Genomic DNA, 123,584 nt, shown 5'->3' with positions numbered 1-123,584 from the left:
AGCGTTACACTCTGACCACCCTGACATGGTGCAGGAGCTCCCCAAGCACTTCTGCACGAGTGACTTGGTTACACAAGTGGTTCCCAAGCTCTTCTCACTGGTCTGAGCTCCAGGACTACATCATCAGCTCCATTCAGGCTTCTGACTGCTCAGCTTTGATCCAGGGTCAGTCCCTTGACTCATTCTGTGCAGCATTACACATGCACACAAAGCCAGAAGACAGTTCTTTACGTACAGTCTGCAAATCACAGTAATACATATGTTGAGCGTGATCTGAGCGAAGAATGGGTGGGAAGGAGTACGGAAGCAGTAGGAGGAACACAGGGCATGATAAACAGCTTGTGCTGAGGGCAGTGATTTAGCAGGTCCTCAAGATCGCAGCACACCTAGCTGCAGCTTCTCAGGTTGGAAAACAAGGAACATCTTGAAAAGGGACAATCTGCATCAACAAAGACTCAAGCCAGACACTCAAGCCATTAAGAGATGATTTGGGGAAGAACAGAGAACAGGATAGGAGCCTTAAGAGAGAGCCAGATAAAGACACAAAGGCCGGTGAATAAATCCTAAGGACTCAGAGACAGGACTCAGAGCACAGACAAAAAGATCACCACTCTTAGCCTCCAAGGGATGTAAAAAAGCAGACCCAAAGCCAGACCATCCCCCTTGCTGACCCATGGTCACCAAGCTGTCCAGGAGACACCAGAGGTCTGGTATTTGGCATTCCTTGTCTGCTGTGTCACTGCAAGGAATCCTGTCCAGACCAACCGGACACACATGATTTGGTGCCTGAATGCTGGACAACCACTTGGAAATGCCTGTGTTGGTACTCACTGAGCTGGTAGGTACAACTGAATGAGTGAAATTAATTCTGTTTTAAAATAAAGTCGCCTTCTCCCTCCTAAGGGTCTCCCATCATTGATTGCTCGCTTAATTCCCAGCAGTCAGCAGGGAGCTATGAGCTTCCTTCCTCTCAAATGGAAAAGTTCAAGTCTCCCAAGAGGCAGAGCAGCAGTGGGTGGCTTCCACCGGAGGATGCCATCTGCGCAGAGAATGACATCCCTGCCGGATGGGGGAAGATCCCACGCTCCGTGGAGCGTCCCATCCATCACGCTCGTGTGGCTTGCTAGCTTAAAAAAGAAATAGAAAAAGAGCGAGCGAAGAACAGACACGCCCACATGTCTGCATTTATAAGAGGAAAGCAACACTTTCTCCAGGAATTCATTGTAAATTAGTTTATGAGCTGCTCTTGAGATTTTTAGAACACCCCCAGCTCAACTGCTGCTGGTGACAAACCACTCCAGATCACCAAGACCCTGGTCTCTCCAATCCATCTTTTCCATGTAATTCATTCTCCCCTAATGCACCAGAGACAGTTATTTTACTACTCAAAACAGCAAATTAAAACTTGAGGTATCAACACGTGCCTCCGCCGGTTCTTTTTATGGCAGGTTTCATACCAACACATCTCCTCCGCAGGGACCACCAGCATGTCCACGCTCGGCTCGGACCAGTGTGAGTCAAAGCAGGGCTGCAGAGTTTTCTGTCCTACCCATCTGCATTAGGTGCTCTGAAACCCAAACAGAGAACCAACACCTTTTTCCCCTCCCGAAGTTGTTGTTACCAAATATTCATCTGCATATCCCACAGCCACAAGCAGAGCAGGAGAGCAGAGGGAGGCTGTTTGGAAGGAGTCAGAGATTCGTTTTCCTTCCTTTTTGAAACACAGCAGCAGGAAATGGGAAAAAAAAGAGGGCATCCCAGCAGAAAAGCCGCCTCCTTTACGTATCCCCTTGCACCGGCTGGGACACTGGCTAGGTGAGAAAAGCCCATTGCTCACCCCCTCGGATGGCAGCGATGCTTTGAATCCGGGACCACACGCAAAGGTACCCGGACCGGCTGCACGTGAGCGTCGCGTGCTCCGACATTCGCTTCCCCATCAGAATGGAAAAAGTATTTCCTGCGCTGGGACTGCTGGTCCAAAGGAGGAGCAAGGGGCGTATTTCAGCCTCCTGCCAGTTCCCACTGCTGAACGCTGCTCGAGCCAGCAGCTGTTTGCAAGGATTGAGAAGCGAGGAATGTGGGAGAGCTTCAGTAAGCCAAAATTACACGAGTCCCTGAGTTAGGGCAAACGAGAAAGCAAAGGCCTGAAGTTGCAGTTCCTTCCCCCGCTCCGTGAACTCAGCGGCACACAAATATTAAAAGCTGAGAAATCCAATACCAGAGCTGCTCATGGGGTTGTCAGCCTACCCTCCCTGGGCTGCCGTGTGTGTGACACCAAGGCAGAAAGGGTCTGGGGTAGGCAGCTAACAGAGCTGCATGGAGATGGCTGGCTGTGGCCCGGGGCGCGTTACACGTCCCGCTTTAGCAGCGCTGCGTTATGGACGCCAGCAGCAGCAGTTCAGCTGCACCAGCTCCTTCACACTGCCTCTGACCTGGGAAGATTGGCAGCCCAGAAAGAGTGGCTACATGTCTTTGCTAAAATCCCATGGACTGTAACAATTCACCTTGAGCTTTCAAAATGCCTGGAAAAGCTAAAAGTCATACCAACCCCTAAAAGCTATGTTTATTCAGCAAACAATCCTGGCTCCAATTAAAAATCCTACAGGCCACCTTGCCCCAAATGAAAACAAAACCCTGACTACTTGAAGCAGAAACTTAAAATATTCGGGCCAGCTGCCCTGCACTTAGGAGGTAATTTGTAACATGGTCTCAGATCTTGAATTTGGATTTGTTTGGTTGGATCTTTATGCCCCAGCACCACCTCTGAAACGTTTTCCCACATGGCTTTAATCAGGGATTTGGACAGGAAAAGAATTGGGTGCGTTTGGGTTGTGTTGCCCAGAAGATTCACTCCCTGCTCCTCAAGCCCCAGCAAATGGTGGTGAGAAAACTGGGGAGGGGTGGGTGGGAATTAAAGCATTTGAAAGACATGTTTAATTCCCAAACCTGTTCTACTTCCAGAAAGCAGAATTTTGTTTCGCTGTAGATGCAGGATCTTAAAATTCATGGTTCTGAGATGATTTCTAAAAATGCCAAGTCCCTTTTTAAGTTTCTGAACTGAAATTGCCAGCGCTGATAAAAGTTTAAATGATACGCTAGCTTGTACCTGGAAAAGAAAAGGCCTCAGGAGCCCTTGAGCTGGGCTGCATTAAAAAAAATTAAAATAACCAGGCTGGTAAAACAGAGACTTTTCAGCAGGTTGCTCAGAAGAGAGGGTGCCCAGGAGGGATTTGTTAAGTGCCACTACCACCACATGAGAGATGGGACTGGAAGGGCTATAAAGGGGCCATGGGAAAAGAGGACACACGGATCAGGAGAGCACGTAAAGCACAGGGAGGCAGCGGGGCTGTAATAAGCCCGTGACCCCATGCAGGGCGCACGACTGGAGCAGCATTACAGCTGTCCTGTGCCACCCTGACCCCAAACCACCCAGCCAGGGCCCCCCACATCATCCGATCTGCACTTCTAATGGTGAGAGGACCAACGTCTAAGCACGCCTTTCCATACACGAGCACCCAGCACCGACTAGCACGCAGCTAGTAGCGACCAAGGGCAATACTAGAGCAAGGTGGTAGAGGGAAGGTCAAATTAAGAACTCCAGTGGCACAGATCAATCTCCCCTCAACACAGTCCTGCCATCTCCCAGCCTTTGCTGATCCTCATGGCACAAGGTGGCTGGGTTGACAGCCAAAAGAACAGGAGAAATAAAACCCGGCCACTCCAAACCTGGACTCCTTCCATTCAAAACACGCTTCAAGAGAGTTCCCTTCGGAGGGGAAAATAAAGACCGCAACTGAAGCGGAACAAAGCGTTTGCCTACCAGCTAGGCAGAGGGCTTATTTCAGGCATGAAGGAACGGGAAAGCTGGGACAGTGAGAAGACGGCAGGCACACCTGAGCAGAGGATCACACCGAACCCGGCGCCCACCTCACTCGCTCCAGGGTCCTTCTGGGCCCTGGAGCAGGTTATTTATTTGTGGGGAGACTGGTCACTTGAGAGGCTGCCGCCCTGGCAAGGTCTGGGGGGCTCCCTCAGCTTCCCCAAAGCTCCGACTGGCACCAGGAGGTGCTTTTAGCCGGGTGGCACAGCCGGACCGCCGGGAAGGGCGAAGCCGAGCTCTGCCCAGGGGAGCGGGCGAGCCGGGGCCGGGCGAGCCGGGGCCGGTCGGGCCGCCCCGCCGCCGACAGCCGGCCCTGGAAGGTCCCAGCGGCACCGACAGACCCACCGCAGCCAGGCAGCCGCCCCCGGGCCTCAACGCAGCCCCCTGCCTCCAACGGCCGGTCACCCCGGGGTTAGACCCTCTCACGGGCCCACCCTGGGCTCCGCAGGCGCGGCGGGGGACGGTGTCCGGGCGACACCGATCGCCCTCCCGAGAGCGAAGGGGGGACCGAGCCACTGTGCCCCGCGGCCGAGAGGAGAGAACAGGCGTCCCTCGGGCCCGCAGGGGAAGGCCCGGCTCCCGGCCGCCCCGCTCCCCACGCCTGCTCCGCCTCTCCGAGCGGGCCGAAGCGGCCCAGGCAGGGGCAGGCTGGGCCCGGGGCGGCCGCGCGTCCGTACCGGTCGCTGGCGGCCGTGACGGCCCCGGGTGAGGCCCCGCACGGACGGCCCGGGCCCTCCGCGCCAGCGGGAAGGGGCTGCCGGCGCTGCCCGACCCCGCGCTGCCCAGCCCGCCCGGCCCCGCGCCCAGCGGCCCCGCCGCGCCCCTCACCCCGAGTCCCGGCGGCGGTTGCGGAGCTGCCGCTCCCCGGCCCCGGCGGCGGCGGGAGGCACCGCGCATGCGCATGCGCCCGCGCGGCCGCCTGGGGGATGTAGTGCGGGGGGCGGGGCCGGCAGCGTCCGGCGTGGGCGGGGCGGGAGAGGGAGCGCGCGTGGGAGTGGGTGTGGCACCGTGTGCGTGCCGTACTGCGTGTGTGATAGTGTGTGCGCGTGACAGTGTGTGCGCGATACCGCGTGTGCGAGTGTGACACCGGGTCTGTGTGACACCGGGTGTGTGTCGTACCACGTGTGCGAGAGTGTGTGTGTGTGTGTCATACTGCGTGTGTGGTACCACGTGTGCGAGTGCGATAGTGGGTGTGTGTGACACCGGGTGCGTGTCATACCGCGTGTGCGAGTGTGATACTGGGTGTGTGTGATACTGCTGTGTGTGCGAGTGTGATACTGTGTGTGTGTGTGTGTGATACCGGGTGTGTGTGACACCGGGTGTGTGTCATACCGTGTGTGTGATAACTGCGTGTGCGAGTGTGATAGTGGGTGTACATGAGTGTGATGCCGCGTGTGTGATAGTGTGTGTGGCGTGTGTAACACTGAGTGTGTGAGATACTGCATGTGTGTGTGTGTGATACGGGGGGAGTGTGTATTACTGCACGTGCGTGACTGTGATGCTGTGAGAGATACTGTGTGTGAGTGTGCGATACCGTCTGTGTGCACATGTGCGTATCATGCTCCGTGTGTGACTGTGTGCGTGGTGCCGTGTGTGAGCGCGATACCGCGTCAGCGCGACGCCGCGTGTGCAAGCGATGCCGCGCGTGTGGTGTTGCGTGTGTCTCTGGGTGTGCCCGCGGCACCGCGCGCGCGTGGCTGCGTGTTCATGAGCGCGCGCGGCACACCCGGCACTGGGGTCTTCTCCTGCCACCAGCTCCGCAGCATCTTGGGTCCAGGACCAAAGACAATTCCAGACAGAATATGCGTCTTTTAGAGGAACGTTAGGCGTACGCACGCTCCCGGCGTCCTTCCTCTAGCCCCGTGGTTCGGCAGAGCCCGCGGCACCTACGTCTCGTTAGAGGCTGCACCTCTAACGAAGCTTAACGGTTCTGGACGTCGTTTGGGGGAGCTGCTTTCTAGACACCGACTCGTCCCGTCGAAGGCGGCGTGTGAGTCCGGGGGGGCTGTGAGCACCCGGAGCCAGGGACTGCTTCGGGGAGAGCTATTTTCGGTTTCTTTTACGCTCATGTAAATCAGAAACAACCCCCCGGAGGTTACGGCCGCGGTCGTCGCTGGAGCGCGGGATGAGGATCGTTAAAAGAAGATATAGGTGTGCAGCAGGAATCTCCAACAGCAGAGCACGGCTTCCTTCCGGCTGCCCGCTCCGTCTTGACCAGACCCCTTGCAAGACGCGTGTGTTTATTCAGAGATCACATTAATTCTGGAACACCTTGCAGGTGGGCAAATTACTTCTTAATACGGTGTAGGTCAGACCCCGCCTTGGGTTTTTCCCTTGCTCCTTCAGCGGCCCAAGTCAAAACCGCCACCGAGACGTTTCAAAATCAGGAAACATTCACCAGTCCTTATCAAATGACTTTAAACTTCCCCAGACCTTACGCCCAGCAGCGCTGATTGACCCGCGACGTGCCGTGATACACCCGCTCCGGAGGCACTGCAAAAGGCTCGTAAAAATAAAGTACGTTATGCTTGGACTCAATAATTGTAGGAAAAATACGGTAAAGAACCACCTTACACCTTAGGCATGGAGGGATATTATAAAACTCTGCTTCCTGGGTTACATACACGGGACTCATCTTTACAGAGCTTACATAGGGTCGGTTTTCTGCTTACAGGAAATATATAGAGCCAGGCACATAACCATTGCAGCTGCGGTAAAAATCCTCCGGAGCTGTATCTCCCGGCAGTTCAGCCTCTTATGCAAATGCCCGTGGATTTCTCTGTTCCAGGATGGATGGGACTGTCACATACTTGAGTTCAAAATACTCACAAAGTACTAATAATTGCCAAACGTGATTGATAGCCTGCTTGTAACGTGTCTGTTTAAGCAATAAGTTTCACATTTACAACTCAGGTGCTTAGAATTCCTGTCTCCCGCGGCTGCAATAAGGAACCGAAGAGCGATGCGAAGGTTTTTTTCCTTTCTACCTCGATACACACAAGCCTGAAAAATAGATAGATATGCTTTATAAAGCCATGCTGGGGGCAGATTCTGATCCGTGTGGTTGCACAGGTGGGCAGGCATTAAATATCCTCTGATCCTAAATGGGAAAAGTTTTCGGGGACAATTGAGGATGATGAAGAACAGATTATATTGAGCCAGGCAGAGCTACCCGGCATGGCTGGAAGATGAAGAGATGCTGTAAGCGAGGAACAAGGAGTCCTGGCGGATGAGGGAAGCCGGGCGAGGGCGATGGGCGATGCTGCAGGGTGTGAGGGGCGTTACAGGTACGGGTTGCAGGGTGTCCGCAGGGTTGTGGAAGAGCAGAGGTGCACTGGGTGTAGTTACCACGGGAAGGCAAGGGCTGTGCGACGGGGATAAACCAGCCAGGTAGTGGCTGCGCTGTGGGAAGAATCTAGAAGCGCATTGGATTTATTATTGTTATTATTATTATTATTATTAAAATTTATCTATTTATTTATTTATTTTTGAGCAGGGATTAATGAGCTGATCTGGTAGGACACCTTGCGTCAGGCTACACGGAAGGCTCTGCAAGGCACGGTAGACAGCTAAGGTAGCTCAGCTCAGCAATTCGAGCGCTTTGCTGAACCTCAGTGTCCAGCTCTCCTTACGGACCCTGTTTACTCTTTACAGGGGTGCAGACCTCGCAGTCCTCGCTGCCTGCAAAAATATTTGCTATGATTTTTGACACGGTTCTTACTCTAACGATCCACAGAGTTTAACACGGTCCCTTATGCTTTTTTTCAGCTGGATCCCTTATTTTCCACGTGCACACACACGAACAACCTTCTCTGCGTGCTCTCAAATCAGTATGCAAAGCAGCGAGTCCTCCAACATGGGATCATCTGTCTGAGCCGTCCGCACACGAGGGGAACTAGCCAAATATTTGTCTTCTCCCTGTTTCTTTTCTTGCAGTGAGGCTCGAAGGCTGTCAGATTAATTTCTCCGTGACTGCTCCATCTCACATGTTTTTGACTCGAGGTCCGACACCAATACATATAAAAGTTGATGCTTGAGGCTCTGTTAAATTGCCGGGGATAGCCTCGTGCTCTGGGGAATAGCCCGGCCACTTAGAAAACTGTCTGTCCGAGCTACGCTGGGATTGCTGCGACACTCTGAATTCACAGCCCACTTGATTTCAGATTAATTTCCCTGAGCAGACAAACCCAAAGTGACAGGAATTAGGAAGAAGTTTTTCTGCAGGCAGAGGATAATAGATGAAATTTCGTTTCATTTTCCGCTGCTGCCGGTCCCTGCCAGGGACTGATTAGGCGAAGCAGAGATGGCATCTGTTACGGTCATCCCGCTCTTACTGGGTGACCTTGCCCTCCAATGCCCGGGATTTGGCTGCTGAAGGGGACACGTCCCTGGTCCCTGCTGGGTGATGGGAGATGCTCCGAGAGCTCTGCTCACCTCCCCATGCTCCACTGCCTGCCTTCTCCAGGGAAATCGTGGAATCATGAATGGTTTGGGTTGGAAGGGACCTTTGAAGACCATCTAGTCCAATCCCCAGTCATGAGCAGGGACCTCTTCCACCGGGTCAGGTTGCTCCAAGCCCCATCCAACCTGACCTTGAACATTCCAGTGACGGGGCATCCACAGCTTCTCTGGGCAACCTGTTCCTGTGTCGCACCACCCTCATCGTTAAAACATTTCCTCCTTATGTCCAATCTAAATTTTTCCCTCTCTCAGTTTAAAACCGCTGCCCCTTGTCCTGCTACCACAGACCCTGGCCAAAAGTCTCTCTCCATCCCTGCCTTTGCCAAATCCAGCCCAGAAACCGCCGATGCCGCGTCCTCCGGGTCCTGTGCTCGTCTCAGCTCTGGCTGTCCTCACCTCGCCGTTAGTGCTAATTACGGACAGCACCCTCCCTGCTCTGCCTTGTCCCAGCTTCGCCCATCGCTCCGAGCCCCGCGGAGCCGGCAGCTCCCCGGGGTTGGCACCGGAGGAGCTTCGCTCTCTGCCCAAACCCGACCCCTCTCCCGGCTGCCTCAAGCGTTTCCTCCCGAAAACGCGTGCCACCTAGTGCACACACAGCCGCGTGCAGCCGAAAACACGATCCATCCCTCCGGCGGTCCTTCAGGCCCCATCTGGAGCCGGAGGTTTTCTGGATCAGCCTGGAAGAAGCGTCAGGCTTGGACACGGCATCTCCATCCGCCGCAGGTTCCTGCGCCAGCAGGCAGCGACGTCCGCCCCGTCTGCCCCCTCGGTCTGTCTGTCCCCGCGCAGGTCACCGCTTCTCAAGCCCCCGGCACGGGTTGACCTAGCTGGCCTTTATTTAAAGGCATTTAAGCTGGGGCTGTAGCCGTCGGCCCCGCCAGCCGCAATGCTTCAGCAGAAGCGGGCTGCCTGTGCTGCCAGACGCGGGCAGAGAAGCCGCCCAGCGCCAGCCCCAGCGGACACGTCGTATATAAGCGGCTGCGGTCCTATAGGATCCCGCTGCCCAGAACCCAGCGTAGGGTGAGGTTTCACCCCAGCAAGGCAATGTCATGGGAGGGGACGCAGAAGAGGGAGGGAGTTACGGGCGTACCCCGAAGCGAGTGCCTTTGCTGAGACCGACCGAGGGGACCCAGCTCCCTGCTTCCACCCCACGGTCCGTGCCCGCTCCTCTGCAGCTCCGGATGCCGGCTGGCGCCCAGGGCACGGATCGGCTGGCCCTCTGCAGAGCCGCCTGTCAGCACCGTGTCCTTGGGCTGCTCTTTCTCACCTGGCTGGGGTGGTTTCTGCGGCACGTTGGTCAGGAAGCAGATTACCGGGAGGAACAAAGGCGATTTTGTCCGGGGAGGGGATGGGTACCTCTCCCTGACTCCCAGCTCGCTGCAGCCAAGGGCGATGCTGAGCCTCCCTGGGGCTGCAGCTGCCCTCGCCGCAGCCCTGCCCTTCCTTCGGCACCCACCAGCTGCCAGAAAACACATTAAAATTGGCATTTGTGTTACCAAACAGCGCAGAGGTGTGCTAGGACCACAACTCCGGCTGCACCAAGGCAGATCTCAACACCAGGACAGGGGAACCAACACGCTCCCACGCCACGCTTGCAACTCTCCCTTCTCCTAAGGGAAACCCATAAATACTCAGGGATTGAGCTCAGCAATCAGCAGGGGAAACCTGTCCTTCATTAGGAGCCAGCTAATGGCTCACAACAGCAACCCGAGTCCCGAGGAACAGCCCCATCCTTTCCTCCTGCCAGCAAAAAGATGCCTTTTGTTGCAGCTCATGGCTTTTTTATATTGCACCAGGCTCTTCTTCTAAATCACCAACATATTTCCTGGCAATGGGATAGTACGTACAAATGGGTTTATCTCTCCTCTCTGTATTTTCCCAGCTGATTGAAAAAGGGAAGCCTTTTTTTTTTTCTTTCTTTCTTTTTCTGGAGGCTCTGTTTTTTCTGCGGGTTTGCGAGCCTCTATTTTTCCCCAGCTTCCACCCATAACCGAGCTGCTGCCGTAAAATAGAGGTTGGGTGTAGATGCCCCCCACCCCGTGGCGGATGCTGAGTGGACGTGGGCATGGCCCGGCTCAACCCTGACCCCCCCGAAGCTGCTCTCCCCTGAGCATCACTGATGTCCCTGTGTGACTAGGCAGCAGGACCGTCACGAAGGACAAAAAGAGCTTTTTTTTTCCTAGCGAACAAGAGAACAGTCCTGCTGCCCTGTGGAATTTCATAATTAGGCTTTCTTATGTCGTGGCTGCTCCTTGAATAAGGCTGGCTGTGTTTTCTCGTCCTCAGAGCAGCGTCAGCCCGTAGCCTGATACTGCCAAGCCACTCAACGCGTACGCAGTAATGATGTAGACCTGGAAAATGTCTGTGATGCTGCTCAAAAGGCCCAAGAAATCACGGGCAGGGTGAAGAGCATCTTCGTCTTCGAGCTTGCCGACCTCACCCCTGCGCCCTTGCATTTAGGGAGGCTTGCGTTCCTGGCGTTCCGAGTCTGGATGCGGATCAATGCTGGAGTTGACGGTTTCCAGCCCGCGGGCCCTGGCAGCGAGCCAGGACGGCGGAGACTTTGTCAAAGCTCAGGCAAAACAGAGTTAAAAGGCACCTTCGAAACTTGCATTTACGAGCGGGCTAATTATAATTTTGCTTCTGGCGGGAAATAAAAAGTAAATGCCTAATCGCTAATTACTGAGTCCCTGCGAGAAAGTGATGGCAGACGGGTGACCGTGCGGTCAGGGACAGTGGTAGCTGCAGCCTGCTTTGTGGCGAGTTAAAACACGAAGCTCGGGTGTTTCAGGGCATTTAAAGGTCTGGGCTCTGTGCGGGAGCCAATGCGCAATGCGTGAAAGCGAGGGCAGGGATCCTGTTGATCACGGGATGGACTTGTTCAAAGCCAAAAGCACACCAGGCTCCTAAAATTGCTGGGGAACCGTAAGAACTCACAGAACGAGGAAACCCGGGATGTTGGGGGGTCCTTTCGCTTTTGCCTTCAAGGTGCTGAGACCCAAGAGCCTCGCCTTGTCAGGCTTTTACTTGCAGTGATGGTTAAAACGGTTAAAAGGTTATAATGGTTAAAAATGGTTAAACACCCACTTCCTTTTAAAATAAAGAGAGGTGCCCGTCTTGGGAGCTGAAGGAGACAAGACAAATGTGTGGCACACGAGGTGGTGGGGGCGGACGGGAAAGGTTTCCAGCGCCGGGGAACGGGCATCCCCCACCGCGGGCTGGGATTGCAAGGATGCGGCCGGTCTCCCCGACGTCCTCGGCAGAGCTGCCTTGGACGGCCGGGCCGGAAAAATCCTGGGGAAAAAAAGGACCTCTGAAGGCAATCCCTTGCCCAGGAAGAGGCAGGGAGGACCGTGGTTTGCAGGAGGAGCGGGGTCCCTGCCGGCGGTCCCCAAGTCCCCCGGGCAGGGTGGGAGGCTTGGGACCGTCCCCTCCCGCTGCGTCCCGGTGCTGGCTCAGGCGTTGACAGAAACATTTCCAGCCGGATGGTTCTTGCTGGCTTCCTCTCCAGGTGGGCATTTGGAAAGCTGAGGAGGGAGGTGGGAAGGAGCCAAAAAGCCCAAATCCTCTGAAACAGCTTCTCCCTTCCCCTGAGGCGTAGTCCAGGCTCTGCCAGCACCCAATTTCAGGATGTGTCCCTGCCTGCCTTCCTGAAACCCGAGCCATTCCCTCCCCACCATGTCTCCTTAGAGGTCTTCCCTCTCTTCCTCCCTCTCTCCTTCTTCTTCCTCTTCTTCTCCCGTCTCCTCCTCCTCCTCCTCCCTCTCTTTCTCCTTTGCTTTGGGATGATCTGACCCAGGACGGGATGCAGAGCTGCCGCCCTGCGCTAGAGCAGCCACCCCCGGCCCCAAAGGTGCAAAGAGATGATGGGCTGGAGCTGTTCGGTTGATGGATGAGATCCTGTTTCTCTTCCTTCTTTATTTTTTTTTAATTTACTAGACAAAATCTCACCTAAAGAAAAAATCCCTGCCTTATACCCATCACCTCTCTCCTGGGAATATTAATTTCAACAATAATTTTTAGGGTTTTTTTAACTAACTAGCCAGCTTTTTACTTCAAAAGAGAATATTTATTTCTTGGATTCAATATAATACCCATCTTTTTACTGGAAAGAAAATACCAAACAGGTATGTGGATTTATGCTGCTTTTTTTTTTAGGTCAGCGTGGTAATTACAAATAACGATCTGACGGGGCAGTGGCGGCTGAAAGACTGTAATTTCTCATTAAGTTTTCTGAATAATTGAAAAGTGGAAAAAGTGACAGCTTGAGAGCAGGGGGGTCGGTCCAGCCACGGCCAAGGGGGACCAACGAGGACCCAAGGACCCGCAGGCTCTCGCGTCCGGGCGGGAGGAGAGAGTCCTCGCCGAGGGCAAAGAGCTGGCTGGGCGCCGTCTGTCTGCTCGGTGTTATTTGGGGTGAAAGCAGGGACTTTCCGTGCCCCGCGTTACAGCCCCGCTCCTATCCTGGAAGTCGTGCATCGGACGCGGCGGCCGGCGCTCGTGCGGGACGGGCGCCGGTACGGGCTACGCTGCTGCTTCCTTCGGATGCGTGGTTGGGGGTTGTTTCACAAGACACCCAACAGCCTGAAAGACCTTTAGGTTGAAGGCACTTCCAGAGACCCACGCTAAAAGGGATGCGGTGCTTTGCTCCGGTGGTGCCGCGATGGCTTATGATGGCTTAAAAGCAGTTTTTAACCTATAGGCATCCCTAAAGGGTCCCAACACCCGCGGGTGCATGGAAAGGGGGTTCAGTTTGCAGCCGAATGCCGAGCGTCGGGGCGAGGATGGAGAAGCAGGCGGAAAAGCGCAGGCAGAGGAGGGAAGCGGGGTTTTACCTTTTGGGGGACGGCGGTGGCACAGCATTGCAGCGGTTAATGCCCGCTGCCGCCCTGCCAGGGCGCAGGAACGCGCTGGCTCCGGCACAAAAGCGTCCCGCGATGACAATGTCCCCGAGAGCAGGACGGGATGCGGGGGTTTGGCCGGGGCAGGGCGGCCGCGGGGCCGTCTGTCAGCCCTGCCCCGCCGGAGCGCGGGGAGGGCCGGCGGGACAAAAGGCGACATTATTTGGTGCCGCCGGAGGGATGAATGGAGTGTTGAAAGCACCACCTTGGACAGTAGATTGATTTTCATCCGCCATCACTGAGCCGTCTGTCTGCTGGCCGGTCTCCTCCCGAGGCTCGGGAGAGCGGGGAGGCGTAACGGGGCCGTATCCCATCCACGCCGGCTCCGTCCCGCACCTCCAGCGCTGTGCCACGGGCATCTCTCGCTGGTGCAGGCAACAAAGTCAAAGGCTTGGTCTGGAGGCTTGGGAGCCCACCCAACCGATGGTCTTGAGGGACCTTGGCTGGGCGGACACGACACCGGGACACGGTCCCGCCTGGGAGCTCTTCCCACCCCCTGTCTCCGCGTCGGAAAACCAGGAGCAGCGAAAGGCTGGATGAGGGGTTCCCACAGAGTGGGGGTTTGGTCACCGATACGCCGGATTTCAACGCCCTTTCCCAAGTTTCTGCCCATCAGTAGGTGCCTCAAGCGGGAGCAGTCGGCGCCCGTCCCTTCGGGAGATGTTGTGCCTTGTGTAGGCTAATTTTAGGGGACTAATTTTAGAGGGACTAATTTTAGGGCTCTGCTTAGCTGAGACGTACAGCCTGGCTTTAGAGCCAGCGTGTGAAAGCATCCTCACGATGGCACTCCTCCACCAGCGCAGGCTCCCTCCCAGTGCGGCTGTCAGGCTGACTGCTGGGACTGCTGGGACATTGGTCTGGGTGCCCAGAGGTGTAACGGAGAGCAGGATCGGCCCCCATCCCACGCCCCAACCGGGTACAAGTGAAACAGAGCTGGGAACCCACCACATGGGCAGTGATTTCTGAAGGGAGCGGTAAATGAAGGGGAAATGGCATCTTACGATATTTAATGTCTTCCTCGTTTTCTGCCTGGCATTCCCCTGTTTGCTTTCCATCTCGTCCCCGTGGAGTTCGCATCTCCATCCCCCAGGTGGATGAGGTTGTCCTATCAGACCCCAGAAATTCCTGTCTTCCCACAGAAATGCCTTTCCCTGCTTTTTCCCACGGGATAACGAAGAGCGGAGACAACAGGGGCCTCTGGGTAAGGCCGCCCGGAACGTGCCAGCTGAGGCGGGGAGGTCTCATGTTGGGTGGTCACCGTGGAGGCCCTGGGGGACGTGGGTGGCCGAGAGATTAGAGGTGCCCAGGAGAGCTCTTGGGTGCATTAATTCATCACGGGGTGATGAAGAAAGATGGGTGCAAGGCACTGGTCGGGGCGTTTTGGTAGCTCAGGTGCCATATATGACCATGCGCTGGCTGGTGGGATCCCACGGGGACCCCAGCACAGGCTGGGCACAAGGAAGGGCCCCTGGGAGCGGGGAGGCTGTGTCACCCACCAGGCAGATCCCCTCTTCACATCAGGAGGAGGTGGGCATGGTCTCCGGGAGTCCACTGCAGGAGAGCACCGGAGGGAAAGCAGAGGGTTGGCTGCGGCTTTGTCCAAGCTGGGCTTTAGCTGAGTGTTTGCCACCGGCAGAGCTGGAGCAGCCTTGCCGGGGGGGACGTGGGGCGGGCAGCCTGGCTGGGGCAAAGCGAAGCACCATCCCTTTCCAAAGGGGGTTGTGTGACATGACTCGGTGGAGTACTAGGTCTGCTCCATTGTTTAGGAAGTGCCTTTCAGGCTTGGGTGGATGAGGAGCTCCTTCCCAATTCTGCCTGGATTTAATGTGTGACTCAGTTTACCCACCTGTGGTACGGGGCCTATTGTGCTACGGGGTTTGCTTGTAACCTCAAGTAGAAGTAAGAGAAGGACAAGCTCCATGTGGATGCAAGCAGGATGGTTCCCTGAACATCCCGGGGACTGAAGACCCTGGGTGAGAGCTCTGTGGCTCAGCATTCAGGTGTCCTGGTGGGTCTGAGGTCCATCCCTCTGCCCGGACAGCAGCCCAGCCCTGAGGCTCTTGCTGCTTCCAGTTTTGTCTTGCGGGCAGGATGTGGCCCTGCAGCTTCATCTTTCCACTCAACAAAATATCTCCTGTTCTCAATAAGTCCAACCTGAATTATTTTTCATGTGACTCCTGGTGACTACTCCAGCATGTGCCGAGGAGGGACTTGTTGGCAGGTCCTGCATGGCCCTCGGTGGGGCAAAGGCTCTCCTGGCCGTCACCACTAACACTGTTCTCTGTGCGTTTCAGGGACCACCTCCTCGGGACGCTCTGCGGGAGGACCACGGCGCAGCAATGAGACTCGGGGTCCGTCTGGCCAGCCAGCACGGCGCGGGGCGGCCGGACGCCGGGGTGCTGCCTCTTTCCCTGATGCCAACCACGCTTCTCCTTCTCCTCCTCCTCGGCCCCACCGGTGAGCTCCCACATGCTGTGGCAGGAGGAGGTAATTTTAGGCACCCACAATCTCCCTCCTGGCCTCGGGTCTGTGGGCAGGAGATTTTCTTCATGGAGAGCCATGAGCAGGAATATCATGATGTCCTCAGCAGCGCTGAGCACGCACTGGGCTGGAGGGAGCGGGTTCAGCTCTTTTCTCCCGCCATGACCTATGGCGAGTTCAGCATTCGGGGGTGGCAGGCAGCCGGAGCAGGCAGGCAGCCGGAGCAGGCAGCTGCCAGCAATGGGGACGGCGCAGGTCCGAGCCCCAGAGCAGGCAGCATCGCTGGGAGGATGCTGACGGCCAAGGGATGGGCGCTGCGGGACCCATCCTGCCGAGGCCAGGCTGGGGCGAGCACCCTGAGGACACCGGTCCCGAGGCGCTCCCGGCAGGCACGGGCCGGCCGGGCTGGGAAGCATTTAAATCAAACTGGGAAAAGCCATTCCTGCTCTTGAACCGGGGTCCGCGCCAGCGCTGCGGCAGCGTAATTATCCTGGTGCCACTTCATCGGCGTAATTACAGCCAGGGGGGTGGTAACACCTTCCTGCCTCAACAAAGCCCCGCCAAGACAAAGTCAGCCAAGAAAGCAGGCAATTAAGGTGCAGTCAGACGCCATAATTGGATTAAATCGGTTTGCAGAGTTCCCACCCCCTCAGCTGGAGCTTCCCGTCCCCCCCCCGCCGAGCCGCCGGCGGCAGCCGGGGCACGGGGACCCCGGGGGGACCCCGCTGGCTGTGCCGCCGTCCCCTGCGCCGCTGGGCTCTCCCGGTTCTCTTCATTAACGGGCACGGCTAAGTCGCTAACGAAGGGCGATTTGTCCTCCCGTCTGGTGGTTTGATTTAGCGCTCTGCCCGGAAAGGGATGGTGTTGACTTGAGCTAGTTTCCCCTTTTCTTTTGGCTTTGTGAAGCTGGAGCAGAGAAACGTGGAGGGCTCTACCTCTTCTCAGAAAATACTGGTTTCCTCTCGTTCCTCATTAATGTAGACATATCAGGCATTTTTTTTCAGGTCTCTCTTGACTTTGCTGGAGGATGCTCTCAAATGAATATTTCAGAGCTTTGATTTTGACTTAGAGGGAGATGAATATTGAATATTTAACAATGTCCTTTTTTATCCACTGCTTTTACGGCTCTGGAGTGGACTAGGTGTTAAAAATCAATACAAACCAGGATCAAACGCTCTTCCTAAAAAGCCTCGCATCTCTACATATTTGGTGCGGCGGCGATCTGAATTACCTCTCTCCTGTTATCAAGCCCACGGGGCTGCTGCGTCCTTCCTCGTCCTCGCCTTCGGTGAGCCAGCCCCTCTGCTCCCTTGGTCTTGCCTGTTTAGTCCCCAGCTCTCACTGGCGACCGCAGCGTGGCTTTCCAGCCCGCCTGGGTCCCGCTGGGGAGGGCAGCAGCGCCCGACCGCGGCTGGAGCCTCCCCAGCCACTGTTGTTCATCCCCGCGATGGGTGCCGTCTCGCTCCGAGCGCCTGCTCCTGGGTGCTAGGTCCTAGTTACAGCCAGGCAGTTGCCTAATTCTCATTTCTCTTGGGACTTCCAGGTCTTTCTTTGGCAGCCCTGTTTTGTAGCTGCCTTAATGGTCTCCCAGGCCACGACCCAGCAAGGCAAAAGGGAGGTGGGTTCATCTGCTCATCCAACCCCTCCAGGCTTGTGCTGCTTCCCACAGGGTGACATTCTGCCTCCGGAGAGGCAGGAATTGACCTTCAGGTTATTGCTCGTAGGCTGAGCATGAAGCAGGATGGGGATGGTCCGAGCCACGGGGTAGGAAAAGAGGCCACGGAGCCACCACAGGCATCGATCAGCCTTTGGCTGCTGTAATTAGCAGGGAGGGATTTCGTTCGTTCGGAAGGTGTCACCCATGGAGAGGGCTGTGCAGCTGGAGTCTCAAGCCCGAGGCACCGCGGATGCCTGGGCTGACCCGCGTCTGCCGAGGGCTTGCACGGATGTCCGCGCGGTTCGGCCACCATCCCCATCCGCCGTCCCCCAGGGCACCGCGGTCGTCTTGCCGTGACCCCCTGCACAAGCCAGAGACCTCAGTGCCCTGTGCCGGCGGCATCCCAAGGGACACCCCATGTCTCTCCCAACTGGGGCCGAGAGGGGTTTTGTGCCCAAATAACACCCGAAGTGTGGGAGAGGGGCCCAGCCCAGTGCAGGGGAGCAGGTCCCTGGGTGCGGGGCTGCTGTCAGGGCGCTCTCAGAGCCCTTGTTTGAACCCAGCTGACTGGGACGTGGATGCGTCCCGCAAGCGTTCAGCTCCCTCCGGACACTGCTTGACGCTGCCTGGAGAGGGCTGAGAATTAAACGGGAACTAAAGCCCCGCGGCAGCGCCGTTTCTCCGGCGGCTGGGCAGCCGAGCCCCGAGGCAGAAATCACCAGGGGTCCGTCTGCGCATCGCAGAGCCGCTGCTGCCCTTCCTGAGCTGGCTGGGATCGAGAGGCCCCATCCTGACTCCTGACTCCGGCACCCCCGGATTACACCGGCCCTGGCGCTGCAGGGGACCGGCAGCTCTTTCCTGGATTTACCCTCACCGCTACACGAAAGCAGTTTTATTTAATCGAGAAGGCAATGGAGCAGTTCCTCCCCTCACAGCTCTGGCTCCACCAAGCTCCCTCCCGCCTGCGGGAGGACATTCCCGCAGCAAACTCTCGTTAAGCCCTTTTGGCAGCATCTCCCGGGCTCGGCTCCCGGCCGAGGAGCCGTGGCTGCGCTCCATGCTCCCCTCCGCTCCCCTTCCCGCTTTTGAATGCGCCTCTTCTCCTGGGTGGTGCCGCCAGCACCCAAGGGTGGCAGGTGAGGGCGCGGGCACCCACACCTGCGTCCCCCCCCCACGCCAGTCTGGTGCAGCCGGACCCACCGGTGTTTTATGCGCCGCGGCCCCGCGCGTGGGCTGCAGAGCAGGGCTCACCCCGGGCCCCGCGGCAGGCAGGACGCGGCTCTGCCCGCGCCGTGGCACGCGGCGGCGGCTGCCTGCAGTTCTGCAGCGCTGCCTGTTTCCGTCCCGCGAGGCGGCTGCGCCCCGCCGACGGCCGCGGAGGTACGTGCGTGTGAATACGGGGCTTGCAGCCGGGGCTAAGGTGTTTATTTTTTCCCCCGCAAACAGCAGGTCTTTGCAGAAAAAGGAAGGGCCCGGGGGGCTGCCGGGTCCTGCCGGTCCCCGCCATGCCCACCCGCATCCCTGCTGCCGTCATCCTCCGTGCTGCATCCCTCCTCTGCTCGCTGCGGGGATGCTGGGGAGATCTGATCCCTATTCTTCTCCCTTGCAGGTACCACCTCCGAGCCCGCGCTGCTGCCATTCCCAGGTGAGATTCTTCTCTCAAAGTCATTTTTCTCTAGGAGGTTTTGTAGTGGAAAATTGCATTTTTTGGTTAAAAATGGCGTTTGGGGAGTTTCAGAAAGGATGTATATTGGTTTGGAACAAAAAGCGGCAACAAAAAGCTAAACTTCTTTTACAGAAAGGAAATAGAGATTCTTTATTATCCCCATTCTGCTTATTATCCTGAGAGGGGAATTTAGCCGCCTCCTGCTGACTCCCTGTCCCTGTGCCATTCATCACGCCCGAGCAAATAATTCCCTTGACGTGGCAGGCCAGGAGCGCTTACATCGACAGCAGCTTGAGAGATCATCTCCACCCCACCAGCTCCCACGTGGGACCAGCTCTGGACGCATTCATTAAGGCTAATAAGAATTTGCTAATGGCATCTCGTCGCTTGTCACCCAAGTCATATGGCATTACATGAGGCCATGTGTCTGCTTTCCTCTTCTCCCGTTGGGTTATCGCCCAGGCCATTAGTAGGCAAGATGATGGGGTGATGGTGCATCTCATTTATGTATTGAGATGTGTTGAGTCTTCATGGCCGCTGCTTCCAGCAGATGAGGAGAAGTCCATGCCTCACCATCAGATGGGTAGCACCAAGCCAACAGCTGTCTTGTGCTGCAGCAAAGGGTCACCATTTTCTTTAAGGAGCAGAGATTTGGTGCAGAGAGGGCTCCCGTCCTCCCCATGACATCCACCGAGTGCTTGCCACCTCCTGGCCCCGGGGAGGTCTCACTGCTTGCTGAGGGACGTCTCTCTGCCCTTATCTTCCAGAGATACGGCTTGCCAACGGGCCCAGCTGGTGCCAGGGGCGAGTGGAGATCCTCTACAATGGCTCCTGGGGGACGGTCTGCGATGACGACTGGGACATTGTGGATGCCAACGTGGTGTGTCGCCAGCTGGGCTGCGGCCACGCCATCGCCCTCCCGGCTGCCATGACCTTTGGCCAAGGGAGCGGACCCATCTTCCTGGACAACGTGGATTGCAAAGGCTGGGAGGCAGCCTTGAGCGAGTGCTGGAGCCACGGCTGGGGCATCCATAACTGCTACCACTACGAGGACGTGGCTGTCGTATGCAACGGTAATGAGGCTGGGTTCCTCGGGGACAAGGAGAGCGGGCAGGGGCCTGTGGTGCTGCGAGCCCTGGTGTCTGCAGACGCCTTGGGGGATCCCAAGAGTCGTATCTCAGAGCCTGTTGCTCTGAGCCTGGGTCAGCCAAACCTCCTCTGCAGCCTTCCTCCACCCCTCTCTTCAATCCAGGTCATCTCCCAGCTCAGCATGCTGGTGCTCCATAAGGTGACCAGCCGGTTTTGTGTTCCCCGACACTCCCAGCTCAGGGACTTTGCAACCTCTTCAGAACGATCCCTGGGGAAAGAGCACGTGCCCACCCACGCTCCTGCCTCCGAGTCAGCCGCTGCCCAACTGCTCTTTCCCCTTTTGACTTGTCTGTCTTTAAATTGCTGAGCTTTTCAGCAGGAAATGTTCCCGAAGGTGAGAAAAGCAGTGGAAAGCGTTTGAACTTGGCAAGTGAAAGTGGAACGGCTCCGTGCCGAGTCCCACACACCCTACGCGTTCCTCCCGCGTCGCTCCGTGGGCTTTGCTCATCGGCCATGCACTGGTGACCGGTAAACGCGAGGCGGTGCAGAGCCAGAGCTCGGCCACGGCCGCAACTGCTCGGAGAATCCCCGCGTCCTGCCGGAGCGGGGCTTGGCAAGGGAGGGTTGCTGCCTTGGCTGGTGGTTGGACCGGCAGCGACCAGAGAAAGGAGGTTGTGGGTTGAGCGGGAGCCCTGAATCCAGGCGCTGCTGGAGAGGAGAGGTGGAGGAGTGAAGGAGGAGGTGGGGGAGATGGGTCTGAGGGCACAGGAGCGGCTTGAGCCGTCAGGTGTTTGTAGCTTGGTTGGCGAAGGAGCCCAGGAGGTGCTCTGGGCTGGCCCCCAGGAGCTGCAGGAGTTTGACCCAAGCACCAGACCAAGGTGGGAAGATGCTCCCACCTGTGCCGCGCCGGAGCGTCCAAGAGCCAGCTTTCTGTCGGTTGCGGTTATGGCGCAAAGCGCGGAGCCGGCTGCTCTGCGCCGTGGTGGTGGGCTGGGTTTTCCGGGACGCTTCCCGCAGCCCTCGGCCATGTGTGTGGCTGGCTACCGGGCCGCTCGGCTCCGCTCCCCAAATAATTCCACCAGCCCAGCTGAGGAGCTGGAGCAAGGTGAGCAATACGGTAGCTTGAAACAACATTGTTAGCAAAAGAAATTATAGGTAAAACCGGCAGGAAAACCAAACTATTACTTGTTTTTTCTATATTTATGCCATGACTTTGAATCTGAATCCCGTGATAGGTGGGAGCCCGACTCCCGACAGCTCAGCGCAGCCTTAGTCCGGGTGGCCATGCCGTGCCACCGGGCACTCCTTCCCACCGTGCCAGCAGCCGGCTTCCGGACGGATCGCTGCGGGCAGCGACGGATGCCACCTCTCTGCTTCCCGTTTCAGAGCTCTCGCCCACGCAAGCCAGCGAAGGACCGACAAGCAGGACCCTCACAGCCTCGGTACCGGATGGGGAAAGTAAGCCGCTCGGCCGTCGCTCGCAGGGCCCCTCCCGGCTGAGGGCTGGTGGAGGGCAGCGTCCCCCACCCGCTGCCCCTCTGTGAAGCACCCTGAGTCTCCAGCTCTGAGGGGCAGACCCCCGGGGGACCCCATCGTGCCAGCCGTGGCCAAACCCTATCCCAGAGGTTGACCAAGGCTCCCATCAGCCACGCCGCCCTAAAGCGTCGCCCCTTCCCTGCTGTTTCTCGCCTGGTTTCTTTGCCGTCATGGGTGCTGCCGGATCCGGGCTCGGCGGCGTCGCCGTGCCGTGGCGCGTGCGGTGACCTCCTGGGGAAAGCGACGTCCTGCTCACCGCGTGCTGCCGCCTTCCAGGTGACGGCAGCGTCCGTCTGGTGAGCGGGACCGACGCCTGCCGAGGCCGGGTGGAGATCTTCTACCGCGGGAGCTGGGGCACCGTCTGCGACGACGACTGGGGCCTGAGCGACGCCAGCGTGGTGTGCAAGCAGGTGGGCTGCGGCCAAGCCCTGGATTACAAGAGCAACGCCTATTTCGGCTACGGCACGGGGCACATCCTCCTGGACAACGTCAACTGCGACGGCAGCGAGCCCTTCCTCTCCGCCTGCTACAGCCTCGGCTGGGGCGTCCATAACTGCGGCCACCACGAGGATGCCGGGGTCATCTGCGCAGGTACTGGCACAGAGCATCGCCTTCGGGGCTGTCCCCCGGGCGGGGAAAAATCCAGGGACATCCTGTTCCCCAGGGAGAACCAGCCTCCGCGAGACGCTGAGAGGCCCAGGTCAGGCAGGGACCCGGCTGTGCGCTGCGGCAGCGTCCTTCCTCCTTACCTGCCGCCGTCCTGGCGCTCCCGAGCGGGCTGCGACACCGCACCGGCAGCGGGAGAGGCCGGGACACGGCCCGAGCAGCAATTTGCAAGGGAAATGCGTCTGCCCGCCTGCCATTTCCCTGCTCCGCCGGCTGGAAAACAAGCTGCCCGCGTCCGGGAGGAGCGAGCGGCTGCCGGGGGCCGGCAGGATGCCAGGCCCAGCCTCCCCTTCCCCTCCCTCAGGGATGTGTTTCTGCCATTCTCCGCTGATTACCATTTGTAATGTTAATAACCCCCCTGAATTCCCTCATTATCACGGCTAACGACGGGAGCACTAAGCGCCGGCGCTTTCCCCTTCCCGCTATTACCGAACAAAGGGGCTGATGCGGGAGAAAAGGGGCAATTTTCTCCGGCTGGTCCTTCCATCCCTAAACGTGCCCGTCCCCTCTGGCACCTCGCCCGGGCACTGAGCCGACGGCACCACCACGCACGGCCCTTGCTCCGTGGGGCGGGGGAAAAAACGAAGCTTTAGAGCTCACGAACCCTGCCTGATAAACCTGCCGGGTGTGCGGCCAAGCGAGGGACCCCTCGGCGCCGCAGGTGGGACCTCGGCGCTGGGGTTGGGCTGGAGAAGCAGCATCTCCGGCGCGTGGGCAGTGGGGACGCGCGGGTGGACGCGGGCCGTCTCCATCCCCATCGCCCCGGGACGCCCAGACCGCCCCGCGTCTGCCTCCCGCAGTCAGCGCCTTCACGGCTTTCCGGCTTCTCCCTGCGTGTCACCTCTGTCCCTCTGTGTCACCGCAGGGCTGGACACGTCCACCATCACGTCCTTGACCACCTCGGTGGCCCTGGACTACGAAGAGACGCTCACTGCCACGGCCACAGGTAGGAGGTCGGCTCACCCTTGCACCGTAGCCAGGGCTGAGGGCTCACGGGGGGGGTGTGGGTGTGAGTCTTCTGCGTCCTCCCGTGACCCCAGCACGGTCACCCCGGGGTCCCGCCACATGTAGGTGAGGCTCGGGGGCTGACGTCGCCCACGGCAGGAGCTTGCCAGCGGGCCACCGCGGTGCTAGAGGCCCCTGGCACCAGCCAGACTGGGGGCAGCGGGTGCTGGAGCTGGACCCCCCCAATGCCCGTGCATCCCCACGCTTGTCCCAGCAGTGACAGACGGCAGGGACCAGCCCTCCCAGGCCACCGCGGTGGTCACCACCGCCCTCCTCACCATCGAGCAGGAAAGTAAGTGTGCGGCCACTGCTAGTCCTGCAGGGGGTCCGGCACGACCCCCCGGGGTCTGCGTCCCTGGGGGGTTACCCCACATCCCCAGGGCTCACCCCCCAGCCCCGGGAGTTACCCCACGCTTCCACATCCCCTGCATTTACCTCATTCTCCCAGGGCTCACTCCACATTCCCAGGGGATCTCCGGCACCCCACGGGTCACCCCACGCTCCCAGGGCTCATCCCGTGGCCCCAGGATGTCGCCCCATGCCCCTGGGACGTACCCCACCTCCCCAGGGCTCTCCTATGGCCCCAGGAGGACCCCGGAGTGCTTCGTCCCCAGGGCTCACTCCACGTCCTCAGGGGCTCACCCCACATCCCCAGTGCTTACTCCGTGCTCCCAGGGTGTTCACTCCATGCCCCCCAGGGGTTCACCCCACATCTCCAGGGATTACCCCGTGCTCGCAGTGCTCACCCCACACTGCTCAGAAGTCACCCCATGTCTCCAGGGTCACCCCACATTCCCAGGACTCACCCTATGTCCCCAGGGGCTCAGCCCATGCCCCCAGGGTCTCACCCCATGTTCCCAGGGTCTCACCCCACATTCCCGGGGCTCACCCCACATCCCCAGGGCTCAGTCCTTGCCCCCACGGCTCACCCCACATTCCCAGGGCTCACCCCATGTTCCCCGGGGGCTCACCCCGTGCCCCTGGGGGGTCAGCGGGGGACATCGGACCCCCCGCGGAGCCCCAGTCGCCCCGGCGGCGTGCCTGTGCCGGGGCCCCCCACGCAGGTGGCGGCGTGCGGCTGGCGAACGGGAACGGGAGCTGCCGCGGGCGGGTGGAGGTGCGGCACGGTGGCACCTGGGGCACCGTCTGCGACGACGACTGGGACTTCCCCGACGCCCAGGTGGTGTGCCGGCAGCTGGGCTGCGGCACCGCCGTCGCCGCCACCGTCCTCGGCTCCTTCGGCTACGGCAGCGGGCCTGTGCTGCTGGATAACGTGGGCTGCGGCGGCGGCGAGGCTCGCCTGGCCGACTGCTTCCACCTGGGCTGGGGGCAGCACAACTGCGGCCACCACGAGGACGCCGGGGTCATTTGCCGAGGTGAGCGCGGGAGCGAGCCCGGTGGCCACTGGCTCCCACCTGAGGGTCTTCCCTCGACGGCCGGGTGGGAACAGGGGGATGGATGGCGACCAGCCGGGGATTCCCAGGTCTCTGCTGAAGCCCGGTTCAGTGGCACGTAAATCCAACGAGACAGCTGGCGTAAGGAGGATTTCAGCCACGCTCAGGCTGGTTGCGGAAAGTGGGGTCCCCAAAATGGGGTGGCAGGTGACTGTGAGCCCCCAGACCTTGGGTTTCCTCCTGACCACGGCGGTTCAGCAGCGGCCGTCGGGTGCCATCGTGTCTGGGGATCCATGGTACCACCGCTGGTCTCCGCTTGTGCACTTTCCTGGCAGAGCAGTGGCTGCACATCCCATCCCACACATCCCTGTGTCCGTCCCCGGCCCCCTCATGCCACTGCTGGGGGGCTCTGATCCAGCCCTGGGGGGCACAGGCATCCCCTGAGCCGCGTTTCCCGCCCCTTCTCCATTGCACCAGGCACTGACGATGCTGCAGACCATTTCCAAGAAGCCACTGCTACAACCACCACGTCGGCCCCGACCCATCCCAAGGATGGTAGGTAGCGAGGTATCACCTGGGGATGTGGTGCCAGCCGTGGGGACGCTCTGCACCGGCACAAGGTGGAAACGGAGACGGTTTGAGCAGAGGCCAGCGGCTTCGGCAGTGCCTGAAGCACTGGCAGCCCAAGGGAGGGGGAAGAGCTGTGCTGGTGGCACCAGTAAGCCGTGGCCTCTCCCGGTGCTCCTAAGACTGGTCCAGGCAGAGGCGATGGACCGTTAGGTGATGGACCTCGGTGGGGGGAGGAGGGGATGGACCAACGGGGCTAAGCCAGGAATGGAGTTTTCTGCCTCTTCCTTCTACCTGAACATCCACCGCAATGCTGCGAGGGTCAGCCCCAGCCCTGATGCGGGCAAACGGTCGCCTTCTCGTGCTCCTGCCCGCGCGGGGGCAACGGAGGAGCTGTGGGCGCAGCAGGCAGCTGCCCAGCCTCGGAGACCCCGGGGCTCTTCTTGCCCTGGAGCCTTGATGCCCCTTCCCCGCCAGCCCTGGGGACCAGCCCGGGTACCGCTGTCCCAGGGCGGCGCAGGCAAGGAGAGGGGGATGCGCCGCTGGGGGGGGGGCACGGGCAGGGGCTGCCCCCCCCCGGGCTGCCTCACGCCATCCCCTCCTCAGGGTCCCTGCGCCTGGTGAACGGCAGCCACCGGTGCGAGGGGCGCGTGGAGATGTTCTACCTGTCCCAGTGGGGGACGGTGTGCGACGACGCCTGGGACCTGCGGGACGCCAAGGTGGCCTGCAGGCAGCTGGGCTGCGGGCACGCCGTGGCGGCCTGGGGGGAGGCACGCTACGGCCGGGGCACCGGCTACATCTTCCTCGACAACCTCAAGTGCAAGGGCCACGAGCCCTCGCTGCTGCGCTGCTCCCACATCCGCTGGGACGTCCACAACTGCGACCACTCCGAGGATGCTGGCGCTGCCTGTGGCATCCTATGACTGCCCGACCGCCGGGACCCTCACGCAGGTACGGGGACGGTGGAGGGAACGGGTTGCGATGCCCACGGAGAGGGGCTGAGCCCTGGCTGCCAGTCAGGGACACCCTCTCCCTGCCTCAGTTTCCCCACTCGCCCCATAGGGGCACTGGCTGGGTCCCCCGTGGGTGTTTGGGCTCTGAGGATGGGAAGAGCTGGGTGAAGACCAGGCTTTCCTCAGCTCCTAAAATATTGGATGAAGCTTTCCCTCCGAACTGCCCCTTGGAAAAACAAAACCGTTTTTGGTGTGAAATCTGGTTGGTTTCAGCCATTTCTTTAAGAGATGAGGCAAGAAAAATGGATTTTCTGCTGTGAAAATGACATTAGATTATTCTCAGAAAATGTAAAAAGGGGCTGAAATCAAACCAGGATATTCCAGAGGCTCCGCAGTGAGTTGCTGCCATTCTGCAATTTGCTTTGCAAACCCCCCAGCAATCTGAACACCAGGTTCTCCTCCCCATTTTGGCAGAAGAAATACCAAGTCCTCCCCAATTTCCATGCAGCAGGAACGTGGGTGTTGGACCTCACACCACCTGCAACCCCATCCCGCTTCGCGGCTGCCCGGTCTCTCTTCCTCACGCCCATTTCACCTCCTGTTCCTTCTGCAAATGCCACGGGGTTTGTGGGGAGCCCAGCTGAGATTTCCCTTCCCCGGCGGCTTCGGCACAGCCGGTCCCTGCCCAAAACAGCCCTTGGGGAGCGGGGAGGGACTGCGCTCCCCCCAGCCTCCCCATCCTTCTCCATCCCGTGTGGTCCAGACCAGCTCTGGCTGCTCATTCCCGGGAGCTCCGGGATGCTCCGAGGTGTCTGGGGCAGGCAGGGAGCTGGCAGGCAGGGCAGGAACACGTGGAAAACTGTAGGGAAGACCCCAAATCCCTGCCCAGCACAAGGGGAGGGTGTTGGACCTGGGCCCGGGGGTCCGGTCCCTCCCCGGCACTCTGCCTTTGGGGTAAAGGCTGTTCCCTCCCAGCTCAGGTGGAAGGACCCGGCCGGCAGCACCAGGCGCCTTCGCCGCCGCCGTTTCTGATTTCCGACCGGACACCGGCAAAACGACCTTCGTGTTTTCGTGGATGGGGTGCGAGGGCGGGGAAGGGCTCGTGCAGCGGCGCAGAGCGGGTCCCGGCTGCTCCCTCCGCTGCGCTCGCTCTTTGTGCGATTCTTCTGTTAATAATAGCTTGTGCATATTCCTGGGGGGGTTCCCTCATTTTTCTTATACGTGTTTGGGTTTGTTTTGTGAATAAATAAAAGCCCTTTGAAAGCGTGCTGAGACCTGACTGGCTTCCCTGCCCCCCCCAAAGCCGGGCAGCAGCACGGATGGGGAACAGGCGATGCCCCAAGCCCAGAGACACGGGCTCGGCTCTTGCTGCCAAAAATTGGTGCAAATCCCTTGCTGGTCCCCCGAGCAGCCCTCGATTCCCACCCAGCTGGGAGCAGAGCCGGGACCCTTCCCCACTGCAGCTCCAGGGGTACGGACCCGGCCCCTCCCATGATCAGGGGGGTTGGGTCCGGCTCCGAGTTCGTTCCCGGTGGGATTTGGCAGCGCCGCGGGGTCGCTGCTGAAGCGGGCGCGTTGCCGTTGTGCGGCTGCACGGGCTCTGCAGTGCTGACGGCAGGAAATTTGGTGCCGCTCGCTAACGACGGAGGAGCGGGTGGGAAGAGTCCCGGGCGCTGCAGCGGGGCTGGGGGACCGGCAGAGAGAGCTCCCCAGTTCGGCGAGGCTTTCGCCGGTGCCGGCGGCGGCCCCAGCAGCGGCGCGCTGTGAGATGGCACGTCCCAGCCACCGGGCCCGCGGATTGCGGGGACGTGTCCCCGCGCACCTCCCAGGCTGGCGCGCATCCCCCCGCGTGGCCCGGGCCCCGTGCTCCGGCAGCCGGCATCGGGCTGACGTTTGCCACCTCTCCGCCGCTTCCCGTGGGCGAGGCTTTCCCAGCACTTCGCTCCCAGTCCAGGCTTCCACCAGTGGGGAAACTGAGGCACGGAAGCATCTCCCAGGCAGGCCGTGGCGGCGCAGTCGGACGTGGGCTCGCTGCGACCCTGCGAGAGGGCAGGGAGGCGGCGCGTGGAGAAAACCTCTCCCTTTACCGGGTTCCCAGGTCCCGCACCCTCGGCCGCCCACCCGGCCGTCACCGCCGCGTCCTGCCTCCGGGACAGCTGGGCAATGCCCGGGTCCTGCCAGCAGCAGGAGGGGGACAGGGCTGTCCCCCGCAGCCCCCGCCAGCTGGAGATGGGTCAGAGGGTGCTGTGGGCTCTGCCAGCTTTGTCCCCTCCGCCATCCCCATGGCTGCGGGAGGTGGGGAGGGGGCTGGTGGCCGGACGCTGCTCTGGAGGCTGCTGCCTCTTGGGGCGTCCTGGGGGTGATGAGAAAGGCTGGCTGGGTTTTCTCTGGTTTTCTTGGAAACTGTGCCTTGACCTGGCAAAGCCGGGCTGGTTTTTGGTGTTACCCCACACCCTGCTCCTCTTCACTTTGGGCTGGGACGGGCAGGTCCTGCTCTCCCTGGGCTTCTCCCTCCCACGACCTGCAGTCCGGCACGCGAAGGGTTTCCAGCCAGGAGAGACAGCAGCCTCCTCCCTTCTCTTCCAGCCTTTTCTCCAGCAGACAGGGCTTGGGATGCGCTGGGAGCCACAGGGATCCCCCCAGACACCCCATGCCCAAGCTGGGCATCATCTCCATGGGAGCAGGGAGTGACAGGCAGGCTGGGAGCTGGGTACCAGCACGGGGGATGCTCCAGCCCTGCAGCAGGGTACGCGCACGGGGATGCCGTGATCCCGCTGCAGGACCACAGCCAGGCCACGGCGGCTGCATGGCAGCCGGGAGAAGCCGCGGTGCCCACCCGGCTCTTCTCTTCTTGCCGACGTCAGCTGTTTCCCCACACCCGGGGCAGCTGCGGCTCCATACTGGTCGATGCCATCGATTAGTTCCTCTCCCCATCCCTGGAGAGGGTACGGTGCGGGGGGCGGCAGGGGGGGAGAGAATAAATATTTCAGCAGGTCCAGGCAAAAGCTGGGGTTATTTTGGGGCTGGGATTTATGGGCTATTAGGAATAAGGAATGAGTCTGTGCTGGGCAGAGGAGACCCATTAATCCAGGCTGAAGGAGCACAAATGAGCAAGGGGAAATGGAGGAGGCTTTAATTATTTCGCTGTGTTCCAGAATAATAAGCCGGCCCTCCAGCCGAGCGCTGGCGTGGGGCTCAGCAGCTCTGCTCCCCGGGAACTGGGGCGGGCGAAGGGGGGACTCGCAGTTAAATGCCCCCCAGCTGTGCTGGGAGGGACGAGGATCCCATGCTGGGACCAGCATGACACCAGTACAAGCAGTGTGGCTGGCTGGGACGTGGCACGGAGGATGCACTTCTTGTGGGGGGAGGCTGCAGAGTGTGGGGATGGCTGGAGGGGCCCATGGGTCGGCGCCTGGTCCCAGGGGTGCCCCTCCCGGGCCGGGCCAGCCCCGCCACCCGCCGTGCCCCGTTAAGGCAATCCCGTCCGTGCCTGTAACCGGAGGAGCTGGGCACCGGCGCGGGGCTGAGTCGGTGCCGGCGGCAGCCCTGGCCTGGAGAGCACCCCTGGTTCTGCTGCGCCCAGCACCACCGGGGTGACCTGGGGCTGCGCTCCGCTCCCCGGCTCGCCATGCCCCCCTGCTCTCCCTGCTGCGCCTGCATCCTCTCCACGTGCCTCAGTTTCCCCCGGATCACCCCTTGGCACCCTCGGGGAGCTGCAGGGACCCGGCTGCCCCGGCTGGGGGCACCCCTTGCCCCACGGAGGGCACCGAGGGGCAGATTTACCCCCGCCGGGGCAGCCTGCCCCATCCCCTGCGACGAGGAGGTTCCGGCGATGTGGGCACCCACATGGCGGGGACGCAGGGCAGGGACAGCCTTGGATCACCTCCTCCTGCGATGCGGTGGGTGAGGACCAGGTCTCCCCGCAGCATCCCTGCGGCACAGCAAGCCTCGCTCCCTTGGGAGTGTGGCCCAGGGTGCCAAGGTCACCCAGCGGTCCGGTGCTGGGGTGCAGGAGCCGTTCACCGCACCCCACACGTCCTCCTTCCCCGCTCCTGCCAGGCCTGCCGCCGCGGCTCCCGGTGACGTCACCCTGCCGGAGCCAGGAGCTATTTTAGGAACTGCAAAGTCACTGGCGCAATTAGTCCGCTGGCAAAGGGAGCGGGGCGGCGGCGGGGGCCGTGGGGCCGGCTGCTCCCCGCGCCGTGCCCCTGCTGTGCCGGGGGGCTGCGTGGCCATGGCCCACGGGCACCGGCAGATCCGCACCTCTCCTTGTGCCTGCAGGCTCCAGGGCTGCCTCCGCCAGGGTAAACGGCCACGGTTGCAAATCCTCCCATCCATCATCATCTCCTCTCCGCCTTTTTTTTCTTTTTTTTTTAATTTTATTTCATTCCCCTGGCAGGAGCCGCCCCACGTGGGCTGCCGAACGCTGGCAAAAGCCAGCTCGCTGCCGCCTCGCTGCCATCGCTTGCGTTCAGAGACAAGCAGGAGAGCAATTAGCCGGCGGCAATGCCAGCAACCTGCTTCCCATGGTGATGCCGCCGGAGAACCCCACGGGCGAGGGGCTGCCCGGGTGGGAGGTGGGGTCCGGCCGTGCCCGGGCGCTCTGCCTTTGGTTTAACCTGGCATTGCAGCTTTTTGGATGCAGCCATCAGGGTGCAGGATGGGTGCTCCTGGCGGCGCAGCCCCGGCAGTCCGGTCGTTCCCCGTCCCGGGGTTGGGGACGTGCCATGGGCTGCTGTCACGGCGAGGGATGCTCGTCCCCGGGGTCCTGCCCTGCGAGTGGCTTCATGCCTGGGGCGAGGGGGCAGTTAGAGGGGACAGTTAGGGCGCTCAGCCCTCCTCCCCCCGGCGCTGGCTGCTTCCTCCAGCCACCCTCCTCATCTCCCAGTAACCTCCAGGTCGCGGCCAGAGGGTTGTGCACAAAAAAGCTGTGAGAAGCTGCTCCCGGCAGGCTCCAAACCCCCTGAAAGGGGGGCTCAAAACACCCCTTTGGAAATCCTGAGGCTTCCCCGTGTGACCCCGGCACCCCTTCCAGTGCCAGCCCCTGTGAAAAACCCCAAATCCCTTCTCCCAGCGCCTGGCAGAGGCTGGGGAGATGCCATAGTTGGTGCTCAGCTCCCCAAACTCTGAGCCGAGGCTTTGGGCAGGGAGGTCCAGGGGACCGAATCCGACGTGCCGCCCGTCCCCTGCCTGAGGGCACGGCAGAGATGTTTGGGTGCAGGCGGGCTGACACCCACCGTTCCCCATGGCTCGGCGCCCCGGCTCGGCCCTGGAGCGGGGTCCCTGCCTGCACTGGGGCTGGAGGAGCAGCCGGTGGTCCTGGGGTGGGGCTGGACGGGGCTGGGCGGGGACAGGGGTCCGGGGGGTGGCTCTGGGGGTGATGGGGACCATGGGAGGGCAGTGGCAAGGTGGGGAGCGTGTGTCCCCCCCGGGGCTGGGGGAAGGGGCCGCTGCGGTGGGGCTGGGAGCTGGGTGAGGCTGTGCTGAGTCACGCTGCAGAGCCGGCGAGCAGGACTGCAGCAAGCGGCTCGCCCGCAACGGGGACGGCGTGACAGCCCCGGCTCTGCCGCCCGCAGCACGCCCCGGGTCCTCGCCGGCTGCGGGGGGGCCGCGATGCCGATGGGGGGCGTGGGGGGTGATGCCGGGGCTGGGGGCTTCCACTGCGCCCCAGGCCATGGCTGTCCCGGTGCTCCTGGCCCTTCTTGCACCGCCCTGGCCCCCACCCCTTCGATAAAGATGGGGCAGCTCTGGGGTGGGGGTCCTGGGGACCCCGAGCAGGGAGCGGGGAGGGCTGAGCTGTCCTTGGAGGATAAGTGTCCCCGACCCCAGTGCGAGGGGGGTGTCCCCGGGTAGCCGTGACCAGGGGGACAGCGGGGCCGGCGGGCCACTCGCTGCCAGCACAAACACAAAAAGGCACTTGGCATCCACTGGGACATGGGGTGGCTTTCCCCTGGCATGCAGGGGCGGTTGGCAGAGACCCCCCAGCTCCCACCCAGTGCCACCGAGCCAGGGCACAGGGCTGGGCATCCAGCCCTGTGCGCTGGCTCCCTGATATCCCTGCCACCGCACGGGACAGAGGGCCGGGGCAGGTCCCCGCTGCAAAGGGAAACTGAGGCACAAGCGGGTGCCCGGAGGATCGGCCCCAGATGCTGCCACCTCTCACGCTCAGAGCCCGGGGCAGCCCCGTCCCCTCCAGGCGCTGGCGACCACCCTGCCTGGTGCTGCCCACCAGCCCCGCAGAGCTCGGAGCCGCTTCTGGAGGGACCGAGACAGCCAGGGCTTTTTTTAGGTGCTCCATAAGTGCTGTCTGGGCGGTATTTATATCGGCTCCTTAAATAAGAGCTGCCATCTGAGCCCGACACGCCTGCTTAATTATTAACGCCCCGCGGGGAGGCGGTGTGCCTGGCCCTGGCCCACCTTCCCCCTGGGTCTCCGGTGGGGTCCTGCACCCCAGCTCCCCACCCGGGGCAAGGGAGGGCCGACGTCCCGGCCACCCCAGAGCACCTGGGCTTGCCACGGGCACACGTCCTGCGTGGGAGCATCTTCCCTGGGGCCGGGAGCAAGGCTGGGGGGCGGATTTTCCGAGCGGAGGGAGCTGCAGCATGGGCATCGCTGCAGCTCTCCGCGCCGCGGAGCTTGTGCGGGGCGTTGGGGAGAAGGGCAGGGTGGGAGGCACCACGCTCTGCCCTCCTGTCCCTTCTCAGTGGCTCGAGGTGGTCCCAGGGAAAACCACCCCCGGCAGCGCGGCTGCGTACCCCGCGGGGCACCGCGTCGTGGCAGGGCTGGTGCTAAACGGCGCAGGAGGGCAGCTGCGGCAGCAGAATTAATTTGGGCTTGGAAAGTGCTTTGAAAGCCTGAGATGAAAGGCCGGGGCTGAGTACAAAGCGCTGCGGCTCCGCAGACGGGGGGAAGGAGGTTCCCCTTCAAAGCGTCGGTGGCCTGGTGGGCTCGTCGCCGGCCGGCCCATCGGTCACGGCCCCTCCATCACCTCCTGCCCCAGGTGAGGCAGCGACCTGGCTCTGGGGCGTTTTGGGGAGGGCTGGTGCACCCCGAGCTCACTCAGGTGTCGGTTGTGGGGTCCTTCCTCGGGGCTGGCGGGATCCCCCCGGCTTTGGCGCGTGGCAGGGTGGAGGGGTGCTGCCATGGGACCGGGCCGGCACCGTGGCAGGCCGGGGAGCGCTGCTGGTGGGTGCGGGGGGAGAAGGAACGCCCTCGGCCTGCTCCTGGGGTGCTTCCCGTGCCGTGTGGCACAGCCGGGCTTCGGGCAGCTGGGTGGAAAGGGGCCGGGTGCCGGGGTGCCGGGGTGCTGGGTGCTGGGGTGCTGGGTGCCGGGGTGCCGGGGTGCTGGGTGCCGGGGTGCTGGGTGCGGGGGCCAGGCAGTATGGCCCAGGTGGGGGTCAGGACAGGGAGGCCGCTGCTGTCCTGCAGCCTGCGGGGAAGGGCCCCCGAGGCCAGAGGTTTCCTCAGCTTGTTTTTCACCAGCTCCACTGCAAGAGCCAGAAAACGGCTCCCCTGGGCGGGCAGCAGCTTCCTGGGGACAACCCGCGCAGCAGCCGCCCGGGCCGCGGGACGGAGGGTGAGCACCCCGCCAGGCGCGGGACCCACCCCAGCTCCACGCACCGGCCCCGGGGAATGCCGCCCTGCGTCCCCTGCTCCGGCCGGCTTTGCCGCCCGCCGGCTGGACACAAGCGGGACCCCAAGCACCGGTCATGGCTCGCCGTTGACGTTGTTGGCCCTTGCCCTCGGCGTGGGGACAGGCGGGGGCACCTGCACCCCTCGCCATGCATTCCCCTCACTCCGAGCGAGCAAATGCGGAGGGGTGAGGATCTCTGGATCCATTTTTGGAGCAGTCAGCAGCTAACTCAAGCGAACCACCAAGTCAAAGAGGATTTACCGCCTTCCCTTGCGGTGTCACAAGGCATTGACGAGATGTAACAGGGAAGGCAAGGAAATGTGAAGAGAAGGACTCATCTTCCAGGCCACAGGAATTAACAAAGTGGCACACTGGAACGTGCCGGAGTATTTTTAATACTGTAGGCGGAATCAGGGTTATTAGGTTTTTCTGGGACATCTGCAGAACAGACCCACATCCTTTGGGTCTTTGTGATTTCCCAAGCCAGCAGCTGTCTGGGCTCTTGCTGAGGGGTGTGTATGGGTACCGGGCAGAGGTGGGAGAAGGGCATTTAGCGACGGGCCTGGGCTGCCCACCAGAAGCTTCTAACTCCAGCCATTCCCCACCTAACCGTCATCCCACCGCTGCCCAGTCTGTAAAAAAGAAGAATTAAGTGGTGCAAGGGATGCCTATTTATGCATCGGAGCCCAAAAAGGGGGCTGGATACACTGCAGATAAATATCACGGCCGGATCACTATTCTGAAGAATTTACAGCATTATGAATATCGTGTTCTGACCTGTGATGAGCAAGGAAATCATTTGCGTTGTGAAATATATTTATTGCTATCGTGCTTTGACAAGAGTAAATCAGTATTTGTTTGGTCTGGGGCAAATACGCCGTTGCTGTAAATCGGCAGAGCTGCGGTGATTTGGACTAGCTAAGAACCTGCCGTATTTGTGTAAATTACGAGATAAGTGTCATAAGGTTTGTATGGAGAGGCAATATTTTTTATTAGGCCAGTTGACCTATTTGGAGAAACCAGACAAGCTTCCAGGCACATAAGTGCTTCTTCAGGTCCAGGCTTGTGTTCAGTATTGTCCACGAGAATCCAGGAGTTGTACGCAAGGGCTGATATTATTTTTCCCAAGTTAGAAGAACCAGACATCCAACCCACATGTAGGAGCATCGCCCAAAGCATCCAGGATGAGCAGGCAGCTCCGCTCTGGTCCGTACCCAGAGATCTGATAGTCCTGCTTGGCTTGGGTGATGCCCCACGGCAATTCTCCAGACTATTGATAAGAAATGGTAGCAATAGCTGAAAAATCAGTTTGGGCTCCATGACCTACTTTAATATTCTCTTGCATTCTGCACTTTTTTACTCAAATCTTCCCCCCAAATCTGGCGTCATACAGAAAACAACGCAAAACCCCGCTGCTGAGCTCTCCAGAGATGATGGCGAGCCTCCTTGGAAGAATGAATGCGCCATTATCAGAAAAGAGGAATAAACTGCCCTTGTCCACGGGGACTTTCCTTGGGATAGCCGCGGTGTAAACAAAGGCTGGGCACAAAGGCAGTTCTCACATCGGAACCACGTGTGCCACGGGGTGTGAGGCCGGGGATGCGAGGAAGGAGACAGCGTTTTATTTTATAGAGGACATAGAGAAGATCTGGGCGTATTTCTACTTTTATTTATCAGCAGATGTGATTTGTTCTGCTCCTGGAAGCTGTAAACAAAGAAGTAGTTTGTGTAAAACAAACCCATTCAATACAACTCTCTGTTATTTGTAAATCACAAATTTATTTGCTAAAACCACAACGAAGATGGAGATCTCACCCCAAAATGGTGTTGCCAGTCATCATAAAGCACTACTGGCATTTCCAAACCAATTTGTCCCCACCCACTTGGGTGAGACCACAGCCCGCGGGCTTTAACCAGCTGCGGCCACGGTATCGCCCTGCGGGATCCAGCCCGTCCTGGTGCCACCAAGGTTTCCGATGGTGTTTCAGAAGAAAACCACAAGGCACAGGGATCAGCACGCGGGACGGTTGTGTCCTCGGAGATCGTCCTCACACCTCCCAAAGTGCCCGTTCAGGGACAGCGGCACCGGGAAGGGCCGGGGACACGTGGGGTGTGCACTGGGGCACACCCGGCGTGCAAGAGGGACCCACACAGAGCCATGCCTCAGCACTGCCCGGCTCCCTCCAACTGGGATAAAGCGCTTCCGTCGGGATCAGCGTGGCTCCATTCATCAGACCCCTTTCCTTTCTCCCTCCACTGCAGCATCGCTTCATCCACAAGCTTTTGAGGAAAAAGGGATCTCTTACGGCTCCTAATGGAGTTCCTAATGCGCAGCAGAAGCCCTGCTAAGGCCGGAGCGGACGTGCGCTTTTATGTCATGTGTTATTGATGAGCGAGTGCACCACGCTCCCAAGCTGGCCACTCATAAATTATCCAGCGTCGCGCTTCGGTGGGGCTGCTCTCCTCCATGGGTCGGCTGGGAGGGCCCCATCCCGCGGTGGGGGAAAGGGGACGGGGGTAAAATGGGGGCTTAGTTGTTCGCCCCAAGCTGCGTCACTGCAGCCTGGCCCGGCACCATCATAGCGTCACGGCTGGGGACGGTGGGCATTGGGGCTGCAAGTGGGCCTGGGTTGTGAGTGGGTCTGGGCCGTGAGTGAGTCTGCGCCATGAGCGGGTCTGAGCTGTGAGTGGGTCTGGGCTGAGTGGGACGAGGCTGCGAGTGGGCCTGGGTTGTGAGTGGGTCCAGGCCATGAGTGGGTCTGGGCTATGAGTGTGTCTGGGCTGTGAGTGGTCCTGGGTTGTAAGTGGGTCCGGGCCAGGAATGGAGCGAGGCTGTGAGTGGGGCGAGGCTGCGAGTGGGCCTGGGCTGGATGTGGGTCCAGGCTGTGAACAGGCCTGGGCTGCGAGCGGGCCCCAGCTATGAGTGGGCCTGGGCTCTGCATGGGCCCAGGCCATGAGTGGCTCCCGGTGGGTCGAGCAGCGGCCCTGGGTCCCACACGGCCTACGCCGCGCCCCCTCGGGCTCCCCGGGCCCCCCGCTCCGCGGGGGCCGCTCCCGGTGAATCAGCACGCGCAGCCGGCGGGACCACGCGGGCGGGGCGGGGCGGGACCCCGGCGGGGCAGAGCGAGGCCGCGAGCCCGGGGGCGGGGCCGGGAGGGGCGGAGGGGCGCTAACGCGCGGGGCACGACGGGAGATGGAGTCCTCGGAGGGGTGCGGTGGGAACCTCCGCACTCCCCCGAGGACTCCATCTCCCGTCGTGCCCCGCGCGGGGGTGGTGGGCGGTGGGGCGGGGCGGGGCGGGGCGGGCGCAGGGGGGTTGTGGTGCCCCGCGGCGCGCGCACAGCATCGGGTGCAGCCGCCGCCGTCGCCTGAGCAGCGCTAGGAGCCACCGCCCGCTCGCCCTCCTCCCGTCGCCGCCCTTCCTCATCCTTATCCTCCTCCTCCTCTTCCTCCTCCCGGAGCCCGCAGCCTCCTTGCCCTTCCCCCGGCCCCGCGAAGATGGTGGACCGCGAGCAGCTGGTGCAGAAGGCCCGGCTGGCCGAGCAAGCCGAGCGATACGACGACATGGCGGCCGCCATGAAGAACGTGAGTCCCGTCCCGTGTCCGTCGTCCTTCCCTCACCCCGCCCCGCCGGCTGCGGGGGTGCGGGTCCGCGCTCCCCTCGCCCTTTCCCGTGCGGTGCCCCTTGGTGGGGGCTGGGCTGGGGGCATGCGGGCCCTAGCCCCTCGCCCTTAATCGCCCCCTCGCCGCCCCTCCGTGGGGCTCCGGTCCTCGCGCTGCTCCGGCACCCCCCGCCGGTCCGGGTGCCTCTGCCGTTCCCTGCCCAGGGGCGCCCTGCTCTCTCCTGACCCCCATCCCCTGCCCCAGAGCCCCCCACGCATCCTTCTCCTCTGCCCTAGAGCCTCCCACCCTGCCCCACGCATCCTCTCCCCTGCTCTAGAGCACCCACGCATCGCCTCTTCTGCCTAGCTGCCCCCCACACATCCTCTCCCCTGTCCTGTTGCCCCCCGCTCTGCACCACGCACCCTCTCCCCAACCCTAGAGTCCCTACCCTGTCCCACGGATCTCCTCCCTGCCCCATCCCTTCTCTCCCTCCACACCAGGCCCCCCTGCTTGCCCCATGCATCCTCTGCCGTGCCCCCATCCTCAGCGTCACTCCCTGCCCTGCCCCAGTGCAGGGGGGCAGAGGAGCCAGCTCTGGGGTGCGATGCCCCCCTGGGGCGTCAGACCGGCTCGGGGGGGGCTGCCAAGCCCTGTGGGGCGAGGCTGTGGGGAACCCGGGGGGGGGATGTTGCATGCACACCTCTTCCCACTGCTGAAATACCCCCCCCGTCGCTCCCGTGCATCCCTTCCCGCGCGCGGTCGGCGAGGCTGGTGTGTGCTCGTGACCCCAAAGATCGGGAGCCCTTTCGCTGCCAAAGCTCTTATTTTTACTGCACTTGGTTGGAGATTTATGAATTGAGTCATGTTGTATTCATTTCACGCTCTTAAAATAAAGACTCTGCATATAGCAGGCTGATCTGATTTGTGACACTGAACGCTCCCCTTCAATACTGACATTTTTGACAATATAAGAAGGGAAAAAAAACCATATCTCTGATCTGATCTTGCAAACAAAGCAATCGTGGGAGGCAGGATCAAGTCATTCCAGAAGATTCTGCATTTGTCATATTGCAGAGAGGCTAGACTGGGTGGAGGGAGGGAGGGGGTGCTTTAAAGGGGAAAACTGTTCTTTATGTTTGTCGTCTTAGTCAGGTCTGAACCTTTGCGAGGAGCTGGGGTGTGCTCCCTGGCTGATGAAAAGTGAATGCTGATCTAGGAATGTCGCAGTCTGCCGTGGGTGCAGCTCTGTTTGCCCATATTGCACCATTTTGTCAATAACCTTGCATTTATCAAACAGAAAAAACTGTCACAGCCCGAGACCAGGGAGGGAGGAGATGTCTTATCAAGAAATGAAATACGGATAATCGGAACAAGATATTATCATATTAAACCAACTGGGCTATTCCTCTGCTGCACTATGGCTTTTAAACCATTTTCTGATAACGACGTCTATTCATTTTAAAGCAAAGCCTGCTGTGTGAGCAGATCCTCCAGCTCATTTCCTACGGATAATACAGCCGCTATGACAAAGCCGACAGGGATATGCCTGGGACGCACAGCCGTGTTGCAGTATTCCCGCTGGGTGAATTTCCCTAGCCTGCTTACCCAGGGTTGGTGTTTAAACTGAAGGTGGTGTTAGAGATTATGTATGTGTTGTTTTTTTTTTTCCTTCTAGTCCTTACTGGCCCTAGTGAAACAGTAACCTGGGCTAATGCTGCTTATCAGTTGCCATGTAGTTTGGCCATAAGAAAATGATTCACAGCGGGAGTGCTGACGCCTCCCGCCACTGCAAACAAAAGGCAGAGCTTTGTTCTTCATTTCTGCATGATGCTGCCCAAACTCTGGCGCGGTCGGTCCGGCGGTGATGGGCATGTCACACTTGGTTATCCCTGTCACCGTCCTGTGTGCCGCCCATCCCCCAGCTCCGGTTGTGCAGGAGGCTGATGACCTCGCACTCATTTCCGTAGCAACGCCTAGTGATGTCATATGCCATGGTCCAAGCTGCAATGCACCCAGGTGGTAGCAGAGAGCATGCAGGCTGCGTCTAGCTAAGGTGATGCAGAAGCATTCCCGTGGTTGTCGCCGTTTTGTCTCCTACTCTCTAAAACCAGCTGTCCGCTACCTTCCTTAACACCGTGCTGAGAAATGCCAGACGGTTTTTCTTACCACGCCCGGCTGTTAATGATGTGCATAAGAGGTTCGTTTTCCTGCAGCTTGATCTCACCGTTACATTTTAGTGGTCGCCTCGCAGGCGGTGACATGGCTGCTGGGCGCATTGTTCAGCGAGCCTCAGCCCTGCCTGTTCAGGAGCCTGTGCTGAAGGGCTATTTTAATGGTTTAAAATGGAAATGGTGTACTGGGGCTCTTATTGTATGCTGATTCACCCAGTGCTGCTCACCACAGTGATGTACTGGATCGCAATAGCTTCTTCCAAATAATATTACGTATATAGTAAGTTCTAGCTCCTTCCTTGCTGCAAGTGCCAGCCCCCAGTGTCCCTAATTGGTACGTGCAGTCACGTTGCTGCTACAGGAGCAGGACTGCTCCTTTAGCCCATAAATGTGACAGGTTTACTGGGGTGTCTTGGTAAAACACAGCAGACAGACTCTGGTGCCTGCTGGAGGGAGCAGAAGGTGATGCCATGCCTGGGAAGGATGGTGGGACCGGGCCCGTCAGTCTGGGGTGTGGCTGTGTGACCTTGGTCATGTCCCTTGTCACCTCAGCCCTGTCTGGCGGTGCAGGCAGTCCTCTGATGTGTTGGAGAGCAGGAAAGCTGTCCACTGGTCAGTGGGCAGGCGTTCACCTTGGGCTTGCCATCCCAACCGATGCTGTGCCCAAGCAGCATCAGGGGTTTTCTTCCCAGCTTGCTGCCCTCTCTGGGGTTTTGCTGCCTGCAGTGCCCATGGCTGAAGCCAGCTGCCTGTTTGTCTGGTTCAGCTCCGCGAAGAGTTTTCTGTCCAAGGCAGTGCCAGGGCTGTGGATCGATATCCATTAGCTGGGGCACGGTGATGCTGCTGGAGGCTTTTTGGAGGTGGAGCCCTGCCAAGCCCTCGGCGAGTGCTGCCTGGGGAGCAGGGCATGTGCCTCCCTGAAGACCTTTAGGGTGTGGGGGGGTGCTCAGGTGAGCAAGCGAGGTGATTGCAATAACTTTTGCAGGAAATAAGTCTAAAAAGGGTGGGGAGAGGATTATTGCATTGCACCTATGCAAATGGTAGAGTCCTTGAGCTCACCTGAAGGTCCCTGTGAGGGGAACACCTGGCTACTTTGGGGACCCAACCTCTGCAGTGGGGCTGTGGCTCTGCTGCACGTGAGGACCATCCACTTGCGGTGGTGGTGGGTGTGGAGGGGTGAACGTTGGAGATGCTGAAAAGCAGACTGCTGCTGCCCAAGCTTTAGAACACAACTGGCTCTGGGTGCAGCATATGGCCGTTGTGGGTGGAGGAGGAGAGCAAGTGTGGCGAACCACAGACCTTCCCTGGCACAGGATATGTGGGCTTCTGCCACGTTGCTCGCCGGCCTGGCAGGCCGTCATCCCCCAGGCCCGGTGACCGGGTTAGTGCAGATAGCGGGCTCGCCCTTGGAATGGGTGGGAGTAGCACAAATCCCTCCTATCTGGGGAGTCCCAGGGGAGCGGAGCAGGGGTGATTAGCTGCTTTCTGCTTCGCGGTGCAGAGAGACAAAAGGGTGAGGTGGAAAGGCTTGTCTTGGAGGAGTGCTGGGCAGGCCATCTGTGATGGTAGGAAGGGGGCAAGGAGTGTGAGCTGCTCTAGTAGCACTTCCCGGGGTGGCTTGGGGAGGGCTGTGGAGAAACCATTTCCAGTGCCGAGGTGGAGGGGGTATGCATCTAATGACTGCATCGATGCTCTTGCCACCGCCCCTTGTGCTGCAGGTGTCTCGAATGCTGCTCAGCCTCGTGGTGCTTCCTGAACCACTGCTGCATGGGGCTGCATGGCTGTCACTGTGCTTCCCAACCTGCTCTTACACACAGAGGAGTCCTTTAGCAGCGAGGGCTTGCTCAGACCTCAGTGATGGTGGTGGGCATCTGAGATGGCGTGACTCACGAGCTGGGCTTCCTTCCCAGAGGCCCGCAGGGTCAGGGCAGGATGGCTGTTGTCACGAGCTGCTCTCTGGCCATGCTTCTGACCTCGTAACGGTTCACGGCATGGATCACCTCTGCATAAATCAGCCTCAGGACCTTGTAGCGGTAGGCTGAGTCGCACATCTGCACTTAAGCTGTAGACAGGTAGCAACGTGCCTTGTATGCCTGTGCAGTGGGTGCTGCACACAGTAACTGTATTAACTGGTGAGGCTTCAGCAGCTCAAGCTCTTAGAAATTCCCATTTAAGCTCCTGGTAAGTCTTCATCTATGAGCTTTAGGAAAAGCCACTGACTTGTGAGACCATGCTGGCTTTCAGTTGGCCAAGTGTAACAGCCAGGTATGGATTTGATTAGAAATGGCTGGTTTTGAACAAAACAAAAGTGATACTGAGGCTGTGACGGAGAATATAGTTGTTGAATCCTCTGCAGGTGTCTGGGGTACATGGAAACACTAAAGCTCTTGGGCAAGGGCTCTCCAAGAGGCCTTAGCTGTTTTGGGCTTAGCCAGTAGATCTTTTGGATGGTGGCTAGTCCTGAAAGTACAAAAAGGTTGGTGGGAGTTGTCTTGATTTCTCACCCCCCTGCTTCTTTCTTGCACTGCTTCTTGTGGTTAAAGATAGCTGGCTCACAGGAGATTCCTTTTTTTTTTTTTTTTTTTTGGAACACCAAATAAGCTTCGTAATATGTATGGGCAAGCCCTATCTGCCCAAGCTTTGTTCACCAGCTAATTCCAAAGTTGCTGTCTGGAATAGTCTCTTTGGGCACTACTGATGTGAACTTGGGCTTGCTAGAAGCTACAGGAACAGTAATTTAAGGGCAACCACAGCACTTCAGCACCAAATGTGTTCTCTGAATTAAAAACTCCTGCACCTCTGGGGCATTGTTCTTGGCTTGTCTCATCTAAACTGGATGATGTCGTTTGGCATCCTCTTAGCAGCTCTCATGAGTGTGCTGGATGGTGCTTGCAGGAGAAGTGAAGGGCCATCCAGATAATTGTGTTGTATACTTCTGCCTCCTCTGCTTCCTACTGCTGGGTGATGGCTGGTGCTACCCATGGCCGTTCTCTGGGATCTGGATTGTGATCGGGGGAGATGAGGAACGTGTTGTTTCTTTGCCTTCTGTTGCTGGTAGGGGGAAGATTTTCCTTAATTTGAGGATCCCCATCATATTTTTTTTCCTCTCCCCCATCCCTTCTTCACTGTGTATTACTGGACCACTTCATTTTAAGCTGTTTTCATTCTTGCATCTGGGCTAACAGCATTAGAACTGGTCAGGAGCATGGTCAGCTTGGCTTTCTGGCTAGGAATACAAAGTCTCAGCCTCACAGAGCTTAAGATCAGGGAGGTGGAGTAAGAGTGACCTGATGGTCCCTAGTAGCCCACAAGGAGGCCTGGGCTGGACCAGGATTTTGTTCCCAGGCTGGTGGGTGACCCCAAGCATCTTCACAATCATAAATACAAGGATTTTCAGAGCCTGATGGTGTCACGTGCTAGGAGGAAGCACGGTTAGGACTGAGATGGAGAAAGATGTCAGTGTGTACAGGATGGCGCATAGAGGGAGGATTCCAGCCATACCAGCAAGCTGCTCTTACTGCCTCCCGCTGAAACGCTGGGGTGGGATGGTTCATGCCATTCAGGGTGGGCTGAAGCTGTGCTGATGAAAGGACTCTGCAAGGGCAAAATGCAGATGGTGGGAGCTTGGCCAGCTTGTGTGCTCAGGGGCCTCTGGTATTGTTGCACTTAACCCTGGATACAGTCTTCTGTCTTACATCTCTAAAGAATTTGTGCTCCCTTCTCTGGGACAACACGAGTGAGCACGTGCCAGCTGACCTGTCTGGGTGTTGTGGAACCTTCATGCCACGAGGCATCAGAAAAGATGAGATGTGCTTGTCACACCATTTTGATGGATGCATACCTGTAGTTAGGAATTGATCTACTAGCTGTGACTCTTGAGGATACAAGAAGAAACGTGTCTCGGTGCAGCTGATGGAGCAGAGACTGGGAGAGGAGAGCGGTAGCCATAACTTTGTATCTGGAGAAACCTCCATGGATGGTGGTGCATCTTGCAGGGTCTAATGCACGAACTCCACAACTGAACTCTTCAGCTTCTATTTTGAGCAGCTTCATGCCAAATAAACCATGCGCAAACAAATGCATAGGAAGTCGTGTGCAAGGGTACATATTTAAGAAAAATAAACAGTGCAAGCTTTTGTATGTCCAACTACCAACCCTTGAGTAACCAGCTGCTTCTTGGGAGGTAGCTTTGTCTGAGCTCAGGCACGTCCTTGGGTGCTGAGCACGGCTGGCCTCATTGGTGCTGCTTCTCTCCCTTGGCAGAGGTGAGTAGCATGTTGGGAGCTCAATACCAGTCTGGCAGGGAAGAGCAAAAAGGACTGTTGGACTAGTTCAGACAAGAGCTAGCTGCTCGGTGTATCCCAGTCAGACACCAGGCTGTTCAGAGGCAGCTACAGAGGAAGAGAAAGTTGGAAAATGCCCACGGTCTGACCCGAGGGAGCCTTTCCTCAGTAGGGTCAGTGCCTGGGGCATTTAGGACTCTGCAGATCTGAAGCTGCCTTCTGCTTTTCTGCCCCTTCTACCTCCAGACCTGTGACAGTGAGATGTGAATGCCCGCTAGAATAACTGCGGTACAAAGCACAGTGGAACAGGATTTGCCTGGCTTCCCAGGCATTTCTGCATTGACAGTCTTAACAGGATACAGGCATCATCTTCTTCTTCACCATGGCAAAGCTGTAATGCAGGGCTTTGGTTGTCTCTGGGTAGCTGATGCACCCTCGATGCTTCCAGGCACTCTTCTAGGCTTCAGTGCTCTGCAGCTCATGATAGCTTTTTCCAAAGCTAATGCTGGTATGAGTATTTTTGTGCTGACTGGTTTGGAGCCACCTTAGATCTTCTTTCCTTTGCTGTCCAGGCCTTTGTTACTTCTTTCTTGAAGGCTGAAAACCTTAACCAACCTTCTTTACTGGGAAGGTAACTAATCTAACGTCCTTGGCTGAAGTCTCCCTCCCTCCTATTAGATTTACCTGACTGCAGACAAATGGCAACCTGATGTCTGGAAAGCAAAAATTTCATGAAAACAGGAGCAAGTATTTACTTGATTGGGTTCTGCAAGCGATGGTTGCCACTGGAAAGCGATAGCTTGGAAACCCGTTACTGTGCCTGCTAAAATGAAGGGGAAGTAGCTGTGAATTTGTCGCTGTTCTGGTGAAGATACCAGGTTTTGTCTTTGGACCTCTGAAACCTTCAGCTTGACTTCAGTAGGCTGTTCAGATAAATAGCCACGGCCAGTTTCACGCTGGTGGTAGCTAGATAAAATGCTCTGCCATGGCTGCTGGCTGCCAGGCTCTGCCTGTGCTCCTGCTGGTGCAGCTTTTGGTCTTTGCAGATGGGGGAATTCTTACTCCTCTGTGGAGACAAAATGGCTTTGTGAGAACCCAGCCCACGGCTTGCACGGTGCTGTCTGGACGCACTGGACATTTACACATGGGTGGTAGAGGATGCAAGATGAGTGAGGCTGCGAGGGAGCATGGCCGTGCTCTCCCGCGCAGGATACGGGCAGTGCCCCGGCATTGCTGAGCTCCCTCCTGGTCTCTGCTTCTGCCTCCTCCCACCTTCGCCTCGCAAAGCGGGGCTTGCTCTGGGCAGCTGTGGAGGACTTCACGAATCTGCACTTGGTCTGGAGCAAGCAGGAAAGGGGAAGGATAAGGACCAGCGACCAGCTGGACATGGGGTTTGTGTAACGGTGACAAAAGGACTTTCATTCTACTCTTTATATTTTTTGAAGTAGGAAGCCTGACTCTTCTCTCCAGAGACCAGATGTCATGATGTCGGATTCCTACCCGTGGCTCTGGGTGGGGAGCCTGCCTCGGGGAGGAGCTTGGCAGTGGGATGGCTTTGTCCAGCTCCTCCGAGTGCATGATGACGCTGAGCCCGAGCTGCCGCGTCTCTCCAGCCCCTCTGGTGGGCCAGAGTCCCCAGAGCTGCTGGGGCTGGTTGGAGCGCATGTTCACTCCGGACTCCCACGCCGGTTGCAGTGCTGGTTTGCATGGTGGCGTCTGGAAACACTCAGAAATGGTAAATTCTGGAAAATGGAGCTGAAATGATGAGGCAGCAATCCTCAGGCTGCAGGAAACACTGATGAGACTGTCTCAAAAGCAGTGCCTTCCTGTAGCTGGTGAAACAAAAGCCTTTGCCTGCCTATTTAAGTACAAACTTCCCCCAATCTCATTTTCTTCTGTGCTAACCCAGATTTAGTCACATCTCTGGAATGATCCAGCACGTGCTCAATTAGGTATTAAACAAACCTGATTTTTGGCCCAAAACTAGTGATCTGGTGACCAAGGGCAGTGCATTAGTTAACAGCAGTTGGAGAGTAACTAGAGAACATGTCACTGATGATGGCATGAGATTCCCTTAAAGCGATCCCCAGATTAGGGATTAGAGTAGTTAATGTTTTTCTTCTATAAAGGAGATGTTAGAATTGAGTCAGTCTACGGGCGTTTGAGGCAGCTGCACTTGGACGAACGCAAGTCTGCAGGGACTCAAAGTACAAAACATTCCTTAATTGTTTGCAAATTCCCTCTGATCTTACTGGATGGATTGGCTTGCTTGGGATGTATCTTTGCTTACGCACCAGGCAAAGCTACTTGGCATGTCAGAGTGCTTCTGATTCCTCTCTAAGGTGGTTTCAGCAAGGCTCTAGAAAAATACCAGTGAGAAGTCTCAGCTTCAGCGTTAAGGAGGCTGCTGATGGACATGTTGTTTGGACAGTTGTGGTGCTCTGCAGCATGAAGTTTATTAATAGTAGGTGGAGAAGCTGTTGCAGTGCTGTACGCTAACAGATACGATTGAGAACTGCTGTAGGAGATCTGCACTTGTAAAAGACTAATGCTTAGTATTCAGCAGTGAATGGGAACTTGGGGAAGATTAACAGCCTTTGATTTGCACCCAGCTGAGGAAAGCATTGGAGCTTTGCCTGTTTATGCTGTTGGGCTTTGTTAGGTGGGATGAATATTTCATTACCTTGAAGTTGGGAGCTTGGCTTCTTGCATTTGGTGGTTTCAAGACGGTGGTGCCTGCGGGGCTCTGTCACCTGTGATGAACTGAGATCAAATCTGTGGTAGTAGTCACTTGAGCTTCAAAAGAGGGCTGGGAGGAGATAGCTGGAGCCAGGCAAGGGTAGTTAAATCCACAGTCAGATCTAGAATAGTAAAGTGACTCTCCTCATAACTTAAAATTGACTGCAGTGCTCCAGAAAGCTGCCAGAGAAAAAACTTGACTTTCTGTTTTGCAAGTTCATTTAAGAAATTAAATAAAATTGTCTTTGCTAGAGGTGTGTAAGATCAAGCCTGAAATCCCTGAAGCAGTGGGAGGGTCAAGTACATCTGGAGGGATAATCACCTTACTCGCTGATGCAGAAATTAAAACTGTCGTGGTGCTGGCATGCTGGAGTCCACCTGGGTGTTATGGAAAGTCTCTTGCTTAATCTGGTAAAACATGTTTTTAGACACTGCAAGGAATGGCTGGTTCTGCAGACAAAAAGACCTAGAGAAAAAACGTTGTGTGTGTTGGGTGGTTTTTTTTTTTTAATATATTCCCAGAACCTTGCCTTGATGTGCGACAAGCAGACTTTCCCAAAGTATTTGAGGTAATGACATGAAGCGGTTAAAAACTTAATGCGCTAGCTGCAGGGAGTTGTTTGCATGGTTGCAGCTTCTCCCATTTCATCGTGCTGGAGCAGCAGCTTGCCAGCTGCCGTGGCAGCAATGGCTGTGCCATGCAGGAGGAAGCCATGCAAGCAGCCAAGAATTGCCCGGTTCATCCTGCTCTGGCAGCCAGCACTTGCTCTCAACCTTTCCCGGGGTGTCCTGCCCATGGCGCATCGTCTCTCCTCTCTCTACTTGGTTCATCTGAATAGAGGTCACGGGCACAGCATAACGCTGTCATTTTTTTGAGCCCCTGATTAAGGACAAGCGTGTTGGCCTGGCACTTGAAGCTCCGGGGAGGATTTGATGATCTGGTGGCAGGGTACTTACTGCCTGGCAGTGGGGCTGGAGGTGAGCAGGAAAGCACTAATATCTGAGCCCAGATTAGTGCTCTTAGAAGCTGTGAGGTAAGTCTTTAAGCAGCTAATGCACCCAGCAGCACTAAACACCCTCCCATCATGAAACTTGATTCATCTATCTAGTATGTCCCTGCTTATGTGCTGGAGTCCTTGAAGTCTGTCTAGCTTGGTTTTGTTTTGACATAAATTGGACGGGGCGGGGGGGGGGGGTGGAGAAGTCAGTCTTCCCCTATGTTGACCAAGTCTTAAGACTCTAGAAATGGCCAGTGGTCATCCCATGGATGGCTGCTTCAGCTAAAAGGCCTGTGAGTGAATGGACTTCTCTGAAGAAGAATAATGCTTGAATGGAAAAAAAAATCAAGTCTTTAAACTTGTACAGAAACGCTGTTGAGGAAAGAGCTGCAGTTACTCTTCAAGAGCTTTTCAACTCTCACCTGGAGAAGTTTAATGCAGCCCAGAAGAGCCTATAGAAATCACTGAATTGTTATTCTCCTTTCAAAAAGGATCTACTCTGAGCTCCTACTGACATGCTCTTGGGAGCACATCTGAACTCCCATGGCAGTGGCATGCTGTGGCACTGGTCTTCCACATGCTTTGCAGAAAGCTTGGAGGAAAGGCATATTGTCAGGGAACAGACTGGATAGTCTGAAGCAGGAGGGGTCCCCAGGCTGTTGGGTGATGGAGCAGGGTGGTGATCTTGGGCTGCTGCTAAGGTGCTTGCAGAAATGCAAAAGTGGGCAGATGATGTTTGCCAGCCTGCCATATCTTGGGGAAGGAATAGCTTGGCTTCCCTTCTGTTGCTTTGTAGTTAGCAGGCAAAGGTGCTGGTATCCCATCTGCCGGAGATGATGTGATGAGCCCTGAGTGACAGTCCTCTTAAATGCTGGGACTGATGTGGTTTGACTTGCTGCTTTCTCCATCTGGTGGCAGGAAGGCACTAGACCAACAGAGATTGGTTATTTTTCCCACGAGTTTTTAATACGTACGAGGCAGCTAGTTGCAGCCAAACAGTGAAACAAGTTGTCCTACGACCGATTTTCATCTTGTTTGATAGCCTGTCTTTTGGTAAGGCTAACAAGAATCAGGGTGTAGATGCAGACATAATTCCTTAATGGCTCAAAAAGCAAGTACTAGCTATAGGAGCAGCTCCCTGCTGCAAGACTGCAGTGCTAATTGAGGAATGGTTTGTAGCTCTACACCGATGCACTTGAAGAGCGTACATGATGCCCATGCTGGGAAGCTGGGATTGTTCCTTCCAGCTAGTTATTTGATGTGTCTGGGTTGCCCTCTGTCAACTCAATAGCCATGGCAGATTGCAAGGTCTAATAGCGTGCCTGGAAGCCACGTACGGAAGGCAGGCAGAGGTTCTCTTGTGCTTGCCTTATCTCAAAAGCTGCAGAAGCAGCTGGTGAGGCAAATCGATGGCGCCTGGGTGTTGTGCAGTGGGAAAAACTTCAGCCGTTAGACCAAACGCTGGGACTGCAGCACTGCAGATAAGGGGTGGTACATGAAATGCTGCTACCAAATGCAGAATAGGAACAGCTCAGAACTCTACTGTTGTCACTGGCTTTCTCACCATGACCTTTTACATTCAGGAACCACCCAAGTAGTTGAAACTTGCTTTTTCTGTGGCTGAAATCCATCAGAGCCAGACTGAAACTGGAGTAGATATGCAGGCTCCAGGGACTGATCAAACCTGTGTGTAGCGTGTTGAAATTCACTTTGGCTTAAGTAGTTGTTAAGCTGCAGAGGCCAGTGAAATAAATGAGCTCTTGGTTTTCGTGTCTTCCTTCCAATTTGAAGACTTTTTCTCGAGTGGTTCAAAGTTGCCTTAAATAATAAAGGCTGCAGCGTGGGATGAAAGCCGCTGTTAACTGTAGGAGCATGCAGAAATCCTAAGCAGTGTCTAGGGTGCCTAAGTAGCCTCTGAGATACAGTTATCCTACAAGCAACAAACAGTCTTACTTTGCAGGCACTGGTCGCCTGGGGCCATTTGAAATGTAATGGCAGAATGTGCCATTATTCCCACCTGCCTTCAGCCGTTGTCCTGCGATGAGAGCCAGCCCTGCCCGCTTAAAAAACAGGAACTAGCATATGGGTATTCATACTGAAACAGTCAAAGGAAAGGAGACAGCAGTGGGGAACTAACTTCTGCCCGCAGCCTGATTGTGCTTCTCAGGTCTTGTCTGAGATGAGAGGAAGGGCTCGACCTGCAGCCGAAAATCCCCCATCCACGCTGAGATAAAACGTGAGCAGAGAGGACAGCGGAGGGGGTCAGCAAGGAGAGAAGTATAAGTATGACATGGGGGAGAAGGCTAGACTACGAGGCGGGGGGGGGAAGACCCAAACCGGTGAAATCTGGTAAGATTTTAGATTTAGGTCTAGTTTTTAACACACGCCTACTTTGTGTCAAAGTAGGACAGTGCTTAAGGAAAGCATCCTTCTGACTGCTGCGATGGTGTCATAGGACAGCTCGCTCTGGAGCGCACAAGGAGAAGCTGTTCTTGACTAGGTTGTGTGATATTTAGTAATCGAGCTACCAGCTAATGGTGACAATTTAATGTGCTTGACAGCAGCCATTTTTTCAGAAACTAGATGTAGAGTGAGATGGGGACAGAAAAACCAGGCGATCTCTCTGGCATGTCACTTCCAAAATGACAGCACTCGGGCTGCTGAAGGTGGTCTGGTGCTTGCAAAGGGGTGATGGGGTCCCACCATGAGACAGTGGCTAGAGATGGGGAAGGTGGCATGACTGCAGGTAGTCCTGAGTGTTTATCAGCTGCCTGAGCCCGAAGTAGTTGCATGCTGGTTGCTCCACATGCTGGTGGCTTCAGACCAAGTATGAATTTCAGTGGTGGGTCTTGTGTCCAGAACATTGTTTCAAAAGCACATTTGCCTTTAGGAAAAAAAGAAACAAACAGAAAAGGGGACCTTCAGGCCAGACCTCGGTGTGACTGGCGAGCTGCATGTGAAGGAAAACAAGGCAATTGCTAGGGTTTCTGTTGAGAGATAACATGCTTAATTACATGGTGCAGAAGCCGTAGATAGAGCAGAGGAGGCACAAGTGCTGAGGAGGAGATGGCTGTTGTGTATCCTGGTGCAAGAGGAGCTCTGGTGGTGGTGTTCAAAAGCTGTTCTCAGTGGGCAGTTTGAGGTACTTCTGGTTGTCTCTCTCCAGGAAAGCTTGGCTCCTTTGTAGTTGTCTAATGTCTTCAGGGATTTGGGATCTCTTCTAGGCAATCAGAAAAGCAAAAGGTGTTGAGGCTTATAACATGGATTAAACTGTCAAATGTTGATGGTATTCCTCAGGGAAGAATCTCTAGGGTCCGCTCAGCTTGCTCTGCTGTATGCTTTAAGATAAGACATCAAAGCTAGGTAGCAGCCATAAATGGGTGGGTAGTTAGTTATAAAACTAACTAAATAAGTGAAAATCCATGTGTATAAGGATAAACAGGTGAAACTAAATCCTGTGATGGATCTCCAGTGCAGCTACTGAAGGGTCCTCAAAAATTATTATTTCATCATGTACTTGGAAATGATTACTTCAGACCTACTGATGCAAGGTGAGAAGTGGAGGATAAGGGGGTTGTGGCGAGGTGGGTGTTTGTCTCTTCTCCCACGTAACTAGTGATAGGATGAGAGGAAATGGCCTCAAGTTGTGCCAGGGGAGGTTTACACTAGCTATTAGGAAAAATTTCTTCACAGAGAGAGTGGTCAAGCATTGGAACAGGCTGCCCAGGGAGGTGGTGGAGTCACCATCGCTGGAAGTGTTCAAAAAAACACATAGACGTGGCACTTCAGGCTATGGTTCAGTGGGCATGGTGGTGTTGGGTTGATGGTTGGACCTGATGATCTTAAAGGACTTTTCCAACCTTAATGATTCTGTGATAAAAGTCCTGGAATAAGCCCTGTAAGCAAACTAACCTGCTGCTGGCTGGGAGCAAAATTCCCTTGTAGGTCTCAAAAACCCCTGCTAATTAGGATACTTCTGGTGCAGTAGGACCAACCCTTGGCTTTTTGGAGAGCATGGACCTTGACATTAGGGGTAGGTAAAGTTATCCATGCGCCCTGGCTTCTTCACATGAGACTGAACCTTCCCCTGCCTGCAATGTGATACTTGGACATGCCGGGAGCCTGCCAGGTTTTGGACAGAGAGCTGAGTCAGAGCTTGCAGCTGTAGTAAAGAAATCAGGAGAACCTTCCTGAAGATCATGCTGCCTCTGAAGAGCTTTGTTGCAAATCAGAGGGCTTTGATTTTGTACAAACCTCTGGACTCTCAAGCAACAGAAACCCTGAACTTCCAGTAGTTTTCGTCCAACGGGAACTGTTGGACTATCCCTATGCCTTTAGGGCACTTGTGTCTTGGTGGTGCAGACACTGCACCCTCAAAGGCTGCGGGAACCGGTGAGGCTGGAACTTGGCAGTGTCCTCAAGCTTGGTGATGGAGCGTGCCTCCAAGCCAAAGCCCATCAGCATAGACTGCTCCGTGCCAAGCCCGGTGCAGACCTCACTCACTGGCTAGGTGTCTTCTCCTCTGCTTCTGCCCTTAGGCAGGGCTTCTGCCCAGCACACGGCTGCCTGCAGTGTGCCAAGGGTCTGGCTCCTGGCATGTGTATCACGTGCTGGGACAGGGCATGGGGGAAGCTCTTGCAAGTAAGACTGTTGCCTGCAGTCTGGCAGGGAAATGAGAGGTGCCACAGCTGAGGTCTGCGGCTGCTCTGCATCAGTAAAGAGCCGGTCTTGTGGCTGGGCTTGCAGGCTGGGCTTGTTTGGGGGGAAGAAGCGGAAAGGAAGGTGAAAAAGGTCTCTTTTTATTTCCAGAGCAGCTAAAAGACTTGCATCTATCAAGTTTTCAGCTGTGTGAGCATGTGGACTAGCTCTTTGCGCTTGGCTGTTTGTGCCACATGCGAGGCTTGTCTCCGTTTCAGCCCCATGCATCTCCTGCCCTGATCTACAGGGGCACAAGGGTGAAACGAGGCCTGACAGTTACTGAGATTTGTGGTGCAACTTCTGCTTTTCTCTGCTGTCAACCAGGGAAGTAAATCTCCAAAATGACTGAGCTTCTCAGAGAGCAAATACTTCCAGCCAGAGGCTGATGGCTTTTGTGTTCTTGCCAAGCCTCTTAATGCCAAATTGAGATTTTTTCTTTGGATATTTGAAGTCTCTAACCCCATATAGCAGTGCTGGAAATGGCTTCAGAGGACCTAATGCTCCTAGGGTTGGTCTGTATGTGAAGGTGTTGCCCTTCTTAAGGGAGGTGAGTCCCCTCCAGGGTCTGAGTTAATAAGGGGGAGAGTGCTGGTAATGTTAATCTGGATGGTGGAAACAAAGATTAGCAAAAATTCTCTGAAAGGGCTTGTAACGTGACCAGTGCAATCTAATCCAGGCCGGATGCAGGATATTGCCTTATTGATGTTACATCAGAGCCGTTGAATGCCATGCTATAAATTAAGTATATTGGAGCTTGCTTGGTATCCTGCAGTGTAAGGAAAAAAATCAGCATTTGGTTGGCCGGCACAGGCTTACAGTGAAGGCACAGACCCACATCCACTTGCCAAGTTGCTGCAGCAGTTTCTGGACTGATTTATGCCAGAGATGTTCACCCGTACGGCGCTGTTGGCGAAAGATATTGACTGTGCAGTCCCATGCTGGAGTGCCACATGTATCGTGGCAGATCATGCAAAGGCACCAGCCTGGCCTTTGGTGGTCTTCAGCTGTAGTGCTGAGACGTGGCAGGCAGGCTCTGGGCAGACCAAGAGGCAGGGATGGTGGTGGTTCTCAGAGGCAGCTTAACCTGGGTTATGTCTTTTCCACCTTCCAGTGACAAGGCAGCTAAGTGTATCCTTGCTGTCCGATATCTGGTGTCCTGGGCATCTTGCATTTTCTTCCTGCTGGGAATGCAAGTGCCAGATGGTTTTCCTTTCTTCCTCTCTCAGCTCAGTTGCAAACTGAAATACGTGCAGGACTGCAGCCTCTTCCCTCCCCGCTCCTAGTGCTGAGGGATGCAGTTCCTGTCTCCGGCCGTGTTACACCTTTGCATTTTTCTGCAGTGCCTGGGTACTGCTAGAAACCAGTTACACAGTTAACGAGGCTCCCCTTCTGCTTTGATAAGCTCCCTGGAGGAATCTGCTTTCTCCACAGGTGTACCTTCCGTCTGTCAGCGAGTTTGTTGAAAGGATTTTGACAGGCAACTTTCTTCTGTAATCCTTAATAGCTTCGAATTTAAAATGTTTTATGGCAAAGATAATCCTATGAAACTCCCTGTAGTTTTAATAAATCTGTCCTCCAGCAAGGCTATTCTGGTGAGAGGAGGTAAATCTACTTCTTTCTGCGGTGATAAATATCTGCAGACTTGGCTGCAGGGCAGATTTAAAGTCACCTGCTTGGTCCATGCTTAAAACTGGTATCTCTGCTCAGAGAGCATCTCGCTAAAAGCAAGACCTGGTATGGTTAGCAACCTTCATAACCAGTGTCCGGACAGAAAACTGTTGGAGTCGACATTTACAGCTGGAAGGTAAGAGAATAAGTCGGGCTGGGATTTCTGGCTGTTTCTGGTCCCAGTTCCCTTACTCAAAACAAGGCAACTTAGATGGGACAAGACCCTGAGTAACCTGATCAAGCTTTGCATATCTCCAAGGATAGACAACCCATAAGCTCTAGGGCAAGGGGACACCTTCATTGTGCTCCAGTATCCTTCAAAGACGGCTTTAACCTCACAGTATCTTTAATTTGTGTTTGTGCAGGTATCACTCAAAGGGGAGAATGAATGGAATCATCGTGACATTAAGTCCTATAAAAACACAGACAACTAGAGACAACTTAGAGCGCAAGGCAGCCTGGAAGTGTCGTATAAACTACTTGCCACGGGTATTTTAGCACGTTGCAGCCAGGCTGTGTGCAGGGCTGAGCCTCTGCCCTGGCCCCTCTGCGGGGAGCAGCGTATCACACAAAACCCAGGGCTGTGTGGTGAAGCAGCCGCCGTTAGCCTGGCTGGGAGAGGTGGGATGTGGGTTAGTCTGCTGGCACTGGGAGCTGCCGGATGGCCCGGGCGTCGTGCACCCTGCTTACCTTGGTGCATGAAAGCTGGGAGCTACCTCGGCATGCTGCTCCCTGCACCTTGTCCTGTATTGGCGGCAGCTACATACAGATACAGGAGACTCTGCCCTCTTTAACGTGCCACCCATTTCCCTGGTCCGTCAGCCATCTTCTACCCTTGATGCAGAAGGCAGCTGTGCCTGGCTTGCACAGTAAGACCCTCTTCTCTATGGAGATGGGCTGTTTGCTGGTTCCCCTGCCAGGCTGTAGAGCATCTCGTGGAGCAGCACTGGTCCGCAGAATAGCGTGAGGTGGGAGTGGAGGCTCCTCTTGCTGCCTCTGCCCCGAGGAAGGGAGTAGAGGGGTCTGGATCAGAGACCACAGTACTCTGCTTGCTGTGTGGGAAACTATGGCTTAGCTGTAGCGTGGTTTTGGAGGAGACGTTAGCCAGGCCCTGGCTGAACAGCGGCAAGGAGAGCTGCGGGCAGGAGCGCATGTTGCTGGAGTGAGCAGGTCAATGTGGTGTAAGCAAGTGTGAGTCATTCCAGGACACTCATTTGAGGTCCCGGGCTGGACCGTCCCAGCTTCCGGCGTGAGCCCTTGGCCTCCTGATCACCATCATAAATGTGGCTATCTAGGCCCAGAACAAACCTTGTCCTTACAAATGCTTGTGAAAATGATTCCGTATTTGCAGAAGCCTTTCGCATCCAAACCATTACCTAATCCTTGTGAGAAGTGACCGCCGAGAGGAGACTTACAGGTTCCTGCTCCGCTGGCCCGCTTCCCGCGCGGCCATACCCAGGGTGTGTATGTGGCGGGGCGGCGTGCCCCCGGGGAAAGGGGCCCGCAGCGATACCCAGGCTCAAAGTGCCATTTGGCAGCTGTAAGTACCCCAGCTGAGCGTGGAGCGGCCTGGCTGCCGCAGCCTGCTGTGCTGCTGCGCCCGCTCCGAGGACGCAGAGACCCACGAATGGGGCACGGCGTGGAGTCGGGGGGACGCGAGCCCTTCCCGAGCTGCCTGCTGCCCGTGAGGCCGGGCAGCTGGGGCAGCAGTTGGCCGGCTGCCGCGCTGCTGCCGGAGGCGCTGCCCGGGTGGCTTCAGCTGGCGGTGGGATTGCGGGAGCTGGAATGAGATTATCGCAATATTAAGCGTGATGCTTCCCAGTAACTGCGCTGGCCGAGGTGACGTTTGGCAGCCTGCTTGTGAGATGGCTCTGTGCTCCGTCGTTTCCTTAGTGCCTCTGTTGCCGTGAGGCAGGTAGAAGCGATGCTGTGCATTAGCACTATTATCCTCAATGAAGAAAATCCTGCGTGGGAAGAACGTACTCTTTTACTATGTGAGCTTTTAAGTCCTTATCTGTGCAGATGCCTTAGGCAGCTGTAATTTTAACATTGAACGTATCCTTTAGGCATCTCAGAAGCATGCCCTGTGCTTATAGGAAACGGAAAAGATGAACACCCGTAGCACTGGTGGTGGTAATCCATGCGGCTAGCTCATAACCCTAGACCATCTCCACCCTCTTGCTTTGGCTGTCCCTCTCGGCTGCATCACAAAGCCCGACTCTTATCCTGCAGGTGAAAGGTGTCTCTTTTGTAGAAGATTTTTCTCATTCCGGAAAAGGCTGATCTTTTTAAGAGATGGAGAATACTTCAAATAAAACCCAACCTGCCCCTTTTGCTGGTGGACTGGACTGCGGCGTGATTTCCCAGCTGGCTCCTTCTGGGATGGGAGCTGATGCTGGATGGCAGAGCAGGACTTTGCGTGCCAGCTGCCTTCTGCCTCTCGCTAGAGGTGCATGGGAACACCCGAACGTGTGATGGGAACATCAAGTGACTGGGGCTTAACCCAGGTGTCTCTCTTCTCTCTCCCTCTCTTGATGCAGGTGACGGAGCTGAACGAGCCTCTGTCCAACGAAGAGAGGAACCTGTTGTCCGTCGCCTACAAAAACGTGGTGGGGGCACGGCGCTCCTCTTGGCGAGTAATTAGCAGCATCGAGCAGAAGACCTCTGCCGATGGAAACGAGAAGAAGATAGAAATGGTCCGGGCCTACCGTGAGAAGATCGAGAAGGAGTTGGAAGCGGTGTGCCAGGATGTGCTGAGCCTGCTGGACAACTACCTGATCAAGAACTGCAGCGAGACGCAGTATGAGAGCAAAGTCTTCTACCTGAAGATGAAAGGGGACTATTACCGCTACCTGGCCGAAGTGGCCACTGGCGAGAAGAGGGCAACCGTGGTGGAGTCTTCGGAGAAAGCCTATAGCGAAGCCCATGAGATCAGCAAGGAGCACATGCAGCCAACCCATCCCATCCGGCTCGGTCTGGCGCTTAACTACTCGGTTTTCTACTACGAGATCCAGAACGCGCCGGAGCAGGCTTGCCACCTGGCCAAGACGGCCTTCGACGACGCCATTGCCGAGCTGGACACCCTCAACGAGGACTCCTACAAGGACTCAACGCTCATCATGCAGCTCCTCCGCGACAACCTAACGCTCTGGACGAGCGATCAGCAAGACGACGACGGTGGAGAAGGCAACAACTAGACCCCCCACGATGGACTGGCAGCCGCACGCTGATGCTAACTACTGCAGTCTTTATTTTTTTCCCACGAGTGGGGGGGGGTCAGGGGTGGGGGAGGGAAAGGGAAGGGACACCTTCCCAGGGAGACCCCCCCACAACCTGTCTTTGATTGCCTCGTTGACATTTTTGCCAAAACACCACTAGTGGAAGTCAGGCTGGCTGTGCTGGTATGGAATAGCAGCCTCACTGGCATATGGACTGTTCTGTAGATTATTAATACAAGTGGAGCTGTCTTTAATTTAACTTTATCGCTAGAAATAAAAGGGTTTTAAGACGAATTTGCGTGGATGGAATGGCCCTCGTTTTTAAGGAAAGCAACGCAAAAAAAAAAAAAAGGGAGTTCTGTGGTTCCAGTAAGGCTTCGTGCGTTTGTTTCTTCAGTCCAAGTGCCGTGTGTCCGTACTGCGTCGCGGGGCGTCTCTCTGCAGCGCTCTGCCCGGCAGGGCATAGCTTAAAATCCCCAAATTGAGAAGGAATTTAAAAAAAAAAAAAAATCTAACTAAAGAATTGGGGGCTTGCAAAGCCCTGGGATTTAGGCCATCCAATCTTTTTTTTTTTTGTTAAGATATTTATTAGGGTAGCTTACAGTATTAACACTAAATTGCAGTTTACAGTATTTCTACATTACAGCCATATGACATCAAGCCTTTGATTGTCTGTTTTTTTCTTTTGCTAGTTCTTTTGGCTTGCCTTCCTGATCAGTCCTCGCCTGTGGACTGGCTTTAGCTATTCTGTGTCGCCCAAGGCAAGAAGACCGCCCGCCCGAGGAACATCAAAGCTGCTCTAGTTTTTTGGTCAACAGCTTAACAGGTGCTTGGCTAGCGGCTGTTTCAACTATTTTAAGTCCACAGCAAAAGGTTTAAGAACTTAATTAGACAAGGGGGAAGTGTTTAAACTTAAAATGCCACTTAAATAAAAAATGAATAAAAAAATAAAAATAAAAAAAAAAAGAGCATTCAGGTCTGTATGTCATGTACTGTGTTTGGTATTTCAAAAGACCATCCTGATTTAAGGTGCCACAGCTGCTTCCTCAGGGATTGCACTGCCATTTCACTCTGCCTGACTTTCTCCCACTGTACCATGAGGTTTGTCAGCAGATCTCCGGCACCCAGGCTCCCTTGTTTGTCACCAGGGAAGCCGGGTGCGTTTTCCTTTCTCCTGGGGAAGCTTGTGGTGTAATGAGTGAACTTCAGGAGCTTAGAAACTAATTTGGTAGAGAAATCCTCAAGGGAAGAGCTACAATCATAGCCATTTCTATCAACCATCGGGAACCCAGGAACTTAGTTCTCTTCTTAGCAAAATCTTTTCCGAGTCTGTCTGAGCCGGCTGGGGTGGGAGACGGGGCATCTGAGTTGCTTAGCAGGTAATACTTAACCCCATTTTGAGTAAATTCAGTTTTAATTTTGATTTTCACATTGTTGTTGGAAGTTCACTGCTGTTCTCTTGCTCACGGAGTGCTGTGCCACGTAGCTTTTCACCTAAAGCTGCGCAGTAAGGAAAAATCGCACTCGTGCATGATTTTCCTTTATTATTATTATTTTGGAACAGGCTTTCATCATCCCTTTCGAGAGTCAGTCCGCAACCAGCGGGTCGTGGTGTTGCACACACGGTACAGCCGCTGCTGCTGGCGGGTTGCACGGGGAGATGTCGCTCCAGCTCCCTCCTCGCAGTCAAACGAAGCCGCTACCCCGACTCCTCGGGGAGCGAGCGGAGCCGAGGCCGGAGCTTGGCCTCCAGATGCTGCCCTGGCGATGCTGGTAAAGCTTTTTTTTCTTTTTTTTTTTTTTTTGACCGGGATGCCTTCGCACGCAGAGTCTTGGCCGGCCACGCTCGTGGCGAGCGAGCAAGCGCATCCGCCGGGTGTACGGTGTGCAGCATCCCGCGGCGAGATGCTCGCCGTGCCGGTACGTGCCGTGGACTGGAAGATCGCTTTAGGCTTCTTACCTTCCTTTGATTGACCCTCGTGTCCCGTGAGCAGTGTTGTCCCAGCTGTATAATTTGGAAGTGATTTACTGGAATTACAAAACCTCTTTTTTTTGTTTTGTTTTGTTTTTCTTTCCAACTTTGGCTGCTTTAGGAAACGTATGCAGGAGAGATGGCACAAGAGGGCTAAAAACGGAGTGGGGGTCAGGGACTTGATTTTTAAGCAGCTTGAATGGTTTCTTTTGTTTTTTAAGAGATGCACTTGCCTATGATACTGTCTCTCCAGTGAAATGATTACTGCTCCATTACTCTATTGATACAATATTGTGCATGCTAGTGTCGTATTTCTATACAGTAGCTTGAAATTTATTAACTTATACTGTAGATGTTATGTATTCCTATGACAAAATAGTCTTCAAAAATTTTTTAAAGTTTTTTAATTTATTTTTTTTTTCTTTCGGGGGTAAAGTTTGCTCTACCAAATAGTGATCGTAACAAACTGATCTGTTATGGATGTTGCTATAGTGACATGCAATTATATATGATTTTGTTTTTAAAAAGGAAAAAAAAGCAAAAGAAAACACCAGTGTTAGCTTAATCTTAATGTCTGGTGTTCGTCATGGTGAAATTATAACTATTACAGTGTAGGAGAACAATGACTGTGTTCTTTGAATGAGCCTTTGTTTGTGCTTTTTGTCATGTTATGCAGTGAACTATTTTTAAGGTCTAATCAGTGATTATTTTTCCAACTCCGTGTTTCTGTAAGGAATTATTTCACACACGGACCATTCTTAGCAGTTTTTCCTCAGTGATGGAATATCATGAATGTGAGTCATTATGTAGCCGTCGTACATTGAGCAAATAAACTTACAGATCTGACATCAGCGCTGCTTAATTCTTATCGCCTGTGCCGAGTTGGGGGGGGGATCCGTGGGGTGGGGGGCTCCCCCTCACCGTCGGGGTTTGGGGGCCGGCGCAGGCAGCGCTGGGGGGCATCTCTGGGGGAGATGGGGGCCGTGCTCCCGGTGCCGGCGGGTTAAGGGTTCACCAGGCTCCCAGCCTCCCCGGGGCAGAGGCGAATGCCCTCGGGGCTGGGGGAGCCAAGGGGCTGGGCCCTGGGTGCCCCGGCGGGTGGGGGGTGCCTCCCCGCCCGCCTCCCTCCCTCCCCGATGGCTTTTCCACTCGACGCCGCGCGCGGTGACTCACGCCGTAAAAATACTCCCCTCCCTTGGAAAGCATAAACCGAAAACGCGCCTTGACTCGCGCGCCCCGCGAGAGACCCCGGGGGGGTGCAGGACGGACACCCCCGGCGCAGGGGCTGGCAAAGAGGGGCTGGGGGCTCGCCGAGCACCCACCCCCCAGGCAGCTCCCCATCCCAGCACGCTGCCAGCCTCCCTCTTGCTAAGGCTGGGGTGGCTTTTTGGGAGGTGCGAACCATGTGGCACCCATGGCCCCCCACCCCGGGCCACACAGGAGGGCAGGGGGCTGGGGAAGCCCCTCGGGGGGGGCTTCTTCCCTTGGGGCTACCGAACCTGGCCGACTGCGCTGCCCGGGGGTCTTGTGGAAGCAGGACCCGATCCTGCCCAGCTGAGCCTGGCCCAGCGCCCTCCCCAGCCCGGATTAGCCCCACATCTTCCCCCATCCTGACCCACTCCTCCCCTCGCTGGTGGGGCCTCAGTTTCCCCACTGGAGGGAGAAATGGACCCCCCAGGCTGGAGCAGCGCCCGGCGCTGAGCGTTGGCAGTGCCCGTGTGCGTGGGTGTGCGTGGGTGTGCGTGCGCCCCAGAGACGCACCCGAGGGGCAGAGGGAGAAGGAAAGAGCGCGGGCGGGCGGGCAGGGCTGTCCTCACCGCTCGCCAGGCAGGATTTAGCCCTAAAATGTGGTGTTACACGTGCCCGGGGCAGCGCAGGGACACACAAAGGGGCTGTGGGGGACAGGACACAGCCCCCGCCGGCACCCCCGGCCCATCTCCCTCCCCTGCAGGTGGGGGGCCTGCAGAGACCTCCCACTCGCCCCATCCCCGATGCGGGACCCTGATGGATGGATGCCCCCAGGAGACGCGAGACCTGCCAAACTCATTGCACCGAGTCCCGCTCCAGGTGCTGCAGGGCTGGGTGGGGGAGTTGGTGTTTGTATCAGCGCCTGCTGCTCGCTATGGCAACCATCTCCACCACTCTGGTTGCCGTGGCCACCCATCCCCAAAATGACGCACACATGGGGGTGGCCCCAAGGCTCACGCATGACCCCCAGCTGCAGGAGCCAACCCTGGCTCCATCCTAGGCATTGTTCCTGAGACCTGCCAAACTCATCGCACCTGAGACTGCCGGGGCAGAGGGGTCGGTGCTCAGGGAGAGGGGGTTGGGGGGCACCCAGAGCCCCCCGGGCTCCGAGAGGGGCCTCGCAGCTGCAGAATTCCTCCCAGGTCACCGTCGGCCTCCAGGATGACTCAGGGGGGATTAGTGGGATTTGTCGGAGCGGGAACATCGCAGCCGCGGGCCCGGCCTCGGCCATGTAGGGCCAGTCCTGCCCCGAGGCACGGGGCCGCGGGGGGCACGGGGCCAGCTGGGGCCGAAAGGCGCCGGGACCACGACCCTCCCCCCGTCTCCAGCCCCTCAGTGTGGCTGCCCGGCCCACGGCAATGGGGTGACAGGAAGGGGGCATGGGGGGGGGCAGGGCTGGGGCTGGCGGGGGGCACGCGGCGGGGACGGGGGTGCTTCTCGGCCAGAGCCCCTCTTCATCCTCGGGCTCCCCTGCGACCTTGGCAGGGGGTGCTTGTTTTTCAGGGAAGGAGAGACCCGGGGTGGTGACACCGGGGTGTTGAGACCCCAAACGTTCCGATCCAGGATGGAGAGACCCAGGGTGCTGAGACCCAGGATGTTGGAGACCCAGGATTTTGGAGACCGGGCGTGTCAGAGAGCCCGGATGTCAGACACACGGGAGATTGGAGACCCGTCATTTTGGAGACCTGGGATGTCAGGGAGCTGGGATGTGGAAAACCGGGATGTTGAGCCTGGGACGGTGGAGACCTGTGGTACGGACACCAGGCACATGGAGACCAGAGCTTTTGGAGACCTGGGATGTCAAGAGGTGGGATGCTGGAGGCCGGGATGTGGGATATCCAGGACAGGGAGACTCGGGATGTGAAGACCCAGGATGCTGCCCCCAGGATGCTGCCCCCAGGCCGCTGAGCAGGGCTCGGTGGCCGTCCCGCTGGCCACGCCAGCCCCAGGCAGCCCCATCCCGCTGCTCTGGTCCAGCCCTGCCGGAGCAGGGAGCTGGTGCCTGGAGGGTCCCGAGGGGCAGACACAGGGCACGGGGACAGGTTTCTTTCAGCGCTTTTTATTCCGGCTGATTCCATCGGTTCCTTCACATTTATTCAAGGCACTCGGTGTCCGGGCGAGTACAAAATAGACAATAAAAAGGGGGCTGTGAGCGGGGGCGGGTGTGAGGATGCACCTCGCGCGGGGGGACGGTGCGGCTTCTCCTCCTCCTCCTCTTCCTCACTGGCCCCTACTTCTTGGCCGGTTCCTTGGCTTGGCTCTCGACGGTAACGGGGATGGTGATTTCGGCAGACTGGATGGCCGGCTTGGGCAGGGGGGCCTCCACCGTGAGCATGCCGTCGGGGGACAGCGAGGACCGCACGGCCGTGGCTTCGACGCCGGGGGGGAGGCTGAGGGGGGAAGAGGGGAGGGTGTGTGTGTGAGGGTTGCGGCACCCACCGCCCCACCCTGCACCCCAGTGGGTGCGATGCTGTGACCCGTGACAGATGCTCAGGCCCAAATTGCTGCCTCCCCCCACTCCCAGTTTGGGCGAGTGGCATCCCCAGTTTGGCCAGTGGGCACTGGAGGGGATGGGTGGGTGGGCAGAGGTCCCCAAACACATCAAAGGGGCTGCCAGGAGCCCATCTCCCCTCTTCCCTTGGTACTTACGTGTATTTTCGGGTGAAGCACCTGGAGATGAAGCCGTGTTCATCCTGCTTCTCCTCGTGTTTGCCTGGAGGGAACAAAACCAAACCCCGGGCTGGCTGGAGGGGCCGGCTGGGCAGGTGGGGGGCTGGGGAGGTCTCTGTGCCCTGGCCCAGCAGACCCCGGCATCATCCCACGCCGAGGAGGGGCTGATCCTGCCTCTCCTGGTTTTCTTTGCCTTAATATTGGCCTGGAGGGCCTGGGGGGGGGGGGGGGGGGGGCCGGGGGCAGCGGGACCCCTCCGGGAGCATCCCCCAAGTTCAAGGGGAGCAAAGTGCGGTGCCAGAAGCTGGCGGTGGCCAAGGGGACCCAACCGCGGCCGTCTGGCCCCACAGCCCTAATATCTTGGCTCCCCAGCCCGGCGGGGCTGGAGGCTGAGCCCCCGCCTCCCCCTGGGGCGGCACCCCCGAATGCTGCCGGCTGGGGAATCGCCCCCACCCGCTGCGGACCCCCCTCGCCGGGCACGCAGCACGCTGCTGGCCTCGTGCCACGGCGTCCGGGCTGGGCTGCGCAGGGTCTGCGGGGCGGCACGGGGGGCCGCGGGGGCTCGTGACACCCCGCTCTCACCCCCCCCCGGGCCCCCTCCGTGCCTCACAGCCGGGGGGTGCCCCCCCACCGAGGGGTCAAGACATGGGGGCTGCGGGGTCCCTGCACGCTGTGCAATGCCGGCAGCGTGAGCGCGCGCCAAGACGGGGCTTGTAGCGCCGGGCCTTCCTCTTTGCCCTGATTTTCCCCTTCCCTTTTTCCGCTCCCCTCCCCTCTCCTCCCCTCCCGTCCCCTCCATCTCCTCCTTTTGCTTTTCCCTCCCGTCGCTCGCTCCGCTCTGCTTTGCCTTTCCGCCCCCAGCCCAGCCCCCGGGGCGGGGGGGAGGCTACGACCCCCCAGACCCCCATCCCCAGCACCCACCGGTGATCTCCACGATATTATCCTTGGTCTTGACCACCAGTTCCTCGGGCGCGAAGTGGTTGACGTCCAAGGTGACCTTCCAGCTGTCGGCGGTCTGGCGGATCTCGGAGATGCCGCTGCTGAGCTGGCGGCTCAGCGCCGGCCCGTAGGGCGAGCCGGGCGCCGGCACCAGCGCGCTCTCCCGGGGCAGCAGACGGAAATACCCCGGCCAGGCGCTGCCGCTCGGCCACTTGTACCAGTCCTCGGGGATGTGGGGCATCCCGAAGGACTGGTCGAAGAGGCGGCTGCCGTGGTACCAGTCGCGGAAGGGCTCCCAGCTGGGGCTGCGCAGGAAGGTGAAGGGGACGCGGCGCTCGGCCATGGTGCGGGGGCTGCCGGGGGGGGCGGCCGGCAGCGACTTATGAAGAGGGCCGGTGGTTATTTTTAGCCGGGCGGCTCAGCTGGCTATTAATGGAAATTGCGGCAGGGCCCGGGGAAGGGACGAGAAACTTTCCCGGGGCCGGGGCGGCCGCACGCAGCCGCAGTGGGTGGACGGCGCGGGGAGGGGGCTGGCAGCCCGCCGGGTCCCCCCACGCCAGGGAAATGTCCATCTGCCGCCCGCCGCGGGAGCTTCGGCTGGTTGGGAGTGATGGATGGCCCTTGGAGCTGCGCCCGGCCTCGCCCCCGCCCGCCCGCGCTCCTTGCCCGTAAAGCGGCCCCACGGCGGCGTGGGGAGGGGGCTGGGGCTGGGCCAGCGCCTGGGGGGATGAGTCAGTGGAGGAGCCCGCGCGCGGCCCCGCGCCACTGCGTCACCCGCCAGCCAGAAGCTTCTGGAGCCCCCCGGCACCCCCCGGCACCCCCGCGGCCCCGGGGCTCGTCCTCACCGTGGGGAACCCCCAGCACCAAGTTGGGGTGAGGCTGCTCCAGCCCCTGGGGGTCCACGGGGCCGGTGGGGCTCACGGGGGGCAATGAGGCCAGTAGGGGCCAATGGGTCTTACTGGGGGCCAGTGGGACCAGTAGGGGCCGGGAGGCTTACAGGTGCTGATGGGGGCCAGTGGCGCTGGTGGAGCTGATGGGCCGGGGGGCTGGAGGGGGCAGCACCCCGTGGGGCAGGGGGGCAGCTGCTGCCCTTGGTCCTTCACCCACACGTCCAAACACGTCCCTCCAGCGACGCCCGCCCGGCGCCCGGGACGCTGGGGCCGGACGCCAGGGCCCGTCCCGGGGCAGTTTCCCCAGCCCAGCGGGCCCGGCAGCCCGGGGGACACGGGCACCTCTGCCCGCCCCCCCGCCTCCCAGCCCTGTGCGGTGGGACCGCCGGCCCGGGGGGGCCAGAGGCGCTGCGGTGGGACGTGCCTCCCGGGGCTGAGCTCCGGCTGCTTTGCTCTGAAGGAGCGTGTGGCCAGCACCAGGGGATGGGTGGTAGCTGAGACCTGACACACTCAGGGCAGGGATGTGCGGCCCCGGGGAGCCCTCCCCATAGGGCACAGGGCGCCTATAGGGACACAGTAAGGGTGCTGCAGCAGGGGACTCGGGCGTCTCCCCCGACCCGTGGCTGCAGTGGGTGCCAGAAGCCCCCAGCCCCTGCCAAACCCCTTTGTCTGGGGCAGAGCCCAACGCTGCCTGTGGAATGGCGTGGGGGAAAGGGCCGAAGGCAGCTGGGCCCTGTGGGGCTGGAGGTGGGGGGCCGATCCCGCGGGGCTGATGCAGGCTGGAGGGGAGCCTGGGGGAGGAGAGGGGTCTGGGGCGCTGCAGGGACTGCAGAGGAGAGGGGGTGGGAGGGCTGCAGGGAAATGGGAGGGATGGGAAGGATGCAGGGATGGGAGGGATGCTGGCAGGGATGCTGGCAGGGATGCAGGGAGGGCTGCAGGGAAATGGGAGGGATGCAGGGAGGGATGGGAGGGATGCAGGGAGGGATGGGAGGGATACAGGGAGGGATGCAGGGAGGGGTGGGAGGGATGCAGGGATGGAGGGAGGGATGCAGGGAGGGATGGGAGGGATGCAGGGATGGAGGGAGGGATGCAGGGAGGGATGGAAGGGATGCAGGGAGGGATGCAGGGCAATAGGAGGGATGCAGGGAGGGGTGGGAGGGATGCAGGGATGGAGGGAGGGATGCAGGGAGGGATGGAAGGGATGCAGGGAGGGATGCAGGGCAATGGGAGGGATGCAGGGAGGGGTGGGAGGGGATGCAGGGATGGAGGGAGGGATGCAGGGAGGGATGGGAGAGATGCAGGCGAGCGGGAGGAATGTGGGGAGGGCTGCAGGGAGATGGGAAGGGTGCGAGGAGAGGAACCTCTGCCCCAGCAGCGGGCCCCCCCCAGAGCCCCCCCCGCCCACAGCAGGGTCTCTGGGGGCTCAGACAGAACTGGCACCCAGTGCTGCTCCGCGCGGGCTGGAGGCCTATGCAGGGGGAAGAGCGAGCCATGGGGGGCTGGAGACGGCGGCAGGAGGAGACCAGGCTGGGTCCGGGGGGTGTGGACGAGAGGTTAACCCCCCCGTGCTGCCCCCCGTGAAGAAACCGCTCCGTGCCCGGCAGAGTCATTTACAATATATACTGTATATTTTATTATAATTGAACCAGCTCACTGAATCTACAGCTGTACTCACAACCAGAAAAAAGAGAGAGCGCACGCGCGAGAGGAAAATACTGAAGTATTTCTACAGAGTATTTGTTCCAGTTAGCTCCCTCCGCGGCAGGAGACAGAGACTGTAAAAGAGGAAGACTGGACATTTTCCCTGATGTGCTGGCTTGTCTGCGCCGGCGCTGCAGTCGAGTCTCGGGCTTTCGGGAGCCGCGGCCCCGGGGGTTGCAGGGCTGGGGCTGTGGCCACTGGCAAAATAACCCCTCGCCGGTGGCTTGAATTCAGATGTTTTCAGGGACAGCCCCCCCTCTCCCAGCAGGGTTTGGGGCTCCTGCGGCCAGTCTGAGCTTCCCCGTGGGGCAATGTGGGGGGGCAGGGGCTGCGGGTTTTCGGAGCGCGTGGCTCAGGGGTTCGTAGGGATGCTGGGGGCACTCATGCCCTTCATCTCCCCAGGCCTGGTGGGGAGCAGGACCCTTCGTCTGCTCCTCCTGCCACGGACACATCCGGAGCTGCCGCCCTGCCCGGGGCCGGCACGTGGAGACAAGCTGAGCCGTGGAGAGCCATGACCGTGTCCCCTCCTTACCTGTCCACCCCACGTCTAACCGCGCCGCTCGTCTGGGCACCGCAGCGGGCGACCGGCAGCTTCGCCAGCGGAGCAGGGGCTGGGTGGGACACCCAGGGGCTGGCACCCGGCCCGGCTCCTGGAGAAGGTTCTCCAAGGGCGGATGAATCCTCAGCTTGTGGCTGAGCCTGGTTCCTCGACATGCCAGCTTTGGGAGACGACCCTGGCGTGCCCCTCCACTCGCTTCTCTGCCCTCCCGGGACCTCCGGTTCATCAGGCTGCTGGCTAATGAGGCTGACGCACTGCTGGCCGAGCCGGAGTCCCAGGGGACCCCCCCCCAGTCCTGGCTGGCTGGAAACCAGTGTCAAGCGGGACTGCCAAAGCCCGGCTTTTCACCCGGGGGCAGTGGGTTAATCCGGGCAGCTGCTCTCCCACCCAGGGAGGCTCATCCCCATCATCCTGCTCCAGCCGGCCGGAAAACGTGGGGTCCGCACGGATTAAACACCAACAGCCCCGGGGGGCCGGGACTGTCCTCGGTGCCCGGGGGGGCTTTTTTTTTTGGAAAATCAGCAAAGTCCTGCGAAAGCGAGGCTGCTGGCAAAGCCCGGGACCCTCCTGCCTCTCTCTTTCTGTCATTAAGTTTAAAAGCCGCTGCTTGGCCCCAGAGCAGGTGGCCAGGGGCTGCGAGCCCAAAGGAGGGGGATGACACACCGAAGCCGGAGGATGGCTGGATGCGGCCCCGGGGTGCAGTGGGACCCACCAGCCCCGCGACTCCCTCCTCCTGGGGGTGACGGCTCAGTCTCCCCCAAAACTGGGTGAGATGGATGGGTGCCAGGGCCGGGATGAGCAGTGTTAACCCACAGGGGTGGCCCCCCCGGCCATCCCCCCTCAGGAGGAGACTTGTGGGGTGCTGTTGGATGCCGGGTTTTGTTCATCCGTGGCTCAGCGTGTGCTTGGAGCTGGGGGGACCCCAAAATGGTTTGCGGTGGCTCCTGTGCCCTGTGACACCATGGGGACACAGTGACTCCTCTGCCGGAGGAAAGCCCAGGGCTCGCCTCTGGCTGGCATCGCGCCCTCCAGCCGAGCCTGGGCTGGAGAAGCCCCCTCCTGCCGTCCCCCCGCCAAGGATATGCTTGTGCTAGAAAAGTCAAACCAACCCAAAGAAGCCTGGGGGACTTCCGGGGGGTGCCCAGCCACCACCCCGCCCCGCTCACCCCAAGGTCTCTGCTGAGCAATTTGTTCCCTCGCTCTGTGCTCGCCCACCCCGTCCCACCCCACCCCGGCGCTTTGCAGAAATAAAAAGATATCCCCCCCACCCCATCCCGACCCCCAAAACACCCCGGGGGGGGGCATCACCCCCTCCCAGGGCAACGCACGGACCCATTTGAATTTCAGCCCCCACTCGCCATCCTCAGCAACCCCCGGCTCTTTTCCACCTCCCCGGTGGTCCCTATCCCCCCGCGGGTGCAGATGGCATTGGGGAGCGGGGGCACGGCCGGGATGGTGGGGGGCTGCGGCCGGGTGCCGGGGGGCTCAGAAGCCGGCACTCTCCGAGCTGCTGCGGCTGTTGTAGCTGGGGCTGCGGCTGGGGCTGCGGGAGCGGCTGGGGGGGCTGCGAGTCCGGCTGCGGCTGCGGCTGGTGCTGTAGCTGTCGTAGCTGCGGCTGCGGCTGCGGCTGTAGGAGTAGGTGCTCAGCGAGCTGGAGGACGAGGGGCTGGGGCGGTAGTAGGGGATGGGACGCTTGCGAGCGCTGCGAACGGAAAAGGGAAACTGAGTCAGGTCCCTGGCGGCAGCTCGGGGAGGGGGTCCGGCACCGGCTCCCCGGCACGGCCGAGCATCCCCACAGGGCGGCCGGGCTCAGACCGGCCATAGGGTGTCAGGATGCGCGCCCGGCATCACCCCGCCCCCCCCCCCCCCCCCCCCCCGCCCCGTCCATCCCCTTCCTCCTCCCCAGCCCCCCCGGGGTGTTAGTCCTGGATTAGGCAGCGGCGAGGGCAGAAAGTGAGCAGGTTAATGTGGCTTTTGTGTTTCCCAGACACCAAAGATTGAAAGCTGCTGAAAAAGAGACGTTTGGGATTAGAGGGAGGCGAGCTGCAGCCCGCCGGCGCCTGAGGATGAGGAGGGATGTGGGGAGCACGGGGCAGAGGGGACGGGGACACGGGGGGCAGCGACGTCTGGAGCCGGCGCAGGAGCTGGCACCTCGCCCCTTCTCTCGGCCCCGTGTTAGCGGGACCGAAGAGAGACACGGCCCAGGGCAGCTGGGTGCCGAGGGCATCCTCGGGCGTGGGGAGACACAGCGGGGTCCAGGAGGAAGAGGAGGAGGAAGAGGAGGAGGAGGAAGGGGGGAGGTTACCCTGGGAGCCAGGCTGGCGGCGATGCTCTCCGAGAGGGACCTTGGGATGAAATGGAAAAGGAGAAGTTGGCATCACTGAGGCAGGACCACACGGTGATGGACCCCGGGGCGGTGGGGGGCGACGGGGGCCGGGGACAGGGCAGGAGGGCAAGGAAAGGCGTTGGGGCTTCTGGCTGGGCTACGGGGCTTGCCTGGGGCAGGCGAGGGGGGCCTGGACGTGTTTCCCCAGCTGCCCCCTCCCCGCAGCGTCCAGCGAGCCTCAAACCTTGCAGAAACGGCTCTGCTCCCCCTGACCCTCTGGCAGAGCTGGGTCTGCCATCCCCACCCACCCCAGGGCTGGGTGACAGCCACGGGGGGACGGTCCCCGCAGGGACCGCAGGCTGCATCCTCCAGCCGTGCCGTGCCATGCCATGCCACCTTCCTGGCAAAACCCAGCTCAGGGACGTGCCCGGGCTGGAAAACATCCTGGCAAAACCCAGCTCAGGGACGTGCCCGGGCTGGAAAACCTTCCTCTGGGCTGGGAGCAGCTTTCCAAGCCCGTGTTCTCTGGGGGGGGTCCGTCGGGGAGGGCTGCAGGGAGCTCTAACCCCCCGTGTGAGCAGTATCTCTCCTGTCCTTCCTCCTTACAACTTCAGTCCAGCTGGCTTGAAATAAAGACCCTCCCGCAGCGAGCCGGGGCTGATTTCTGGAAGTCCAGGGCCCCCTCTCCCAGCTGATAGCGGGGAGACAAACAGGTCAGGAACGAGGTAACCTCGGCTCGCCAGCGGTACCGCCGGCAGCGCCGCAGGCTCACGCGGTGCTGTATATGCACAGTGTTTCGTCTGGCACTGAATATTGCCTGTCTTACAGCCCCCGATCCTGCGTCGATAGAAGCTCAAGGAGGAGAAACCGGCTTTTGGAGGGCAGGGCAGAGACGCGCTCGCGGCCACGCGTCTCGCTGGAATATGCACGCAGGGGTTAAAAGGAATTCCTATTTTCATGCCTCGAAACGGGAAGAGATGAGAAGGCTGTGATGTTGGAAGCAGTCTGGTCGTCTGTCTGTCTGGGCCAGCTGATTTGTCCTCGGGGTTATCTACCCATCCGCAGAGCCGCTCGTCCGTTTGTCCGTGCACCCCCCCGCCCACCCGTGCATCCTTCGGGGCTGCCTGACCGCAGAGCTCGGCCCTGGGCCGTGCCAGCGTCCGCAGCGGAGGCTCCTCCGCGCGCCGGCACCCACCTCGTGATCCTCCTGGGCTCCATGAAGCTGGGGGAGTCGCGTCTCCTCTTCCTGATGGGGGAGTAGCTCCTGGAGCGGCGCCGGGCGCGGGCGGGATCGGGGTCACCGTGGCGTGTTCGGGGCTCGTTGTCCTTCTCTCTACACCACGAGGAAGAGGGGGAGCATCAGGGGTGCGTGCTGGGGTCCCGGGTGGGATGCAGGGACAGCCCGCGCACAGCAGCTCCCCACGGGGGTGACACCCCCACCCACGGCCGGCGCTTCCAGTGCCACCAGGGACAGCGGCGACCTGTAACCCCCTCCCCGAGCCCCGGGGGAGCCGGGACCACCCCGAGCGGGCGGATGGCTTCTGAGGCCGTTGCCGGTGCCTGCACGCCCCGCGACGAAGCCCCCCGGGAGCTGACCTGCTGGCGGGTTTTTTCAGCGAAGGCGAGCGGGAGCGGCTGCGACCCGCTCTCTTCTCCCGGGAACGGGAGCGGGACTTGGAGAGGGAACCGCTGGAGCTCCAGGAGCTGCTGCGCTGGCCGGGGCTGGGCGACGGGCTCTTCCTCCGCTCCGAGGTGTGCCGGGAGTGCTTGGCCGGCGACTCCGAGCTGCTGTTGGGCCGGCCCCGGTGGTGCCTCTCCTTCACCCTGCGAAGGCAGAGCCCAGAACCTCCTCGCATCCCGCCTGCCGCAGCTGGTGGGGTGTCACCGCGGGAGCCGGGGACCCCGGGTTCCCGTGGGGGAGCAGCTGCTGCACCTACATGGCCCCGATTTTCAGCTGGGCTGCATCCCTGATTACAAAGCACGGGGTGCTTGCCCGCTCAGGACCCTGCTCTTTGCGGGGTGCCGTAATTCCACGCAGCCATCCAGGCACTGCCCTTCATGCCGGGATAACCCCTCGTGGGGATCACCCTATCACCGGCCCGCCTTGGCTCTTCCCCATCCCATCACATCTCCATACCCATCCCCACCTACATCCCATCCCATCCCCATCTCCACCTACATCCCATCCCAGCCCACCCCATCCCATCCCATCCCCATCCCCATCCCAGCCCACCCCATCCCATCCCATCCCATCCCCATCCCCATCCCCATCCCATCCCATCCCATCCCATCCCATCCCATCCCATCCCATCCCCATCCCCACCTACATCCCGTTCCCATTCCCGTCCCCCTCCCTCGAGCATCCCAGCCCCACCCTGGTCCGCAGCTGGGTCCCTGGAGTGTTGCCTGGATGGACCCAGGGTACCCACGTGGGGCTGCACCCCAAATATCAGAGGCCGGACTTGGCCATCTCCCACGTCCCGGTGGGGACAGCATGACCCCACCCCGGGGACCCCCTTACTTCTTGGCGTGGGCGCCGTGGTTCCTGTCGGGGCCGAGCGGTGGGTGGTGGGAGCCCACCGAGCCCTCCGAGTCGCTGCTGTAGCCGGCGGGGCTGAGCGGCGGCGGCGGGGGCTCCCGGGGGGCCGGGGGCCGCCCCTTGCTCTGGCCGCGGTGGCGGGGCGGCGGCGAGGCGCTGCGGGAGCGGTGCCGGTGGCCGTGCTTGGCCCGCTCCGGCGTGGGCGACCGGGGGCTGCGGGCACCGTGTCGGCCCCCCCGGACGCGGGGGGACGGAGGCTCCGTCCTGCCATGAGCCCGTGGAGAGGGGGACGCCGAGGCCGGCCTCTGGCAAGGGGGGAGAGAGAGAGAGAGAAGGGGGAAAGGCGGAGGGGTTGGGAAGAAGAGAAGAAAGAAGGAGAAAGGGGATTTTAACGGGGGGCACCGGGCCGGGGGCGCGGTTCACAACGTCAACGCACATCGCATAAGGCAGGCTACACAGACGCTACCCTGCACCTTCCTCTCGCCCTCAACAACGTGGGTCATGCAAACCTCCGCATGCAAAACGCCAAAAAAAATAATTAAAATAAAATAAAATAAATAATAAAAAAAAAAAAACCAAACAAAGGAAGGCGTGGGGAATGGGAGAAAAAAAAAAAATCCAAGAACCCCCCAAGTCATCGGGGAGGGGGAGCTCGAAGGGAAAGAAACACCCCCCCCCCGAAAACACCTGGAGCGGGGATAGAGCAAACCCCGGCGCCCGCCCGCCCCGACCAAGAAAGGGGATGGGAAAAGGGGGTAAAACCCAAAAGAAGGGAGAAAAACGGGGGGAAAAAGAAAAGTGAGAGAAGGGGAGGTGGGGAGACGGGGGAGAGTAAATCAGATTGAGCCGAGGGGAAGGGGTCGAACCAAAGAGGGCTGGAGGTGACGGGGGGTCCGCTCACACAGAGGCATGCACGTATAGAGAGAGATGTGGAGGTGTGTGTCGGGTTTATAGATAATATAGCTTTCGGCTTAAAACAAATCAAGGAACGAGGAGGACGGCACAGAGCGACAACGGAGGGCAAGGCAGGGAGGCGGGGGGCCAGGGGCGAGAAGGCAAAAAGAAACCAAAAAAGAAAGAAGGAAAAAACCATCCAAAAAAAAAAAAAAAAAAAAAAACAACAAAACAAACAAAACAAACAACAAAACAAAACCAAAACAAAGCAAAACTTCACAAATGTCCTCGTTACTGAGATAAACGAATGTCTCTGAGCTCTTCCTGGGACACGCATTGAGCTCTTAGCTGTGACTCTGCAGGGAACTGCTAAGTCCTCATCAGCACTCAACACAGACTTTGCTTTCTGCTTCCTTTTTTTTTTTCCATTATATGCTTTTTTTTTTTTTTTTTTTTAAGTCCCTCTTGGTTAACATCCACTTACCAAAAAAGTGGCATTTCCTCCTTTAGTAGGTAAGGTATGAAGAGAAGGGAAAAGCGGGGCAATATAAGTGCATCATTAGATTCACAAAAATGCAAGAGAAAGAAAGAGCGAGAGGAGGAGAGACAGAGACAGAGCCAGAGAGAGGAGAAATAAAACAAACCAACTCGCTTCTGCCATGGCGGGGGGAACCCTGAGCCACCGCCGCGGCCGAGACCCCGTGCCGGGCTCTCACCGAGAGCTGGGGGGGGGTTTGCCCGGCCCCCGGGGTCCGGCGCGCAGCGGCTCCCAAATATCTGAGCTCCTCCGAGCCGCAGCTGCTGCCTGGGGGGTTTTCCCCATCTCTGCAAACACCACTGGACCAAAAAGACGGGTGGAAACGGCTCCTGCACCGCTGGCCACGACCGAGCCGGCAAACCCGGGCTCGGGGGGCTCGGGGGGTCTCCCAGCCCAGGCTGCAGCCCGGTGTCGGGTCCCTGAGCATCCCTGGAGGGGTAAATCCTGCGCGGGGCGGCGCTGAGCCCGGCTGAGGGGATCTAACAGGGTTCGGGGGGATTGGGGTGGTGCTGGGGCTGGTGTCACTGCGCCCGGGGGTAAGCTGGGGGCCGGTGACCCCAATTCTCCACCAGCCCCTCGCCCCAAACGCGCCCAGTCAGTTAATCCCCGAGGACGAGGTTGTCTCCGCCTGCCCCGGCACCTCCTAAAAGCCGCTTTTCTCCCCCAAAAGAGAGGCGGGCGAGGCGCTGGATGGGAGCCTGGGGACCACCACCGCGTCCCCGAGCATCCCGCGGCGGGGGGGTCACACCAGCCGCTCCGCACCCCACCGGTGCCCCCTTCACCTCCTGCTCCCCACGGAGAAGCCAGCCCCTCCAGCCGCACACCAACCTGCTGGAGCCAAAATGGGGGGGCTCGGGGGGGCTTTTTTTTAACGCTTTGCTGCTGTTGCAGTTGCTCCAGCGAGGGGCGAGCCCGGCAGCGATGGCACAAGCTTGGGGGGACACGGGCCCCTCCGAGGGGATGCAGTGGCCCTGGAAGCGGGGGTTCAGCTGAGCCCATGCCCAGCCCCGCAGCCAGGGAGGGAAAAATAAAAGCAGAGATGAAGAAGAAGAAGAAGAGGAAGAAGAAGAGAGGAAGAGGGGGGTTCCCTCTTTCCCAGGGCGGTGTTTCGGCGCCGGCTGGCCACGCCGGGGGCTCGGGCTGCGGGCTTCCCACCCAAACCCTGGGGAGGGGGCGGAGGGGTCTCCTGCCCGGGCGTACAGGAAGGAAACGAAGGTAAAAGCATCCCAAATAAATCCAAATCGGCAAAGACCCCGGCCCAAAAGGGAAAAAACCACTCTGGGGGCTTGTGGGGATGGGACGGGGGGGTGGGACGCCGTCCCTGCCCCCCGGGGACCGTGGTGCCCCGGACCTGCCTCTCCCCATGGAGGAAGATTTCAACCTTTCCCCGTTGCAGCCCCCCAATATTTTCCCTGGATCGTTGGGGGTTTTTTTTCTGTCATGGCCCGAGGAGCGGCTAAACCCACACATCTCCCCAAATTTCTCATTTCTCGCCCCATCCATCCGCCCCGAAACCCCCTGTGCCCAGGATCTGCTGCCGCTCCCCCCCGCGGGCTCCGGCCGCTGCCCCTGGTTCTTGCTAATTACGTTCGGCTTCGTTACCCGGCCGCTAAGGGGGGACTCAAGCGGAGCAGCCGTGCTCGGCCCCTGGATGGAAACGAACACAAAGTCGGAGGGCTGAAAGACACAGAAATGCATTCTACCGACGGCACGAGGAGACGGGGAAGAGAAAAGAGGGGAAGAAAGAAAAAAATATTACGTGGACAGGGCAAAAAATATAAATAAAGAACGTAAGAGAAGAGCATGGCTTTGCAGCTAACTGGGGAAAACCATACAAATAAAAAAAAATTATATATAGCCACCAAAAAGAGACAAAATGAAAGAGAGACAGAGAAGGAGAGCGAGAAAGAAAGAGAAAGAAAGTCAGAAAGAAAGAGAAAATAACATTAAATCAAGCTACGGTGCTTTTCAACAGGCTCATCTGCAGAAGTGAACGTGCAGAGGTGGACGAAATACCTACCTTCGCAATTGGCAGTGACAGGAATGCGATAATAAAAAAAGAAAACAATAATCTCCACATTTGGAGGGCAGAATGGGAAAAAGACAAGGACTCTTTAGTACGGCGATCCAGACCCCTTGGCTAATCCCGTTTGCTTTGCTTAGAATTTTTTAAATTATTTTTTAAATTGGTTTCGTTAGTGGTTTTTTGTTTTTTTTTTCTTTTTTCTTTTTTAATTTTTGGGTTGTTTTTTTTTTTTAAACGGAAAGGCTGTGGCCGCCCGCCGAGCGGCGTGGCCGCCGGGGCGTCGCGGGCTGGCGTCTGTAAGCCGGCTGCGTTTCGGTCTTAAAAAGTCTCTATGGAACATGGCGAAATCCCGGACAACATGCAGGGAAGGCGACGGATGGAGGTGGGACACGGCGAGGGCCGTTGGGTTGTGTTGGCCCAAAGAAAACCGGAGAGAAAGAGGGGCCGGAGGGTGCGTGTGGGCGAGGAGGAGGAGGAGGAGAGACCGGGAGGAAGGCTGGGGAAGGCAGCAGGGATGGATGGAGACGGGAGCGGGTATTTAAAAGGGAAGGCAACGCCGCGCAGCGCCCCGGGGCGCCCCGTCCTCCCGGCGGCTCTGGGGGTGCTGGGGGGCACGGCTCGCCCGGGCACGCGGGACGAGTCCGGCGTTTTGGGGGGTCTGGAGGAGGCGGGGGGGGGCCAGGGACCGAGGAGGCTCAGCGCCCACCCTGCCGGGGTGCAGGGTGCGGGAGCCCGGGTGCAGGATGGCCGCGGGGCGCTCGGCGTGGGGGGGGATAACCCAGCACCCAAGGGCCTCATCCTGCAGCCGCGGCGCTGAACCGCTCCCACGGCAGCAGGATCCGGCCGTCAGCCGAGGCGATGGGGCAAGTAGCCAATTCAAGGAGGCAAAGGGCAACTCGCTCCGCAATTTCGAAGCCAGCCCGCTACCTTTGCGGCGTAGAGCTGCTCGGTTCTCTTCCCTTTTAAATTCCGTGTTCAAAATATAGAAAATGGAAATACAATGTTCAGCGGTCGTAAGTATTTAGAAAACACATCTGCTTTTTTTTTTTTTTTCTTCTCCACATTAACACACACAAAAGCAAAAAATTCTAGAACAACACGACGACAACGGGGGGGAATAAGAGAGATATATATCGTTTGCATTTCTGTACATCACGAGGGAAAAGAAATCATGAGAAAGGAAACTAAAACAAGGGGGGGGTGGAAAAAGCACGTTTCATTGCCCTTCCCTCCCCCTCGTCCCTGCTTCTGCTGAGCAAGAAATGGAAGTGTATATTACCGTTTGGGTTTTTTTCAAATGGGAGGCTAAAGAAAAACACAGATGGGATTAAAAAGAAAAAAAAAAAAATAGAAACCAGAGAGAGAAAGAAGAGAGAGAGAGAAAGAGAGAGAAGGTTGTCGGAGAAAAGTCCCGCTGGTGCCGGGGAGCCGAGGGAGCTCGGCGGCCTGGGCGATGCTGGGTGCTGGGGGTGGTGGGCAGGGGGAGAGCGGGGCGAGCCGGGCGCCTGGGTGGGCGGCGGGCGGCTCCTCGGCACCCGAACCCCCCCGCGCCCCAGCCGAAACCACAGGAAAGAAGAAAGCAGAGAGGTGCCCCGAGAGGCGGGCAGGGTGCTGGGTGCTGCTGGGGGGTGCTGGGTGCTGGGCTGGGGAGCCAGGGAGGGCAAAGGGGATGTGAGGATGGGGTGGGGGGCTCCTGGCCCTGTGTTCCGGGGTGCCCCCCGCCCTGCAGGCGTCCGTGGGGGCCCCTGGGGCCGGCGGGCACCCGCGTGCCCCCCGCGGCGGGGTCCCCCAGCGCGCTGCCTTTGCTCAGCCCTGCCTCCAGCCCCCCGCTAGCTGAAACAGGCTCCTCGCCACCCCGGCACTGGTTAAACTGGGGCTGGCCCCCGGGTCCCGCCGGGTTAGGGCTTTGCCCCTCAGTGCGGGAGGAGCCGGGACCCCCAGGGCGCGGAGGCAGAGCCCGGGACGCTCAGCCCTGATGTCACCCGCCATGGGGACCCTGAGCTCCTAAAATCTGAGCACCCAGCACCAAACCCCCTCCAGACCCCAGCCTGACCTAACCCCAGTCCCCAGACTGGGTGCTGGGGTTCCGAGCGCTGACACCTTGGTGCTGGGGAGAGTTGGGGTTGGCGGAGAAACAAGAATTTTCCGGCTTTACCCATTTCTCGCCTGTCTGGGCTCAATCCACTCCCAGGGAGGTGCTGAGCCCGGCAGTGACCCATCGCCCCTGGGGGGTGAGAGCCGCAGAGCGCTGTGGCTTTGAGAGGGGGTGACCTGCTGGCTGCCCCGATACCTGCCCCGAGGTGATGGGCTGGCTCCCCCAGGGAGAACGTGCACCCAGCAGAAGGTCGGTGGGCGCTGGGGGGGTGCAGCCTGCACCCGCGTCCCCCCGCGTGCCCCGGCTGGGTGAGGGGGGAGCCGAGCGAGCGGGGAAGGAGGGGAGAGGGGAGCCAGGGTGGGGGGGTCCTGCAGAGGGAGGAGGGGAGGGAAGCGAACGGTGATCCAAGAAAAGCCTACGTACATCCGAGGGCTCCGGGAGCGGGGTGCCGTGGCTGTGGCGGCCATTCTGGGCGCTGCCCTTGTGCCCGTTCTGGTGCGGCGAGGCCGAGCGGCGTGGCGAGGGGGAGGACGGGCTGCGGCTGGAGCGGGCGCTGCTGCCCTTGGGGCCATCCTGCCGGCGCTTGGGGCTTAGCCTGCGGGACACCGCACCGTCAGCCGCCGGCATCCCCCCTGCCCCGAGCCTGGCACGGTACCCACCACCGCAAGCCCAGCACAGCATCGCCCTTCGCCCGGCTCCGGCAGAGCTGCCGGAGGTGAGATACCACCTCATCTGAGATGGTGATGATGAGATGCCATCACACCCCTGAGATGGCGGGGTGTGGGTCGCCCAAGCAAGAAACGTGGTGAAAATTGGTGTTTTGTGCTTTCTCTAGTTCAAAACTGAAACCCCAGGGGTCCTGCAGCACCACCCCGCTCCCCTCCTTCCCCCCGAGGGTCCCCATCCCGGGGCCACCTCTGCCACCCATCTCACTCCCTTCATCCCATAATGGTCCCCATCCTGGGGACACCTCTGCCACGTTCCTTCTCGCCCTCCGTTAGCCAAGGGTCCCCATCATGGGGACACCTCTGCCACCTGCCTCCCCGGCCCCCCGAAGCAGAGGCTGGGGGGGTGCTGGCGGTGGGAGCGGGGGTCCCGGGCTGCTCCTACCTGCCGGGGGATTTGGAGCCGCTGCGGTCGGAGGAGAGCGAGGCGCTGTGGGAGCTGCAGGAGCTGCGCCGGTGCGAGCGCCAGGCCGGGGACTCGCTGCGGGACCTGCGGAGAGGGCGGCCGGGGGCCGAGGGGCAGGCTGAGCCGCCGCAGGGGGGCACGCAGGGGGGCACGCCGCCCTGCTCCCCTCGCCGTCCCGGCCCCTCACCTCTTGCGCTCTTTGGTTTTCTCTTTCCGTTTGTTCTTGGGGCTTCGGGACCTGCAGGAAGAGCCGAAAGCGGCGGAGATGGGAGCGGGGGCAGCTTCCCCAGCCCCCCCCAGAACCACCAAGGCTGCAGGAGGAGCGATGGGGAGGTCCTGCCCGGAGCGGGGCTCCATCGAGCTTCAAACCATGGCGGGGGGCCCGGCTGGCTTTGGGGGGACCGTGGGGGCCACGTGCCGGTCAGCAAGGCCAGGTGGGAGGAGGTGGCAGTGGGAAGAGGGGGACCAGCTCTGCCTGGCATCCGCAGGCCTCAGGGCCATGGTCACCCCTCTGCTCACCTCACCCGGGCACCCTTTGCCTGTTTCTTACTTTTTTCACCCTAAAATAGCAGTACCGGCAGACGGCATGCGCAGAGCAGGGCACAGCCGGGGCTCACCCGGGCCACGGCTGCCCAGTGTCACCCCTTCTGCCTCAGGGGACATTCGGGGCCATGTGGGATCCTGCAGGTGCCCAGAGCGGCCCCGTGCCACCTCCAAGGGCGGGGGACGCCCAGCGGTGTCTGGCCGTGGGGTGAGGGAGACGCTCACCAGGCGAGGGACAGACGGACAGACGGACAGACAGTGGGTGATGGCAGCGCAGACCAACACCCACCATGCCCAGCGGGTCCATCCCCTGCCCGGTGGCACGGGGTCTGTCCCTGCGGGCGGAGGGCATGGGGACAGCGGGAGGGCAGGGGACAGGGGTCCCCGATGGGGGAAGCTGGCAGCCAGCGCCGACGGCAGTGGGGTGGCTCCTGGCAGCCGTCCCTCTTACCTGTGTCTTCTCTTCTTCCGTGACCCCGACTCAGACCTGAGGGATGAAGAGGAGGCAAAGATGAAGGAGACAAGCTGAGCCGACCAGCAAGGGAGCGAAGGCTGGGCAGCCCCAGGGGACGGGGACCGGGGCAGGGGTGGCCCTGAGATGGGCTGCTGGATGGGGCAGGTGACGGCTGCCGTGCGGAGGTGACGGCCCCGTGAAGAGCCATCAGCATCCGTCCCTGTCCGTGCCTCCATCCTGCCCAGCCCGAGGGCCGGGGCAACTGCCAGCCAGCCCCGCTGTCCCCAAGCAGCCCCGCTGTCCCCAAGCAGCCCTGCTGTCCCCAAGCAGCCCTGCTGTCCCCAGCCCGCACGGTGTCCCTCCTACCTGTCGCGTCTGTGTTTCTTTCCAGTCTTCTTTTTCTTCTCCTTGCGGATGGGTGAAGAGCTGTCGCAGCTGCGGGGGTGGAAAAAAAATTGTGTGCCCTTGAGGGGGGAGCAAGGAACCTCCCAGCCCCATCCCTGTGGCCCAGGGGAGCCCTGACCCCCACCCCCCAGCACCCTGCTTCCCCTGGAGCACCCCCGGGATGCATGAACATCTCATGGCAGTTATTTCCTGGGGGGATTTGGGGTGAGGGATAGAAAAGGGATTTTTGGCAGAAGGGGTCCAGCTGCCTTTGATGCCGGAGCGCCCAAATCCCGCTGTGTCCCATTGCCACCTCGTGGGCTCCGCAGCCTCCAGCAGGAGACAGGGCAGCCAATTCCTGCTGGGATTTTGGAGGGGGACAGCAAGGGGCAGAGGTCAGCCCATGCCCGGTGGCCTTGCATGCCCGGCGGGGACCCCACAGCCCACCCAGCCCGGCGGGCACTCACCTGCGCTCTGAGCCAGGTTTCCTCTTTTTGCTGCCGCGGGGAAGGCAGAGAAGAAAGGGACATTAGGGACAGCGTCCTGCGCAGGCGGCCAGTGCTAACCGGGGAGGGGACCAGCAGGTAGACGGAGCCAGACCCTTCAGGGAGCCAAATCCTGCCCGGTGCTGTGCCCTGTGGCAGCCGGCTCCTTCCCAGCACAGATGGGGCAAGGTCCCACCAGTGCGCACCACTGGGTGGGACGGCAGCGCGTCCCGCGGCGCCGTGCGTGCGCACGCGTGTGCGTGTTGCACCATCGGTGCGTGCAGATGCATTGCACCTCTTGAGGGTGCACATTTGGGGATGCACGGTCCCCCAGATTGGGGGGCTTGCCCCACCAGAGTCTGGGGAAGGGGTGAGCTGGGAGGAGAGCTGCCCTTCTGGGAGAGGGTACAGTGCAGGGGCAGCCAGGGACTCACCGGCTCCGGCGGTGACCCGATTTCTTTTTCTTTTTCTTCTTGGGCGGAGGAGAGGTGGAGCTGCTCGAGCGTCTTTTCAGCCTGCGGGAGAAAGCAGGGAGGGTTGGGGGGAGAAGGGATGGCCCCCAGTGTCTGCATCTCCCAATGGGGACCCCTGTGCACACCCACTCCCCAAAATCCCCTTGGGCGTGCAGCGGGACCTGTACTCGCGGTGGCCGCTGTCCTCGCAGTAGCACTCGGCCGAGCAGTCGCACTGCAGCAGGCAGCCCTCGCCGTAGTCGGGGTACTCCGCCGCATACTCCTCCCCATCCAACCCATGGTGGTTCTCTATCACGCTGCCGAAGGAGGAAGTGCAGGATTAATTTGGGGCTCCCCATTCCCCATCCCACACCGGAGCGGCTGGGGGGAAGCCTGCGGGAGCCCCAGGGCAACTACAGGAGCTGGGGAACGTCCCCTCCGCCACAGGTTCCCCGGGGGACCTTGGTCACATCACTTGAGGTCCACACACAGCAAAGCCCCATGGTGGGGGTTTTCTCGGGGTCTTGCTGGGGCTCCTGTCCCTGCAGAAATCCCTGTCAGGCTGGCACAGGGACACCGTGGGGCTTGGGCCACCATCTACCTGCAGGGTCCAGCCTCGGAATCATTTGGTGCCCCTTTTGTCACTGCCCAAGTGCCGGGGCTGAGCGGGGGGCTGGGGTCAGCCCAGGTAGGTGGCAGGGCTGGATTAGAGCGACAGGCTCGGGGGATTTGGAGGATTATCCGCCCGCTGGCGGGAGCTGCACCGGGATGATCCAGGCTTTGAGGCTGGCGCCCCAGCGTGCTGCCGGTTCGGCACTGGAGCTTCAGGCAGGTGATGGGTGATGTCCCCCCCGGCCAGGCGAGGTGTGGTGGGGGGACATCAGGCCTGGAGCCATCAGGGTCTCCTCTCCCTCCTGAGTGACTTTGTCAGCTTTAATTTTTCCCACTGCCATGGAAACCGGCAGGAGGCTGTCATTGACTACCGGGGCTGCGGGCAGGGCTTGGCAGGCAGGAGGGACCCCGGAGTCCCCTGCCCAGCCTCTCCCTGCTGCCCTCCACTCTCCAGTCCTCCTCTGCCATCACCCCCAGGAGCAGCATCAACCCCCCCGGGGCCCCTCGTTTGCTCTTGGGGGACATAGGACGTCTCACTGCAGCAGGACACGGCCATCCGGGTGCTCTGGAGGGAACCGTAACGGATGGGGCCGTGCCTGGAGGGTGCCCAGCGTCACAGCAGCCCGAGGGACTTGCTTCCCAAGGGACATTTGCCCTTGGAAACCCGACGTGGGCTCCTCTGCCCTTCCCAGCGCGGAGGCGTGGGGCCAGGGATGCCGGGGGAGAAGCACAGTCCCCGCGGTACCGGTCCCTTGGCAGCCCTGCCAGCGCCTCCGGCGGAGCGAAGGGATGCTCCCAGCCCCAGCAGGCAGATCCGAGAGCTGCATGCGTTGGCATCCCTGGCCACAGGCAAGCCCTGGGCTGTCTAACCCAATTAAAAATGGCTTGGACCAAAACTACAAGGGAGGCATCCTCCTCCTGACCACGGATGATCGTTCAAGTGGATTTTGGGCTCCCTTCTGCACCGCAGCCATGACTTTCTGGGTCCTCTCCAAGCGGCTCCTGCCTTGGCCATGCCCCAAGGGCAGGAATGGCCTTTCAACCACCCACCCAACCATGGGAAGGGGGAGAGAAGAGGAAGAGGGGAGTGAGCAGGGATAATTCCCTGTCGGACTCTCTGCTCGGTGAGCGGGCAGTGCTCCATGCCGTCCCTCCCGTTAGCTGCGATCAGCGGCTCAAGACGGGCTTGTGCTGCCTCAATCACCCCCCCCCGCCCAGCACACGCTCACGTTTGTTTTCAGTCCCACCAGCCTGTCCATAAAGTAGTTACTCCTCCGGGAATGGGCTGCACCGCCGAGCTGCGCACGCACAGAGTGGGGAGCTGGAGGAGCACGGGAAGCAAGCCGGGGACTCAGGTGGTCACGGCTCTGCTCCGTGCCTCAGTTTCCCCTGGGGAGTTTTGCAGATGCTGCTGAGCTTTTGTATCTGCTTTGAAACAAGAGCAGCTGGTTCAGACTCATAGTCCTGGCAGCCAAAGACCGAGCTGTAAAAGTCTGGAGAGGTGCTGGAGCAGGACCAGCCCACGAGATGTTTTGCTGAGAGCTCTCCCAGCCACCACAAGTGCTGGGGCTCTTTATTTAAAGTTTATTTGCCTGTATCAGGAATAGTGTGGCCAGCAGGAGCAGGGAAGTGATTGTGCCCCTGTACTCGGCACTGGTGAGGCCGCACCTTGAATACTGTGTTCAGTTTTGGGCCCCTCACTACAAGAAGGATGTTGAGGTGCTGGAGCGTGTCCAGAGAAGGGCAACGAAGCTGGTGAGGGGTCTGGAGCACAAGTCTTATGAGGAGCGGCTGAGGGAACTGGGGTTGTTTAGTCTGGAGAAGAGGAGGCTGAGGGGAGACCTTATCGCTCTCTACAACTACCTGAAAGGGGGTTGTGGCGATGAGGGTGTTGGTCTCTTCTCCCAAGTAACTAGTGATAGGACAAGAGGAAATGGCCTCAAGTTGCGCCAGGGGAGGTTTAGATTGGATATTAGGAAAAATTTCTTCACTGAGAGGGTGGTCAGGCATTGGAACAGGCTGCCCAGGGAGGTGGTGGAGTCGCCATCCCTGGAAGTGTTCAAAAAACGTGTGGATGTGGCGCTTCAGGACATGGTTTAGGGGACATGGTGGTTCTGGATTAATGGTTGGACTTGATGATCTTAAAGGTCCTTTCCAACCTAGTGATTCTGTGATTCTGTGATTTAACTCCCTTGTCCAGCCTCTTCAATCAGCGCAGACCTTTTGCACCCAGGACATCCTTCGGCAGGGACTTGGGCAGCTCAGGTCCCCGCTGCTTGAAGAGCCACCTCCTTTGGACCCAGCTCCTACCAGCCTCTTCCAAGCGCCTCCAGCTTTGCTCTCCTCTGAGCAATCCTTTGCTCTGAGACCGCTCCTTCCAGCTCAGCACTATTATTTATAGCCCCTGGGCTAATCTTTAATGATCACCTTTCATATTGCAAAAGCAAGCCCACAAAGGTGACAGCTAGGCTGCTTGGGTAACCTTAACGCACCTTCGGCTTCCCTATGAGCTCGTTACCGCTCCAGCCCTAACGAGCCTGGCCAGGAAGATGCCCTGGAGTTGACACACTCCCACAGGCAAAGGCCACGTGTTAAGACATCGCCTTGATGCTCGGTGGCCGGCGCAGGTTGGTTTCTCCCATGCTTTGGTTTTTCCTGCCTGCAGAAGGACCCTGGACGCTTCGGGCTGCGCCGGGGCCGCGCGCCGCGTCCCGGGCTGGGCACAGCCGAGCCGCGTCCCTCCCCGCCTGGCATGCTGGCAGAGTGGTGGGAGGAAGGCTCTCCCTGCCGCCGCAGCCTCCCTGCCTCCCCCCTCGCCCTGATTTCCTGACCCTAATGAAGCATTAATATTCAGTGAACCTGCAGCATCTATTCCTGTCCCGAGTGACCTGGTTTCCAGGCTGATGGATGGTGCACGCCGGGCCAGCCACGCTGCCTGGGCCATTAAGCAGCGTGCAGATAAATCATCAATGAGCCAGGGCAGACCTTCACGAGGCTGGGGACAGTCCTGCGTGGGGCAGGAGGAGAGAGTGGCACGTCCCCAGCAGGAGTTGGGCTGCTTTGGACACCTAACCTGAGCCCCAAGCCCCCCTAGGGCAGAAGCAGCCCCCAGGGACCAGGCAGCGTGAAGAGCGATTAGGAGGCAGAAGCATGGGGCAGGAGCTCCTTGGAGAAGCTTCTTCTGTGGGGCTCCTTGGGGTCTCACTTACCCCGGTGAGAAACAGGCTCAAGCCCTGCCTATCCAGCCTGGGGCCCTTGCCACAGAAATTATTATTACTATTATTAATGACTATGATTGATAACACTAATATTGCTAGGGATACAGAACAGCAGCCAAACTGCCGAACCATCCCCAGCTGAGCTGAGTTACCCCAAGCTCACACTCGGAGACAGGAGGACTATTCTGCATCATGGAGTTAAGGACTGGAAATTGGTGCCCTTGCCTGGCTGGAGGCAGAAGCTGTGATTTCAGCCCCCAGCAGAGCAGGAGAGGTGACCCAACATGGCAGGACCCAGCAGAGGTGAGGCACAGCAAACCTGCGGCTTGGTCTCTGCCAACTGGCTGGTGGGATGAGCTGATCATCAAGACCTCCTGTGCTTCAGTTGCGTCATCAGGGACAGGAGCATTTACAGTGCTGGCCTCTCTATACAGCACTCTGAGGTCTCCAAAAGGCCAGTGCAGGATAACCTCTAACCTCTCCAGAGGTAGGATTTTGCCTCAGAGAGGTAAACTCTGCCTCCAACCGACCAACCAACCAACCAACCATCCATCCCACCAACCAATCAACCAAGCAAGCAAGCATTCAGCCATTCAACTGACCAACCAACCAACCATCCATCCATCCAACCATCCAACCATCCAACCATCCAATCAACTAACCATCCAACCATCCAACCATCCATCCATCCATCCATCCATCCATCCATCCATCCATCCATCCAACCAACCAACCAACCATCCAAGCAGCCAATCATCCAACCAACTAACCAGCCAAACAACCATCCATCCAACCAACCAATCACCTAACCAACCATTCAGTCATCCATTCCTCCCTCCCTGTATATGCTCTATATCCACCCATTCAAACAACCACCCTTATATACCCTCTCTGTATCCATCCTCCCCCACCCACCCACCACCCATTGATACTTGGAGGCAGTCTGGGATGCACCTGTCTGGTATGAAGGACAGGTAGGACAAACAGACAGGCCAACTTGGAGCTGTCTCACTTACATTTGGCGCCCATGCTGGTCCTCCCTGGTGAGCACGCCTTCCTTCTCCATCAGCATTTGCCGAAAGGTCCCCACTTTCTGCCGGATCTCCTCTTCAGAGTACCTGGATGGGCAAAGACATGGTCAGGGCTGCCATGGCCGGAGCATGGCTCCCCAGGAACCTGCTGAGGACCTCCATGTCTTTGGGAGTGACATGTGGCCCAAGGGGCTGGTCAGAAGGAGAGGTGGCATGGTGACAGTCATCAGGGCCTGGAGGAGAGAAGGTCCCTCTGCTTGGTCCCCTGCCACCACCCTCCATGCCCTCCTCTCTCCTGCCTGCCCCTCCCAGCAGTGCTTGGCAGAGGAAGGGACATTAGGACGGGGTAAAAGAAGAGGATAACCCTGGGGATGCCAGGATTTTGGGGCACGACCCTGCCAATCCCCCACCACGCAGTGCCAGTATCGCAGCCGGTGATGCCGGCGTTCGCGCCTGGCACCTCGGTCCCATCACGAGCCTCCTTCGCTCATCCCCGCGCTGCGCCAGCGCCCCGGCAGCCGAGCCAGCTCTGCGCTAACGCCGAACGCTGACTCAGGCCGCTGCAGGGTTATTAATGAGAGACACTAATCACTTTGTCCCTGGCATCTGAGAACAGCCGCGGCAAACCACAGCACTCCGGCCGTCCCCGAGGTGTCCCTGGGGAGGGACGAGTGACAGCCCTGGGCGGGCAGTCCTGTGCCACATCCTGTGGCAGCACAAGGGCACCTGAGCATCCCCCTTGACCAAAAACGATCCAAATGGAGGAATGTAGTGGGGGGACCCACGGTGCTCTCGGCATCGTCCTTGGGGACAGGGCAAAGGGAGAGTCACCATCATGCTGCCACCCTGGGAGGGCAGGGGTTGGGCTCTGTGGGCATCCCTGTCCTCATCCAAACCATCTACAGGGGCTGCCTGCAGCCCATCCTTGCCATCGTGTCCCATCAGCGTCGCCGCTAATGAGTCCGGAAAACGGGGTGTCACAGCCTGGCCGAGCCCTGCGGTCCCCGAGGCTGGCACCTCGCAGCGCCCGTGCTGGGGACAGTGATGCCCCTCGCAGCACCGTGGGTGCCCTGGGTACAGAGGGGCACATGGCAGCACCCACCGCCCCTGCGATGACCACGGAGGGGAACAGCGAGGAGAGGAGAATTAATATTAACAAGCTCATTTGCATGGAAAGGCTCCTGTTAATTCCCAGCCGGCCGGGGCTCCCGCGCGGGAGGAGAGCCGTGAACTGGGCATGGAGGCCACCCGCCTGCTTCCCCTCGTCTTGCACCCCGCCTGGGCACGGGGGGCCCCGAAAACAGGGCAGCACCCCCAAATGCTGCTCTGCACCGTACCCTCGATGGCGGTGCAGCCGGCCGGGCAGAATGCGGCCATCCCGCAAGGACGGGGCTGCCGGCCCCAGCCATCCCGTGGCCGTCAGCTGGCCAGCGGCAGCGGGAAGATGTCCGCCCAAGAAGATGAGCGTTTGCTGCGGCATATTACGGCCGATGCTCTCGGAGGGGGGACGCGAGGCCAAACAGGAGGTGACAGATGGGCCACTGTAGCGGGGCCGTTAGCAAACCCGCGGGGGCCAAGGCCAAGGCGAGGAACCCCCCCTGCACCCAGCCATGCTGTGATGGAGGCAGCAGCACCCCGCCAGCCCCTTCCCTCCTGCATCCCCCGGCGCTGCTTATAACCCTGTCGGAGGGGTTTCATTTTTGCATTTAACACATGGAACAGGTTTGGGAGAGAAAGAAGAAACGCTGACGCTTCTTTTCTGGCCAAGAAAACCAGCCTGCAGGCAGGGAATAACGGCGCAGGCAGGAGGAGCCATCCGTGTTGACGGAAACAAGGGAGTGCTTAAATCCCCCCAAAACCCCCTCTGCTGTCACACCCGCTCATCCCGGGCGCCCTGCCCTTCCCAATAACTCCCCCGAGGCCATGGCCAGGATGCAGCCCCCGGCCCAGGCGGAAACCTCGGGGGTGCAAAGTGCTTCCCATGCAAGCCCCCCGGAGAGCCCTGTGCCGAGGGGAAGAGCAGGCGGAGGATTAACAAGGTTGACCAAGATTATTACTGTAATTATATTATCATTTCCGTCTACCACCATCATCGCGGTTATTAATAGCCTTAATAATAGCAAAGGCAATTATAGCAATAACAACAATACCGATTGCAATATTGCTATTAGCCATTGCAGTAATGATACTACTAGTAGTAAGATCCCTAGCAGGGTGCGGGAACTCGACAGGAGGCTTTGGGCTCCCCAAGGTGCCAGGTCAGCCTTATTTATTTCCATAATGACAAATTAGGCACAATCATTATTCCAGTCTGTGTGAGACAATTTAATTCTAGGTCACGCTTGCGCTCTTAATGAAAGCCTTGGCGAAGCCTTCCCTCAATCCATTTTCCTTTTCCCCAGCTGATACCAGTCCCCATCTACCCACGTGTGCCAAAGAATTTGCTCCATCCATCAGGTTTTAGTGAGCTGTCAGGGGGATCGGGCTGCTCGGCTGGTGCCGGAGCTATGGGGCAGCCGGCAGCATGGTCCATGGGTCCGGCGGGGATGGGGGTCTCCTCGCTGGTCCCCCAGCCCCTCCTGCCCACCCAGGCAGGGATGCTCTCCGGCCTCTCGGGTTTATCCCCCAGCCCTTCGCTTCCTTCCCCAGGGCAGAGCAAAGGCTGTGGAGCAGCTTGTGGTGCCCGGCCAGGGCACATCCCTCCATCCTCTCCCCCCCAAAACTGAGGGGGAGAAGGAAGGCAGGACAAACTGATGCACCAAAACAGCCTCACCTGGGACTAAGCCACAGCTCTCCTCATCTCCCCAACACGAGGGACAGAGAAGGACCATCTCCCGCCCCAGGCACGCGGGGCGCGGGCCAGCCAGCGCTGATGGCTGCCTCCTTCCTGCCTCTGCTTTCCCGGCACGGTGATGAGCTGGGAGCCCGGATTTCCAGGCAGTGGGGCCAGAGCGAGCCTCCAACGTGGGTGTGGGCGCACTCCTAGGTCTGTGTTTCTTGGAGGCATTTAGTTTCACAAACCAACCCACCAGTCCGCCCCAAGGCTCTCCAATACACCCAAAAGTGGATTTACTTCCAACGGGGGACATTTGCCACGTTAAGGTATTTTTCTAAGGAGGAAAAAGGGGGAGAATGAGGTACAAGGGGGTCAAAAGGATCATGAGGTCCATCTCCAGCCCAGCCCCACGTCCCCACCACTCACCCCTGCTCCTCCATCATCTCCTGCAGCTCCATGCACTTCAGCTCCACCCGCCGCTTGCGCTCGTGGTCCAGGATTTCCCGATGAGCCTTCTTCACCAGGCCGGGCTCCACCAGCCGCACCTCCTCCTCACCCTTGTGCCACGTACCCGAGGCGCCGGGCTGCGAGAAGCCATTGGAGGCTTCCTGGGGCGAAGGCACGTCGGCCCCATTGTTGTAGAGAGCCATGCCGGCGCGGGCGGCCTCGCCGCCGGCAGCACCTGGGAGGGAGAGAAAGAGTTGGGGATCGGTCCCTGCCCCGGTTTCCCTCTCACCCCGCGACGGCGAGGGGACCCCGCCAGGACCTGGAGGCAAAATTTGCCTCAAAGGAGATGCGGGCACACAGGCGGATGGGGACGGCGACTGAGAGATCTGTGTCTTCTGCCAGTGCCCTTCCCGCCCCTTGCCTCAGTTTCCCCACCCGCAGAGCAAGGCTGGGGCTATTCCCATCACCATGCCGCGAAGGCTGGCTCATGGGAGAGAGAGGAGGATGCTCTGTGCCGGCTTCATACCGGGAAAAACCTGGCAAAGCCTGGGTCTGTGGTGCCTGGAGCCGTACGGCGGCAGTGGCACTGCCACGCTGAGGTTCCAGCTCAGGCTCCCCGAGCTCCGGGGAGGAGATGCTCCCAAACCTCCTGGATCAACCAGGCAGAACCCTGTCTCAGCTACCTAAGGCCACCAGCGCATGGCGGAGCGCCCATTCCTCGGCGTGCCCCTCGCGTGATGCTCCAGCTCTGCTGCCCGAAGCACCAGCCATTCCTCGGCACGGGATGTTCCCGCCGGAGATCCTCTGCCTTAACCAAGAGCAGCCAGGCTGCAGCGGCAGCGCCTGGGCTTCGCCCGGGGCTCCCGCCAGCGCTTCCCCCGCACAGAGACGAACGACTTTGGGGACGAAGGCAGAGCACCCTCCTTCGCTCTCCGAGCTGGCTTTGGGCTCGGAGACACAGCTTTTGTCAGCAGCCACTTCTCTGGGCTGTTTCCAGGCCAGGCACCCTGCCGGAGAGGCTTTCCCGAGGACGGGTGCTGCTTGAACACCCATCAAGCATCTCAGGGGCTGCTATGGGGAGCAGAGGACAGACATCCCACTCCCTGCGTGGGACGCGGCACCCACGGGCCCAATCCTTGCCTGCGATGCCTGGGGTGTCTGACTCGCACTGCCCACAGAGGACGGGACCGAACGCTGGCCCAGGGAAGGAGGGATCCCTCAGCCGAGCGTGGGTGCGAAGGCAGGACGGACGGACCACAGACTGATCCGCACTGCTCTGAGCCCGGCGAGGGCTTGCCGCTGCCGCCGGGCCGTTCCGGCGGGGAGCCAGGCGGTTCAGAGCTTCCCGTGGCCGTGCCAGGTGGGACAGAGCTGGGGCTGGAACACAGATCATAGACGCTTCGAGGATGTTTCTCTGCTGCTCAAGGAGAGAAAAAGCCCCGGAGCCCTTCCCAGCGTGGTGGGGGTCTCAGCTGGGCCGGAAGGCATGTCCCACCCCACGGCATCCCCAAGGGACATCCCTGGCTTTCCCACTGCCACCGGCTGCCCCACGCACTCATTTATCTCCTGACGAGCCTGCCCGGGGAGGACGGCAGCTGACTGCTTAATTACAAGGCTTTTTTTTTTTTCCTTTCTTTTCCCCGTTATTACCATGCAGAGAGGAGCCAGCAGCCTTTATTTCCGCAGAGGCACGGAGGAGCGGGCAGTGGGAGACGCTGCCAGCGGAGCAGGAGCCGGTGGGGGCTCCGCACCCCTTGGAAGCTCGGCCCTGTTGGAGCAATCGGAGGGTCCCTCAGTCCCCCCTTGCTTGCAGCAGGCAGGGCAGCACCCACGTTTTGGGCCCCGCGACACCCTGCAGCAAGGAGCTGCCCTGCTCAAGCCTCCCCACCCGGAGGGCACCTCTGGTCCCAGACCCCCCACCATGTCCCAGCATGGCCCCAAGTGAGAGATGGGAGAGATGCTGCAGAAAAACCTGGCTTGGGGGCTCCTCCTCCTTTTTTTCTCCCATCAGGGCATGGAGCCAAAAACTGGGAAGGAAATTTGGGATCGGGGGAAGCTTCCTACCAGGAAACCTTTGCCCGCCAAGGGGCTGAGGGGGGGAGAGGATGCTTTCCACAGCAGTCTCTGCTTGCTTTTCCCCAACGGGAATTAATTTCATCCCCAGCCCGGCAGTGGGTAAGTTCATTGCTGCGAAACCCTGCGGGCGTGGGGGATATACAGCCGGGCAGGGAGACGGAGGAGCGTGTGAGGGAGACCGGCAGCTGGCCGGTACCTGCGGGTAAGGGCTGCCTGGTGGGGGAGGCAAGCAGATCCCGCTGGGAAACGCTCCCTGTCTCCACAAAAAGGATGCTGTTGGAGACAGCCCCTCGCACCCAGAGCCAAGCAGGTGGAGCCGGCCCGGGGACGGAGACGGCACCGCGTCCGGCGTCCCGGCAGCCGTGAGCAATAGCCGCCGCGGGAGCTGATACCAGGCACGGGCAGGGAAACAAAGGAAGAGAAAAACCACCCGCAAACCCTCTCCGGCCATAAACAGCAACGTCAGGCCACAGGCAAACGCCCTGGGTGGAGAAACGGAGCCAGTCCTACACCTCTGGTGACAATGGGGACAACACACGGAGGCAGAAGGAGCCCCTGTCCCCCTGGCTGGGTCTGTGCCCCCCCTGTCCCCAGAGGACACCCCCGGTGACGCTCTGCACCCACCAGAGACAGCTCGGGGACGCAGGGCGGCCATCGCTGCCGCAGCCTCCATCCGTCACCCGCCGCGCAGGGACCGCCCGGCTCTGCCAGCTCGCGCCGGCACCAAACCCGGCACCAAACCCATCAGCCAAGGCAGCCCGGCCTTGCCCGAACGGCAGCGGCTTCCTGCCTGGCTCGGTGCTACCCCGATAATAAAGATGATGGTTAAATATTTCATTATCTGCAGTAATTACCCACAAATCATCAAGCACCGGCAGCCCGCCGCCCGGCCGCCTCGCCGAGAGGGAGAGGAGGTGTCTTGGGGCGAGCGCTGCGCCGCGTCCCCACAGACTCCTAAAGGCTGCAGGATGCGGCCAGGGGCAGTCGCTGGCATCCGTCCCCACCACCCAAATCCCCTTTGTGCCAGCCAGGAGGGCTCAACCCCCCCAGCACCATGGGCTGGAGCTGCTGGAGAAACTCCGGAGCAAATCCCTCTCTTCCCGTTTTGCCGAGCCGTTCTCCCAGGTGTTTTGGGACCCTGATCCTCCCCGCTGGTGCTCCACATGCCACCCTGGGGCTTGGGGAGCTCAAAAAACAGCTTTTCAGCTCGCAGGTGCTTTCTGCTGCCTGGATTAGAGCTTTTGGAAATATTCAGAGTTGCTCCAACCCCATCCTCCATCCTCATCCACCATCCCAATCTTCCATCCTCATCCCCATCCTCCATCGCCATCCTCCATCCTTCTCCTCCTCCTCATCCCACGCCTTACCCCAAGCACAGGGACCAGCCCGGCTCGCCGAGGCTCTCCTTCCCTCCCCAGCCGTGCTGAATCGCACCCAGGGTGCTGAGGACCCGGGCACCAGCGTTACCAGCTGGCTGGACAGACAGAAGGACAGACACCCTGCGCTGTGCCCCTGACACACAGCCAGGACAGGCCCCGCCATCTCGGGGTGGGAGGACCAGCCTCGCCACCCTGCCGGGCTTTGGGGCTGCTGGTTTCCAGCCAAGCTTTGAACTGAGCTCCCTCTCTGCAGGCTGGGACCCCCAGGTGCCCGGCGGGGCGGCCCCGGGACGTGGCCGTCCCCGTGTCCCAACCTGGGGCTGCCCAACCTGGGCTTTGAAGGGAAGCTCAGGGATTCGGGAGCTCCAGCCCAAAGGGAAAGAAGAAAACAAAGAAAATCAGTAAAAAAGGCATTATTTCACCAATCTGCTTTTGCCCTTTTATTTTCCAGCCCAGAAACAAGCCCTTTCCCAGCTGACTCTGCTCAAATCCCCCACGGGCATCACTCAGCTCCCCGGCCGTGCCCGCAGCACCCTGGGCATGGGGCTGTGCTGGAGGCAGCTGCCCGTCACTCCTGCCCGCTGCCGCCGCAGGGCCCTGCCGTGCCGTAATGCGGATGAAGCCGCTTTCCCGGCGGGAGCGGGGATGGCAGCGGGGGGCTGGCGGTGCCTGGCTGCTCTCCCGGCATCTCCCCCTCGGCAGGGAAAGGCGGCAGCGGTGCTTCCTCCTCCCCGTCCCTGCCTTGGCGCTAATTAAAGCCGCCTCCGGCTGGTGTTCGATTAATTCTCGCCACATCCAGCTGCACCAGCCAGGGCGATGGCGAGCGCCCGCGTGCCGGAGATGCGGGCACGGGATGCAGGCGGCGAGCCCGGGATGGCGGCTCCTTGGACCACTCGTACATCGAGTGTGCCAGAGCTCTGTCCCAACAAGCAAGGGACAACCCAGCCGAGGGCGGGGACCCTCCAGCCCCCATGGGGAGGGGGAGAGGTGTAGCCCCCGTGGTCCTCCCGCCCGCCGGCGTCTCATCAGGGCAAACCACCGCGTACCGAAATCATAACCCTGTCCCCGAAGTGTTTTACAGCCCCTTCCCAGGCTGCTCCCTGCCGGTCCCGGGAGGATGGCTGGGAGAGGGGCTTTTATTTCACGACACGAAAAATGCCAGAACATCACGGCGAGGCAGCCAGCCTCCTCTAAACACCTGGCCAGAATTACAGGGACGTAAAAGTCCGGGGCTGCTGCCATTAATTGGGCTGACCTCCTCCAGAGCTGCCTTTCACCAGTCCCTGAGTGCCAAAAACCATGAGCCAGACCTCTGAGAAGGAGGGAAAAATGGGCAAAATTTGCTTTAAAAGTGTAGCCTGTCTGGGGCTCGTTAGCGCTGCCTCCCAGCCCCGAGCCGGCCAGGATCCTGCCTACAGGAAGGGGCAGCAGGAAGGGGTTGGTTACACCCGTCCCAGCCCCTCCATCCGTATTTTCCCTACTCCAAGCCCGGAGCATCCATTGCTCTAGTTGCTCGACCAAAATTTGATGCCCTGCAGACTTTAAAGCAATTAATAAAGAATATATGGATGCTGGCGGGGAGGGGTCGTGAGCTGGGCAAGGGCTCGCTGCTGCTTGTGCATATATACATATTTTTTTTTTTTTTTTTTTTTTTTTTAATAGATGAGGAGGCTGGTGGAGAAGCTAAACAGTTGCTAAGCAACCTGGCTGCTTCCCAGCTTGGGGATGTAGGGATGGGGGAGCCGGGGTGGGACCGGTCCCCCGTGCCGGACGGGCACCACACAGGGCTGCGGGCGGTGGAGATCCATCAGCTCCCCCGGGAGATGCTCTGGAGAAAAGGCCCCCATGGAGGGTGAGGAGCCAGGCTCCTGTCCCCAAAATGCCACGGCCGAAGCCCCCACAGCCCAAACCCCTTGGGATGCCGGGGGAGGCTGAACAAGCCCCGTTCCCAGCTCCGGCTGGAGGAGAGCTGGTGGGAAGGGGGTCACACCACGATGATGATCACCCCTGCAGTGATCCCATACCTAAGCCAGGGATGAGGGAAAGGAGGAGAAACACATCCAAGTGATGGCAGCAAACCCCCCACGTGCTGAGCGGAGAGGCAGCAGGTCCAGGTGACGGGAATCCTTATGGGATCCCCCAACCCCACAGCCCCCTGGCCACGCTGTCCCCAACCCCTTTGGGGCCACTGTGGCCACCAGCAGCTGCTGGCTGGCAGCCAAGGGACCTGCAGGTAGCCCCAGCAGGCAGGGCTCGGGCACTGGCTGCCCTGCCAGACCTTTGCCATCCCAGGGGTGCTTAAATAAAACAGTGTCTCTGGGCAAGCATGGGGGGGAAACAGCCAGACCCCCAGGTTTTGCATCCTTGGGGCTATCTGCTTGCTGGTCAAGGAGTCAGGAGGTGGCACAGGCAGCCCCGTGGCCCATCACCACTTCTCTGGGTGTGTGGAGGGGAAATAATAATAATAATAAAATCAATTTTTGAGCACACAGAAGAGTGGGGGGCGATGACTGTCACAACAGGGTCACCTTCCCCGACAGGGACACAATCCCGGTGAACAATCCTGGGGGCCGAGCGTTGCAGGTTCAAGGGGGTCATGGCCGGCGCAGGGGGAGCGTCCAGCCGGGGATCCCCCCCCGTGGCTGGCTGGGCGATTGTGTAACAGGAGGAGCTATTCCGGGGTTTGAGCACATTATATAAGCCACAGGCCACCTGGCCGGGAAAACGGGAGCTGAGGAGGAAGAGGAGGAGGAAAGGCTCTTGGGATCAGAGACCCCCGGCAGCTGGCAGACCCACAGCAGTTGGGACTAAACCCACGGGGTGGCCTGCACCCCGCAGGCACCCCCCTGCCCGGAGGCATGGGGTGGGTGCCCTCCGCTCCCCCCTCCTGCAGCCCCCGGGACCCACTGCCACGCATCCACCTGCAGCCGGCCCCGGCCCCGGGGGCAGGAGACCCTTTGCCCAGGGGGGAGACGCACCATTTCCTTGGCACCAGGGACAACAACAACCAAGCACCCTGTGCCCCTCTGCCTGCCACCCCCAGCGGCAACTGAGGACCACAAGGTCCCCTAAAAGCTGCCCAACTTCTTCCTGCACGTGTTGCCAGGATGAGTCCCCGGGGCAGGGGGAAGCAGGCGGGATGCAGGGGTGGCATCACGGGATGCTGTGCTGACAGTGGGGACGGAGCAAGGATGCTGTGTGTTTGGACACGAGCACCATGTGCTGCTGTCCCCAAAATCCTGCCTGTTGGGGTGCCCCCATGCTTCTGTCAGCGACGGACCCACATGCCAAAGGCAGGGAGACCGGACAGGGCACAAGTGCCTGCACCCTACAAGATGGTCCTTGGCATTTGCCATCAATCCGAGACACCCCCAAATGCTGGCAGCCCCCAGGTGACCCCACTGCAGCAGCAGGAGCGCAGGCAAGCCAAGAAACATCCACACTCTGAAATCTCTGCTCCGGAGGGGATGAACAAACCTGCGTCCCCTGAAACCCACCCGCTGCCCCCCGCTGGGGCCTGACCCCTTGCCACCAGCCCCCCGCATGGCACAGTCCAGCTGTCCCTGGGGACAAACCACCCAAATCTGGGAAGGAGAAGCACAAAACGCTCCCAAAAGACAAACCATCGAGACGCCACTCAGGCTCCTCCGGCTGCCAAGCCTTGCCCCTCTCCTTCCCCCACGCAACGCCCGCAGGGTTTGAAATCTCGCTAGCCAAAGCGGGAACCGCAGGCCCCCTCCCCGGCATAGCCTGGGGGTCGGCACAGCTGAGAGAGGGGCTTCGGGGCCGTTAGCTTGGCCTCGTCTCCCACCCGCACCCCACAAGGTGCCAGCATCTTCTGGGGGCTCGTGGCTGTCCATTCCTTCCCAGTCCTGCAGTGGGAGCCGAAAACCCACTGCTGGGGGGCACCCGCTGCCCCCATCCCAGCCTGTCTGGCCGCAGTGCCCGTGAGAGGGATGTGGGGTGCCCCTCAGCCAGCCGCCCTGCACCGGCGAGCACCCGACACATCCAGGTCCCCAGAGGGACCCCCTGTGCCCCAAAAAGCATCTCACCTCCAGGCTCCTCGCCCCATCCGCACCCCCAGGAGCATCAAACCCAGGGGCTGCCCCGCCACCCGCCTCCCGGTGGGGCCCCCAGCCCCCCCGCACCCCTTGTTCAGCCCTGCCCTCCGCCTCCCTTTGGGGACCCCCATTCCCTGCCCCCTCGAGGAGCACCGTAAACCCCCCCGTCCCCACCCCTTTGGGGCCCCCAGCCCCCCTGCCCCCGAGCAGCATCACAGCCCCCGTCCCTGGGGGGTCCCCAGCCCCCTGCACCTCTCAGGCCGCCCCCCCGCCGCGTCCGGTCGTGTCCCACTGCCCCCCCCCCCTCCCCGGGCCCTGCCCGCCCGCTGCCGGCCCGCCAGCCAGGCCGGGCCGGGCCGCGCCGCGCCTCACCTCACGCCAGCGGGCGCGGCCCGGCCCGGAGCCGCCGCCGCCGCCGCCCCGCTGGGCGCCGCTGGGCCCGGCCCGGCCCCCCCCGCCGCGGCTCCCGGCGCGGCGAGCGCGGCCCCTCCTGAAGTGCTGGACAGCTCCGCGCCACAGAGCCGCCCGCCGTGCCAGCGCGCCGCCCGCGCCACACAGCGCCGCCTGCCGGTCGGAGGGCGCGCCCGCGCCCCCCCGGAGCCCGCCCTTGCCCCGAGCCCCCCCGCATCGCCCCGGGCACCCGCGGCAGCCACCGGCACCCCCGTCTTAGCACACGGCCCACCGCCCCCGTCCCACAGCACCTCCCAGTCCTCCCCAGCGCCGCCCCCCTTCCTCCCCACATCTCAGCATCTATCTGCACTCCCGCATCCCCCCAAAAGTCCACCCCCCAGTCCCCAGAGCTCCACCCTGGGGTACAGCGCCAAACATCGGCCACCGGGGGCCCTGCCCCGCCAGGCCGTCACACCTGGGGGATGCAATTGCAGAACCCCCCCGCTCTGTACCTCCACCCTGTATCCTACCCCATATCCCATCCCGTATCCCATCCCATATCCCACCCTGTATCCCATCCCACCCTGTACCCTATCCCATATCCTACCCTATATCCCACTCACATCTGGTATCCCACCCCATATCCCATCCCAACACATAAGTCACCTCATCTCACCCCGAATCCCACCCTGTATCCCACCCTCACACCTTACGTCCTCACCAGCTCGCCCCCAGTGCCAGCCCAGCCAAGCCCACTCCTCCCAGTTCCCAGCTGATTCACCAGCGCTGCCTGAGACCCTCTGGGGTACACCCCATCCCGGCGGGGGGCTGGGGCTGCCTGGGGTGCTGGAGTGATGCAGGACATGCCAGGTCCCCACTGGGGACATAGGACTTAAGATGGGTGATGAGTCAGTCTTAATGAGCCCATAATTAATTCTCATTTCCTCCTGTGATGCACTCGCCCTCCTTGTGGGCCAGGTGAATCGGGGGGGCAAAGCTCCCAGTACAACCAGTGCCACCAGCTCTGGTCCCAGTTAGCCTACTCGTGAGCAGCAGTGTGGCAGGATCCGGCCCGAGGAGGAGAGCTCAGCCGGGATGGAGCGGGGTGACTGTGAAAAGAGAAACTGCATTGAAAAACCCCCAAAACGACCAAAAAGAGAGAAAGCCCCTGGGGCAGCACTGATCCAGCCCTGCGACGCTCAGGACCACCCTCAGCCCCCCCAAAACCACCCCACAGCAAGCTGTGCTGTCGTGGTGGGGAACAGGGGACCCAAATCTCCCCCAAATCACCCTGAAATCCCACACCCTGCTCACGGCAAGGGTCGGGCTACCCAAACAGCCCTAAAAGCACCTCGGCTGCTCTGCCGGGGACCCCGTGTGTGCTGGGGCTGCCCGGTCCCCCTGCTGCCCCCCACCCCGTGCCTCCCCTGCGCCGTGCAGGCGATGCCCCCCGAGCTGCGGCTCCCTCCCTAATTTGGCTGCTCGTTTCCCAGCAGAGAGCTAACAAAGGCACCTGGGCGTCGCTCCACGGCATGTTTGGTCTGAGAGCGGGGATTTGGGGATGGAGCTGCAGTGGGGATGGGGCTGAGGAGCCAGAGCTGGGGTCTAAGGGGGGCTTTCGGGGGCAGCCCAGGCTGGAGACACCCGTCCGGGTGGGGATGTCCCCGCAGCGGGTGGCAGCTGGGCGATGCTCTGCGCCCCGAGATGCCCTGGGGAGGATCAGAACCAGTGCCTGGCCGCGCTGCTGATCGGCACCAGCCCAAAATCTCTCATCCTCTCCAGAGCTGCCATCCCTCACCTTCCTCCCCCTCCCTGTGCACAGGGGCAGGGGGTCCCCGTGGGGTGGAGGCTGTGAGCATCCTCTTCCCACGAGGATTAAGCACACAATTGGGGTTGTTTCCTACCGTCTGCTCTGCAAAACCCGGGTCCCACGTTCGTTATCCATCACCCTCCCCGTAGTTAAACTCGGTGGCGTGACAAGGCCAGACTAAAACTCCCCATGAGGAGGGGCTGGGCCAGACCCCCCAGTCAGATGGGGTCAGGAGCGGGGTACAGACGCCCAGAGCCCCTGCAGCTCCCCAGCATCACCGCCCCGAACCAAGCAGCCTGCCCGCGGCGGGCGGGCGGAAGCTGGGGGTGGATCAAAGCTGCGGGTGGGAGCCCGGCCGAGGGGGCTCCATGTTGGGCGCGCGGGGACACCCACCGGCAGCCGGTGCCCCGGGGACACGGAGACTTCCCGGAGAGCTGCCCCGGGGTGCGAGGTGTCCGTGTCCTGCCGTGGCAGGGCCGCCGGAGCGTGCACACATGCACACATGCACACGCACACGTATGCGCACACTCAAGCCGATGCCACACGCTGCTCCCCCCCAGCTCCAGGGCAGCCTGTCCCTGCCTAAAACAGCCGCAGGAGCTGGCAGGGGGTCATCTGGGGCGGGAGAGGGGCTGAGCTTGGGTTGCAGCCTCACCAGGCTGTTATTGTAGGGACTACATAAACAAGTGGCTTGGCCATGCGTTGGCCCGGCTCTACTAAACTCTGGCCAAGCAGTGGGGCTGGTTGTGGGGGCTGCCCTGGAGCGTTCCCAGGGCCCCTGCTCCTGCCTTTGTCCCTGTATCCCCTTTGTCCTCTCCCACCTCCTAGGAGAAGCCTCCTGCGTGGTCGGGGCCTCTCCCGGTTTAATGCTGGAGGGGGAAAGCAGCCCGTGACGGGGAAAATCCAGCACCCCCAGGGCGAGCCCATGCCCTTTGCACCGCTGTTATCTTTCCAACACCCGCAGCGTCGCGGCGCTGCATAACGCATCATGCCCTGGGAAACAAAGAGGAGGAGGGGATGCAGTCGGGGTCCCCCGCAGCGGCCAAAGCAGTGGGGGGAGACCCTGGAACCGGGGGGCAGCAGCCCCACGGGGTGGCCCAGGCTTGGCTGGGTGCTGCTGGGAGCCAGGGCTTTGCAGCGGGGCCACGTCAGCCTTCGGGCACTAGCCTGGGAGAATAGCAATGGAGGGCTAGTGTAGCCCAGCCCAGGGTGCAGGATCCCAGCCAGAGAGCTGGCACGGGCAGAAAACACAGCCAAAACGGTGCCTGGAATGGGGTGGAGAAAGGCAATAGCCATCCGGGTGAGAAAAATGGAGAAAAGCAGCAAGAAAAAAGCTGCCAGGCAGGCAGAGAGCTGGGGGGGTGCAGCCGGGGGAGCGGCACGAAGGGATGATCTGGTGGAGAACAAAAGGAGAGAGATGGAAGGAGCGGGGAGAAGGGACGGTAATAGGAAGCAAACAGGCAGAGCCAGCTGCGGCTGCGGGGAGAGGGAGAAAATAATCACTTGAAAGAAATGGAGGATTCGGGGAGCAAAGGAAAAAAAAAAGGCGATAAATAATTAAAGGAGATCAAACGAGGCAGGCAGCAGAACAGGCCTAATTGCGAGGATTCGTACCAAGGTTCGACATCTCCACCAGCCGCCTCCTGATGCAGAAGAAAGGGCGGCCGGGAGCAGCTCTGCGGCGCGGGGAGCGTGCCGTCGGCGCGGCACAGGCAGTAGCCCCTGATCAAAGCCCGGCGCCGGCTTTCTTGGTGCTCAGCAACCCCGCCTGAGCTGGCGAGGGAGCGGGGAGGAAGGAAGCGTCAGCAAACGGTGGGAAGCAAGGCAAAGGCATGAAGACGAAGGGGCTGGGGGCACCATTATCCCACAAGAGCCCAGGGTGTGATGGGGATCAGGCATCCGAACAGCGCCGTGCGTCCCGGGGTGACCTTGGGCCATTCGATCGTGGCCCGGCAGCTGAAGGCTCCCATCGATTCAGGCTCGACCCTGTGGCCACGCAGCCCCGCGCAGTGCTGGGGTGGGGTTGCTGGGTCCCCTCGTGCACCCCTGGGGCTCCATAAGCCTCATAGCCCTGGGCAGGGATTTTTCTTCCCCATGGATTCGTCTATCCACTCTTCGAAGCTGTTCTGGAAATAAAAAAAGACCTGTTTCACCTTCCTTTCTGCTTTTTCCCCCCCAAACAAGCCCAGCCTGCAAGCCCAGCCACAAGACCGGCTCTTTATTGATGCAGAGCAGCCGCAGACCTCAGCTGTGGCACCTCTCATTTTGCACCCATTGCTGTGCTGTGGCAAGGAGAGCCCCACGTCCCGGCTCCTGCCTCCCTCAGCTCACCCGGGAGCTGCCGCTTGCTGCTTTGCTTTCGTGCCTCCCGACTGGGAAGAGAAACAAGTACAGGAGGAAAGAACGAGCCCCCGCTCCCCTTTCCAGCCGGAACGGACCTCTGACCAGTCGTTCACCACCGACGCCGGCCCCGGGGGCTGCCCTCGCCGAGCACCGTCCAGAGCAGGAGAAGCGGAGACCTGCTGCTGGCCACGAGTGCCCCCGCCGCATCTTTCCCCCCCGCCGTGTCCCGCTCCCGCGCGCTCCGCCGCGACACCCTCCGCTCCGCCGCGGAGGCCCCAGGGACGCCCCGCAGGCAGCAGGTGCCGGGGACGGGCAGAGCGGTGGCAGGGCCCGGCTCCAGCGCGCTAACCTCTCCGAACAGGCAATCGGCTCCCCACCCCGGCAGGAGTCCCTGCATATTAATTGCACGGCGTTATCCAGCCATCTGTTCCCGCAGCCAGGAAAAGAGCAGTCCCTTCGGTCTCCTTTATTAACAGGTTTCCCTGTAAATGCAAACAAACCCTCCCGTCTGGGCGCCGCGCTCCAGCTCTGCTTTGAGGCGCCCGGGAGAGAAGCAAGAGCTGGCGGGCATTTCAGTAAATCAAGAGCAGCGAATGCAAAGGTGGTGATTTAAGACTGCCCGCGGCCAGGCGCGAGAGCCAGGGGAGCGGCGGGGAGAGGAGAAGCCTCTGCAAAGCCAAAACCGCAGCTCAGGCGGATTCTGATCCTCCCGCTCACGTTAAAACCTCCCGCCCTCGCCCTGCGAGGGAAGGGGGAAGCCGAGCTGGCTGCAGGGGAGAGCTGCCCGTGCCCCTGGGTCTGGCACCCCACCCCGGTGAAATCAAGGGGGAACGGGCTCCACTAGCGGGGGTGGAATGCGCTACGCCTGCCGAACAAAGCACGAAGCCTCCATGACCAGCCGCACAGAGCCCGCCGTGAAGCGCTGGCCCCGGTGAACCGAGGCTGAGCAGCGGCGAGGGGCCGGAGACACCAGCACCTTTGCGATGGGCACCTCCAGCCCCTCCGCTTTTGCTCCTTTCCTGGAGCCGGGAAAGCAGCCAGCTTTGGCAAGGCAGAGGCTGCAGCCAGCTGTCTTCCTGTTGTTGTTCCCCCTGCTCCTCCTAAATATCACCGAAATGCCGGCGATTGCCCCCAGGCTCAGCCGTGCCTGCTGCGTGGGTACCAGCGCTACCCAAAGGCAAGCTGCTGCCAGCTCCCGCCGCTCGGGCTGCGATGGGGCTTGAGGGTGGCAGATCTGTACCCCAGCCCTGAAGCACTGGTCCTTAAACAGAGCCAGGAAGGGAAAAGTTTTCCCAGGACTGAGGGACACGCGGCTGCCAGCCTGCACCCTGCTCCTGCGGTCGTCCCACCTGAAGTCCCCCTGGGACACCGAGGCCAGTCACGATGAAAGACCCAAGCCGCAACATTCACTGTTTGCTTTTCTCCTCTCCTGCACCCTGTGTTGCCCCAGCAGCACAGGAGTGGCAGGTGGGATCAAGTGACCTGACATCTGGCCATCTGGAGTATCTTTATTTATTACTCTTAATATGCATCTCCTCTGTATCTTGACATCTGGGCTCCAGCGCAGAGCCGAGCTGCCCGAGGAGGCGGCAGCTCCGTGCACGTAAGTGATGCTGCAATGGAAGATGTCAGAGGTTTCATTTCTCACCTTCACCTAATATGCTCCTGGTCCTTCACCGCAGAAAGCCACAAGAAGGCTGTCTCATTTCCCTTCCCAAATGGAGAGCCCATTTCCAGGCACAGGAAACGGCTGCAACTCCAAGCACGAGGCACGGGATTCGGAGAGGGGGAAACAAACCCAAAAACCAGGCAGTGCAGAAAGGGAACGCACATTGTTGTTATTAAGGGGTTTGAACGAGACCCTGAAGAATCCACGAGTCAGCAGGTGCTGGGAAATAATCCTCTTCCACCTCAGCTCCACTTACCCATCCTGTCCCCGAGTCCCTACTGGTACAAGCGAAGCTTTCTGCTTGTCCACGCAGTTCCCCTAGACTTTGGATTTGAACTGCTGACAGAAGAAAAATAACTTAAGCCACACTACGAACCTCCAGTTCTGAAGGTCTCCAACCCTCCGAAGTCTGTTGTATCTGCCGTATTTAACATAGCAGGACTAGAACAAGCGTATGTTATGTCCCTCCCGGTGGGAAGGCAAGGCTGTCCCTGCAGCCGTTAGCTCGGTGGCTTCGTGCCGCAGGTCCCCTGAACCACTCAGGCACACACACCAGGGGTGGCAGATGGACACACATCATTTTTAAATAACCTGTGCTGCCTATTTCTGGATAAAAAATTTCCGACAAGCCCGCAAGACCCCTCCATCCAGCAACCTGCTTCATCGCAGCCTGCCGCGCGTTTTCCATTTGTTGTTTTGAGTGCAATATCCAAGCTGCATTTACTAGGCCTGGGCAGTCACTCCTCCTGCATCCTCCAGTTCCAACATCCTCCCCTGCCCCGCTCCAGCACGATCATTAATCCTATTAATACCACCTAATAATTACTTTGTTCCAAGCCTGCTGAGTAACGACTGCCGACGCTTCTATTTCACTACTATTTCTGTACAGAAACCAAGCTTTAATACATTGGATTTCTGCAGAGAGGAGTGACAAGAACTGTGTCTGCTGTCTTTTCTCTCTGCCTACATGTTCCACAGGGCAGGGAAAGAGCCAAGAACTTTATTCTCAAGGCATCTTCAACAGTGTCACAACTGTGTGATCCAGTTCAGAACGCTGAACTCATTTAAGATAAAATTAAAAAAACAGTTCAGATAGCTCAGAAGAGTTAGAATACAAGGAGAGGAAAAAAAAAAAGAAACCAGTGACCAGACACCATCTACTACCTTTAGGTCTCTTCCTTAAGAGAAGCTTCTACACCAGTTCTCGTGCTCAAACCAACACTCCCCTCAGTTCCCCCAGAGGTGCTGGGCTTTGGAGTTTCCTTCATCTCATCAAAATAAAGTCTGTTCAACTTAGAATTCAACCTACATGGATTAAAGCAATTTAAAGCAATAGGATAAGCAGCCCACAGAGCACAGAGGAAGAGTGAATTAATAGCTTCCTTCATTAAAGCTTACCTTCAAAGAAGTCAGCAACAGAAGTCGTCATCACCATTTTCTTGCAGACATTTATTTTTATATTCACAAGAGGATGAATGTAAAAGAAATTTATGTAGATGTTAAATCAAGGCTTCTGTCCCTAACTAGAAAGAAGCCACTCTCAGCATTTTAATTATTTGCGTAAAGCAGGACTGACATTTCAACCAGTGTGCTTTTACTAACTCTTAATTACATAAGAGATTAAGGCAACACAAGGTAACAAACAGAGGTAACGCCACCTCCCCCCCCCCAAAAAAACCACCACAATACCACACTTCTTGGTTCACTTCACTCAGTTATCCCTTTCCCAAACCTCTTCATCCCATCTTGATCTTACCCGATCATGCCTGCTTTCCCAGCCACAGCACCAAACAAGTAACCCAAGCCAGAATCCAAGCAGCAGCAGAGCTGAGAGTACTCGGTTTACCCACTTTAAGAGACTATTTCATCTGTACTGAAACTGATAACCTTTCAGAGACCTGCACCTTCAAAAGACGAGCACATCAGGACAATTCCAGATGGTACACTGAAAAAATGAGGCCGTTTTATTGATGATTAGACTCTGCACTGGCAACAATCATTAAGCTAATACAGACAGACTTCAATCAAAGCATGAGCTTTGAATCAGAAGTCGTAAAGTGACATGATGCCTTAATAAATTAAGGAAGTTGTTAATTCCTCTCCATCATCAGCTCTTCACTTGAAGTTCTTCGCAAACTCCTCTCCTTTCTTAATAGAAGCCTTCAGCTCAGACATGGCCTCAGCAACCATCTTCTCTTCAAAGGGGGAGATCTTGCCAATACCTAGGTTCTTCTCAATTCCATTTTTCTGAGGGAAAGAGGATTTAAGGATTAACCCTTCATGAAATGACCTAGAGAGTTAACTTAACAGCTCTGATTAAGTATTATCCAGCTGAGATGGGGACTTCTGTCATCTCTAGTCTGCCAATCCTGTGCTTCCTGGCAAGGCTCAGAAGTCTCTTATCTGTAGCAACTTCTACAGCCTTCACAAAATTCTCATTCACTATTCACATCGGGGTGCCAAACTTGAAGCTAGCCCCTCAGCTCCTTCAGGAAGACACAGATACCAACTGCTCCATCATGCTGCTTCCTACCTTCAAACCCACTACTTGGAAAGAGAATTTCTCTCCTCTAGTCTATGCCCTTCACTTGCCACTGGCTTGCAATCTGAAACCGCTTCAGAGTTGCGCTCCCAGCTTTTCAAGATCTCATGCCTACATCTAAACCCTTAACAACCCACTACTTCTCCTCCCTCACCAGTCAGCACACACCATCCTTTGCATCCCAGCAGCCACAACAGGGCTGCAGCATCCTTGTGTTTCACTCCACCCACAGGGTAAGGGTGACAAAAGGATCACTTCTTTCAGGGTTCAGTAGAGGTCCTGAAAGCAATCTATTAATCCTAATCCATGCTGTAGTTCCCCACGTGCCTCAATTTCTGAGGGATTTGCGTGTAGCAGATCAAACTGAGGAGACAAGATTGTCGACTCTGGTTAATCATATGAAAGCCCTTCATAAACAGGCACTGACTTGAGGCAAGCGTGACCTCTTAAGACAAGTCTGAATCTCTGGTTACTCAGCGACATGCAGTCCAGGAGCAGGTAAAAGCAGCAGCATCCCTGTCAAGCATGAGGTATATGCCCAAGCACAATATGCAAATATTCAAGAACTCTTCAAGGTATGCTCAGCTGTTAACTTCAGCAATACCTAGCATTAGCCTAAGCTGAAACCACTGAGTAAAACCCACAAGACTAAATCAGTAGCTGCTCTTTATAAGCATCATCATTTAAAGTACATACTCCCAGTAGCAGAGGTGTAGAGAAGTACGGGCTCTCTGTCTCTTCTGATCGAACAAAGGCACATTCAATAACCCCTTCCTTTCCATTCATTGCATCCACCAGAGAGAACACAAATCGAGCACCAGCATAGGCCATAGACAAGGTGGCAGATCCTGTAAAAGTTAAATCACTTTTAGAACAGATCACACTGAAATTTTATACTTTCTTTAGCATCAAAGGCTTCCACCCTGATACATTTACAGAGCCGCAGTGTCACTGACTTCAAGCTCACAGCCAGTTGGACAAAGCAGCGGCCTTTGGCCAGCTACAAGCTATTTAGCTGACCAGATTTATAGGAAGAAACAGCTTAATTTGACTGAGAAGATTCTTTTTAAAGCCATACATGGCATGGGATCAGTTAATGTTTAGTCTTACCTACATACTGAGCTGCTTCTAGTACCACAGTTCAGGCAGTCACTGACATGGCAGAGCAGCTGGATTTGCAATCAGCAATTCGTAACTCTGCACCACAGTTGTAAATAAGATTAAACTGGAAAGGACTGCATCCATTCAGCTGGCCAACAAGAATTACTTGGAAGCTGTAGTCAAGAACCAACCTGCTCCTGCTTTAGCTTTGACAACTTCAGTGCCAGCTTCTTGAATTCTCCCTGTAAGCTTTTCCAGTTGATCCTGAGGAAAGTCCACTTTTGGTGTGCACTAGATTCAGGGGGTGAAAAAAAAAAAAAAGAGAAGTTACTATCAAATACCAGGAACCCTTGAGATTCAGCATAAAGCCAGCTACACGATGCTTTTTGTACCATTACAGTTGTTACCAACAGTTCTCAACTGGGAAAATGAATTATCCCAGCTCACAGATTGTGTGACACTGACCAGCCGCAAGCGTTCGCCTGGTTACTGCAGGGACTGTAAGAGGAACCTAGCCATGCCGAGCTTGCTCAAGGACAAACCGCAGCTTGACAGCAAAACCAGGGCTTACCACAGTTACTCGCTACTGTGTAGTCCTTTGCACTAGACAGATGCCCTCCAAGCATGTAAGAGGCCTTAGGAATTTCAAAAAGCCACCTTGTAAATATTTGGGTCACTGTGGCATTACGGAAGTCAAGAGCCTTATGAAGGATCCAGTTTGCCAGCAATATTTAGGAAATTACTGAACCTTCAGATACAGCTACACAAGTATGTTGAGCACAGCTGCCTCTGTCCTAATCGGCTAACAAAAGCACCCTCTCAGCATACAGGTGCTCCAAAGCGCTTGCTCTTATTCCCCAAGTACATCCTTCTGCGAAGGATGCTTTATTCCCCACTTAGAGCAAAGCCTCTCCCTCTTTCTTGCAGATTGCTCCTTGGGCATATCCTAGCCACCTCCTCACAAAGCTGCAGCCTGCTTTAGAACTGCCTTTCATTGCGGCTTAGATGCATGACAGGAGCCTCTCCCTGGCTACCAATCGTTACTGAAGCATGCCTCCCCACACAGCTTGAGCTATGCCTCCTCATGTCAACGCTGCATGCTGAAGCAGTCTAGTCCACCACGGTAAAATCACATTCATCACAAAATCACAAATCAATTTGTCCTGCTGAAGCAAGGTAGTCATATCATGAAATACCTGTCACAAAAAATAAAACCCAAAAGAAGCAGTGCCAAGACACCTGATACCCACACTACACCTCAGTTCTTATCCAAAAACTCCTTTAGAGGAGAAAGAATGAAGCTATTTAAACCACCTAGAGGACTTCGGATTTAGCTTACTGCCTCCCAGTATCTGGTACCTCATCTCAGAATGAAAACAGCCACAAGAGCAGGGAAGACTGTCACCGCAAAGGCACCTTACATCAGCTCCAACTTATCGATGAGTGTAATGCCACACACGGCAGTAATTATGACTTACCTGAGAGATCAGAGGGATGATAGTCTTCCCAGCATGGCCACCAATAACCGGAACACTTACTCGAGCTGGATCTAAGCCCTAAGAGAAACATGAAATTTTCCAGCTGCTGCAGCATACAGACAAGAAAAACATTTAAAAACATCACACTTCCTTTGCTGCCCAGGGTTTTTGGACACATCTATAACCCAGGACTACATTGGGAAGAAGTCTCAGAGACAGCTACATGCCAGGGACAAAGGCAGATCTAAACAGCTGAGCTCCAGATTACTTTGATAACTTGAGACACTTACAGAGTATTATTAATGCAAGCTCAGATAAATAGCAGCACAAGTACAAACTCCACCAGGGCTGTTAAGAGCAGTAACCTGTTACAGTTCCTGACACTTTGCAGAATATCCTGTAACACACAGCACAGACAGTTTGACTTGTAAGTACATACTACAATTCAACCCTCTCCTCCGGTTGCACCAGCAGGGCTGAAAATGCCAGCAGAATTAAAGCGAACATGTAGCTCGCTCACAGGGGACAGCTATGAAAAGGAAAGGTCAAAGTCTCTTGAACCACATTTTGCAAGAAACCCTATCCCAAGGCTCCTCCAGAGAATAGAAACAGGGAATCACTGCCTTCCGCTCTAGCTCCACAGAAATCCGAGCCCTTCTGTCTCCGTGTAGTGATTTTAAAAGCATTTCTGATAGGTCTAATGACCAAAGTGCACCATATCCCTCCCCCAGCAATTGTTACGATGACCTACCTTTAGTTCAGCCACAAAAGTATTTGCTCTGACAATGTCCAGCGTCGTAACGCCAAAGATTCTGTTTGGATTATACACACCATGCTTTTTGAAGACTTCTGAAGTTATTGGGATGGTTGAATTTACCTATAAGCAAGAATAGGCAAGCATTCATTAAAACCTGTGTAATAGTGAAACCAACACATGAACTGAACAGGCCAGTAAACAACTCAATGTATACTTCCAACTTGAAGTCAACTGTAGCAAATTATTTTAATTCTTAAACTGAAGAGCAATTTAGAGTCCAGCTGGCATTAAAAAATTCCATTTTAAATAATTTATTCATTCACACTACAAAGGCTCCTCCCTTAGTGAGTCAAGACTTCTATTCCAGCTAATACATTATAACCATAGTTATACAGATATTGAGATATTAGACACTTTCATATCCAAGTTTCCTCAGGCTTCAATATAGCCCAAGAAAAATGAGTTAGTCGAACCAGGGTTTTACTCCTTTCCTGCAAATACCCTGTGGATCTTAAAGATACTGGTCAAAACTATCAGGACCTCACAGATTACTCTAGTATCCTCATTCTGGATGTTTTTTCCTCTACAATTTCAAGGTCTCCAGAAAGCACTTACCGGGTTAGAAATAATACAGATCATGGCTTCTGGACAGTGCTTTGCACAGGCAGATGTCAAAGTAGCAACAATGCTAGCATTGGTGTTGAACAAGTCATCACGGGTCATGCCTAAAACATATCCAGTACAATATTTTAAGCTATCCATGGTCTACTCATTAATGGGCAAGCAAATGAATCACAAAAACATACTCTGCTCTGGATAGAGATACATCAGCTTCTGGTTTCATATATCAAGAGAAAACTCTCCAGCTGCATTAATGAATTGGCCCCAAAGGTAACTCCTCTCACTACTAGAAGATTACTACCCTTTCAGATAGATCATCCCTTTTCAGGAGCAACCAGTCCAGCTGTCAGTTGTCAGAATGTATTTCACCTAGGCAGCCTGAAGCATGGTGTGACCACACTGACCCACACCAGTATACCCGTGGTGCATAACTGCTCCGAAGCTGAATTCTCCTCCCCCTCTGCAGTCACCTCCGCAGCTACAGTTTGAATGCCAACTGCTCTGTGCAAAATATTGCTAGTTGTGTGCCACCTCTAATTTCTCTTGCAGCAACTACTTTAACCATGAAAGATGAAGAATCAGGAAGAGCTAGTTAATTCAAGTCTAGAGTTTTGTTACATTCCAAACAGGGCACTGTCAAACAGGGTAGAAATGGAGTAGGTCAGAGACATTCTAGGAAGGCTTACCAGCATTCAGAGATGCTCAGAGAAGTTATCATACATGTAATGCAAAACCAACAGATTCTATTCTGCTGAGAAATGAAACAAAGAACCAGTTTTTTACTGGAGTATTGCACTAGGCAAGAAACACTAAGGGAAGTTCAGGGTCACTTGCATGAAAAGTCTTTACACCCCACGCTTACATAGGAACTCCAGAAATCAATTCTCCCCATTTTCGGAGGGACAATCTAAGACAGAGGCTAAACAAGGTGCCTGATACCACAACAAGCTCTAGGTCAGTGTCATTAACAGACCACTGACATCATCGAGAGCAACGCACCAGACACAGCTCTATTTGAATAACAGTAGCGCAAAAATGCACTTCAGTGAAGCCCTGGGGCCCTTTAACAAAGAGAACATACCTGGTTTTCTAGGGACTCCAGCAGGAATAACTACGACATCACAGCCCTTCAGACATTCTGGCAACTGCTCAGGTCCCAGGAAGCCTGAAATGGAAGACATCCAGGCATTATGTTTTTGCCAGTTATTAAATATCTGATGCTTTGAAGTAGAAAATTATGCCCAGAGGCACTCAATTCCTTTTTTAATTTAGCCTTCAACTCAGACTTAAGCCAAAAAGCAAAGAAATACAGTTATGTATGGATTCCATTTGATCTTTTATCCTTGTTTCAAAACTTACAGAATGAGAGTGGCGGGAATCTCAATTCATCTGTTTTGAAAACCCTCGGTTCCTCCTGCTATGTGTATTTACTCTCCAAAAACCCCAGCTTGGCACTACAGTCAGTGCCCCCAAAGAACTGCAGATAGGCACATTCAAGTAAAATGTAACCTCTTGGTGTTCTTCAGAGAAAACGAAGATCAGCAGATTAAGTTTTGATTTCGTCAGAACTTGACAGCTGTCCCTTCAGAAAAGAAGCACACATAATTCACACAGACACCCAGGGAGTGTTAGGTCTATTTGTAGTCAAACTTTTAAATTCAGTGCTCAGGCTTTTTTCCGAGACTATTTTATTGAATGTTTCCTGCCAGTTATTAGGAATTCCCCTTCAACAGTGCAACCGCAGACCATGTTCACCTCCATATATGTCAATCTAATCAGCTAAACCTTAGTCACGGTTTTCTCAAGTCACTGCTTGAGAAAAAGCTACTTAAATTGCCACTAGGCTTCAGGATCACGTGAAGATCCCCCTTCACAAGCAACGGGCATCTCCAAGTGTCAGAGACACCCAGGAGGACCCCTTCAGAACACAGATCATTTCCAGCAGCTCACAGTACCTTTAACATTTGCTCTTGTCTCGATGTGGCTGAGGTCAGCTGCAACGCCTGGAGTGTGAGCGATATCATAAAGGCTCAGTCTGCTCACCAGCGGACTGTTCTTCAGGAGAAGGGAGAGAGGCTGGCCAATGCCTCCTGAGGCCCCCAGCACTGCTACCTTGGCATTGTTCTGAGGAAAAAAGATGACAAACAGATCGTAGAGATATTGTGGTAGGTACTGCAGCAGCAACCTTGGGGATTGCACCACGCTTTCTTTACTTTTAGTTCTATTTCTCAATGGTTTTATCAAGCACTATGCAAACTTGATTGCCTAAGCCCACAGAAAGTTATCATCATGACAGCTGCCCAAAGATCGCTGAGGTTAATTGGTAGGACAAGTTAGAGGAAAATGTTCTTTTGTGATCTGAAACTCAAAAGGGAAGCACAGCTACGCAAAGAAACCAAAAGGATCACCTTTCTTCAGCTGGAAAGGTCTGCCTGAGACTAATATCTGCTACCCTGGGGACCCAGCTCGTTCTTAGGGCAAAATTTGCTATGCAGTTTTTCTAGCTTTCATTGCCAGTATCAAAAAAAAAAAAAAAGCCACCCCATTTGGCAAATCCATACATTTAATGGACTACAATAAACATAATAACCATTGTACCTATGTGAAGAAAATGTATATGCCTGAAATAAATTAAAATTGTACCTGCAGCTGCCTCAAAATTGAAGCCCAAGAACTGTAATTTCCAGCTTTGATCAAGTGGGGCTGACCAAGTAAAATCAGCTCTACTTTGTGGCCCCGGTGAGCCAATTTTACTCTAACACGCTTACTGGAAGAAGTTATTTTTCTCGAAAATGCCTGTGCTCTTGTTTGTAGAGAAACTGTCAGCGGATGAGAGGAAAGACACTTTAAAAGACCACAACAATCTTAAAATGGAACACTCTGCCAAGGCTTCTGCTGAGGTGCAATGTGCTAATGCCATTACCGCTGAGAAGGACATTCTCCATCACACTGTCTTATCAGACAGAGCCACAAGAGCTCCAAATCCCTATATGAACAGCTTAATTATTATGCTATGGCAAGAAATAATCTTCCCAGAACGTCGATCAGCCTAACCTCACCTCAGTTTTCTCACTACTGCAACAAATGTAATTTAGCATAAAACTCTGCAAAGGAACGCAAAGCCTAGCATTAGGCACTGCTATGCTCCGTATTTCTGACTGAGCTGATACCATGAGGCCAAACTCTCACTGCCAACACATTTAATAACTATAAAAATAATTACCCAAACCTCTCTTGTAAAGAGTAGCATCACTGCCCGCCACGGACAGGGAGGCTCACCTCGCACTAACAGGTTCGCCCGGCCGGCCAGCTTATACCCACCGGGGGAAGGCTCTGAGCCAAGAGCCGCGGAGCGATGCGAAGTAGCACCCCCAGACCTGAGCCGTGCTCCTCATCTCCCTCACGGCCCCCGCCGTCCGTCCCGTCCTCCCCCCCCCCCCGCCCCGACCGAGGCGGAGACACCCGCGCACAGGAGGCCCGAGACGGCCGCCGGGCCCGGCTGCCCCCTCAGAGAGAGGGGGGGCCTGGCCGTGCCGAGAGGCTGCCGGCGGGGCGTACCTGGGCGGTGGTGGCGAGGCCCCGGCGGAGGGCGGCGGCGGCGGGGCGAGCAAGGCGGGACAGCATGGCGCGGCGGCTCCGGTGACTCCAACGACCTCCAGGGCACGGCGCCTGCGCGGGACCGCCCCCCCGTCTCGCGAGACTTGACGGGGCGGGGGAAGGGAACGAAGCCTCGCGAGACCTGGATCTGACGTCAGCCCTAGTGACCGCGGGCGTCCCTCTCTAGCAACCAGGCGCTGCGAGCGGGCCGCGCGCCGCCGTTGCCACGGCAACGGGGCGAGGCGGGCTGTAACGACAGTCGGCGACTATCGGCGGGTCGGGGGTTGGCGCGGGATGGCGGGGATGGCGCTCTGCGAGCCCCGACACCTCTACAACATCCTCAACCAGCACCGGCGGGTGCCCCGGCTGGCGGAGCCCAGCTACCTGTGCCTGCTGGGTGAGGCCGCGGGCCCGAGGCCTACGCCGGCGCGGGCACGCCTCCTGAGGAAATGGGGCCTGTGGGCTCCAGCGCACGGGGAAGAGCACGCATTACTTCTTGTCATGGCTGGTTACTTGCCGTTGGGGCGTTTCTGCCATCTCGGTTCAGGTGCCGTTGAGCCGGTGCTGCTCTGGCTTTGGTCACCTCCAGCTCTTCCTGGCTCAAATCTATCCCAGGGTACACGCTCTCCCCTGCTGCTCCCAGAGGGTTTAGAGGTGAACAAGATTTCTTGAGCATTGCGCAAGCATTTGCATCTTGCATAGTGGCAATACATTAAAAAAAGGGTGCCAGATACTGCAATATTGTTAAATGTTTTGGCGAGGGAGTCAGACAGTTTGGGAGTGAGGTTGGGGTCTCTCCGGTGCCCCTCTCCCCATCTCTGTGGCAGTACAGAGGCAGAGGTGCTGGATGTTGGGAGGTCAGAGCAGGCCCAGGGAGCAGAGGCCAGGCTATGCCACAGGGCAGAGCACAACAGAGCACAGGACCGGCGCTGTGAACACTGTGGTACCACGCTTGGGTCAGGACTAAAGCTGCTGGCATCACATACAGAGTCTCACACCAGCACTGGCGTTCATTATACCCACATCTGAAAGTCTCAGTTTCTAAGAAACCAAATCTCTTTCTCTGGCTGATGTTGGTGCCTGAATTCCCACTGACGGAATTAGGAACAGGATTCTACCTTAAAAGCATCAGCTAAACCAATTGTTCATCCTTGGTTGTTTTTTCAGATGCCCGTACTCAGCGTGAATACAATGAGAGCCATATTATTACAGCACGCAGGATTGAACAGGTGAGAGGATTACCATTTGTGTAAACCATCCCTGGATTTAGCAATTAGCAGTAAGCCAAAATTGGCTTAAAAGCCCCGGGAATTGTCCCAGCTTCTCCCCTGCCTGTTGCAGCCGTGTTCCATTTCTGCCACCGGGGGGTGTATTCTGTCACAAAGCAAAGGTGGCCTCGGTAGCCCGAAGGATTGGCACACAGGAGCCGTATATCAGGAAAAATATTGCACAAGAACTAACATATTGTAGACTTGTCTCACGAAGGACAGTGCTGGCATCTTTTACCACTGTGGCTCATGAAGCAATCCGGCGTAGTTTTGCATCATTTCTGAATTCTAACCGTGTCTTTCAGCATCAAGTACAGACAGAGCCCCAAACCCATCCTGTAGCTATAGAGTAGTAACTTGCAAGATGTTGGTAGCGTTGATGCCACAAGAAAAGTGTGGAGCTGTGCTCCTGATAGAATTCCTCTGTGATTTTGGTAGAGTCCTACGGGGGAGTTTCTGGTACCAGATTCCGAGGAGTTGGGGTGTGTCAGATACTGTGTGGTGTATGACTGCGAGACCAGCTCTTTGGACTGCTGTGACTATGAGGAAGAGGAAAAAGAAAAAGGTACTTGTGACCCATGTCAGTCAACACCTCACTGCAGGATAGATATTCTTCCCAATCCTCATTTAATTTTCTGACCGTATTGGAATAGATGCAAATTTACCCAGTTTTATTTGAAAAACAAACATCTGTGCTATGCTTCTGTTTTTTCTCTGGGTTGCTTATGTTCTTAGGCTTCAAACATAAAGCTTTTCTTTCAAAGCATCCTCGCAGGCCTGGTTTCCTATCTCTGGACTGATCTGTCTGAAGTTCCTTGCCATGTGTAAGGAATAGATTCTTTTTTTTTTTTTTCACATTGCACTCAGATTGGGCTTGTTCAACAATTGTCTTTTAGGGAGCAATGCTTCTTCAGAGACTGAAAACAGTGACTCAAGTTCTGTATGTTCACAGAGTGAGTACTTCCTTCTTTGAGGGTTATAAAAGGCTTTCACATTATCATATTTTAAAAGACTTAGTTTTAAGGGGGGTGGTGATTTGATGGAGTTCACTGAGAAATGTGAAGAGCTGGAAACTTTTCCATGTAATTGTTCAGTCTTCCTTGAACCATGGAAGTGTTTAGATTTCACGCATCCTTTGGCAAGGAGTTCTGCTGAGTGCAGAACCACTTCTGTGTGTTTATTTGGCTCCTATTAGCTTTATAAAGGCTACTATAGCTTTAGCAAAGATTTACATCATTTTTTTAAGGAAAAAATCTGGGAGTGTAAGGAGAATGAATAAAGCAAGCCTGTTCATAAATGCTCGGTGGTGAGATACTAGCAACGGAAGGTGTGAAGAATCAGAAGTGGGTTTCTATTGTGCTGATCTCTTTCCAAAGTAGGTATAGCTAGAGGCGGGCGGGATGGATCACTTGGAAGAAGGAGGGGGAGCAGCCATCTCACATAATTTGCTTCACTGAGGGGAGTGTTTAAAACACTTGTGAAGAATTTGTTCAAGATACTTCCCCCTTTGCCTAAAGCAGACTAAAGAAAAAGGCCTCCATAAAACTAAGATTATTAAGTTTAAATTAATAATACTTCCCTATTATGGGAGCTTATTACAAGCATTTCCCGAAGAATAATGGGTAGGGGAAAAAAAATCCTTTATCTAGACCTACAAAAGAAACCAGGAGAAGAATAAAAGATCAGGACAAGAGATGAAAAGCAGTGTGCCTTGTTACTGACCTGCAGCAACGGTTAAAGTGTAAGTCTGGCTTTTAACAAGGCTTTCTGCAGACCATTAGATGAAATGAAAAGGAGTTTGCTGTGGGTGTCAGTGGGCCAGATGTAACTCCCAGTGCTGACAGAGGCACTCTAAACCTGCCATGGCAAATAGCTTTTTGATCTCTTTAGATGCTGAGGAAGGAACTGCTGTCCAGTATGCCAGAAGCTTAGAGCAGTTCACCCGCCATCCCGTGCTCATCCTGAGGGGAGGATACAAGTGTTTTTCAGCTTGCTATCACTTTCTGAGGACTCAAAAGATATTGTGGATGCCTCAGGTGAGCTGACACTAATTTGCAAGTAGAAGACATTAGCATTCATATTCAACTGATGATGGCTAATGAGTTCCAGTTGAATGGTGGTGTAAACCTGCTATCAGAGTAATTTCAAACAAAGGAATTAAATGTAATTTGAGTTACTGTGCTTGCCCTGTGTCTCACCACTAATTCTTTTACAGCCACACTTTGCCTTTTTTATCCTTCTTCTATTGCGTGAAAGAAAGTTCCTGAAAACAAACTGGGAAGGTTTCTCTGATAACCCTGAAACTGGCCTACTGGAGAATACAGATAACTAAACAAACAGTAGCAAATGCTGAAGAGAGGCAAGTTCCTCTCTGACACGTGGTTATCTGGGATGTTACACAGTAAATGTTTTCAGACAGAAGTACAATTCCTATCAAGCGTCGTGTTCCATGTCTGTAAAGCTTTTCATCGGGAAGGCTCACAATACAAATGCTGCTGCATTCTTTCAACAGGCCCAGAGAAAAAACAGCCATCCACTGCAACACACCTAATTCTTTGGTTTCACCTTCAATCATTGATTTATTTAATTTATGAGAAATATTACCCTTTTTTCACATCTAGGACAGGACCTGAGGCAGGGCAGATTTAGAAGGCACTGGACAGCAGAGACCATCTCATTGCAACATGCCTTTCATTTCCATTGTTCCTGTTCACTTCTGGTTCACATGAAATAGCCCGTAACATGGTGCTAACCTGTGGGATGCTACAGCGCAGGAGAGTAAATCAATTCACTTTGAGAAAATCAATTCACTTTGTGCTTCTTTGTGAAGGGTAGCAAACTGCTGAACTTCCCTACCAGGTGCAGCTGGACACAGAGTACCTCCTTGCCTCCCAGTTTAAGCTGTTGCTCTCTGTTGCTTTAAATTGTTAGGCTGCTGGTTTGTTGCTGTAGCATTAGCTGAGTATCGGTGAGGGATATAGCAGCACTGTCGGCTACTTGTGTATTTTTGTTCTCAGCCCTCACACTGCAGACACCAGAAGCAGCTGCAGGCTCGTGTTGTGCCACTACCAGGCACCTGCAGCTCTGCAGGTGGCAGATGATTTCATTTAGCCTTGCAAACAGTAACCGGGGAGAACATCAAATCTCTTATGCTGACGTCCCTCCGGACAATGTAAAGAATATATGCCACCTCCTGTTGAGTTAGGATTTGTTTCAGGTAATGCCACAATGACAGCAATGCTGCTGATTATTCTCACTAAATGTAGCAAATACTTCAATATACAGAAAGTTCAGGTGATTGAATGAATCATTACACTAGAATGTGTCATGGGCTATTGACTAAGTATGTGTTCAATTCTTCACATGACTTCTGTTTAAGAACTTACCAAGCTAATGGGAGCAGATACACTCTAAACTGAGCCTATGGTTTCTCTCCGGCAGGAACTAGACAACTTCCAGCTATACCCTGTAGAAATACTGCCTGCAAAGTTATATATGGGCAATTTCAAGCAGGCCTGTGACCAACAAATTCAGAAAGATTTGAAGATCAAAGCACAAGTCAATATCTCTGAACAGCCTGCCACACTGTAAGTTAAATAGTTCAAGGTTTACCCTCACCAAGGTTTGTGCCTGTGGAAAAAGTGAGGTGGCACAGCACCAAAGCCCATTCACAGAGGAGTCAGTGCCTGTGAACTTCCAAGGAAACCTCTGTTTGGAGGAAAACTCTGCCAATTTGAGTGCTATTTCATGCTCATTTTTCTGATCTCTACTCCAGAGTTAGCACAGCAGCAATGCAGTCCTGCAGCCCTCTGCCATGACTTGGGTGGACTGGGTGAGAGGAGGACTGGGGGCCCTTGACATCAACGCCAATACCATGTGTAATGGAAAATCAGTAATTAAACTGTCTGTGTATTACAACCACCTCAGTCTCTTACCATAACAAATCCCTTATCATAATGTTAATGATGGCAATGATGAAAACTCACACATGTAACAGCAAACAAAATTACCAGCTTGCCTCCAACAAACACATTTTTTCGAAGCTGCTTCTCTGGTCCATGTCACACTGTGTGCTCTTTTTCCAGATTTGCAGAAGGCAGCAAATGCCTCCATATATCTGTTCCAGATTCGCTCGAAGCAGATCTTTTTTCTTCCTTTGCCACCGTTTGTCATTTCATAGGTGAGTTGTTCCTGATCTGGAATTCCTGAGACCTTGCTCACTCTAGGATATTAGATGGGAGTGACTGCAATTCACTCCAACAGGAAGCTCAGACAGGAGGGTCGTAATCTTTCAAGATCAGCATACTCCCAAGCCAGCCCACACCCTAATGGATACCTGAGCTGCCTTACTAACCGTCCTGATGGACAGAGAGGAGATTTTACAGGGCATCTCACCCTGATGTTCCTACTCACTTTAAAGAATACCTCACTTTCTGATAATAGTGAGTTTTCCACCTGATCTGAAAAGGCTTTGCTACAGGATGTCTACCAGGGCTTCATAGGATTCCTTCTTGTTCTTTTGCTCTTAAACAGAACCCTTTGACTCTTACCAACCCAAATCTTCAACCACCAGAGCTTTATTTGAACAAGACTGTGACACACGTTAGAGAATTTACCACAAGACCCTGCTTATCTTTGTGATTTGCAGTGCAGACCCACCATAGGGCCTAGGAAGACGTTCAGGTTGGACAGCATAAACCTGCCTTCAGCTGATTACATCAGAGAGGGCAAGAAAAAACATACTCTCCAGCTCAGTGCCTGCAGCAGCACAGCAGACATAGCTCCTGCAGCTCCATCCTGTGATGGTGTCCAACCGTGTCGTTATCTTTTATTCCACTTGTGAAATAACACCTGCTACAGACCAAGGCCCTGCTAAGCTGAGTGTTGTACAGACCCAGAAGCAAAAGATCACCCTGCCCTCACAAGCCTTATAATCCAAGTAACATTTAAGAAATGACAACTGAACACAAACAAAGAAACAAGGAAGCAATATTTGAGGATATAATTTTGTAGTCCGGAATTGAATTTCATGATTTGCATGCATTGAAACCCAAAATATCAAAATCCACTTACTTGCCTTTCATTTTGCCCCAGTTTTTTTCCCAGTAGTGTTTCAGAAGAAAGTTTCTTTCTCCCATCAGTTTGTGGAAGTTTCCAAAACAGACTGTAAGAGTTTATTAGCTGTAGCTCTTGTGGAAGGGTGTACTGTTTACACGGTAGTTGAACTGTTTACTTGACAGTCTAGAGTAGCTTACTTAAACTGGAACAGTTATGGTTGAACACTAGACTAAAGCTCTCCACATATTCTGAGGGGACTGTGGATATTCTTATGCCAGGTGTATGTTGGAGTGAGGCCATTTCTACTCAGGTCTTAGAACAGAATTAGTATATAATGATAGAAATAAGTTAGAAAACACTGTTTTAGTGCTTGGAAAAAAATCAAAAAAACAACAAAACCCCACAACCTCTTGACAACTATAAAAGAAGAGGGTTTGCCCTATGAACTCTAGAGTTCAGTTGCTGATACTCTAAAAACATGCCATGGTGTCTGCTCTGGAGAGGGAGGGAAAAAATTCAAAAGGTTATTAATAAAATATGCAACCTTCTAAGCATAGGTAGCAGAGTCAATGTGGTTAGGAGTGACTGACAGTATCCATGGGCTTGGCTTTTGTAGAAAATGAGTTTGCTGATCTTAGCAATTTTCACTGCGAGGTATCCATCATAAAAGCATTATAAAACCTGCGCCCTGTAGCTGGCATGTACATGCTTCCTGCTGGTGATCCCCAGGGAGGGGTAAGGGATTTCAAGTCTAAGTTCTCTCCAGTTTGAGAGCTGATTCTTCCAGCTTGAGTGGAGAACAGTTAGGATTGTGTTCATCAGAGATTTCAATACCTTTAAACCTTTCTGGGAAGAGTTTGAGTTGATGTGATGCTGACCACAGCTGATTGGTCATGGTAGACCACTTTTCTTCAGTTATCCGATGTAAAGGTGACACTGATCTGTAATGAAGCATTGACTCATCATTGTCATTTGGTTCTGGTCTTCAAAGCCATGTTTTAACTCAGTGGATTTTTAAGAAAGGCAAACGGTTACAGAAACGGGAGCTGGCAGTGCCCATCTGCTGCTGTCAGGGTTCATGAGGATTCCTGTTGCGTGGACTGCTAGCCTGTCAGCTGTCACTGAATTAGAGCTTGACTGTACGATTGGAAACTTGATTTCCCAGATCACTAATTTGTGATTGGCACTCCTTTACTCAGATGCTCAGCTGGATCGTGGAGCAGTACTGGTGTTCTCCAGCCTGGGGATAAGCCGGAGCAGCACAGTAACCATGGCCTATCTTATGCATTCCTGCCAGTTTTCCCTGAAGGTACATCACTGTCATATTTCCCACAGATACTGGCTTCATCTGCAGTTTATTTCTGTTTCTGAAGCCTTACTACTGTAGCAATGAGAAATATTCTGCCTTCATGCAGAATATTCAATGTAACAGATTATGTTATGTGAGATTGCATCTTCTTTATACCGTTAAGGAGGTGGCTTAGGTGTGATTTTGGATCTGTGGGTCCTTACCGTGGCACCTCTGATATTCTTGCATTTTCCTGCTTAACTACAGGGCTATAAAAATAAAGCTGTGGTTACAGAACTTAGTACTTCTGCTCTCCTGGATCTGAGAAAGAGAGTATCTGGAAGCTACTGGAGTTAATCCCATCTCTTAATACCATGGGGTTACAGGGAAATTCAGAACACAGTGCTTGCAGGGCTCTGATACACCACTGACTCAGCATCAGCACTGACTTCTTCCAAATTCCTATTTTATTTCTATTTTAGATCCCCTCCCACAGATACTACTGTAGAGAAATCTGGAATGGGATAATACTAGCCCAGGAGGGATGTACAGGTTAGATGGCCAGTACACTCTGTTCCATAGCTCTGAATAACGTAAGAAAAATAATGAATGATGGTTGAGAATGATCCGGCTGAGCAATAGCCTGGCTGCCTCCCTGGTGCCAGGCCCTTTTTCCCTTTGCATACAACGCATGGGCATCGTGCTGCCGTAGGCACCATCTCATGGCGCCTGCTTAGCACAGAGCAGGCCAGTTCCCATGGGAACTGAAAGGCATCTCCTTAAAAATCTTGTCCGTGTTTGGAAAGTGTTTCCTCCTTTGGGAGCTTGGAAGGATTGATCCAAGCTTCACTGAAGCTGGGCCCATATCTAATCATTTAATTGATTTTGTGCAAACATTTGCAACATAAGAGGAAATCTCTTACCATTGCTGTGTGCCAACGGGTAGTTTTAGGTTGAGCCTGCCAACAGGGCTGCAGATACTATTTCGTCCCTGCTACACTAATGCTGGGTGTGATTGCTCCTGCACCCTGATAACCATTCCCATGCATGCTAAATTACTGGAGGTGGTTGCAACGGCAGTGCAAAAGTCAAAGGCTGATCCTTGCAATTTTTCTCGGTTGGTATCAACAGGTTGATCTCAGCATTTTACTAAGTGCCAAAAAAAAGAGGAAGAAATGGTTGACACAGCAGTGGCATGCTGCAGCTGGCTGGGGCGGTGCTAGCCCACTGTTGGCTAGGCAAAGCTTTCCTGGGGATTACCCTGGCAGACAAGTTTGTTTCTTGCAGATGAAAGCAGTGCAACAGATTCCCGTGTGATCTTTCACCCAATCCAGGCAAAGATCTTTGAAAGCTTCGAAAGACGTGGATATTGCAAAAGGCAGGCAGATGTGGGATGTGCGGCCCCTTATTCTGTTAGTAATTGATATGTGAGTAGATCTATTGAGTTCAATGGAACTACAGACATCCACACCACGGGCCCACAGGAGTAAATATTGGTAGATCAGCCTCGGAGCCTGCAGAATCACTGAGATTATCAAAACAAACCAATGGAGCAGTATCTTCTAACCTTTGGTCTCATTACGCTTAAGCAATCCTCCGAGCGCTAGGGGCAGTCTGTTTTGAAAGCAGGAAGATGAGCACTACTGGGTAAACCCAAGGGTGCAGCTGGAGTAAAGCAAAGTAATGCCAGTGGATCTGCCCTGTGTGTAGCGGAGTTCCTAGCTGATTACATGGAGCTAACAAATAATTAAGATGGCTGTAATTAATGCAGTGGGGTAACTGGAGCTTCATAGCTGCTCTGTCACATCAGGTCACACCAGTCCAGAAACATGATAACCTTTGTCACTTAGCTGTGAATAGCTGATGCTTCACTGCTTTGCTTATCATCCATGGAAGAAATAGCATTTTAGGGTAAAAATCCAGGGCTGCATTGCTCCATCGGCATAAAATAACACAAGATACCTGCCAGGTAGTGAAAGCAGCCTGAGCTGTCCTCATATCCAGGAGAGCAGAGTATGAAGGTGACAGGCTTCTCTGAAGTTCACATCTGGAACCAATCTGTCCCTACTTTGGTAGCCAAAGTCTTATCTGCAGGTTCTTGGTGTCCAACACAGGGAGTAAATACACAGCAGTGTTGTTCACAAGTGTAGCTGCTTAGTGTACTTACCCGAGGTGCGCTTTCAGTTCAAATTCCTGACACTTCTTTGCTTCCCCTCTGTTTACAGAGAGCCTGGGACTATGTTCTGAAATGCAAAACGAACATGAGACCACACCGGGGCTTTGTGAAACAGCTCTCAGACTGGGAGAGACAAATCTACGGGACCACGATCACAGACGTCTCTGAGCCAAGTTACTGACAGGTAGCAAAGAGAACACCCAGCGAGGAAAGCTGCTTCCCTGTCCGTACCACCGTGTCCGTAGAAAGTTACTTGAGCTCTGTTTGAAAAAAAACCCTCAACGCAGAAGAAGGGCTTTCATCTTTAGCTCCATGTTATTTGGAGCCACATTTTGGAGCCATTAGGGGAAGTCACCTGTGCTGTAGCAGGTGGCAGTTTGGGGAAAGCAAGTCCTGCAGGATGTAGCCCATTACGCACCGCTCGGGTCTTTTGTGAGCAAAGGGGATTATAACCACATTATGGGGTATGCTCCTTAGCCCGAGTACAGGGACGTCACTAGGGTTTTCCCTGAAAAGGTTCGTTGGTTCAGAGCCTGGGGTGGTAAATTTAGAGTTTGACTGCACCCGCTTCCGGCCTGGAGAGGTGACAACAGAATTTCCCTGTTTCAGAAGTCCCTCCACCCTGTGTGTGCCTTCTCAGCTGCCCGCAGACACGGACGTGGCCTCTCACAGACTCGCTGGTTGGATCGGCTGGCAAGACCACGCTTCCCACTTGCCTCTTTCTAACACAACAGCTGAACCTCTCAGTGCAGCCGGTGGTTTTGAAGGATTAA

At 57.2% G+C, this 123,584-nt stretch overlaps 6 protein-coding genes across 7 annotated transcripts; 3 read left to right on the top strand and 3 right to left on the bottom strand.

Annotated features, from left to right (window-relative positions):
• Window positions 1-15,884: 15,884 nt before the first annotated feature.
• SSC4D (scavenger receptor cysteine rich family member with 4 domains) lies at window positions 15,885-26,226 on the top strand (the record flags this gene model as incomplete). The annotated part of the gene is made up of 9 exons (XM_082008753.1): window positions 15,885-15,978; window positions 18,990-19,025; window positions 19,814-20,119; window positions 21,522-21,593; window positions 21,948-22,677; window positions 23,138-23,290; window positions 23,631-24,718; window positions 25,214-25,291; window positions 25,910-26,226. 9 exons carry the CDS (start codon window positions 15,885-15,887, stop codon window positions 26,224-26,226), a joined length of 2,874 nt encoding a protein of 957 aa, XP_081864879.1.
• Window positions 26,227-37,303: 11,077 nt separating this feature from the next.
• Window positions 37,304-57,246, top strand: YWHAG (tyrosine 3-monooxygenase/tryptophan 5-monooxygenase activation protein gamma; the record flags this gene model as incomplete). The annotated part of the gene is made up of 2 exons (XM_082008475.1): window positions 37,304-37,474; window positions 56,590-57,246. The coding sequence occupies exons 1-2, from the start codon at window positions 37,388-37,390 to the stop codon at window positions 57,244-57,246; spliced, it is 744 nt and encodes a 247-aa protein (XP_081864601.1). The 5' UTR covers window positions 37,304-37,387.
• Window positions 57,247-62,717: 5,471 nt separating this feature from the next.
• On the bottom strand, window positions 62,718-64,566 carry HSPB1 (heat shock protein family B (small) member 1; the record flags this gene model as incomplete). Its single annotated transcript, XM_082008693.1, has 3 exons — window positions 64,079-64,566; window positions 63,137-63,200; window positions 62,718-62,877 (listed from the first exon to the last, which is right to left on the bottom strand). The coding sequence occupies exons 1-3, from the start codon at window positions 64,437-64,439 to the stop codon at window positions 62,718-62,720; spliced, it is 585 nt and encodes a 194-aa protein (XP_081864819.1). The 5' UTR covers window positions 64,440-64,566.
• A 4,134-nt stretch (window positions 64,567-68,700) lies between these two features.
• On the bottom strand, window positions 68,701-89,425 carry SRRM3 (serine/arginine repetitive matrix 3). The gene is made up of 14 exons (XM_082008611.1): window positions 89,177-89,425; window positions 85,960-86,061; window positions 81,296-81,430; window positions 81,096-81,176; window positions 80,644-80,673; window positions 80,159-80,227; window positions 79,790-79,825; window positions 78,983-79,033; window positions 78,775-78,879; window positions 78,088-78,259; window positions 72,094-72,416; window positions 71,169-71,396; window positions 70,768-70,905; window positions 68,701-68,948 (listed from the first exon to the last, which is right to left on the bottom strand). Exons 1-14 carry the CDS (start codon window positions 89,398-89,400, stop codon window positions 68,732-68,734), a joined length of 1,911 nt encoding a protein of 636 aa, XP_081864737.1. The 5' UTR covers window positions 89,401-89,425; the 3' UTR covers window positions 68,701-68,731.
• A 15,441-nt stretch (window positions 89,426-104,866) lies between these two features.
• On the bottom strand, window positions 104,867-113,048 carry MDH2 (malate dehydrogenase 2; the record flags this gene model as incomplete). 2 transcript variants are annotated; one of them, XM_082008530.1, is made up of 9 exons in its annotated part: window positions 104,867-105,172; window positions 106,164-106,315; window positions 106,760-106,859; window positions 108,047-108,124; window positions 108,798-108,923; window positions 109,419-109,528; window positions 110,506-110,589; window positions 111,380-111,548; window positions 112,983-113,048. In XM_082008530.1, the coding sequence occupies 9 exons, from the start codon at window positions 113,046-113,048 to the stop codon at window positions 105,041-105,043; spliced, it is 1,017 nt and encodes a 338-aa protein (XP_081864656.1). In that variant the 3' UTR covers window positions 104,867-105,040. The 2 variants fall into 2 exon arrangements, with proteins under 2 accessions (XP_081864656.1, XP_081864657.1); XM_082008531.1 differs by lacking the exon at window positions 108,798-108,923.
• A 267-nt stretch (window positions 113,049-113,315) lies between these two features.
• On the top strand, window positions 113,316-122,992 carry STYXL1 (serine/threonine/tyrosine interacting like 1; the record flags this gene model as incomplete). The annotated part of the gene is given in 9 exon segments (XM_082008435.1): window positions 113,316-113,418; window positions 114,189-114,250; window positions 114,728-114,859; window positions 115,206-115,242; window positions 116,180-116,325; window positions 117,731-117,876; window positions 118,375-118,469; window positions 120,547-120,656; window positions 122,861-122,992. Coding segments are annotated over 9 exon segments (963 nt in total).
• Window positions 122,993-123,584: the final 592 nt, after the last annotated feature.

This window comes from Phaethon aethereus, assembly GCF_964289735.1.
Source record: "Phaethon aethereus genome assembly, chromosome: 19".
NCBI classification, from domain to species: Eukaryota; Metazoa; Chordata; class Aves; order Phaethontiformes; family Phaethontidae; genus Phaethon; species Phaethon aethereus.
Note: the sequence above shows the minus strand (reverse complement) of the source record. Positions and strands in the feature narration are given on the sequence as shown.

Coding starts and splice junctions, on each gene's coding strand:
- SRRM3 (XM_082008611.1), bottom strand. CDS start 89,400: ATGGCTCTCTACAACAATGGGGCCGACGTGCCTTCGCCCCAGGAAGCC. Junction 81,431..85,959: donor GACCAGCATGGGCGCCAAAT/GTAAGTGAGACA, acceptor CTCCTTCGGCAG/CGTGATAGAGAACCACCATG. Junction 79,034..79,789: donor CGGAAGAAGAGAAGACACAG/GTAAGAGGGACG, acceptor CTCTTCCTGCAG/GTCCCGAAGCCCCAAGAACA.